Source organism: Cervus elaphus, chromosome 25 (assembly GCF_910594005.1).
Source record: "Cervus elaphus chromosome 25, mCerEla1.1, whole genome shotgun sequence".
Taxonomy (NCBI): Eukaryota; Metazoa; Chordata; class Mammalia; order Artiodactyla; family Cervidae; genus Cervus; species Cervus elaphus.
The window spans coordinates 35,532,383-35,664,746 of record NC_057839.1 but is presented as its reverse complement, the minus strand read 5'-3'; the positions used below and the strand labels follow the sequence as shown (position 1 = coordinate 35,664,746).

At 39.1% G+C, this 132,364-nt stretch overlaps 1 protein-coding gene across 3 annotated transcripts; it reads right to left on the bottom strand.

Moving 5' to 3' along the window:
* Positions 1-45,454: 45,454 nt before the first annotated feature.
* C6 (complement C6) lies at positions 45,455-128,929 on the bottom strand. 3 transcript variants are annotated; one of them, XM_043887886.1, is made up of 19 exons: positions 128,851-128,929; positions 119,865-119,922; positions 113,332-113,494; positions 111,242-111,398; positions 109,806-109,950; positions 102,637-102,778; positions 98,074-98,212; positions 92,357-92,557; positions 83,607-83,847; positions 78,758-78,880; positions 73,417-73,583; positions 71,781-72,006; positions 70,473-70,644; positions 69,816-69,927; positions 65,729-65,861; positions 64,637-64,825; positions 58,793-58,883; positions 52,218-52,459; positions 45,455-46,004 (listed from the first exon to the last, which is right to left on the bottom strand). In XM_043887886.1, exons 3-19 carry the CDS (start codon positions 113,472-113,474, stop codon positions 45,829-45,831), a joined length of 2,799 nt encoding a protein of 932 aa, XP_043743821.1. In that variant the 5' UTR covers positions 113,475-113,494; positions 119,865-119,922; positions 128,851-128,929; the 3' UTR covers positions 45,455-45,828. The 3 variants fall into 3 exon arrangements, with proteins under 3 accessions (XP_043743821.1, XP_043743822.1, XP_043743823.1); XM_043887887.1 differs by lacking the exon at positions 128,851-128,929 and having other exon boundaries at positions 119,865-120,023; XM_043887888.1 differs by lacking the exons at positions 111,242-111,398; positions 113,332-113,494; positions 119,865-119,922; positions 128,851-128,929 and having other exon boundaries at positions 102,690-102,778; positions 109,806-109,942.
* Positions 128,930-132,364: the final 3,435 nt, after the last annotated feature.

Below are 132,364 nucleotides of genomic sequence, written 5' to 3'. Positions count from 1 at the left end.
GCTATTTTCTCCCTCCTTCCTCCATGCTCCCCTCCATCTTATTTATTCACATCCTCTTTCTCTCTGACTTCCCTTCTGGGCCTGCCAGCTCATCTAGTACCATGTTCATGCAACCTTGTTCTTTTCATAAAATGATCCAAATATTTTTGACTTGCACATTTCAGGAATTATTTGAATAAAGCACATTGGAAAGCTGAAAAGACATATTTGAGTCAAGGGAACTGAGAAATTTCACACCACACGGCAAGTTGGTAGGAGGGATATTTTTGGATGTAATGATTTTCCACAAGCTTCCAAATCAAACAACATAACCCTTTCATACAGTCATTTTTGGCAAAGCAGAATATTTCCAAAGGACTCTGCCAGCACTGGAGATTAAACAAGAGACTGCCTTTGTGTTATAGCCACTGTCTCTTCAAATAGACTATATACATTTTTAAAGAGATAAGACACAATCATCTCTCAGGCTCCCAGTCCATCATTGGTCTTTTATAATTATAATTTATAATCTTGTGATATTTATTATTTTGGAATAAAGGGAAAGTAGAGAGAAACAATCTTACTTTAATATAACTTTTCATAAAACCTCTCAGGTGTAAGATCTCCCTCAATCATACTACTATTGCCCACTTCACATATGTATATGGTCACACAGACACAAAAGTTCTAACTCCTCAGGGTCCAGGGATGCTCACCTGCAGATTCCTCCAAGTCCTCAGCCATGTCTTGGCTGTTTCAGGGTCTCTAAGAGACAGCACCTAAGTATCAGAAACAGTAAGGCTAACAAATCCAAAAAACAGGTTTGCAATTTTCTTACATAAGGCTCACATAAGGGTCTCTAAATGAAAGTCCCTCCGCCACTCGATAGGCACAGTGCTCTGGAAACTTCCAGCGACGGGCTGCTGCTGAGGAAGATGGTGCTGTCTTCTACCACTGGGACATTTTCTTGCTTCTGAGCTCCTGCTGACCAAAAAAATGGCTTCATCTCACCAAATAGTGTCCTTTGGGTGGAGACCAGAGTATCTGAGAAGGAAGAAATTAGAGACTGAAACTCAAACCATTTTGGCAGACCAAAGGAATTCTTCTCCTTAAACGTGGGTCCATTGATCACGGATTTGGAAATTGTTTTCAGTGGTCACTTTACTGGCCTGGTGTTGGTCAAAATTTTATGGTGACCTTGTTGATTGTTCTACCTGGTGAAAGTCAGTCACACAAACTAGGCATGGTCAGTGGACTGGAATGCCCACCACGGGCAGTTGAATGGAATGTCCAACTGACAGCAGGAGAGCCAGACCTTCCCAGCCTCCCTCCCCATCCCCTCTGTCACTGACTTGATCTGGACACTGCCCTCACTACAGGCTCAGGCTTTTCTCTCTGACTTCATCCTCTCTTCTTATTTTCAAGTCATTCTCTATCCAGACCTCTTGGCTATAATGCTTTCAACTTTCCTAGTACTTCAGTCTGTTCTCCCCGCACCGGCAAACTTAAATCTATTCACAATTTTCAGTGTATGTCCAGATTGTATGTTAAGGTGGTAGATGTCAGAGGAAGTGGGAGTGGGGTAACAGCAGTCTCTAGGTGTGGGTGTGAAAGGGGCTGAGGAGAAGGGCCCAGGACAAGTCTCAGCTACTGCTGCTTCTCCAGCTATCTTCCCTTCCTTAAGGATATTTCAGATTCCAAGGCTGGAGGCTTTCACCTAAACCTTTGGATTCACTGTTCTTCTTATAGGTATTTTCACTTTGGATCTATTACAGAGGGTCTTCAATAGGCTGGTGATTAGAAGTATTTTCAGCTTCCCAAGTCAGCTTCACTGTTTCTCAAAGTGTGGTCCACAAGTGTGTTATATCAGGAATCACCTGTTGTCCTTATTTTAAAATGTCCATCCCCAGGGACACCTCATACCCGGTAAATTACAAAGGGGCTTGGAATTTGTATTTTTAATGAGTACCCTGACTGATTCTTAGGTCCACTGAAGTCTGAGAAGCACTTGCCAAGATCTTTGTGCAATCATCCATTAGTGGATAATTAAAAATTTAGCACTTACTTGGTAGGTCTTTATTGTGTTTTGGTGAGAATAGCAACTGCTCATCTTCAGAACAATGACTCACTCACCCACTGGAGGATAGGCTAAGAATTTGTGGGTCGGAGAGGTGATAAGGTGATGAGAGGAAACCTGAATCTCTTAATGTCTTATAGCGAAACAAAAATGTTAGAAATGATGTGTTTTTAGAATCTTAAAGAACACTGTGAAATAGAATCAATACTAAGAAAGACAGTGATTCAGGTGATGGTTGCAATCAATTTCTTATTCTTTTCATGAATGGTGGCAAATGATTTTTTTGAGTGTCCATACATAAAGATTTTCTTGATTTCATAAAGATTAGGGATGTTAGAAGATGATTGATTTATACTGACTTTGTAATTTATTTATCAGGGCAATCAAAACAACTTTTTGTTACATGCTCTTTCAGATAAAGCCATTTACCCATCGATCTCTCTTTTCATAAAGTAGTATTGCAGATATATTTTTTTAAAAAGTCATTTTCCCGTTATTTCCTACTTTTTGTGCTAGGCTAGCACAATATGGGTTTGATTTCTCTGAAGCCCTAGAAGCATGCTAAACCCTAATTCTCAAAGCTAATGGGATGGCATGTGCTAACTAATGATGTATTATTTCTAGATGTTTGATTGCAGGTGAGTTGGTGTTCAACTTGCTAAAGAACTAGGGTGTCTCTCTGGGCATGGTGTAACCAGCCTCTTTCAGTGTGACTTGTCAAATGATACCACTCAACCCTATGAGTATTATGGGAGCACTAAGTTCCCAAATGAAGTGTTATTGGACAAGGATATTAATAAGGCAGTAAAGGAAAAATATAAAGCTATGCGAGAATAGATATGTGAAAATAACAAAAATATTATAGAAATTAAAATTTTATGAAAATAAAATTTAAAATTTTTGTGGTTTTAATGGAATTATAGAGTACAATTCCTTAAACCTTAACACAAATCCTTTATTCTTTAAGTGAAATATTGAATCTTATAAAAGATTTCAAAAATGAAATTTAAGCTCTGAATTTTTGTTAGTTTCATGATATAAGCCTAATCCGTTGTACTCTAGTACCCAGAAGGGCAAGAAATATGAGATGGTAATTTCACAGACAAACAGATTAAATATGTCTTTGTTGTAAGTAGTTTCCCATTTTCCTCTTTTTATTTCCCCTTCCTTCTTTCTCTCTCCCTCCCCTTCTCTCCCCTCCCTCTTGCCCTCTTTTTGCTCCTTTTCTCCTCTCTGGTCTCTCTTCTGTCTCTTGTTTCTCTTGCTCGTTCTTTGCTTTTTCTTCTTGTAGTAAGTAATAACAACTAAAGAATGATGTCCAGTATAGTTCACTGTGGTTCAATTCAACACACATTTACTGGCTACTTGTTGGGCAAGAAGCTCCATGATGGAGGTGCTTGAATGTATCATGATGAGAGGCTACGTTGTAGCCTCAAGGAACTTGCAACCAGAGGGGCAAAGCCACCCCATTGACATAGCTGACTGACAAATGATCCAGTGTAGTGATAGTTACACTAAAGGCATAAAGATTGTGAATTCTGTCCACAGAGCACTGGGGTAGTGCTTGAGATAGTCTATGTGATAGTGGAGATGAGTCCTCTGGAAAACATACAGAGAAACACACTTCCTCTTTTTTCTAAGTAGAAGTCCGCAGACCTTCTAATTAACCAATTTTGTCATCAACATGAACAGTAAACATAAGTAATAGCATTTCTTGATTTTTTATTTATTTAACAAGATTTAGACCACTACTGTTTTCAATGCAAATACAAAGTATTCAGCCATGATACTAAGAAAAAATATATATTAAAAATTCTTTCTTTCTTCAGAGCAGAATTTACATAAGAAACAAAAGTGAAATGAAGAAATAGTATGAGACTTGGAGTTTAGGAACTTGGAATATGTCTAAATTCTGCTACAAATTAGTTGTTTTACTCTGGGAAAAATCAATCTCTCTGGACTGAGTTTGGGTTTTTCAGTAGCAAAGATGAAAGGATCTGGTTAGTTAACCTGGAAATCATTCCCTGCTTGAAGCAACTTTGTTTTCACTTTCTCAGTGATACCAAAACCATACACTGTGTTGTTTTGCATTTCCAAACACTAAATGTATAAGGGGATGACAGAGGATGAGATGGTTGGATGGCATCACCGACTCAATGGACATGAGTTTGAGCTAACTCCAGGAGATGGTGAAAGACAGGGAAGCCTGGTGTGCTGCAGTCCATGGGGTCGTAAAAAGTAGGACATGACTGAGCGGCTGAACAACAAATGTATAAATGAATTGTTTAGACTGCCCTTTTGTGGACAGGGAATTTCTGACACTCTCCCCCACTCTCCCCAGCACAGAACCTTCCTTCTTCCTTGCCCCGATGGCAGCAGTGATGTTGGGCAGTGGTCCCCAACCTTTTTGGCACCAGAGACCAATTTCTTGAAAGACAATTTTTCCATGGACTGGGTCAGGGGGATGGTTTCAGGATGATTCAAACACATTACATTTATTGTGCACTTTATTTCTATTATTACTACATCAGCTCCACCTCAGATCATTAGGCATTAGATCCCGGAGGTTGGGGACCACTGATGTAGGGAGAGGAAGTCGGAGAAGCATCTAGGATTGAATACAAGGCAACCATCACTATGGACAGCAAGGGAAGGCATATGAACATGTTTTCACAAATGACTGAACTTCAATTAATGATTTTTGATTAATAACCCTCAGGAGACATTAGTTATGAACTGCTAATGTGAAACACGTATAAATAGCAGTTACTCTTCTGTATGTTATTAAGCATGCAGCATTTAAAAATTGAGACTATTGTTTTAAAGTTATCTCAGGAATTCAGAAGAAGCTTAAGAGTTTAGTCTTGACAAGAGAACTTGCTGATGGGTTCATAAAATGGCTTCACTCTCAAGTGACAGATAATTTAACCTCCTGCAGATGAGTAAGTAATTTTCTAGCAAATTCTTTCCCCTTGGGCTTCCCTGGTGGCTCAGCTGGTAAAGAATCAGCCTGCAATGCGGGAGGCCACGGTTTGATTCCTGGGTTGGGAAAATCCCCTGGAGAAGGGAAAGGCTACCCACTCCAGAGTTCTGGCCTGGGAGAATTCGATGGACTGTATGGTCCATGGGGTTGCAGAGTCAGACACGACAGAGAAAATTTCACTTTCTCATAGTAGGCATTTCTATTATATCTTTGTTACTAACAGATGTCAGGAGAAGAATACAGTCGGCTTTTGTAATTTGGAGTAGTGTGAGACATGACAGAAGCCCTTTGTACCTCCAAACACCCTGCCTCTCTTGTGGCCTGGCATCACAAGAGTTTGCTTTCTGCTTTCCAAAGGCTGTTTGCCCTTAAGAGATTTTAGAAGGACTAAGTTTTAACTGTCAGTGACTTCTTGGACCCTCTGGTTGCATTTTTTTTTTTTTTTTTGCTGTTTTGTTGTGTATTCTCTAAGTCGTGTACAACTCTTTGCAACCCCATGGACTGCAGCATACCAGGCTCCTCGGTCCTCCACTGTCTCTCAGAGTTTACTCAGATTCATGTTCATTGAGTTGGTGATGCTACCTAACCACTTCACCCTTGGCTGCCCCCTTCTCCTTTTGCCTTCAATCTTTCCCAGCATTGGGGTCTTTTCTAATGAGTGGACTTTTCATGTCAGGTGGCCAAAATATTGGGGCTTCAGCCGCAGTATCAGACCTTCCAGTGAATATTCAGGGTTGATTTCCTTTAGGATTGATGGATTTGATCTCTTTGCAGTCCAAGGGACTCTCAAGAGTCTTCTACAGGTTGCATTAGTGGAAAATACAACATTATCTTTCTGGCTGAGGAATTCACCTTTAACAGCTGCTAGATAATTCAAAGTAAGATTTTTGCATTACCTCAGTGTTTCAGAATGGATTACTTGAGTCCTGTAACTGCCCAAGCATATAAATCTTAGAAGAAACAATCACCAGTATATTTTTAAGGGATAGAAAAATAGTTCTAAAAATATACTGTGATATTCTTTTCAGCTGTTTTATTCATTGTGCTCTTATATCACTAACAAATATTTCTAATTAAGTTCAGTTCAGTCACTCAGTCATTTCTGACTCTTTGAGACCCCATGGACTGCAGCACACCAGGCTTCCCTGTCCACCACCGACTCCTGGAGCTTACTCCAACTCATGTCCATCAAGTTGGTGATGTCATCCAACCATCTCATTCTCTGTTGTCCCCTTCTCCTCCCACCTTCAATTTTGCCCAGCATCAAGGTCTTTTCTAATGAGTCAGTTCTTTGCATCAGGTGGCCAAAGTATTGGAGTTTCAGCTTCAGCACCAGTCCTTTCAATGAATATGCAGGACTGATTTTCTTTGGGATTGACTGGTTTGATCTCCTTGCTCTCCAAGGGCCTCTCAAGAGTCTTCTCCAACAGCAGAGTTGGAAAGCATCAATTCTTTGGTGTTTAGCCTTCTTTATAGTCCAACTTTCACACCCATACATGACTATTGGAAAAACCATAGCTTTGATTAGGTGGACCTTTGTCATCAAATTAAATTCTACTGTATTAATTTTTGTAATTGACTGTTTTTTACTTTAGAGAAAAATAAGTTTAAAGTATCATCAAAAAGAGACAATTCCATTGCCTATGGGTGATTATCTTGTATTTAGAAAATCCTTTACTTTGATTATGAAGAAACAAATGGATTTCTATTATTTTTTGTAATAAGTAATCTTATGGCAGAAAGTGAAGAGGAACTAAAGAACCTCTTGATGAAAGTGAAAGAGGAGAGTGAAAAAGCTGGCTTAAAACTCAACATTCAGAAGACTAAGATCATGGCATCTGGTCCCATCACTTCATGGCAAATAGATGGGGAAACAATGGAAACAGTGAGAGACTTCATTTTCTTGGGCTCCAAAATCATTACAGATGGTGACTGTGGCCATGAAATTAAAAGACACTTTCTCCTTGGAAGAAAAGCTGTGACCAACCTAGACAGCATATTCAAAAGCAGAGACATTACTTTGTCAACAAAGGTCCATCTAGTCAACTGAACTGAACTGAATTCTACTTTTTGTAAGATTAAAAATGAATGTTTCCAGTTCATGATTTTGATAGTTCCAATGCTTTCTAGATATGCCATAAAAATGTGGATATCATAGCAGAAAAACAAACAACCCAATCAAAAAGTGGTCAAAAGACCTAAACAGACATTTCTCCAAAGAAGACATACAGATGGCTAATAAACACATGAAAAGATAGTTAACTCCACTCATTATTAGAGAAATGCAAATCAAAACCACAATGAAGTATCATCTCCCACTGGCCAGAATGGCCATCGTCAACAAATCTACAAACAACAAATGATGGAGAGGGTGTAGAGAAAAGGGAACCCTCTTACACTGTTGGTGGGAATATAAATTGTACAGCCACTATGGAGAATGATGTGAAGACTCCTTAAAAAACTGGGAATAGAACTGCAATATGACCCAGCAATCCCACTGCTGGGCATACACCTTGAGGAAACCAGAATTGAAAGAGACACATGTACCCCAATGTTCATTGCAGCACTATTTACAATAACTAGGACACAGAAGCCACCTAGATGTTCATCAGCAGATGAATGGGTAAGAAAGTTGTGGTACATATACCCAATGGAATATCACTCAGCTACAAAAAGGAAGGCATTTGAGTCAGTTCTAATGAGGTGGGTGAAACTTACAGAGTGAAGTAAGTCAGAAAAAGAGAGACAATTTACTGTATATTAACGCATATGTATTGGAGAAGGAAATGGCAACCCATTCCAGTATTCTTGCCTAGAGAATCCCGTGGACAGAGGAGCCTGGTGGACTGCTGTCAGCAGGGTAGCACAGAGTTGGACACGACCGAAGTGACTTAGCATGCACGCATGCATTGGAGAAGGAAATGGTAACCCACTCCAGTATTCTTGCCTGGAGAATCCCAGGGACAGAGGAGCCTGGCTGGTGGGTTGCTGTCTATGGGGTCGCACAGAGTTGGACATGACTGAAGTGACTTAGCAGCAGCAGCAGCAGCAATGCATATATATGCAATTTATAAGGAGGCTAATGACGATCCTACATGCAGGGCAGAAAAGGAGACTCGGATGTAAAGAACAGACTTTTGAACTCAGTGGGAGAAGGTGATGAGGGGATGATTTGAAAGAATAGCATTGAAACACGTACATTACCATATGCAGAATAGATGACCAGTGCAAGTTCAAAGAATGGAGGGACCCACACCTGTACTCTGGGACAACTCAGAGGGATAGGGTGGAGAGGGAGGTGGGAGGGGGGTTCAGGATTAGGGGGACACATGTATACCTGTGGCCAATTCATGTTAATATATGGCAAAAACCATCATAATATAGTAAAGTAATGATCCTTCAATTAAAATAAATAAATAAACAAATAAACCTCTTAGGCAAAAAAATGTGGATATCTTCATTTTAGAAGCTTTTATAATTCTACAAATGTTCAATGACTTTTGTAAAAACAACTTAATAAATAAAACTATTCAAAACATTTTAATCAACAGCTGTTAGGTAAAACTTCAACAAATAAAATTTCTGGTTACAGAATAGGGATTTTTGCCAGAAAGAAGGCACATCACAAGACTCTATTCTAGACCCAGGATTTAGAAACAAAACACAACTTTCATGGCTGGTCCTTGCTCTAATGTATGTCAGTATTCTTCTGCTTCTATAGGGCACAGAGATGAGCACACACATTCGAGAAGAGGAAACTGGAGCCCATGAGAGCATTTTGTGCTGGCTAAAGTAGAAAACAGACATATTCATTAATAAACAATAGAGATGTTTAGCAATAAAGTTACTTGATCTACCCAAGGCTCACTTACATCTTCTGTAAAATGGTTAGGTGAGAAGATTAAATTTTCCTTAAGTTATTGTTTCCTGTTATCTTGTGTTGTTCTGGTTCCTGTCAAATTTGTAATGTAACCAAAGAACAGACTAGTCAGACCACATCAATCCAGCAGCATTATGCTTATTGAGGTTTTAAGAGTATGGTTTCTGATTTCAAAGAAACACATGCTTTTCCAGGACATTTTATGAAATAATCATACTCATGAATGTAATCCTTACCCAATTGTAGTTACTTCTTAAGCATTTCTCATTTATATTATATTTTGTTAAATAATATTCCTTAAATTCTCATTGCTTCCTGATGGTATATTAATTATATAAAAGCAAATATACAAATCACTTTCCTTGCTGTTTACATCCTAAAGAATGTGATTTCTGTTTCTCTTTATTGATTATGGTTATTTCTGTTATTGGTCATATTTTCCTGCTTACTTGAATGTTTTTTTCCCATTAGATGGCAGACATTATTAATTTTTTCTTGTTGGGTACTGAATATTTTTGAGCTTTGTTCTGTGACACAGTCAAGTCACCTGGAAACAGTTTGATCCTTTTCAAGCTTACTTGTAAATTTTATAAGGTGTGGAGACCAGGCAACCTTAATAAAGATCTAATTTGGTCTCACTACTGAAGTGATGCTGACTGAGTCCTATCTGGATCCCATGAGTTACGAAGTTTTCCACTTTGGCTGGATTCTTTTCAAGAGTTCAACCTATCTGTAACACTGCCTACTCAAAGACAGTATCAGATTCCATAGGCAAAGGGCTTAGTCCCAAGACTTCTACATGCCAGTCACCAGCCCAGGTTACCACCCATGCTGACCCACTCCAAGTGGTGTTAGTGGTAAAGAATCTGCCTACCAATGCAAGAGACACGGGTTTGATCCCTGGATCAGAAAGAACCTTTGGAGGAGGAAATAGCAACCCACTCTAGTAGTTTTGCCTGGAAAATTCCATGGACAGAGGAGCCTGGCTGGCTACAGTCCATGAGGTCACAAAGTGTTAGACACGACTGAGCGCACACACTCTGACCCACCAGCTATAGATTGGAGGCTCCCATGAACCCTTCGTCAGGTTCTACTGATTTACTACTGTGGCTCACAGAACTCAGTGAAATGTTTTACTTACTGGGTCACCAATTCATTAGAAAAAGTTACAACTCAGGAACAGCCAGATGGAAGAGGTGCATTGGAAGAGGTACGGGGGAAGTGCACGGAACTTCTGCGCTAATCTTCCCGTGTCCATCAAACCAGAAACTCTCTGAACCCTCTCTTGTTGGGTTTTTATGGAGGCTTCATTGTATGGGCTTAATTGAGTAAGTTGTTGACCAGTGGTGACTGAATTCCACCTCCAACTCCTCTCCCTTCTGCAGAGGTCATGGACTGAAAGTTTCAATCCTTTTGTTGGCTCCGTTGGCAACTTGCCCCATCCTTTGATGCTTTCCGAAAGCCACCTCACTGACATAACAAAAACTTCTTTATTACTCTCAGTACTTAGGAAATTCCAAAGGTTTTGGAAGCCATGAGCCAGAAAAACAGCTAGAAACCAAATATATATGATAAATATGTTTTCTTCATCTGAATGATAAAAAATATATATTTTTAATACATAAACAATATTGCTTATGGTTTTAAGGGCAACATGAAGCAAAATCTACTACTGCCCACTGTTACTTAACAATATGTGGGCTATGACAAAATAATACTTTTTCCCAATTTATAAAACTCTGGTGTAGCTGCAAAAAAAAAAAAAATTAAGGAAAAGAAGAGAAAATGATCTTAAAAACAGTAACACAGTACAGTTAAAGCTATAAAAATTTGCTTTATAAAAATAAAGTATACAACGTAAGAAGGAATACTTCTAAAAGCATGTATGTGTGTGTCTATGTGTTTGTGTCTGTATATGTAAGTATATACCTTATTTGCATTAAAAATTGGCAAAGTATCTCATTCATAAATTATAGTATTCAGACAGATTTGTAGTTTTGAAGTTGGCACTTAAATATTTCCCTTTCTTGTCAAGAAATATCACTTTTAAAATTTATTAAATGAATACCATATGCACATCTAAATTTAGACAATTTAGACAGTGACTGAACTAGAAATCCTCACAATGGCCATTTTGCCTCAATTTGTACTGACTGCTCTGTTGTTAGATATAGCTTTCTCCATTGCAGGATGATCATCTGGTTTCTTTTGAGTATTTTCTAGTGCCTGGGATTCTCTCTCCTTCCTTTGGTATATGGTAGAGTAACAAGTATTGATGAGAGGACTTTAAAATTGGAGAGGATGTTAGTTGGTCATACAGGCTCACATATGTCTGACTGCCGAACTCCTTCCCTTCTCCTCAGTTCCTAGCAGGTGGCGTCTTGACCTCTGCTGGAAACCTTCCAGGGACAGAGACTTTACTGCTTCCACACAGCCAGACTACATCGCTTTGACACAACTTAAAGTTATTGGAAAACCCAGTTGATGAGTTTCTTTGGTTTTGAAAGCTTATGTTTGCTTCAGATCTGTCCTTTGTAGTTGGAAAATTCTGTTCTCACTTCCATATGATAGCACTTCAAATATTTGGAAACGTTTCCAGAACCTTGCTATCCCTAGCAGATTTCCTGTTTTCCAGGAAAATGTCTCTAAATGATCTCTTTAATAGTTCTTACTCCCCACCTCCAATAACATGGTTTCCATGTCTCTTACCATCTTTCTCATTTCCGTCTGAATATTTTCTAGTGTTTAAAAGCCCATCTTCATTATTTATAATGGATCACAATATTTCATTCAGATGTGGACATTGAACTTTTCTTATTTCAGTGTTTTTTTGCTTTGATTTGTTGGTAGTTGGGCTTCTATGCTGTAATTAACCCACAGACCTTTTTTACTTGCTGCCAGCATACCAGATCTTCTCAACTTATATTTAAACAAAGAAGTTTTAAAAGCCTATCACCAAATGTATTACTTTTCTAAATATAGTTTTACTTATTTTGATTTATCATAAAATTTGCTTTGATCATTTTTTCTTCTAACTTACTGAATATACCCCCTAGTTTTTAGAAAATTTTAAAATTAAATATATCTACCTTAAGTGAGGGCAGGGAATTTTATTTGCTTATTCATTGGTCTGTTTCTAGTTCCTAGAATAGTGCTAGGCATATAAGTGCTCAGAAAATATTTGTTGAATGAATACATTAAAAATAAACATTTCAAAAATATTTTAGAGCCTATAAATTGGATGATCTCACCCATAGGCATAATTAAAAACTGATAACACTGGCCAGCCAGTAGGGAGAGAATATTAAGGCACCAGAGACATGTTTATTGTGATGAAGGATAAATTGTTCTTAGAGAAGTAAGAAAATATGCTTACACTTATTCAGGAAGATGAGCAGACTTCTGGATCCTGGGATTTCAGGTGGCAGACAAATAGAGAATAAATCATAGCTACAGATGACATGAGGAGAGAGATCCTTGTTAGTAGGCAGGAGAAGTGAGTGTGTGAGGGCCAAGGACTATCCTGGGGAGGAGCACAGCAGGAACCTGGAGGCCTCCACAACCCCAACCCAACAGGCGGAACGCAGCTGCTAGAGGAGCAAAGCAGAGCAGCGAGTGATGGAAAACGCTCAGGATCATGTAGGCTTGGCTTCATGGGTAAGAAAGTGGGGCTAGCCCTGAAATTTGAGGACTGCTGCCCGGTCCCAAGATTTACTCCTAGTCCTTGAGGTTTGGGGATAATTGGCTTTAAAGAAGACCTTGAGGGATAGGAGAATCAGTGTTGTGGACTGATTATTTGTGGTTCCTCAAAATTCTTATGTTGAAGATGGACCTAGACATTATCATAGTAAGTGAAATTAGTCAGAGAAAGACGAATACCATGTGATATCACTTACATGTGGAATCTAAAACACGACACAGATGAACTAATTTATGAAACAAACAGACTCACAGAGAACAGACTTGTGGTTGCCAAGGGAAAGGAGGATGGATTGGGGGTTTGGGATTAAGATGCAAACTCTTAACTCTTATAAATAGGATGGATAAACAACAGGATCTTACTATGTAGCACAGGGAACTGCATTTAACATCCTCTGATGAACCATAATGGAAAAGAATATGAAAAAGAATATATATACACACACACACACACACACATATATATATATATATATGAATCAATTTGCTCTATAGCAGAAATTAACACAACATTGTAAATCAACTATACTTTAATAAAATAAATTAAAAAATTTGTACATTGAAATTCTAACTTTCAATGTGATAATATTAAGTAGTGGAGCCTCTGGAAGGTAATTAAGTCATAAAGGTGGAGTCCTCGTGAATGACATTAGTGCCATTCTCTCATAAAAGAGACCCCAGGAGAGTTCCCTAGCCCTCTTTCTGCCATGTGAGGTCATAACAAGAAGGTGGTGTATATTCTTCTGTCAAGATTGGCTTGGGAAAGGAGATGGGTTCTGGGCTGCCTAAAGAGAGAATTTGGAGAGTCACTTTCCAGAAATGGGGCAGATGGAACAAGGAAAATCAAGCAGGAATTGAAATTTGAGGCTGGAGATTACTCTGGGTATATTGACAATGACGAACCAGCTGTTTGAGGATTTGTGCTCAATAATTCTTCAAATTTTTCTTCCTGTATGTCTCCATTATAAAGTTCTCTCTCTTGACTATATGGTTGTGAGAATTTTTGCTAATTGCCCAGCTGAAATAAAACTATGCTCTTTTAGGTACTCATAATGTTTTTGCTACTGTTTTATAGAGGTTGTACATTTATTTATGACTTTGCATATCTATCAAAGTGACTCTCTCTGAGCCTAGTTCTCATTTTACTTTTTCTTTTTCCCTTATGCCCATTCTTCCTTCTGCACCCTTAAACATAAAAACATCAAAACATCATACAAGAAAGTTATTGAGCACATACTAGATTCTAAATATGATGTCTTGGTGCATTTAATTATTTTAATATCTAATCTTTCAACAAAAGTACAAGGTATTGCTATTATTATTTCACAAATGAGGAAACCAAAGTTGACAGAGGTTGTAATGCAAGGGACTTTGAAAGAAAGATAATTAATTTTCAAAGCCAAATCTTGTCCTTCTGATCTAGAATTGAGTCAAGTGGTTAAGTAGAGGAAGTTTCTCTATAGCACTTGCCTTCACATTTCCCTTTTGGGACTGATTCTAATGTCTGTCCTCCTTGTGTCTTACTCAAGCCCATAAGTAGTTCAAACCTAACTTCAGCCCAAATTTACTCATGTTGTATCCCATTCTCTAAGATATTTCATCCACATAGCAATATCAGAATGAAATAATTTGGTAAACCCCTCTCTGCGTCTGTTCTCAAGTTTCAACTGGGTACATCTGGGTATTTTTAGGGGATTTCTGGAGACCCCTGAAAATGGCAACTGTTTGAATTTCAGGTATCATTATAAATTCGATTATTCTGAGATTTGAAGGAGGAGTGAAGTCATGAACAAGGCACAATTTTAATTGTCTTTAAAACATCCCACACTCTGTGTGTTCAGGGAATACCTTGATTCTCATGCCTTTGGCTTATATAGTGTATGTTTTCACCCTTAAAATGCTGTCACATACTTCATCTCATTGAAACTCCACAGGGTAAAGAAGGACAGCTATTTTAAATTATATTTTACTGTTGAGAACACCAAGGCTTCCACTGACATGGCAACTTGTTCACATCTCCTGACTTCATGAGTAATTCTTTCCTAATTTCTTTTGCTTTAATTGAAGTATAATTGCCTTACAACGTTGTATTAGCTTCTACTGTACAATGAAATGAATCAGCTATATGTGTACATATATCCCCTCCCTGTTGGACTACCCTCCCATGCCCCCCACGATCTCACCCATCTAGGTCATCACAGAGCACCATCTGAGTTCCCTGTGCTATAGAGCAGCTTCACACTAGCTATCTATTTTGCACATGGTGGTGTATAGATGTCAAGTCTAACCCCTCAATTCATTCCACCCTCCCCTTCCCCCACTACCTGTCTACTTGTCCATTCTCTACATCTGCACTTCTATTCTTGCCCTGCAAACAGGTTTTGTACCGAAGCCAGCAGGTGCTCAGTGTGAGCTGGAAAATCAACTTTCTGGGTGTTTAAAAATTTTGTTATTTTGCTGAACACTGAGGAGTAGAACAGGATCAGGGCACTTCTAGGGTCTTAAAGCAGAGCTGAGAGTTGAGTGAGCATCTGGGTGTCATGGAGGAGGCAGCAGTATAGAAAAAGGGCAACTAGCCGGGGATGCAGGGGACTGAGTGGGATTTTGTAGGAACAATAGTCATTATATATAAACAATAAAATATGACACAAACATGTGCAGAATGGAAACCCTAAAAGTAGAAACCACAGTTCTGTAAAATATCTTGGATAATGTGTAATCCAGAAATGCTACTTTATTTTGGACATGATGCTCTTGACAGGAAAAATCTACTCCTTTTAATTTACACCCAGCATCTTGGCATGGCAATGGTTGTTTCCCAGCATCCTCCTCCTCAGTTTCTGCTGAGTGCTGACTGGTGGGATGCTCTTAATGAGGTCTATTATCATTTTGGCAGCTCAACAAGATTTTCATGAGAGAAGCAGAGAATATGGCTTAGGACAAACATATCTCAAAGCTGTTTCCTATTATTCATACCGACTACTCAGTTTTCTTTGTAGAAAACTAGACTGGAGTAAAAATTAATTGCTCTATCAATAGAGCATGCGTAAAAAGCATAACTGTTGTGCCAAGAAGTTAATATGCTACTTTTCTGGGTGGCATATTCTTCACAAATCCCTTAGATTTTCCTTCAAAACAAAAGATAAACAAGGAGAGCTAACATTGGTGTTTGAGTGTTAAGAAGAAGCTTTTTGTATTCTCTTAGGACTTATCTTCCATACAATGTCACAAACCTCCGTCTATAGGTTTTCAGGCACTCTGTCTATCAGATCTAATCCCTTGAATATATTTGTCACTTCCACTGTATAATCATAAGGGATTTGATTTAGGTTGTACCTGAATGGTGTAATGGTTTTCCCTACTTTCTTCAATTTAAGTCATAATTTTGCAATAAGGAATTCATGATCTGAGCCACAGTCAGCTCCCGGTCTTGTTTTTGCTAACTGTATAGAGCTTCTACCTCTTTGGCTGCAAAGAATATAATCAATCTGATTTCAGTATTGATCATCTGGTGATGTCCTTGTGTAGAATCTTCTCTTGTGCTGTTGGAAGAGGGTGTTTGCTATGACCAGTGCATTCTCTTGGCAAAACTATTAGCCTTTGCCCTGCTTCATTTTATACTCCAAGGCCAAATTTGCTTGTTACTCCAGGTATCTCTTGACTTCCTACTTTTGCATTCCAGTCCTTTATAATAAAAAGGACATCTTTTTTTGGGCGTTAGTTCTAGAAGGTCTTGTAGATCTTCATAGATGCATTCAACTTCAGCTTCTTCAGCATTACTGGTTGGGGCATAGACTTGGATTACTTTGATATTGAATGGTTTGCCTTGGAAGCGAACAGAGATCATTCTGTCATTTATGATACTGCATCCAAGTACTGAATTTCAGACTCTTTTGTTAACTATGATGGCTACTCCATTTCTTCTAAGGGATTCCTGCCCACAGTAGTAGATATAATAGTCATCTGAGTTAAATTCACCCATTCCAGTCCATTTTAGTTCACCAATTTCTAAAATGCCAATGTTCACTCTTATCATCTCCTGTTTGACCACTTCCAATTTGCCTTGATTTATGAACCTAACATTCCAGGTTCCTATGCAATATTGTTCTTTATAGCATTGGACTTTACCTCCATCACCAGTCACATTCACAACTGGATGTTGTTTTTGCTTTGGCTCCATCTCTTCATTCTTTCTGGAGTTTATTTCTTCACTCTTCTCCAGTAGCATATTTGGCACCTACTGGGAGTTCATCTTTCAGTATCCTATCTTTTTGCCTTTTCATGCTGTTCATGGGGTTCTCAAGGCAAGAATACTGAAGTGGTGTGCCATTCCCTTCTCCAGTGGACCACGTTTTGTCAGAACTCTCCACCATGACCCATCCGTCTTGGGTGGCCCTACACAGCATGGCTCATAGTTTCATTGAGTTAGACAAGGCTGTGGTCCATATGATCAGTTTGATTAGTTTTTTTGTGATTGTGGTTTTCATTCTGTCTGTCCTCTGATGGATAAGGATAAGAGGTTTATGGAAGCTTCCTGATGGGAGAAACTGACTGAAGGGGAAACTGGGTCTTTTTCTGATGAGCAGGGCCATGCTCAGTAAATCTTTAATCCAACTTTCTATTGATGGGATTGATGCTGTGTTCCCTCCCTGTTGTTTAACCTGAGGCCAAAATATGGTGGAGATAATGAAGATAATGGTGACCTCCTTCAAAAGATCCCATGCACACAGTGCTGCACTCAGTAACCCCCACCCTGCAGCAGCCACTGCAGACCCATGCTTCTGCCAGAGACTCCTGGGCACTCACGAGCAAGTCTGAGTCAGTCTCCTGTGGGGTCACTGCTCCTTTCTCCTGGGTCCTGGTGCAGACAAGATTTTTTTTTGTGCCCTCCAACATCACTGCCTCCTGTACAATGTCCTTCTAGTCAAAGCTATGGTTTTTCCAGTGGTCATGTATGGATGTGAGAGTTGGAGGAAAACTGAGCACCAAAGAATTAATGCTTTTGAACTGCAGTGTTGGAAAAGACTCTTGAGAGTCCCATGGACTGAAAGGAGATCCAACCAGTCCATCCTAAAGGAAATCAGTCCTAAATGTTCATTGGAAGAACTGCTGCTGAAGCTGAAACTCCAATACTTTGGCCACCTGATGCAAAGAACTGACTCTTTGGAAAAGACTGTGATCCTGGGAAAGATTGAAGGCAGGAGGAGAAGGGCATGACAGAGGATGAGCTGGTTGGAGGGCATCACTGACTCAATGGACATGAGTTTGAGTAAGCTCCGGGAGTTGGGGATGGACAGAGAAGCCTGGCATGCTGCAGTCCATGGGGTCACAAACAGTCAAACACGACTGAGTGACTGAACTAAACTGAGGCCTTATTTTCATATTCCCTTTGGCTACACACTGCCCTGAGCTCTGTATCAACTTTAGTTGCACTTACATCCATTTGTCATCATATTTCTTTTCTTTTTTTAGGATTGTTTTAAGTTAATTTTTATTGGAGTACAGTTGCTTTACAGTATTTTTTAGCTTCTATTATTACTATACAGCAAAATGAATCCTCCATAAATACACATATATCCCCTCCCTTCTGGACTTCCTTCCATTCAGGTCTCCACAGTGCATTAAGTAAGGTTCCCTGGGCTATACAGCATGTTCATTAGTTAATTTATACATGGCATCAATAATATATATGCGTCAGTCCCAGTCTCCCGATGTCATCATGCTTGCGTGATTATGTGATTCATGCCTGTCTCATCTCCATGAAGACCAGGATCATGTGTGCTTTGGGATCCATTTGTATCCTCTGTGCTGAGCAAAGTGTCTTGCCATGGTTGTCCTTCAACAAATTTTGCTGTTGCTGTTCAGTTGCTGAGTCATGTCCAACTCTTTGTGACCCCATGGACTGCAGCACACCAGGCTCTCTGTCCTCCACTGTCTTACTGGAGTTTGCTCAAATTCATGTCCATTGAGTCAGTGATGCTATCTAACTATCTCATCCTCTACCTCCCCCTTCTCCTTTTATCTTCAGTCTTTCCCAGCATCAGGGTCTTTTCCAATGAGTCAGCTCTTCGCATCAGGGGGCCAAAGTATTTGAACTTCAGCTTCAGCATCAGTCCTTCCAATGCATATTCAGGGTTGATTTCCTTTAGGATTGACTGATTTGATCTCTTTGCTGCCCAAGGGACTCTCAAGAGTCTTTTCCAGCACCACATTTCAAAAGCATCAATTCTTCAGAACTCAGCCTTCGTTATGGTCCAACTCACATCTGTACGTGACGACTGGAAAACCATAGCTTCGATTATATGGAGCTTGGTCAGCAAAATGATATCTCTGCTTTTTAGTATGCTGTCTAGATTTTCCATAGCTTTCCTTCTGAGGAGCAAGCCTCTTTTAATTTCATGGCTGCAGTAACCTTCCACAGTGATTTTGGAGCCCAAGAAGAGAAAACCTGTCACTGTTTCCACTTTTTCCCCTTCTGTTTGCCATGGAGTGATGGGATCAGATGCCATGATTTGTTTTTTCAATGTTGAGTTTCAAGCCAGCTTTTCCACTCTCCTCTTTCGCCCTCATCAAGAGGCTCTTTAGTTTAGTTTCTGCCACTCTAATGGCAGAAAGTGAAGAGGAACCCTTCAATAAATAGCCACTTAATGAATAAATGCAGCTCATCTGCCTGCATATAATTAGTGAAACTCACCCACTCTCATTTCAAAATGAAGTTTACAAATATCAGTCCTGTGGTAAACAAGCAGAAGACTAGATTAAATCCTCTGGCCATTTTAGGCAGCCTAAAATTACGGTCTTGCTTTAAATTTATTTCTTTAAATATCTGTCTTCAATGTTTACTCATGGAACTAAGAGGAAAAAGCAGTCTTTGTTAAAGAAGTTAGATTGCTTGTTGTTAAAGAGACAGATTTACTTATACACTGACCAGAGAAAATCAATGTTTAAAAATTCGTCAGACTCAGCCTGGTGCTCTGAGATGACCTAGAGGGGTGGGGTGGGAGTAGGGTGTAGAAGGGAGGCTCAGGAAGGAGGGAATCTATGTATACTTATGGCTGATTCATTTTGTTGTAGGGAAGAAACCAACACAATTTTAAGGCAATTATCTTCCAATTTAAAAAAAAAAAAAAGTTGCCGAAATGTGGGCAAGCCTGGTCTGGACAGAATCTGGCCTGTGGTTGGGTGGGTTGGATGCACAGGCATCCAGTCACAGTGGGACTGTGATTTTCTTGCACCTGATATCTGCCCTCTCACGAGTGAGGCTGGTCTAGAGGTTAGGCAGGTTTCCTGGAGGGAGGGGCTGGTGCCTGCCCACTGGAAGATGGAATTGGGTGGTGAGCCTCTGGTGGGCAGGGCCATGGGTAGAGGTGTGTCTAGAAGCAGCTGTGGGCTCAGGAAGTCTGCAGTTTCTCTGCTGTTGGGTAGAGACACAGCCAACACAACCAATAAGTTGCTTGGACTGAGACGTCCCAGCACTGGCCCTACTGGCTGTTAGGTGGGGCCAGGTCTTGTCACTAATGACCTGGACAGAGGTTCACATGACGGCTCCCTGGCACACTAGTGTCTCCCAAATACATCTGCCACCAGTGTCCGTGTCCCCAGGGAGAGCTGCAGCTGCCCCCAACTCCCCTACCTCTCCAGGGACTCTCCAGACTAGCAAGAAGGACTGCCCATGTTCCTATCAAGTTGCTGCTTTTACCCTGGGTCCCAGAGCCTGTGAGATTTTGTGTGTGCCCTTTAAGGGTGAAGCCTTTATTTCCCTCAGCCCTCTGAGACACCTGAAATTAAGCCCCACTGGCCTTCAAAGCTCAATGCTCTGAGGGCGCCTCCTCCTGACGCCAGAACCCCAGGCTGGGGATCTGCATGTGGGGCTCAGGCCTCTCCCTCTAGTGGGAGATCCTCTGCAGTATCATTATTCTCCAGTTTGTGGGTCTCCCACCTAGGGGTGCAGGGACTTAATTATATTGTGAGTCCACCCCTCCAACCTGTCTTGCTGTGGTTCCTTCTTTATGTCTTTAGTTGTAGAGCTTTTCTGGAAGGTTCTGGTCTTTTATTTTAATAGATGGTTGTTCTGCAGATCCCTGTGATTTTGGTGTGCTCATTAGAAGAGGTGAACTCAGGGTTCTTTCTACTCCCCATCTGGGCCAATCACCTCAAAAGAGGTAAATCAGTGCTGGGAGGGGTGTTTTCAAATTTCCCTCCACAGGTGCTATTTTAGTAGGGTTTGTGTGTGGAACGGTGCATGGAAATGTGTTTGTTTATTCTGGTGACAACTCAGCATCCTTTAGAGATTGACCTCTCCATAATCTGACTCGACAAGAAGTTTCTATTTTTAAAGAGTAGAGAGTTGACTTAAAGTGGGAGATTACTATTAAATAAAAAACTTTAAAAAAATCTATATGAACAATATTAGATTTGTGGCGATGGAGAAGAAGGAGTTAAAATGGAAAGACACTCACTATAAATGCCCTTCAAAAAACCACCAGTAATGAAGGTTGAAACCTGTGGGCTTGTGAACCAAACATAGCTACCAGATTGTTTTGTGCTTTAATTAAAAAAAAAAAAAATTATGGTCAAATATTTTAGTCGTATTTCAGGTATAATAATGTTGGGTGAAATAACAACCTGGAAATGTCAGGGCATACAACAAACATCCATATCCATCACTCGTGAGTCCACAGGTCGGCTGGGGTAGCTCTGCCTTAGATTGCAGGTGAGGGATCTCGTCCACATTGGGATCAGCCACTACAGTGGCACCGAGTTGGAGCAAGTCACATGGCCAAGCCCTTCCTCAGAGGGCCCAGGAATTTCACACATGTCAAGGCAGTGGGCGTGTAATTCAGAACAACAAGGAAATCTCTATCACAGCAACATTTAAAATCATGGACTTGCACATAAAGTTGCACAATCTTACATAAAAATCTATATTCTCAAATCTTAAAGATTAGTAGATTTGTCACATCTGAGCCTATATTCTTTTATAGGCAAAAATGTGGTGGCCCTGAGTAGAGCTTTTTCCCTTCAGAAGGGATGTGCTCTTTCAGTTAGCCAGGAACTCCACCACCCATGATTGCCATTTGTCAGTCTTCTTTACTCATCATTACCCTTCCGGTGTTTGGAGGCAATTCAAATTATGGCCCATAGTATTGCAGATGGGGCAAAATGCACAAAAACATACCTCAAAATCCAACTGGAAAGTATCATAAAACTACTTTAAAATAAATTGCCAGGGGAGAACTCTGGGACAGAGATTATTTTTGGCTGATGGCAAGTCATTAGGCTAGAAAACGAGAACAGTCTATGAACTCTTTATTAAAGAGCAAAAACTGTATCAGAGTCCCAAAGCATGGGTAAATTTCATTATATAACAAAAAAGTCTTGTTCTAATAAGTCGTCTGCAGACACTATAGGATGTGTAAAATAGAAGCATGCCCTGGGTGTTAGTTGAAGGGCAATACTAAGCAAAAAGCAGAGGTATAACTGATTTGTGTATCTTCACATAGTTATTTTTCTCTAACATAAAGGAAAATTCAGTAAGTTCTTTGGGGGCAAGAGAGACCCCATGAAACTATAGGAATAAACAATAAAAACTAGTTAACTTTCCCTATCTGTTATTTTAAAGTGTGAATTTTACAGGTTGCAATTTTTACATACTTCCTGCTTTCAGAGTCATAGCTGGCTGGTGGTCTCTTAGAAACATGCCTTTTCCCCCTGGAATGTTGATTACATTCTGGGAAGTCAAAAGCTGCTGATCTTGAGCCTACACAGTTGCTTAACTGTGTAGTGTGGCTAGCATTTTAATATTTAAAGAACTCTTAGGGAACATTTCTAGGATTAATTGTTTGACAGAAAGGTTTTCCTTCACTGTGCATACAAGCAATATTCAATCTTTTGTAGGTTTTGCAACCTGCAGGATTAAAAAGAAAAATACAATCCAATTTGTGTGTCATGTGGGGACAGGGTTTGGGGGGTAGATTATTCAGCTATTGCCACAAAACTGCTGTGTAACAAATCACCCCAAAATTCAATGCATTAAAGCAATATAATTTATTTTTACAGGTCTATAGGCTGGCTGTGGGTGGTTGAGTTAGGCAGGGGTGTGACTGGATGGTTCTGTTGATCTTGGCTACATTCACTCATGTGTCTGCAGTTTGCTGGGTTCAGCTGGTCCAGGCTGGGTATATTTGGTTCATATTTTTCTCATCCTCCCTCTGAATCAGTCTTTCTCATGGTGTTGGCAGAGGTAAAAGATGGCAAACCCAACCATGCAAATGCTTTAAAGTGCCTGCTTGCATTATGTTTATTAATATCCCATGGAACAAAGCAAGTCATATGCCTGAGACCTGACTTGAGATATGAAGTTTACTCTCCACCTATGGTTCAGTAGGTAAAGAATCTGTCTGCAATGCATGAGACACAGAAGACTCAGGTTTGATCCCTGGGTTCAGGTAGATCCCCTGGAGGAGGAAATGGCAATCCACTCCAGTATTCTTGCTGGGAGAATCCCCATAGACAGAGGAGCCTGGCAGGCTACAGTCCAAAGGATTGCAAAGAGTCAGACATGATTGAGCAACTAAGCAGGGACTCCACCTATAGCGAGTCTGTTAATTACTCTGTCATGTCCGATTCTTTGCGACCCCATGGAATATAGCCCGCCAGATTCCTCTGTCTGTGGGACTTCCCAGGCAAGAATACTAGAGTAGGTTTCCATGCCCTTCTCCAGGGGATATTCCTGACCCAAGGATTGAACCCAGGTTTCCTACACTGCAGGCAGATTTTTTACCATTTGAGCTACCAGGCCCTATAAGGTTACCTGGCAGGGACCGCCCTGATGGTCCAGTGGTAAAAAAAAAAATCTGCCTGCCAACTCAGGGGATGAGAGTTAGATCCCTGGTCCGGGAATATCCCATGTGCAATGGAACAGCTAAGCCCATGCACTGTCACTTCTGAAGCCCGTGCGCTTAGAGCCTGTGCTCCACAAGAGAAGCCACTGCAATAAGCCCACACACCTCAACTGGAGAGTAGCCCCTCCTTGCTGCAATTAGAGAAAGCCCAGGCAAAGCAATGAAGACCCAGAGCAGACAAAAATAAATAAATAAATACTATATGCAGGAAGTAGTAAAAAGCTGAGAGCCACATGGCAAAGAGTGGTTGTACAGGAAGTGGTGAAAATTTGGGAGCATTAAGGCAGACTACCACTATGAGCAAGATCACACTCTTATTCAACACGTGCACTACAGTACAAAAAGCTGGAGAAAGCAATGCTTTTGGAATTTAAACAGTTTTGGATTCACATCTTGGCTCTGCTCTTTATTTGCTCAGTTTTGTTAACTCTAAAATGGAGCTGCTAACAATACTTACTTGTTATGGTGCAGAAAGTACTTGGGATCTGGTAAACACTTATAAGGCTAGTTCCTCCCTCTTCAAACATGCTTTCTTTCAAATATCTCTTCATCTTGCTTTATGGAGACATGTTGTTGTTTTTTTTTTTTTAAGACTCATAATCTCTATCTTTAATGAAACCCTCACCTGATATTCTTTGGTAGTATGAATCAATTACCTAGAAGGATGCTTTTAATCCTATAAGAAGGATACCAATGAACATTTTCCACCATCATCATATCTCCCCAGGAATAATTCCTTTGATTATTTTTCAAAGCATGCTCATTGAATCTCTCCTGGCAAGAGCATTCTTCTGTCAGAACATAAGTCTAAACTGGGTTTAAGACAGATTTGTGATTTCTAATGAAAGCCATATAACTCTAAAAATAAACATGAATTACAGACACACCACAGCACTCTCTGAGCCTGCAGCAGATTGGAGTTTAAAATAACAGAGAGATTTTGCATGCTGGGAATACATGAGGTAGTATGTTTGAAAACCAAATTGACCTTACAGAACTGGATGGAAACAAATTTGTTGTCATGGAAGAATTGTCATGAGCTGTATCAAATTCCCTTCAAAGAAACAAACAAAAAATATATGTGGAAAGAAGGTTTTCAGTGCTAAGAATATAGACTTTGGCTGTGAAAGGATGCCAGTCTGTATAGTTGAGGCAGAAAGGAAGGATGAGCCCTTGTAAAAGTCCTGCTCAAAGTAAAAAAATCTCTGGGGACATATATCCTCTCCACCAGAATCATTAGATATGTTATCATATTTTCCTTTCCTGGAGCACTGCAATTTTTATTCCAGTGCTGAGTAGGAGTAATACAATCACTTTTATTATGTTAGAGATGAAAATTACCCATGACATTTTGTCTAAACTCATCAGCACTTGGAACTTATTTGTGCATATGGAAGAGAAACCATCTGACTTTAAGGATAGTACGGCCATTACGTGGTTAAAACCATTACATGGTTCTTATTGTTTCTTTTTTGTAATATAAAACTTAAGCACAAGGATGAGAGTAAAACTTCAGCAACACTCATTTATAAAGGGCTAGTATTGATCTATCTATCTATCTGTGTATTTACAAGACCTGTTTTGGTCTCAACTATATAGATTATTATACTTCCCTGGCAGCTCACTGGTGTAGAATCCACCTGCAATGCAGGAGACCCTGGTTTGATTCCTGGATCAGGAAGATCCCCTGGAGAAGGGATAGGCTACCCACTCCAGTATTCTTGGGTGTCCTTGGAGGCTCAGCTGGTAAAGTCTGCCTGCAGTGTGGGGGACTTGGGTTCAATCCCTGGGTTGGGAAGATCCCCTAGAGAAGGGAACGGCTACCCACTCCAGTATTTTGGCCTGGAGAGTTCCATGGACTGTACAGTCCATGGGGTCGCAAAGCATCGGAAATGACTGAGTGACTTTAACTTTCATATAGATTATTAACTGATGGGTTTGGGACACATTACCAGTGGCAATATCTGTCATAGCACTTCTGCAGAATTATTTTCAGTATTAAAAAAACAACATATAATAAGAAAGTTCTTTTTAAATGTTAAAGTGCTGTATTTGTGCTGTACCTATGTCATGAAAACCTTCATTAAGGAGTCTTGCATTTTCAAGATTTTTTGTTTTTCAGATTCCTTTGTTTTACAGGTTTCTTTTCAAGTCAATCTCATATTGTATTTAAATAGCATCACCAAGGTTAGGCAGCTTATACCAAGGGCTTCAACAGTGTCCATTCTTGTGTGACCTAGTTGTAATCTCCTAAAATGATCACCACAGTAATATTTACAAAATAAAATTTTATTTTGCTCCTTTTGACTTCTTTCAAATTATATTTTAAATCATAACATTTTATTTAATCATATTATACTTATATAATCATAATTATACTTTTAATTATCACTTATTACCTTGTTAGTTATATGTTTTTACTATTATTTAGTAAAATATTATTTTACTATTATTATTAATTAATAAATATTATATTACTATTATTATTTTACTATTATTTAGTCATTATGGGTTTAGAGATTACAATCTGCATCCTTAAGTTATTAAACACATTTACCACTTTCTAGACAATGCAAGGACCTTAGAACATTTAAATCTTATTTATCCTTTCTCCAATTACTTGGGCTTCCCTGTAGTTCAGCTGGTCAAGAATCCATCTGCAATGCAGGAGACCCTGGTTTGATTCCTGGCTCGGGAAGATCCTCTGGAGAAGGAATATGTTACCCACTCCAGTATTCTTGGGCTTCCCTGGTGGCTCAGTTGTTAAAAAATCCTCCTGCAATGTGGGAGACCTAGGTTCGATCCCTGGGTTGGGAAGATCCCCTGGAGGAGGGTATGGAAACCCACTCTAGTATTCTTGCCTGGAGAATCCCCATGGACAGAGAAGCCTGGTAGACTACAGCCCTTGGGGTCCCAAAAAGTTGGACACGACTGAGTGACTAAGCCCTCACACATCACTTTCTAGACAATGCAAGGATTTTAGAACATTTAAACCTTATTTATTCTTTTCTCCAATTATGTAATGTTGTTTTCATTTATTTTCTCTTCATTTTTGTTCAGTCCTCACACATCCTGATTATGTTCACTCTCTATTCACTTACCCACGTATTATTCTTTTCCCCTCAATCATTTTCCTTCTATCTAAAGAACAGTTTTGTCATTTTTTTGTAGGTCTGCCAGTGATAAATTCTGTGTTTCTTAGAAAATATATTTACATCATTTTCATTTTCAAAAGGTATTTTTATTGTATATTAATAGATGTTTTCTTTCCATCCCTTTACAATTCTATTATCTTTGGCTTCCATTATTTCTGTTTAGAAGTAAGCTGAAAGGTTAATTTCTATTCTTTTGAAGTTTTTTTTTTTTCATTTTATAATAACATTAAAGATTCTTTTCTGTCTTTAGTTTTCAGCAGTTTAACCATGATGAACCTACATGTGGTCTAATACAGCATTATTCTTAGTGTGCCGCTCTTCATAGGCTCAATCAAATGCCTGGCATATTTAGTAGCTCCCGTCTTTTTGTGTGATCCTTGAGCTCAACTGCAGTAACACCACAGATTGCTCTATAGTTCTGCTCAATTTCTCAACCCTCAGCTGCCATTTTCAGAGTTGGCAATTATCTCAATGAAAGAGCCAGTTTCTATGCCTCTCCCCTCTGCCTAGATCTTGCTACCACAGATCCTCATTTTCGTGGTAGCTCTCTGATGCTTTCACATAAATTTTGTTAACAAGTTATCTAGATTTCCCAGGGGTCCTCATTGCCATTGTTAGAAGCAGAACCCCTATATGTGAGACACTCAGTGAAGTGCTATGGAAATGTCCCTCTTAATGTAATCAAACTCATAGGTGTAGGCTTGATATGATTTGTTCTGTTGTGCACCAAGAGTTTTCTTTCTGATAATTTCTGACTTCCTTTAATTTGGGAAAATCATTAGTCTTTTAATTTAAAAATCTCTGGTCTTAAATTGTGGAACAATGGTCAGGCAGATGTTGGAGCTTCTTATCTATTCTCTCTTATCTTCTATATTTTTATTTTTGCTTATGTTCTACATTTTCTTCCAGGTAAATTCTTTTTTAATTTTAAAATTATTTATTTTTTAACTGCAGGATAATTGCTTTACAGAACTGTGTTGCTTTCTGCCAAGCATCAATGTGAATCAGCCATAGGTATGCATATGTCCCCTCCTCCTTGAACCTCCCTCCTGTCTCCCTGCCCATCCCACCACTCTAGTCTGTTACAGAGCCCGGGTTTGAGCTCCCTGAGTCATACAGAAAATTCCCATTGACTATCTCTTTTATGTATGGTAATGTAAGTTTCCATGTCACTCTCTCCGTACATCCCACCCTGGGTCCATAAGTCTGTTCTCTATTATGTCTGTGTCTCCATTGCTGCACTGGTTCCAGGTAAATTCTTAACCACTATCCTCCAATTTGGACTTTCCAGGTGGTGAAGTGGTGAAGAATCCACCTGCCAATGCAGGAGGTGCGAGAGATGTGGCTTTGATCCCTGGGTCAGGAAGATCCCTTGGAGTAGGAAATGGCAACCCACTCCAGTATTCTTGCCTGGAAAATTCCATAGACAGAGGAGCCTGGAGGGCTGTAGTCCATGGGGTCTCAAGGAGTCAGACATGATTGAGCACAAAAGAATAATCCTCCAATTAACCAGTTATCTCATCAGTTAGATCCTTATTTTGTCTCTTCATATTACAGTGATTGTACTTTTCATTTTTGTGATTTGTTTTCTTGCTCTCGTTACTCTTGAGTCCTATCTTCCTGGTTTTTGTTTCAAAATGATTGATTTTGCGTTATAGAGATGAGAGCAAGATTCAGGGGAGAAAGAAGAAGCTCACAGACAAATGTTCAGCATTTGGCACCATTTGTTTTCTTATGAGGTGTCTGCTGATTCCAAAGTTAAGAGGTTGAGAAGTTAAGCATTGATTTTGATGAATGGGAGTCAGGTAAAAATTTGCAATTTTCTCCTTTATTTTACTCATTGATTTGTTATAGTAAATGAATCAGTCCACTTGAGAATAGTGGCAGAAGTACTCAATTCATTTTAACTGCTATCGTTTTGTTGTTGGCTTTATTATTAATATTATTCTCCCCATCACTCCACTCCTCTTTATGGAGATTTTAAAGTCCTTAGAAGACTGTTTTAATATATGCCATTATTTTAGAATAATTTCTTCTGTTTTTTTGAGCTTAATGATGTTTATTATTCTTAGGTGCTTTCAAAATTTTTATTTGCAAGTTTATTTTGTGTAGGATGTATGTGTGTGTGCCCTTGTATGCATTTTCTTTTTCCCTTGCCACATGCATATCTCTGTGTTAGTATTTTTAAGTTGGCTTTGTCCAATATGTTGGTTTCTCATTGTGGAACCAGACTTCATTTTGGTATTTTAACAAGGGTCTATGATGCTGGGAGAATATCAAAGACACATTTTGTAAGCCAACAGATAGCTTGACCCAAGTTTGTGGTCTCAAATGCTGCTACTACTTTGTCCATATAGAATGGGCTTAAAAGACTTTGTTCAGACAAGAAGCCCCATCTCTGAATTTATGTCACAAAACTGACCCTGGTTGTCTAAAATATGTGACATTATGTGAGCTTCCTTATTGGCTCAGTGGTAAAGAATTCGCCTGTCAATGTAGGAGATATGGGTTTGATCTCTGGATTGCGAAGATCCCTTGGAGAAGGAAATGGCAACCCGCTGCCATATTCTTGCCTGGAAAATCCCATGGACAGAGGAGCCTGGCCTGCCACAGTCCATGGGGGTCACAAAAGAGTCATACGTGGCTTAGCAACTAAATAAACAAACAAACAAAAACCAATGTGCCATTATAGTTTCTAACGAGCTACCTAGAAATTGATGTAGATGTTTGGTCTCCTAACACCCTGAAATTCAATAGGTCTGGGGTCTTAATCCAATGTAATTCTCTTTCTGGTTCATGACTATCTGGTTAATACTGTTTTAAGCACAAATACATATGTATGTTTTAAAACATATGCATATATTTTATCATTGTTATATGTTTATTATATTAAAGTTGTTTATTTGATGAATAATCTTACAATTATTCATCAATTTGACTAGAATAAAGTAAATTTGACTAGAATAAAGTATTGTTATTATCAATGGCAGAAATAGAAATAATGCTAGCAATCATTGCAGTGTAGGCTCACATTAAGATTGTCATCACTTAAAAGCCTACTTTTCAAAAACTACAAACTGTTCGAAAGACAGCATTTGATTTTCTACATGCACAACACTACTTTTGATGTGCATTCATACATTTTTGGAAGCCAATGAAGGGAAATAGCTATGTTTATATAGTTATATTAAAGCTATATAAAATATAAACTACTTTGTTTATAGCAAAATGGCAAAAGAAATAGATCAAATAGCCCAATTTTATTATGGAGTGGAAGGAAATAAATTAATCAAGTCACAACAGGTATCTTGAGAGATCCTCTCTCCCCTAAAAGATAACAGGTTATGAAAAAACAGATGCAAAGTGAAATAAAAATTCTAAAATATTAACTTGATAATGACAATCCTGTGGATCTTACTTCTTCAAGCTATTTCATTGGTATTGTATTATTTTGCTTTGTGTATTAGATAATGAATTGAATTTTTGTCCTTTCAATGAATACATTTTCTTTTTTTTTCCATTGAATACATTTTCAAAAAATAAGCATGTGAAAGACATTCAGGCATTTTGTCAAAAAGCACACTACACTGATATTCTGCCAAATGTGGTTCTATATTAATGACTTTAGAAATTATAAAACTGGCAAGAAATATTTCAGCTGAATGCCTTCCCAGTTGAAACATAAAAATTAAACATTTTCTTAAAACTTTAAGAAATTTCATGAAATAGACATAAACTAGGGTTCCTATGTCACAATTTTTCCCCACTTTTTTCTTATTGAATTCCCATATGTTAGTATGTCACTGGCAGCTTCTATTTTGTAAACATGCTTTTCTCCCTCTTTCTGTTTTCTGTTCCTAGGTGATGAGGTTGAAGTTTCCTGGCATCATATCTCAAGGGAACAATAAGTGCATCAGGCAAGATAATCCAGTTAATTTATTTGAATTTTTGTTGTAAAAGATTAGAAGAATCATAATTGCTGGATCACAATACATTATCATGATTGGTTTATTCTTTCAGTTATTTGTTTACAGAATAAACTTTAGACTTCTATTTCACATATAAACATCATGCATCTAGGAGCTTGTTGCCATTTCCAATAAGTAGCTAAACGAGAGTAAAGTCCTTGAACTGAGCTCTTCTATCTTTTTGCTCATGTTCAAAAGCAAAGGTGTTTCCAAACACATTTGCGTCTAATTAGCAGGAGTTGGTAAACTGCATTTAAATATGTTTTAATTGGCAGGAGAGTAATTAAAATATTTTAAAAATTGTATTTGAATGGCTGTAGATGGTGCATATGCTGCTGGTTCATCAAAAGATCCCCCACCCCATATTCTCTATTAGCAAAAAGCCTGATCTTTACCCATCTTACGTCCTGCCTCTGAAAGCATTGGCATTTGTCACCTATGTTTAAAGCCTCAAAATTGATATTTGACTACCTGGAAACTGGACTTCTAAACACAAAATGTTTTTTCTCAGTCTATGTAAAACAGACAGACATCATACTACTGAAAATAATTCCTAGAGAAAAGTTAGCTTAGTGTGGTAGAAAGTACTGGAGTAAGAATCAGGATACTTGGATTCTAGTTGTTCTTTTGCTACTGAGTTAGTAATCTTAGGAAGGCCTCCCAACTTCCCTCAGCTCCCTAACTTATTCTACTATCATTCTACCCCATCTTGCTCAAGTCAGAAACCTGAGAGTCTTTACTATCTTTTTTTCTCTGACCAATTACATTCAAACCACCAGCAAGTCCTGTAGCATCTACCTCCAAAATATATCTTGAATCTATTCCCTTCTCTTCATATCTTATACAACAATTCCAGTCCAAGCTACCATCATCTCTCAGCTGGGTTAGAGTTATGGCTTAGATGATTTCCTTGATTCTTCTTTTTTAAATGCAAATTGAGTTATTTTACTCTCTTACTTAAAACTATAACTCAGAATAGAATTACGACTTTCCACCATAGCCTAAAAGGGCCTGCATGAGCAGCCCCTGCTTATATCTTCAATCTTATATTTTATTCTCTTGTATGGTCCAGCTACATTGGCCTTATTTGTCTATTTTAAAAATATTTTCTTGAATATAATAATCATACTTATTTAAGTGCCCCATGTCCTAACTTCAATATCTGGGTCACATTAGAGTCTATATTTATTGTCTATTTTTCCTGTTGGTTATTGATTGTATAACCCTTATATGATCTTGTCTAGTAATTTTTGTTAAGTATCAGACAGTATATATATTTTAAAATACTTAGAGGTTCCAGTTGATGTTATCACTCATCAGAGAACTTTCTCTCTTTTCTTTGTTAAAGAGATAGAGGGCAGAACTGATGGCTTTAATTCACTCATTGCTAAGCTTGATTGAGGTTGGACTGTGGTTTACCCCCAGGTCACCCTCGTTCTTAGGACTTGGTCCTTTGGGACTTTTTCAATGAGTCTTGTGGACTTGTATCTCCTTAGTGGAGAGACATGGTATGAAACTTCCACTTTGATTTTGACAGCTTTTTATTTAACAGCTTTTTTAAGCTATAAAATTCACCCATGTTAAATGTACAGTGGAATTTAGTATATTTACAGAGTTGTGCAGCCATCACCTCAATCCAATTTTAGGCCATTTTGAGAGGCTTGCATGGTCTTCCCAGGTGGCTCAGTGGCAAAGAATCCATCTGCCAAGGCAGGAGATGCGGGTTTGATCCCTGGGTCAGGAAGATCCCCTGGAGAAGGAAATGGCAAACCACCCCAGTATTCTTGCCTGGAAAATCCCATGGGAAGAGAAGCCTGGTGGGCTACAGTCCATGGGGTTGCAAAAGAGTCAGACAGCACTGAGCGCACACACATGAGAGCTTTTTGACTTAGCTCTTTAGCCTGCCACCCTATGAAGTGTCAGCCGGCAGATGCCTTGAGGGAGAGACTTACTCTGTGCTGAAGCCCATAAACCTCCATTTTTGTCACTCCTAGTCTACAAGACTGCCAAAAGTTCTGCTGGCTTTCCCTTACCTCGTCTGTGACTCTTTTCCAGGAACCAGCCTGGATTTTCAGCCTCTAGAAGTGCTGATATTCCCACATAGGTGCATGTGCTGTGCTAGGCTTAATCTCTCAGTTGTCTCACTCTTTGTGACTCCAGGGACTGTAGCCCGCCAGGCTCCTCTGTCCATGGGGATTCTCCAGGCACGAATACTGGAGTGGGTTGCCATGCCCTCCTCCAGGGGATCTTCCCAAGCCAGGGATTGAACCCAGGTCTCCCTCACTGTAGGTGGATTCTTTACTGTCTGAGCCACCATGGAAGCCCAAGAACACTGGAGTGGGTGGCCTATCCCTTCTCCGGGGGATCTTCCCAATCCAGGGATCTAACTCCAGGTCTCCTGCATTGTAAGCAGCTTCTTCACCAGCTGAGCTACCAGGGAAACTCCATATACGTACCTGCTCCCCTATAAAATGTGTTAAGAAGTTGCCAGGGTCATCTCATCACTTCCTCAAGGGTTCCTGATTCCTCCTTGGTCTTTTCTTCCCAGATCTTGTGCTCCCAAGCACTGGGAGACTGCAAGAAATCCCTCTGCGTTTCCAAGACTCAGCTTAATGTTTTAGCCTCCTGTTCTACATCTCTGGAATGTCAGTATTTTGAGGGAGAAAGTGGCCAAGTGCCTCAAGCCATTTACTTCTCCATTTATCGCTCCAATCTGCACAACCAAATGATCCCGCTGGTTTCTCTGCACCCCAGCGTTGGCCCCCTGCCTGTCTTTGGCCCGATCCTTGGTCTCTAGTAGATGCTAAGGATCAGCATGTGTCCCCAGGGGCAGAGGCAAATCACCAGCTCACCTCTTGAAAGCTCCTTCTCTGAAATGTTATTCCCTTTAGTCCTTGTTGCTTCTATAGCCTTTTACACCTTAATAGATACACTTAAAAAATATGTCTGGCTTTTCTTTTTGTTTTAACAGCATATTGGCCTCCAACCTGCTTGAAAGCAGAAGTTAAATTAGCCTCCCTTCTCGGAAAGCTCCCTGACCCTTTCTCAGTTCAGGGTCTTCACTTGGGCTGTTCTCCACATCTGCTCTGCTCTCCCTCAGACTTCACATGCTGTGACTTCTTCCACCTCTTTGGTTCTCATTGCGGTTTGTAATACTGTAACTTACTTACTAGTAATTAATAATTTATTGTTTGTTTCTTCCATAATAATTTATGTTCCATGAGAATAAGAAGAATGCTTGTCCCTAATAATGCTTTTAGTAAACTCTCAATTGAATGAATAAATACTAAAATGAATTAGTGGATGAATAATTCAAAAAAGAAAATTGGGCTTAATTCTCTTAGGGAAATTATTTACTTACATGTTTTTTTGTGTTGCTGGTAGATGACTTATACTTTTATATTTCTAATCCCCTTCTAATCCATTTTCTTTATTTCCCTTATGTTTTTACTTCTATTCAAGTAAGTGTATCACTTGCTGTATCAATAGCTCTCTGCTATTTATTTTGAAGTTTACTAAGAAGACTTTTAGCTTAGCTCCTTTCCTCATGTATGTCACCATCAATTTTATTAGACTGCTAATAAAATTTATAATATCTCTTTATACATGACACTGAAGCATATAGTAAATATTCAGTATATTTTTATTGTTGTTGTTGTTACTTAAACAAGTATCCTAGGTAAAGTATGCTTGAAGTGTCTCCTGAGAACTGAGTCTTGCTGGTTTTCATGGGACAAGGGGCCTGTGACAGAATGCATGTAAACTTTAGTACTAATTACACTGCTTACTTTATCCTATCTTTTTTTTTTTTTTTTGGTAGCAAGACTTTATGGATAAAGGAAGCAGTTTGATGATTTGCATTTTGATGCTAGCCCATTGTCTTTCTGGAGACCATAACAGATAATTCACAGGTAAGCATTTTGAGTAGCACAACTTGAGTCAATTTTGGTACAGGTGACCTTGGCACCAACTTTTGAGTTGGAGGATAAATTGCCTACTCTTTGACATGGCACATTCTTCTTTCATCCCAGCCTATCATTTTACTCTCTACCATTTTTCTCTCCTTATTTTTCCTCCATTCCTTGCTATTTTAGAGCCATAAACATTCTAGAGGTGATAGGTAGAAATGAAATATTTCCCTTGACCACTGGGTATGAATTTTCGAGATTCCTAAGATTAAAGCTAGACTCAGCCAGCAGGGCCAGCCAAGGTGGAGGACCTGACTGAGCACAATGCTTGAAGGAACCAACTTTCAGAAAATGCTGGCCATGTGATCTTATTGCTACATGATCTTACTGGCAAAAGGCTAGGAAAGCTGTGGAAGCCTTGAAGTGGGTGTGAGAGAGTGGGTGAGGGATAGGGTTTGGATTAGCGCCAGTGTCCAATGACTCAGAGCAGGTAGGGAGTATGATTCCTGTTATATAATAAATTGTCTGCCTCAGCCTAGATCTGAAACAGTTTTCCTGACTGGGTTTCTAATTGAGTGTGTGCTTTTATCTGTTCTGGAGATTCTAATGTAGTAACTCTGGGTGGGACTTGGGAATCAATCTTTTTAAAAAGCTCTCTAAATGGTTTTGATGATTGTTAGGTTTGGGAACCACTGTTAGTAGATTTCTTATTGCTGTAACTGTGTCTCCACTTTCTGAGGGAATTATCATTACTCTGATTCAAGACCTCACATTCTCGTAACTCAATGGAAATTTTGAAGCTTTGCTCAGACATTGTACCATTGTATTAGGTATGGTAATACCTCCCTCCGTCTCTCTTTCTTCCAGAGGGCTAGTGTACAAGCTGCTTTATTCTGCATGACCTTGCCTTCTGATCACAGTTAATTGGTCTACACATAACCATCTTACAGAAGCAAGATTAAGGAGAGTCTTCCTGGGGGTTTTAACTTGAGACTCAGAGAACCAAGATTTATTCAGTCATTATCTCCTTAAAATCTGGCTGTCATGTTTTCTATTATGTGATAGAGCTCATCTGTGGAGATAGAGAATAAGGCAGAATGCATACAGAAACTTAAGTATGAGATAAGGACAGTCCTGATTATATTCAAATGTGAGTATTTTGGAAGGTTCCAACATCTCTGGTCCCATGTTATGGGGTCAGAAACAAAGAAGACATGATATCCTTACTATTTCTAGGAATGATATTGGTCTTCTACTTTGTGAAATGATTTCTCTTTAATTAAAAAAAAAGCTTCCAAGTTTATGGAGAACTCTGAATCTCTTATGGCTAATGATGTTTGGAGTACACCAGATAAGGCAGACAGAGTCATGTCTCCCCAAAGATGTCTATGTCCTGATCTCCAGAACCTGTGACTGTGTGACCTTACATGCACAAAGGGACTTTGCTGATGTTATTAAATTAAGGATGATGAAATAGAGAGATGACCCTGGACTATCTGGGTGGGATCAGTGTAATCACAAAGGTTCTGATAAGAGAAAGTGGGAAGAGAAAAGAGAGAAGGAGGAAGACGTGATGACAGAAGCAGAGGTAGGAGTGATGAAATTTCTAGGTTCAAATATGGTGGAAGAGAACCATGTGCCAAGGAAAGCAGACAATCTCTAGGGGCTAGAAATGACAAGGAAAGGGATTTGTGCCTAGAGTCACAAGAAAGAATCAGGACTGTGATGACTAACGTTCTGTGTGGAATGATCAGTGACCATCAGCCCTTAAGTGTAGTCAAAGAGTCCTAAATGATTCTTGTTAATAATTTAATAGAATCCAGCTTTTTTTCTTATTGTTGTTTGTTTTTCTGATATGCTCTCATCCTGGTTTCAATGAATTTGACTGTTTGAGGTGATTCATATAAGCAGAATCATACAATATTTACTTCACTTAGCATAATGTCTTCAAAGTTAAGCCAGCATATGTCAGAATTTCCTTCTTTTTAAAAGATGAATAATACTCTCTTGTATGTATATATATGCTTTGTTCATTCATTCATCCATTGATGGACAATTGTAGAGCCCACATCTTAATGGGAGAGAGTAAAAAATTTGCAGCCATCTCTATTATTATCTCTACAATAACCACAGTGTAGTTATAAAGATCAACACATTTAACATTGTTACAGTACCATTGGTCCTTGAGTCCTTGAGTTAGACTGGCCAGGTTTGAAGTCTGTCTCTGCTTTCTACAAGGTATAGACTTTTGGCAAGTAATTCTGGCCTCTGATCTTTAGTCTCCTCATCTCTAAATGAGGCCAATAATACCTATGTGTTAGGTGGCTGTGAAGCCTAATAAACTATCATGATTCTGGCGCCCAGTAGTGGCTTAGTAAGCTTTGGGTTTCCCTTTGACCTCATAGAATTAAACATACTGCTGAGTGCTCAGGAGGCCTACAATTAATTATTGGCTGGTTGGAAAGCTTTAGAGGCAACTTCAGTTTTCTCAAAAATGATGAAATTCGTTATATGCTTAAATTGTTGCCTTATGAGTTTCCATTTCTGAGGATTCATCTTCCTTTGCCACATGCAAGTTTAGTATCATCAACCAAGAGATATAATTCTCCATTAAAAAAAAATTTATCGTCATTTAAAAGAAAAAATATATTACCAATCTACTAACATCATGAAGGTACAAACATCAAGAACTTGACTAATTTCTGAATCAGGATACCTTTGGCACATAGCAGAGCAACAACCAAAAATAGGCTATGCTATAGAGAAACTGTTATAACAGGAAGACCAGAAACATGGATACTCCAGAATTGGGTAAATCAGTGGATCAATGATTTCACAAGGGTCCACAAAGGGTTCTTTCTCTGTCTCTAGTGGAGTCTCTTCCATATGTTGGCTTGGACCACAAATGTAAACCTCCGCATGGTGGCAGGATGGCTGCAGCAGTTTCAAGCATCACATTCAGACATGGCAACATTCAGAAGAGACCATCCTTCCTGTGAACTCTTTTGGAGGGAGAAACACCTTCTAAGAAGCCCTCCAGAAGATGCTCCTCATCTCCCATTCATCAGATTTGCATCACCTGTACATGTCCAAACCACCTGGGAGGGAAATGCAACCCTGTAGATGGACTTAAACCAGTTGTAGTTTACTTCTTGGGTCTAGTGTTGGGACTGGTACCAATGTCTTCTGAAATACTGGCCATTGGCCGGAAGTTGAATAAATTGGTGGGGGAGGAGCTGTAAATACTACCTGCTACAGTATACTAGCTAGATTGTGTTATAACCAAGCATTAGAAATTAGAATAAAAAAATCCATTTGGTACATTTGCATCATTAGCAAATGCCTGATGTTCTTTAGAAAGCAGTTTTGATAAGCATTGGCATGAAACATAATAAGAATGATTTGGTAATCAAGAAATATGAAGTAGATTTAATTAACTTTGAAATGCTTTTTAAAATAAGAAATGTTTCTAAGATTCTAAAAAATTTCCCAAATATAATAAAGAGATTGTTAAAAGTGTGTTCACCATTTTTGCATTTGCATTTACATTTCTTTATAGTCCTAGCCGGTAAACTCTCTGTGGAAGGATTTATTTTCTTTTAACTTTAATTTTCCACTAATCCATTCCCCTATAAAATGAGGGATGCAGTTATGAATGTATTTAAGAACTAAGCATAATCACTCCTTCTTCACTAATTTTAATTTGTTCCATATTTTTTTTTCCAATTATACTAGTGATTATAGGCTCTGTTCAGACCAAAAGCAATTTCTATTTACTCAGTAATGCCCATAGGAAACTGGGTGTTCTAGATGCAATCTGGGCAAGTGAAAGAGATCAGCTCCCTATGTCATCATGTCATCTGTTACAGTTAGGATAGGACAGGTAGGCTAAGTAACAATGTAACAAGTATACCACTCCCACATTTCGGAAAGGTTTATATTTCGCTCAAGCCATATACCCACAGAAGTTTGATGGCATATAGAGGACTCTGCTCATGTTAGTAAATCAGGCTGATAGAGGAGCTACCATTTCAAATGTGCCACAAAGGAGTGTTGGGAGGTCTTCATGCCAGCAATTCCTAGTTTTGTCCAGAAGCTACACACATACTTCCGGTCACATTTTATTTGTCAAAATCAATTACATGGCACCCCAACCGGTGGGGGCTAAGAAGTATGTTCCTACCAGGTCCCTGGGAGATGGAGAGCCAGCAACAATGGTGAGCAGTGTTTTTGACAATGGCAAAGATGTATCAGTGTGAACCATTGCCTTACAGTAGAAGGGGAGACATGCCCTAAAGGAACAGTTAGTCTTCAGTTGTTATAACCGTCAAGCGAGTATACTCCTCGGTTTTGTCTCTTCACAACAAAGATCTGGAGTGAGGGACATTAAAGCCCTCTGCATGTCACAGCTCTCGGGTCTTGGACAGACCGTGTTATAGCTCTTAGGTCTCGAATGGACCATGTTACAGCTCTTAGATAAATCAGTGTTACAGCTCTGTGTTACAGCTCTATTTTATTTAGATAATAACAGGTAAATCCATTTTCGAGGCGTGAGGGCATGCCGACCCAAAGACACGAAGAGAAGAGTGCCCCAGCGCGTCTGGGAGAGCGAGAGCCCTTTGGCTTCTCTTTTTATACGCTTTCCCCCTCCCCGGCCTGCCCTATGTAAATTGGGTTAGCCAAAAGTGTTGTTTGTTCTACCTGAGGTCCTCACTCCGGTCCTCGGACCTTCCTTTCTTCTATTTTGGCGGGCTTTTCCCTTCCTTATCTTTTAGCCACCGCCATTCTGGACTCCTTTTCCCTATTCTAACTACCTAACATAACCAAAATGGAAATGCTTCAGTTAGGGTGTGCTCTATACCCTAGTGTTACTACAAATACAGATTCATAAAGGACAACAGAATCTCACCTCATGAACTGGAACTGTGGTATGGCTTTCCCCTCACATTAAGGGTCATATTTTAGGTAAAAATGTAGCCTTTTTCAAAATCTACTTTGTCACTGCATACTGGTAGGGTGGTATCAAGCAAATAATCTTGGAGGGTATTTCCAGCTGCCCAGTCTAATTTCCTCTTCACTTTCTAATCATGGGTCTTCTGTCCACATTGCTTTTGATATCACAGATTGTTAGGTTTTTAACTTCAAACATTGAGCCATCTCCATTTATATGGTATGAAGGATAATTCATTCTGAAAAGAACTTAAAAAACCTTTACTGCTGATGTTGCTCACTGTGGTCATGCCTTCATGAGCACAGTGAACAAGCACATTTCATCAGTTTAGTCTGAATGCTTAGTTGGAGCACTCTACCCATTTCTCTCCCCTGAACAATTTAAGTAAGCCCATGGGCTCTTTAATGAATCACAATTCAGTGGAAAGAATGGCAATAGATGAAGAAGAGTCTCATACAACAGGAAATAAAGGGAGAAGTCCAGCCACTCTTATCCACTGGTGTTAAATAATAATAATAATAATAGTATTTGAGTAGTTGAATGCACATTTCATTCTAGGCTCTTTAGTAGTTGTGTGTATTATATGTTCTAGCCTATTCTCAGAACAAATAGCGAGTGGCTGGTATTTTCCTGTTTTTACAATGAGGAAACAGTCTTTGTTCAAGTTCAAACAGCTGTTCAGTGTCTCCAACTGTAATAAAACTTTTGAATTTAGATTTTATTTTATTTTATTGACCGTTCAGTTTTTTTTTAATTTCCTGAAGATCTTATCCTTACTTATAATTTTAAAATACCTTTCTATATTATATAATGCTGATTTAAATACACCTTTAAAATCTCCACAGAGTACTATAAGTACCTCCAAAATCTTTGCACAATTATAGGTCTAACCTTTGTGACTTGGCAGGTGTTCAGACAATGCTTATGAATGAATGAATGCATCCGAGTGAGGCTCACATGTCCAGTCTAGCTGAAGACTACCATGTGTGCAAATCTAGACCAGACGAGCTGTCTGACCTCCAAGGCCAATTTGCTATCAGTTTTCTGTACAAGCAGAATCAGTTATCTGTTTTTTCTAGTTAAGTTGAAAAGAATATTTTAAGAACAATTTTCATGACTGATTATATATAAAAATTCATGCTGAGTAATGTATTTAGTGAATAATAGCAGCAAATGTGTGAGCATAAGAACAGATCAATATGAAAATATTAAGTATAAATTATTTGTACTATATTTTCTAAACATTTTCAATAAGCTTGTGCTACTTTCATGATTGGAATAAAGAGAAAAAAGATTAAAAAATGCATGCTGATTCTAGAAAATATGGAAATGCATAAAGATATAAACAAGAAAATAAAAATAACTCCAAATTCCAGAGATTTGTTCTCTCAATCATTCTTTCTAAGGGCATGTGGACACACAGAATTTACACAACTCTGAGCATACATAGTATTGCAGCCTGATTTTTCACTTTATTATGTCCTTTAAAAATCTTTTTAAAAGATGCTTGTCAGTGGTCTCATACTGTTCTATCGTATGGAAGGTGCATGCTTTATTATTGGACATTTAGGCTCTGTCAATTTTTTGCAATTATAAATAATGTTGTGATGAACATCTTTCTATATAAATCTCTGTGAGCATGATTTTCAGTGCACCTTCCTTCCCTTGCAGTCCCTTGATTGTGACACACACCTCTACTAACATATTCGACATGTGAGGCTGAAGCTGTAGCTAGAACTTGTCAAGAAGACAAATAGTGTATCAGTGGCCTGTCTCACGCTCATAAAATAAAATGGTTACAGCCATAATTCTGCAGACCATTTATCTGGCTAACAGCTAGATGCTTCATTGATTCCATACACAATGTATCCCTAAAGAATGAAGGTGACCTTGGAGACAGCCATCCATCCAGAATCCAATTAATCCAGCCTCAGGATATTTGGTGCCCAGCATGGACCAGCATGATCTGTTAGATCCTTGTTACTTAGAATCAGAATGTAGGAAGGGATATGGGTTCTGTTTAGCTTGTGGGTGCCCTTCAGGAGAAAAAACAGAATGGCTTAAATTTTAACTGTAAGGAATGTTGGTTGTGGGAGTTTAGGCCTTTGTAGAAAGAGTAACAATGTAGTCTAAAATTTAGTGAGCTTTACTAAAGACTGCCAAAAAGAGGAAATATTTAGTTAAGCTTGAATGTTACCACACCAGAGGACTGGAAAAAATCATAGTCTTAGAACTCTGCTTCTAGGATGTTTGAGATTTATAGCATGTCTATTTATAAAGTTCTTTAAACTGGGTTCCCATTTATTCTGTGGAATCAACAAAAAATTAAAATCCATATAAAAAATGGACTTGAGTTGGTTTCCAGTTGCTTAAGCTACCAGCATGAATGCTTAGCATTCATTTCTAGCCTAAGAGGATAAAGCTTTTACCTTTGATCTAGAATTTATTTAATCTTCTAGGACAGCACTGGAGATTCTAGGTCCAAACTCCAGGTATTATGTCTCAGTTTTGCTCTCTGCTTCATGGTGACAATTTTATCACTAGCTCTTAACACTTATTGTACTAAATTGCTATATTAATATTAATATCAGGGTGTGAAAAATTCAACTGGTAAGTGGCATGCAAATTAGCCTAATGCAAACTTTAATGGATTCATGCACTCAAAAAATCCTTTCAAACAAAGGTAACTAAAGTGATAAAAAGACCAACTAATCACCATTAAAAGTGAAGATTATTACAAGTATAAGAACAAAATGCTTTCAAGCAAGCAAGCTTGACTGATTTTAATCAAACAATATGAATGTAATAGCTGGTATAAACCTTTGATTATATTATGGGGTATAAACAAAAACATTTTTTTTCCCCAGTCAGGGTGCTGTGGATTGAATTGTGTCTGCAATAAAAGACAAGTTGAAGTCCAAACACCTGGTACTTGCAAGCATAACCCTATTTAGAAATAGGGTCTTCACAGATGTAACACAGTTAAGGTGAGGTCATTAGAGGGGGCCTGATCCAACAAGATTGCTGTCCTCATAAGGTAATGCACATTTAGGCAGACAGATATCCACAGAAGGGGGGCAATGAAGAGGGCCATGAGATGATGGAAGCAAAGACTAGAGTGATGCATCTACAAACCAAGGAATGGGCAAACGCCAAAAGCCAGAGGAAGCAAGGAAGAATTCTCTCCCATGAGCTTCAGAAGGAACATGGTCCAGTGGACAGACTGATTTTGGATTTCTAGCCCCCTCAATCTGTGAGACAATGTATTTCTGTTGTTCTAAGCCACCCAGTTTGCAGTACTTCGCTATGGTAGCTCCAGCAGGCTAGTAATAGTCATAGTTTCCCTCTATGCTCTGCCAAATCCCATTCTTCTCTTGCCTCAATTAAGTCTGAGACAGATCACATAGATTTCTGGTCAGTTACTATTTTTAAAAGTCAGTCCAGTTTACGTTTCTAATCTCAGATCCAATTTATATCTCATCTCCTTCCCTGCCTCCAGTATCAGCCAGGCCTGTTGGTCAGAGGACTTGGAGTAGGGAAGGCATGAGGATGGTTCTTGCAAATTTCCCACCCCTCTTAGAAGTCACGGACAGAGGCATGTCTCTTTCTAGGACACCCTTTTCCCCTGCATCTGTTGGATCTGGTTCTCTGCTGTTGGAAGGAAGTGGACTTGGAGAGATGGCAGAAGCTGCTTGATACAACAGTCAGTGATGGGGCATGCCCTCTGGACTTGTTCTTACTAAATCTGACTCTACAATATTAGTGGCCCCTGTTGTTTTCTTGGGGTGGTGTTTTGCTTTACTCTTACCCATGCTGTCTCCCAGAACTTTCTGTGAGAGAGGCAGCTATGCTTCCTGTTGGTGTTCCCAATAGGTTCACGTCCAAGACACAGGGTGGCCTCAGAGTTCCTGCCTTTCTTCTTCTCTGTGCTCCTTCTTATGGAGCCATGTGACCCACCAAAGTCCTCCACTCCTTCTCTATGCCTTGGGATTGAGGTGGTGAAAGGGCTGCACCCATCTTTTTTCCCAGTCTTGCCACACCACGCCCTTGTCACTATGGAAACAATTCAGACCATTTTGTCAACACCCTGCCTCCCACATGCCCTGGGCAGCAAAGGGTCTTGGGCTCATTTAAGAGAGAATTCCTCTGGTGTGGATCCATGCCTCCCAGAAACTCCTCCAGCAACCTGCTCATCAGCGGGAGTTCTGAGATTCCATAGCCCCCACGCAGTGAGGGTGGCACCATAAATCCTGGATATGGGTGTCCTGACAGGTGATTCTCTCAAGGCTTTGGTTGCCTGGCTTCTGGGGATACTTAGAGCATCTCCCTCCGCCTCACCAAGGGGAAGAAAAGGACTTTGGGGAGGTAATAGGATCTTCACTATGAGCACTGCCTCCCTGCGCCCGCAGAGCCCCATGACCCCCCTGTCACCCCCAGTCCTGCCGTATAGCCTGGAAAGGTGTGGTGCTGGTGTGAGAGCTGGTAGAGCAGAGACAAGTCAGTCCTGAGTAAAGTTTCCGGACTCAGTTATTGGCGTCTCTCCTTTGAATGTGGGGCTATTTAACGCCTAAACTTTGCCTTCATTCTGGCATCTTGGGAGTGCTGAGGGCACAAAGGTTACAAGAGTAGCCTGTGCCACTTTGGTAGTGAGAAGGAAGTGGGGCTGCATGATGGGAAAAGATGGGTCACTGACTTCTGGACAAAGATCAATTCCCACTCAATTGCCATTATACCAGGAAAATGGGTTTTCTGTTTCTAGGCTTTTCCCTGCCTCATACTTACCCTTTGATATTGCAAGATGTTTTAGAGGGTTTTTTTTTTTTTTTTTGTCTGTGCTGCTCAGCATGTGAAATCTTAGTTCCCTGTCCAAGGATTGAACCTGCACCCCCTGCAGTGGGGATGCAGAGTCCTAATCACTGGACCCCCAGGGAACTCTGTAAGATGATTTAGATTTTGGCTGAGATCTTAATGAGATGGAGGAGGAGTGACGTTTAATGTGTAAGCCTAATAAGGGTGCTGCTGGATGGCTGTGACTCATAGCCCCATCCATTAGGTGAGCATCCCAGTGAGATTTAGAGGAAGGGAACCTGCTTCTACTCACCTGCTTGGAGACTGACTGGCTAAAGTTGGGATCAATTACTTTAGTAATTGGATTAGCTGCTTGATGGCTCCACTTCTAGACTGAAAGTTCTCAAAATGTGATCATCATCAGTAGTACCACCTGGAAAGTTGGTAGGAATACAGATTCTTAGGCCCCACCCCAGACCTATTGAACCAGGAACTGGGGAGTGGGTTGCAGGCATCTGTATTAAGAAGTGCTCTAAGTGACTCAATGCACCCTCATGCTGGAGAACCACTGCTCCAAAGCTGTTTCTCTTCTCCAATTCAAAAAGACACCCTAAAGCCTCTCTAAGAAATGGGTGTCTACTTGATAGGGCCTAATATGATAGATATGATTTACCTTAAGAATTATTCTTTTGAAATTTTCTGATGATTTTTCCATCCATCACACATTTTTAGCTTAAAAGCTTCCTGATGCACTTTAGCTGAAGCAAAAAGAGTCTCCTAAGAAGGAGGTAACTTCAGGAATTTAACTACTTTAAGCAAGGCAATTTCCACTTGAATTCAGTTGTCCTTACTATGATGCTTATTAACTGTGGAATATTTCCTCACATAAGATGAGGTTTAAGGATGGGACTCACCTTTCCCTGCATTGTCTTCTCCATGAGAATTATCACCATCAAACATACTACACATTTTGTATGCTTCTATTATGTTCTGTATGTCTTCCTCCACAAGAATGTGAGCTTCTTGAAGACCAGGGCTTTTGTCTGTTTTATTCAGTGCTGGTTGCCCAGCGCCCTAAATAGTGCTAAGTTTATTACAGGCATTCCCAATTATTTATTGAATGAATGCATGAAAGTTGCGTTTCAAGAATGTGTTGTACAAGTTGTTTAGATTTCCATGTTTATTGATTCATTGAAGAAAATCATGGTTTTTATTCTGATTTATACTTGTCAGTATGCTTAATACCACAGGCATCATAAGGTCCTCAGAAGTCCAATCATTTTAGTGTGACATGAACTGAAGAATTTACTAGATTGATGTGGAAGTTATTACCTAGAGATATGCTACAGAGCTGCGTGGATGGGAACTGGACGAGGGAGAAGACACGAGAGGCAGGGAGAATTATTGGGTGAAACTAACACTCAAGGATTTTTGTTGGTAACTCCTGAATGTGCCAGTCTGCTGTTTATTCGACAGTGTCCTTTTGTAGGGGTTGTCTGGGGGCAGTAACTCTGTTTATGGGTAATTGTGTTAGGTCTAACACTTCCCAGAATGCAGTATTTCCATTTCCCTTTTGGCACATTTTACAGCTCCTACTTCACATATGTTCATTGTCTTCCCGCTCGCTGACGATCCTATTTTGACGCAGAAGAGCTGGTCTCCGCCCTTGGTGCACTGGGAGGGTAACAGGCAGACGCACTTGGAGGTGGTGGCTGCAAGGAGAGAAGACAGTGTGACTCTATTCAGTGCTTTCGGGTTTGATTTCACCTGACTCCTCCCCAGCGCAGCGAGCACTTTGGTGGCAATGAGTGAGAATGCTGGCACAAAGGCACTGACTTAAAAGACCCAACTGTGGCTGAATGGAGTCATCTGGATGTAAGAGAGGAGAGGCTGCTGGTAAGTCAGTAAGATGTAGGAGCTGGGCTACCTCTGACACCTCCCTCTCCCTCACTAGCCACATCCAATCAGCTGCTACCTCCTGTCAATCCATTTCCACAGTCTTAGATCTGTCCTTTATGTTCTTTTCTCATTGATACCACCTGGGAACACTTATATCACTTATCGAGCATGCATGATGAAACCACACAATATGCCAAGTGCTTTGCATGCTTTATTTCATTTAACCCTCACAATAAACATAGGAACTACAAGGTATCATACTAACGCTACAGATGAAGTCAGATCAGAGAGGTTAAGTGATTTGCCCATGGTCCCACAATTTAGTAAGTGGTAGAGGCAGGTTTTAAACATAAATGACTTATAGGGCTGCCTTCTTGTAATTCTGTACCACATTTTTTATTTCCTCCTAGAATATTCCTATGTTATGACTGGGAATCTGGATTTTAATAAGCAGTGAAATTGGGTGATACTTTTCTCAGGCTTGGCTTCAAAACCACCCCATCATGTCATAATTCATATAAATCTTGTATTCATGAAAGAGTTTTAAAATGACCATTTGGGGTAAAGTTACCAAAGCCAAGTATTTTAAATCAATTTACAGTTAAGGGATATAGGCTCATTTAATCAAAGTTCAAGGTCTTCCAACATTTGGCCTCAATATCCCTTTGCAGCATTATCTTCTCTGCTTTCTTCAACTCAGATAGAGTGACTCTCTCTCTGTTTCCCAATAAGGACCCCAAGGGTGGTCCAGTTTTTGTCCATTGCCCATCCTATTCCCTTCCTTTGCCAGACTGGTATGCTCTTTCCAATATTCCTGCATATGTTCAATGTCTATAAGCCTTACCTCCTCCATGAAGCATTGTATAGCCATATATCCCCCACCAAGGTTTTCTATAACTAAATTTTAATGGTGTAAATTTCTCAGTACTACATCTGACATTTTTATACTTTTTTGTTAATTAGCTTCCCTGGTGGCTTGGATGGTAAAGAATCTGCCTGCAATGCAGGAGATCAGGGTTCAAATCCCTGGACTGGGAAGATTCCCCTGGAGAAAGCTAGCTTTTCATATGTCTTTCTCCCAAGACTGTTACAACTGCTTTGTGAGAGAGAAGTAACGACGACTCATCCATCTGTTTGTCCCAACTAGCTCTTAACAAAGTGCTCAATTAATTCTGCTTCATCAGTTGGGTTCAATTCCGAATTTGGGGTGCAGGTATAAGTATTCAAAAAGAAAAGTATTTGATGGAGTTGGGATAATTTACGTTTCCAAAATATCTGAGTCAGCCTGAGAAACAGTCTGCAGCTTCTTTTGGGCAAATATCAACTTTTTCTCATGTATCTCAACTGATGGGAGAAAACAGCAAAAAGGAAATGGGGAGATTTCATAAACACATACACTTCCATGGTAGGAAGCATTTCTTGAAAAGGCATGAATTTCCCTTTTACCTTCTTTGTCAACCAGCTAGAAAAGATTTTAGTTGGGGACAGTCTTGTTTGTTGTTGGAAACTCTAGGATTTGGTAAAGAACAGGAGACAGCTCTACCTCGAGAGAGAATGTCGGGTCCCCAGGCTTGTGGAAAGGCCATGGTCACCACTCCTGCGGTGTGGTTATAACCTAAGTGCTCTTAGCAAGATGATTTTCAGATTACCAGCATGAAAAGGCCCTTCCTGCCACCTCCAACAGTCGGTTCTCATGCTTCCATCCTTAGGAAACCCTTCCAGGCAAGAAGATGTGTATCTCTCTTATAGCTCTTATCACATATTGTCTTGCATTAAAGTTATTCATGTAATTATTGTGAAACTTTGGGGCTTCCCTGGTGGCTTAGAGGTAAGGAATTCACATGCTAAGTGAGTTTGATCCCTGGGTTGGGAAGAGCCCCTGGGGAAGGAAATGGCAACCCACTCCAGTATTCTTGCCTGGGAAATCCCATGGACAGAGGAGCCTGGTGGGCTACAGTCCATGGGGTCACAAAGGGTTGGACACGACTTGGTGACTAAGCAACAACACTGTGGAATATTACTCCAACTGTGAACAATTTGAGGATATAAAGATCCTTTATCATCATACCCCTCACCTTACTTTGAACAGTGACTTTAGCATACTGGCTACTAAATGGATGTTTATCGAATACATTTTCCCCTCTTGTTGGTGGATATTTTCGAAATTTAGACAAAACATTTAATAGCCACAAAATTAGGCTCCTTGGGAAAGCTCTTGTGTTCCAACTTTTGAAAAGTGAATTTCATGTTGCTTTGAAGTTCCACTTTAAACTTTTTCTCATTTCATTTTAGATAGAGAAGGAAAAGGGTAGCAAAGTTCACAATGTAATCAAGAACACAATTTAATCAAGATGACATTGAATTCAACTCAAAATTAATAATATCCCAGCCTGCCATGAGTAGATTGCGTATGAAATACGTTTTTAGTTTCCTCTTTTCATAAATGCTGTGGTTCGTACTTTTGTTCTGGAGTGCCACATGAACAGATGTCTCTGTGACACTTGCTTTTGCTCACCAGCTAAAGAAGGCTGGCACAGGCAGATCATATCTTTAGGGGGAAAAATGCTTTCAGTTTTTGGACTGTGTGTAGGATCAAAGGATGTTTTAAATGACAACTCTCTTATTAAGTAATGTTCATGCTTTATTTTTACTATCCCAAGATATGCTGCTAACTTGACCAATATTTGTTATGTATTCAAACTTTATACATTCTGTGAAATGAAAATATCTCCTGCCATATCAATAAACAAGAAATGTCACAGCCATTGGGCTTTCCTGGTGGCTCAGCTGGTAAAGAATCCGCTTGCAATGCAGGAGACCTGAGTTTGATCCCTGGGTTGGGAAGTTCCCCTGAAGGAGGGCAAGGCAACCCACTTCAGTATTCTTGCCTGGAGAATCCCCATGGATAGAGGAGCCTGGTGGGCTAATGTCCATGGGGTCGCAAAGAGTCGGACACAACTGAGTGACTTAAACACAGGTACAGCCATCAGTGATTTCTGGCTTCCAAATGTGAAGGAGGGCTCCCCAAACTGAGATCTAGCAGATGCTGCCACCACCTGTGGTGACTGCTGAGGAGCTGGGGAAATGCAAGAAGCAGCCATCTGCCACTCCTTAAGGTGAACAAGGAAACAGGATTGGCTCCAGATAGCTGAGTTGCATATGAAAGGAATGAGTTCTGTGAGCTGAGAGGCTTGTATCTTCCCATACAAAGAATGCTAAATTCCTTAACTTGATATCTGATCTTTGATGTTCAGACAGCCTGCTCCCTTTGTTGCAAACTTGTATATAGCCTGACTCCTCCTCCTGCATTCTTGGAGCAGTTTTCTCAAAGCTACTAAGATCCTGTCTCCTGGGCTCAGGCCCATAGTCCTAGATGTTCCCACCAAATAAAGTAACTCTCTACTTTCAGGTTGTGACTATATTTTTAGTTGACTGTTCTTTTTTAAAGACAAGCTTAGGATCCTGGTGACTATGGGATTTAGATATCCATAGGGTCACAAAGAGTTGGACCTAACCTAGGGGCCAAGCACGTATACACTAAGCAAAGGGATAATAGTAAAGATAGATTTTGACTAAATCCTAAGTCATGTATTGCTACTCAGCCAAATTTGGAAAGAATAACTTGTGGGAAAAGAAAAAGAAAAAAAAAAAAACTGTTTGAAACAGAGGAGTTCCATGAAGACCTTTCTCCATGATAAACAAGGAGAATAGATGTTAACACTAAACGCGTCCCCGAATACCTGTGCTACCTACTGTGGTGCAGACAGGTATCATTTGTCCTCCCTGCTGTCCAAGTCCCTTTTATTTTTTGTATGTATTTTTGACAATAATGTTCTTACATTGTAATTTTTAGAGAAAAAGTTTATCTTTTAAATCCAAAATTTAAATAAATACATGGTTGCATAGTACTTTCAGCTCTTGCCTGCCACAAATTATTGTCTCTGAGAGAGATGTCAGTTAGGTAATGGTGTTGGTCAGGCAACAAAAGAATGAATAGTAATGTTTACCTCCATGATGACTGAGCAATGATTAGAGTCAAGCAGTGTAAGTGTTTAGACCTGGTTTTCCATCTCCTATGTGAAATTGCCTTATTCGGGGCACAAGGTGAGAAGCAGATAGTGACCTGCTGAGTAGCCGCTATCAGATGGCCTGTTGGCTGTGCCAGTCATGGTGACCCTCTTTCCTGGGTCCCATCCTGCCACCTGTCAAGGGAGCTGGACCTTGATAATCAGCTTTAAGTGGATCAGAAAAAGCCTGGATGTGGATTATAAGGCCTCTCCCTTTTTCCAGGACTGACTCAAAGAACTGGGTTGAAAAGTGAAAGAGAAGTCAAGGGTAATAATAAGGTTTTTATCTTTGTTTTTGCAAAACTAAAGTGGCTTCAGCAAAAGGTAGATGTTAACAATTCAGTAAGTTCCCGTTGCTTACTTTATGCCTTGATTTCAGATGATTTTTTGAAGATGGGCCAGAGGGAAATCTAGCTGCCTGTTTGAGTTCTGTTAAGTCCTAATCTTCAACGCATATTTATGTATTATATGAAACTCAGTTGAACTATTTCAGGTTCCAATTTCATCTTAGTGAAAACGCACTGCTGTGAAGTTTCTGCTTTTAAGCAATTCACAAATGAAATGCCAATAGGCAATATACTTACAGAAAATAGAAATGTAATGCTACTTTTTAAGTATCAAATAGGCAGAGATATAAACAGGTAATAGCTCCAAGGTTTGGTGAGGGTGTGGAAGGCAGTCTTTATCACACACTGTAAATATGAATATAATATGATAAAGACATTTCTAGAAAGCAAGTTGATACATTGCATCAACAAAGACTTTCTATTTTAAAATAATATTTATCTAGAAACATTCCATTTAAGTATAGCCTAAGGATAGAATCTTAGAGTATAGATTTACCTGTGATAGATTTGTCTATCACAGCACTGTTTCTAACAGCAAAATCTTGGGAAAAATATAAATATCAAATTGAAGATTGATTAAGTAAAATAACAAAATGCCCATATAGGCTTTTGCAGACATTGAAAATTATGTGGCAGAATAATATATAATGATATGGAAATAGTTTCATGATACAACAAAGTGAAAAAAATACCAATATATAAAATAAGATATAGTATATGATCCTATTGTTTTCAAACATGTAACATAATCAATGCCATCCCTGAGGTGTGTGAGGCTCCAGGGAATTTTTTAATGGGGTGTTTCTTTTACTTAAATGATTAAAGTTATTCTAAATTCGCATCATCTCCATACTAGCTTTCTGATCACAAGCAATTTTGAGAAAGACTACCCTGCTGGCCAGTGGCTCACCAGCCTGCCCTCTGGGAATGAGGGTCTAGCTCTGAACCAGGGAGGACTCAGTAGGTAGAGTCCCAGAGCTTCTTGGGACATCACGCCTAATGAGGAGGGAAGCAGTAGAGGGTAGAAGAATGTCCCACACGGGAGGAACAGGGCTTGGGCTCACGAGAGACCTCATATGGGTTCAAGGCATCCTGCCTGTGGAGCCTGGAGCATGGGCTGATCCCAGGCACTACAAGGGGACTTCAAAATACTTGAGGCAGATAATTCTGGTAATTTGTATTGATGAGGAACCCAGTCCAGGCTCAGGGCACTCTGCCTATGCTGGCCCCAGCTGGTTCTATCTGCCAGAGGACATTTAGACAATTTGATAAAGGCCCTCCAAAGGGTGGGGAAGAGGGGTACTGAAGCATGAGATCAGGATGAATGTTCTTACTTGAGGACAAAGGGTGGGTCTGATTATGTATATACAGAGAAAGACTGGAAAGATTTATACCAAAGTTGTTAAAGTAGTTATTTCTAATTGTGGGTAGGTCAGGTTCTACTTTTCCCTTCTATTTAAATCATTTCCTAACATTTTTTACAATGAAAAAGAATTAGTTTTGATTAAGGAAAGGTTATTTATAAGAAACAATATAAATACAAATAAGATGTACTAGCTGAGATGAAGGTTAAGTGATAATTTTTCTAGTATGAGTTACCACTGGAGCTTACCTGAACATTTTTCCCAGTTGTAGCAGGTGTCATAGTCACAGGATTCATTCTTTGTGCTACTGGATGAAAGTTTTATCCTTTCCAGACCCCATTTTAACTGTGGACCCTCTTGGCATGAACCAATATGTAGAAAATGGAGTTGCTGATTATTTAAACATTTCTCAGCCAAAAGCTCACAAGCAGATGAAGTAAAGTGATGGCTGGATATTGCATCAAGCACACAGATTTCTTCTGAATAATGGCTGCATGGGAGAGAAAAGCAAGCATTTATACTTGAAGACTAGAAAAGATGGTGTATAACCAACTCGTATGTTAACTTACCGCCTAGTTCTGTACCCCCTACTCTCTTCCCCCCAGTTTCTCTTCTTTCAGTCCCTCATTTAATCTTGCATTCTCTGGGATTCATCTTTCTAAAAAAAATTCATTTTAAGCTTGTTACTACTCACAATTGTCTTCAAATTAAAGTCTGAATTCACTAATTCTGATAATCAAAATCTTCCACATTTTGAATTCATCCAATCAATTTTCCTTTCTAGAATCAGTTTCCCATCCTCCTTTATCCCTTTTTATCACCTGACAATTGTATTGAGCATTTTCCAGACTGACAAGATTATTCTTCCTTTGCTACCATCCCATGCCCTGCTCAATCCATGTTGCACCGTCTCCCCTCTCCGACTGTCTATGTCCAGATCAATTCTTGGCTACATTTTGAAGCTAATCCTGATCAGCTTAGCCTATTTTAGTCTGCACTTCCCCTGAACTCATTTGCAACACCAAAGTCTTATATATAATTATATAGCATTGCAAGTGTGTTTGTATTGTGACTAAGAGCATGCGTTTTTAAGTCAATCTTTGAATAACTCACTAAATCTAAGTAAAGTGGTGGTTTCTGCTAACAAGAAGTTAGCCATAGTCCTTCTCTTGCTGAGAGGATAAGAACTTGATTACTCCAAACCTGAGTTTCTTCTCTGATGTCAACCTTGGAGTTAAAAATCAGTGCACCAGTGTGTAAATTTCTTTCCAGGAACTGAAACCCAGAGAGAAAACAAAAAGCTACTTTCTAAGTTCAGAGAGATTAAGCTGTGGGGCCAGTCACTCTCATAAACACCTTCGATGCCATATCGAAGAGGACTGAGGAGAACAGGAAGAGGCTGGAGAGAGAGGGCTGAGCTGAAATTCAGACAGTTCTGGAGGATAGTCTATACTCTCATAGTCTGGTATTACAAAGACAAAGAAAGACGTTCCTTCTGGGTTACACGGACAAGGTAAATGTTGTGAGTTCTCCCTAGAAGGCCATTGTCTGGGTGAGGAGACCCCAGCAGCAGATAGCTCATACAAGGTGAACCACTTGTGGTCGATTCTTAGGAAGGTAGACAGAGCCATCTTTGGGCTGAATTACAACAGTGGAATGTTACAGAAAAAGTCCCTGTAGTGTTCTCATAAATAAACAAACAAAGTGTCCATACAGGTGTTTGTTTACTTGGAACTCAGAAGAATGTGAGAGGCAATTATTGTTAAAACTGAAAAAAAAAAAAAAATTGGTGCAAAGAAATAGAAGAAAAGTTCAAAAGTAGCAATTATTAACTGCTGCTGCTGCTGTCTAGTCACCAAGTTGTGTCTGACCCTTTGTGACTCCATGAACTGTAGCCCAGCAGGCTCCTTGTCCATGGGATTTTCCAGGCAAGAATACTGGAGAGGGTTGCTATTTCCCTCTTCAGGGGATCTTCTTGACCCAGAGATCGAACCTGTGCCTCCTGCATTGGCAGGTGAATTCTTTACCACTGAGCCACCTGGGAAGCCCCAATTATGTACATGTGGTTTTAAAGATGAAAATTGCCCTAGAACAGCCTGCATTGTTTAAAATATATAAACAGTGAAATATCGTACTAGACACAGTCTGTTGACTTTCTACTTCACCATTTATTGATCCATTTCCTCAGTAACTTAACTCTAATTTTATTCAAAATCACAGAAAACTAGCCAATCTAATTAAATGAACCACAGACTTGTCTAACTCAATGAAACTATGAGACATGCCGTGTAGGGGCATCCAAGACCGACAGGTCATGGTGGAGAGTTCTGACAAAATGTGATCCACTGGAGAAAGAAATGGCAAACCACTTCAGTATTCTTGCCTTGAGAACTCCATGAATAGTATGAAAAGGCAAAAAGATAGGAAACAGAAAGATGAACTCCCCAGGTGGATAGATGCCCAATATGCCACCAGAGATCAGTGGAGAAATAACTCCAGAAAGAATGAAGGGACAGAGCCAAAGCAAAAACAACACCCAGTTGTGGATGTGACTGGTGATAGAAGCAAGATCTGATACTGTAAAGAGCAATATTGCATAGGAACCTGGAATGTTAGGTCCATGGGTCAATCTCAAAAATGACAGAATGATCTCTGTTCGTTTCCAAGGCAAACCATTCAATATCATGGTAATCCAAACCTATGCCCCAACTAGTAATGCTGAAGAAGCTGAAGTTGAATGGTTCTATGAAGATCTACAAGGCAAACTGGAAGTAGTCAAACAGGAGATGGCAAGAGTGAATGTCAACATTCTAGGAATCAGCAAACTAAAATGGACTGGAATGGGTGAGTTTAACTCAGATGACCATTATATCTACTACTGTGGGCAGGAATCCATTAGAAGAAATGGAGTAGCCATCATAGTCAACAAAAGAGTCTGAAATTCAGTACTTGGGTCAATCTCAAAAACGACAGAATGATCTCTGTTCGTTTCCAAGGCAAACCATTCAATATCATGGTAATCCAAACCTATGCCCCAACTAGTAATGCTGAAGAAGCTGAAGTTGAATGGTTCTATGAAGATCTACAAGACCTTTAAGAACTAACACCCCATAAAAGATGTCCTTTTCATTATAGGGGACTGGAATGCAAAAGTAGGAAGTCAAGAAACACCTGGAGTAACAGGCAAATTTGGCCTTGGAGTATGGAATGAAGCAGGGCAAAGGCTAATAGAGTTTTGCCAAGAGAACGCATTGGTCATAGCAAACACCCTCTTCCAACAACACAAGAGAAGACTCTACACATGGACATCACCAGATGGTCAACACCGAAATCAGATTGATTATATTCTTTGCAGCCAAAGATGGAGAAGCTCTATACAGTCAGCAAAAACAAGACAGGGAGCAGCGGACTGTGGCTCAGATCATGAACTTTTTATTGCCAAATTCAGACTTAAATTGAAGAAAGTGGGGAAAACCACTAGATCATACAGATATGACCTAAATCAAATCCCTCATGATTATACAGTGGACTTGAGAAATAGATTTAAGGAACTAGATCTGACAGACAGAGTGCCTGATGAACTATGGACAGAGGTTTGTGACATTGTACAGGAGACAGGGATCAGGACCACCCCCAAGAAAAAGAAATGCAAAAAAGCAAAATGGCTGTCTGAAGAGGCCTTACAAATAGCTGTGAAGAGAAGAGAAGCAAAAAGCAGAGGAGAGAAGGAAAGATATACCCATTTGAATACAGAGTTTCAAAGAATAGCAAGGAGAGATAAGAAAGCCTTCCTCAGTGATCACTGCAAAAATTTAGAGGAAAACAATAGAATGGGAAAGACTAGAGATCTCTTCAAGATGATTAGAGATACCAAAGGAACATTTCATGCAAAGATGGGCACAATAAACAACAGAAATAGCATGGACCTAACAGAAGCAGGGGACTTCCTTGGTGCCTCAGATGGCAAAAGCGTCTACCTATAGTGCGGGAGACCTGGGTTCGATCCCTGGGTCAGAAAGATGCCCTGGAGAAGGAAATGGCAACCCACTGCAGTATTCTTGCCTGGAAAATCCCATGGATGGAGGAGCCTGGCGGGCTAGAATCCATGGGGTCGCAAATAGTCGGACACAACTGAGTGACTTCACTTTCTTTCTTTCTAACAGAAGCAGAAGATATTAACAAGAGGTGGCAAGAATACACAGAAGGAATGTGCAAAAAAGATCTTCATGACTTAGATAAACACGATGGTGTGATCACTCACCTAGAGGCAGACATCCTGGAATGTGAAGTCAAGTGGGCCTTAGGAAGCATCACTAGGAACAAAGCTAGTGGAGGTGAGGAATTCCAGTTGAGCTATTTCAAATCCTAAAAGAGGATGCTGTGAAAGTGCTACACTCAATATGCCAGCAAATTTGGAAAACTCAGCAGTGGCCACAGGACTGGAAAAGGTCAGTTTTCATCCCAATCCCAAAGAAAGGCAATGCCAAAGAATGCTCAAACTACCACACAATTGCACTCATCTCACACTCTAGTAAAGTAATGCTCAAAATTCTCCAGGCTAGGCTTCAGCAATATGTGAACTTCCAGATATTCAAGCTGGTTTTAGAAAAGGCAGAGGAACCAGAGATCAAATCGCCAACATCTGCTGGATCATCAAAAAAGCAAGAGAGTTCCAGAAAAACATCTATTTCTGCTTCATTAACTATGCCAAAGCCTTTGACTGTGTGGATCACAATGTGGAAAATTATGAAAGAGATGGGAATACCAGACCACATGACCTGCCTCTTGAGAAACCTGTATGCAGGTCAGGAAGGAACAGTTAGAACTGGACACAGAACAACAGGCTGGTTCCAAATCAGAAAAGGAGTATGTCAAGGCTGTATATTGTCACCCTGCTTAATTAACTTATATGCAGAGGACATCATGAGAAATCTGGGCTGGATGAAGCACAAGCTGGAATCAAGATTGCTGGGAGAAATATCAATAACCTCAGATATGCAGATGATACCACTCTTATGGTTGAAAGTGAAGAACTAAAGAGCCTCTTGATGAAAGTGAAAGAGGAGAGTGGAAAAGTTGGCCTAAAGCTCAACATTCAGAAAACAAAGATCATGGCATCCAGTCCCATCACTTCATGGCAAATAGACAGAGAAACAGTGGAAACAGTAGCTGATTTTATTTTTTTGGGCTCCAAAATCACTGCAGATGGTGATTGCAGCCATGAAATTAAAAGACGCTTGCTCCTTGGAAGGAAAGTTGTGACCAACCTAGACAGCATATTAAAAAGCAGAGACATTACTTTGCCAACAAAGGTCTGTCTAGTCAAGGCTATTATTTTTCCAGGAGTCATGTATGGATGTGAAAGTTAGACTCTAAGGAAAGCTGAGCACCGAAGAATTGATGCTTTTGAACTGTGGTGTTGGAGAAGACTCTTGAGAGTCCCTTGGACTGCAAGGAGTTCCAACCAGTCCATCCTAAAGGAGATCAGTCCTGAGTGTTCATTGGAGGGACTGATGTTGAAGCTGAAACTCCAATACTTGGCCACATGAATCAAAGAGCTGACTCATTTGAAAAGACCCTGATTCTGGGAAAGATTGAGGGCAGGAAGAGAAGGGGATGACAGAGGATGAGATGGTTTGCTGGCATCACCAACTCGATGGACATGAGTTTGGGTACACTCCTGGAGTTGGTGATGGACACCATCACCAACGCCTGGCATGCTGTGGTCCATGGGTTCACAAAGAGTGGGACACGACTTAATGACTGAACTGAACTGAACTGAATCTTATTCAAAATATGCTTTTGCTTCTAGCCATTTTGCTTCTAGGCATTTCATAGTCTGCCTTGCAGGGCCACATGGCCATGTGAACAAGAGAAGAGTAATGAAATGGAAGCCGTGATGAATCCCCCAGGAACTCTCATTAAAAAGCAAGCATGCGTCCGTTTCTGGTCTTCCTTCTTTTGTACTCCAGCAGAGAAATCTTGGACCATGATATAACTTTAAGAATGTCAGAACAGACAACTTTATTTTAATAAGGAGAAATAAAGTATCAGCTATACCTCAATAAAAAATAAAGTATGAATATTAGATTTAAAAAAAGCATAGCAGAACAGACGGCAGGAAGGAACTCCAGTCCTATCTGAAAGAAGAGAATCACCAGACCATCCCTAGACTGCCTTCCTCCTGCATTTATTTTGTAAGATAGAGAAACAAAATTTTACCTTAAGTGAATCTTACTTTGGACTTTACTCCAATGAAAGTAGTCCTGAAATTTATAAGCACTCTCAACACTCCTGGGTTTGTTTATGTAGAAAAAGGCAGTTATAACAACAGAGAGTCATGATAGTCATATAAGGATATATCATTTTTCTTTATGCTGTCTGCCACCATGTGAAAGAATAAACTAACAACGAGATGTGTGTGTGTGTGTGTGTTCATGTGTGTGTGAAGTCCATGCTCACACTTATTTCTCTACTCCAACCTCTTGGAGTCACAACTTTGCCCCTATACTTAGGGGGAAGAAGAAGGCTTTGAGATAATTGAGTCTGATGCTTTAAACAGGATAGAAATGTCTTCATCACCAGAATGAGACTGTTTTAGTACAAAAGCTATGTAAACTTAGGGAACAAGGCTGAGAGATAATTAAGAATGCTTGCTACTCAGTGGGGAAGGAAGAATTCAACAGAGCACAGAGGGTATCGGTTATATTAAAAATTAATATGCTTTGTATTCATGCTTTAAGAAGCCCGGCTCCTTCATGAGGTTGGTTACACTAGACTGGTTTTCTCAGTTCATAAGCACAGTCCAGAGAGTATCTCTTACCCACAATCTTCTTCTGGAGACATGCAAACGCATTCAGATCCCAACTGTTTTTGTCCTGGTTGACAGTGACCCCTTAAGGCTGTCAGGACATCTGAAACAAAAGAAAATGAAGAAAAGAACAACACACAGCATGGATTTCAAGCAGTAAGTGTGTATTTAGGAGAAAAGGCTATGGTGAAAGGTTCTCATTTATCTCCTAGAGTTAGAGCACCCATTTTAGCTTTTGCGAATCTGTTGTGATGAAATAGTCCATCTGAAAAGTCCTTTCTAGCCCTTGTGAGCTGTCACGTTTCCAACCTAAAACTGCTATTAAGTTCAAGAAAATGAAATGGGTGAAATTTTTGTTCATTTGTTTTTCAAATATTTATTGAACGACTATGATTTACCAGCACTGTGATAGATTCTGGGGATAGTGAGTTGAGCAAAATTTGACCCAGATCCCATGCTCACAGAAATTCTAGTCTTGTGGGCAGACAGACATTAATCAAACAAACACACTCTACACATAGATTTTCTGCTGTTATTAGTGCTATTAAAGAGAAAGCATATAATCAAGAAAATTGATGTAGCTAGGAAGGTTATGAACGGTAAAATGGGAAGAGAAAAGGGAGTATGATGGAAGCAAAGGGAATAGACATGAAAGTGCTCAAAAGAGAGATAACATGTGACTTTCTTGGAATTGAAAGAAAGCCAGGGAAACAAGGGCAAGCAACAAGAAATGGCCAGAGAGATGGCTGTGTGGTGGACTGTGTAGGGTCATAAAGGGCTTTTGAAGGATTTTTGTCTTATTTTATAAGCAGTGGTAAATCTTTGATAGGTTTTAGCAGGGGGTGGTGTGACAGAATCAGGTCTGGATTTGGAAAAGAATTTAATTCTGGCTTCTCTGTAGAGAATGCATTTGGAGAGGCATGGTGGTCAAGAGAGTAGACAATTTATGAGGTTATTCTTGGGAAGACCCTCTAGAGAAGGGAAAAGGCTATCCACTCCAGTATTCTGGCCTGGAGAATTCCACGGACTGTACAGTCCATGGGGTTGAAAAGAGTCTGACATGACTGAACAACTTTCGCTTTCACTGTAGTAGTTTGGGTGAAAGAGAATGGTCATTTGGATCAAAGTGCCAGAGGTGGAAATGGAGAGACGTGGGTGAACCTGAGACATTTCAAGCGTGTAAAATGCATGAGAGTACATATTGTGGGTAGGTTATGAGAACTGTCAAGTATAATTCTTAGATTTCTGATTTGCATAAGAGATTAGATGTTGGTGCCTAAACTGAAACAGTAAATATTAGAAAAAGTTAGTGGTAGGGAGGCAAGGGTGATGACTCGGGAATTCCTCTCTGCAAATGCTGAATCTGTGATCTCTTTAGGATAGCCAAACAAAACAGATGTATAGGAATTTGGATACTCAGGCCTAAAGCTCAGTGGAGAAGTCTGTGGGAAAGATTTAAATTTGTTATTAGCCTATGGAGGGGTCACTGATGCTCTGGGTATGGGTGAGATTCCCCAGCAGGAGAGTGTAGCATGAGGTTAGGGCACAGATCTGAGTCTTGAGGAACTCCAGCATTTAAAGTCTATGCACAGGCAGGAGCATGCTAAAGATGCAGGGCAGCAGCCAGAGGGGTAGAAGCTAAACCAGAGGGCGTTGTGTGTTGGAAGCAGGGAAAGAACGCATCTGCAGAAGAAAGTCAGCTCTGTCGAATGTTGCTGAGAGACCAAAGCAGATGAGGACTGAAATACTGTCCATTAGGTTTAGCAATATGGATGTCAGTGTCAACAATTGTGCCAATGGATTTTAGGGGATAATGAAAAGCCAGATTTTTCTTATAAGAATAATCAGTGGAGAAATGGACAGCTCCCAAATGTAGCAATTTATCCCTATCCCCCAATAGTCTAGGTACTAGGATGTTATGGTGGGAAAAAAAGAAGTAGAAAAACAAAAACAGCAGTTATCCTCTTTTTCCATGAATCTAAGAATAGTGGAAAAAGAGACATTAATCAAATAATCATAGTGATGAGTTTATAATTAAAAGCTGAGATAGGTATTTGGAAGAAATATGATTTCAGGAGACCATATCCGCAAAAAACAAAACCTGAGAAAGGCAAGGAAGATTTATAAGGAAATGATGCTTGTGCTAAGATGAGCAATTGAATACTGAATATGAGGAAGGGAGATTAAAGTAGACTGAAGAACATGGGTATATTATGTGCTGAATGCTGTGCTCAATTGCTCAGTCATGTCCAGCTCTTTGTGACCGCATGGACTGTAGCCTACCAGTCTCCTCTGTCCATGGGGATTCTCCAGGATACTGGAGTGGGTTACCATGCTCGCCTCCAGGGGAACTTCCCAACCCAGGGATCGAACCCAGGTCTTCCACATTCCATGCGGATTATATACCCGCGTTGCAGTAGGTATATTATATACAAGGGGAAATCCTGGTTATCTTTGCTTATATTGAGCTCACCCAAAGAAGCTTTAGACTGGTTGAATTAAACTTGGAGCTGACATCACGAGCCTCCTGGATGAAACACACGTCCCTAGGCTGGAGCTGACTAATCAGGCATCCATATGGCCACAGTGGCCTCTATAAGCAAGTAACTGACAAAGGAGGGAAGTAGAAAGGTGTATCAGGCAGGAGGTTTGGTAGGGAGGCAGGTTTATGTTAGAGGCCAAAATAAAGATTTTTTAAATGGGTACATTTTCTTCTTTGCTGCTCTGCATTTCCATTCCCTACTATTCTCCTCTGTTAGGACCCTCATTCTATCTGGTGAATTTGGCTCAGAGTTTTCATGAACATGGAGGCCTATAACTGCTGCTAAGTTCTCAGATACTAAGATTTCCATTGACATGGACTTGTTTTCTTTGGTGTCTTGTGTGGCTATGCTTCTTTGGCTTTTGTAAATAAATCCACACTTACTCAGGTCAAGGAGGAACTCTAAGCTATACATTTCCAAAGAGCATCAGTTTTCAAGCACGCAGAGCTTTGCTCCCTGCCTACCAGTTTGACGTCATCAGTGACCACATACAAGGATTCTTTGCTCCCTCACTAAGGGTCAGGTGGAAGCCAGAACCGGCCCTCAGCTGCTCACACTTTCAGCCCTGCACAATTTGTGAGCAACACGGAAATGAGAACATTGTAATCTTTAAAGAGTGATGAGGGCAAGGGGATCTTTGGAGGTGTTAATTCCTTAGAGGAAGGGATAAAAATGACAGGGGAGTTGTTCAGCATCTCATTTCTTCAGGAAGCAAAATTCTCTTTCACATTAAAAGAATTAAGTCTTTCTGGCCAACCAATGACCTGGACATCTCTATATCACACATCTCCTGCCACATTGAGAGGAAAGACGTTCAGTTTTATTGATGACTTTCTTTTTCTGTGACTCCTTTCATTGATCTTCCTGCCAACGTTGTCGGAGAGAAAGTAGATGAGATGGAGTATTTCTTTCTTTTATCTCGATGTAGAGCATTTTGTTATCTCTCAGTTTGAATTATAATGGCAATTTCTTTTAAAAACATGGAGAGGTGTGTCTTTGTGTATACATATGCTGTTATTTGTATAAAGAGAAGGATCTACCTAAGATGCCCAGAGAATCTTAATTTTGTAAACTGTGTGGTCCCCAAACACATTCATCTCTCTGACGTGTATGATCAAGAATCAAGTGAAGCTAAGCCATAATACCAACCTGAAGTTCTCACAGATTTCCATATGATCTCTTTATCAATAGTTTTAAGGTTATATAACAGTTGAAAAGTGAAAGTCACTCAGTCGTGTTCAACTCTTTGTGACTCCATGGACTGTTGCCCACCAGGCTCCTCTGTCCATGGGAGTCTCTAGGCAAGAATACTGGAGTGGGTTGCCATTTCCTTCTCCAGGGGATCTTCCCAACCCAGGTACTGAACCCAGATCTCTTGCATTGTAGGCAGATTCTTTACCGTCTGAGCCATCAGGGAAACCCATGTGACAGATTAAGTTTCCCATTTTCCTTCAGACATTATAAAAGCACAGAACAGGATAAAGAAGGCAAGGTAGCAGAGAGCTTGAAGAATTAGCAGGGCCGCTTGTTCGACCCAAACTGTCTGGTTTTGGCTCTAATTTAGCCTCTCTTTGCCTTTAGTTTTTTCATAGGCAAAATAGACCCAATCATATCTGAGCTCAGATAAACCCTCCAGGATTCTCTGATTAGAAGTGAAACATAACTTGAACATGCATGCTGAGAAATTTGGAAGATATGAAATAGTTGAAGCTCCCTTCCAAGTAACCAACACGCCAGACTAATGGGAGTTCTCAGCTCCTCCTGCTAGCTGCCTGTCAGACCCTGAACGTCCAGGTTTATATGTTCCTCTCTTTCACAGCTTCACTCTTCTGCACCCACCAGTCCAGTTATAGACTTACCAAGAGTCAGTTATATTTGTTTCCAAGACTATTTATGTCATTTCTTATTGTAATTGTGCAAGTTAATTAAATATATCAACTTACATAATATATCAAACTTACATATAAGTTGATAAACATGTCAACTAATAAAATAAAAAAGGAAAAATTATTTTTATAAAAACTAAGTTAAAACATTGAATAATTTTAAATGGTTTGCAAAAATGTTTTTCTGAATTAATTGTGGATGAAACTACTGTAAAAGATTAAGGAAAAATATATATAAGAAATTTAAAGCATTTTCTAGTCAAATTTGCTGCAAAAGTTGCCTTTAAGCCTTCACCTCTCTTCAAAACAGTAATTCTCAACTTTGGCTGTATCCAGGTTAACTCAGAAAGATTTTATATAAACACAAATACTGGCCCTCCTAGCTCAACGACATCAGAATCAGGGAAAGGCACTTAAGTAGAGGTGTTTCTTAAAGAAGTGCCTTACTTGGAGTTTAAAACTTATTATTTTAGAGAAATTAATATGGGATAGCAAATTCTATCTATCCCATAGATAGAAATCTATCTATGGGATGGATAGCAAATTCTATCTATCCCATAGATAGCAATCTATCTATGGGATGGATAGCAAATTCTATCTATCCCATAGATAGCAATCTATCTATGGGATGGATAGCAAATTCTATCTATCCCATAGATAGCAATCTATCTATGGGATAGATAGCAAAATTGCTATCTATGGGATAGCAAATGATGAATTTGGGATTTGTTTTATTCAAGAAAGAAATCTTGGAACTCAAATCAGGAGACCCTTTAGGAAATAAGAGGTTGGGCCTATGTTAGAAAATTGGTGAATATTTGTGTATTTCTATGTTCTAAATTAAAAATAATAGGCTCCCAGTGGCTCAGCAGTAAAGAATCCACCTGTAATGCAGGGACTGCAGGAGATGTGGGTATGATCCCTGGGTCAAGAAGAACCCCTGGAGGATGAAATGGCAACCCACTCCAGTCTTCTTGCATGGAGAACCCATGGACAGAGGAGACTGGCGGGCTACAGTTCAGTTTTGCTACAGCAAAAAGTCAGACAGGACTGAAGCGACTCACCAAACAAGCAAATAAGTTAAAATAAATTGTTTAATTAATTAAAAAGCAGTGTGTATTATTTTTTTGTCACTCTCCACTTGAGCTAAAATTTCAGTAAACCCTCAATTCTGATCTTGTTATATGAGAGCACTTGTGCTGCATCAAAATATCAAAGTATTAGACTGGAAAATAAAATTGACTGCACTCTCCAAGATTTGAAAGTATCCACTTGACCAATAGCTACTTATGTGTTGCCTGAGCTCGACACTGACTCATGGTGAAATACAACTCAGCCCATCATAAGCAATAGCATCTCTGTGGATGCTACACCGATAAATCTCAAAGGACACCACCTTAGCAGACCCCAGGATCCTGAGCTGTTACCTTTTTCACAGCTGAGTGAGTCCGGAATGGGTGGTGTCCAGGAATCCCCACTGCATGTGTACCTCGATGGCCCATTGACAACCAAACCTCTGGGACAGGTTAGCTGAATGGAGTCACCAATTTTATATAATGTCTGAAATGGTGACAATGTCAGGCCTTCCGGCACTGTTGGCTTGAGGCACTCTGTCCCTGCAGAGAGAGAAACATTTCAGATGCATTTGGTGGAGCAGAACACTCAAGGGATACAGACAGATTTTGTGCATTCCAAGAAATGATTTTAATGTGATTGACCACATTGATTCAGTGTTAATGCTGCCTTTTGAGCAGAAAAACGGGGGGTTGAGGATCCCAGGCTTCCACTGAGAAACTGCCTTTAGTTCCATTAACAGAAGACCTTGCTAAGGAAATGATTTCAGATATTCGTACCTTTCACTACATCATCGGGACATTTTCAGGAAATAATCTTTTTCACTCTTCTCCCCAGTGAGTTTTCCCGAAAGCAGGTGTCTGCACTGTGGGTAACACAGAGGCAGGATATTCTAATTGACACTGGTCTCAGCTTTGTGTCATGGTATTCCATAATAACTCTTTGGAGTCCCCATCGGAGCCTTGTTTGAATCACATTTTGACTCTGATGAAGCACGGGTATGTGTGGAGTCTACAAACCTTTGCTCTCTTTTCCAGCAAAGGATGCCAATGAGTTCCAAGGAGAAAACTGCATTTCACATGACATGCCATCTCTGACACGTAAAGAGTTAAGCATCATTTCCCTGGGACCCATTAGCTTGTATCTCTTTGTACACTGGGCCAGGCTGATGTCTGTGGTTGGATGCAGTTAGCAGAAGTCCCCAGTTTCTTTTTAAGCACAAGCCTCACAATCCAGCTAACACACAGGGGCGAGAACTAAAATATGAAGACAGTTTGAAATCTAATTTTAGCAAACGAATCCTATTTTCTGTTTCACTAAATCTTTTCACCAGAGTTACTGAAAAATGGTAAAATGTACTAATCTAAGGGTGTGACTTTGTTTTATTTATTTTGGGCATGTTCATTCTTTATCAGAGTCCCATAGGGGGTCTGCCCAGTTCTCACGTTGGCATTCCACGTCTCCTTGCCTCCAGGTCGTGTCTGGTAAGCATCTGAAGTACTGGTATCCAACAGCTTTGAATCCAGTAAAGCATAATATTTCAACTTCTTCTCCAACTGAGTACTGTTTCTTTTCATTCTAGAATTAAAACCGAAATCAGCACATTACTAATGTTATGAATAATATCTTCAAACACCTCAGGGCCCTCCTAGATATTTTCTGTTCCTTCATTCCTGTATCAACTCAGAGTCTGCTGAATTTATACTTCTAAATATCTCTCAAAGTTCGCCCCTTTCCTTTGCCATCCTCACTGCCTTTGCTCATGGTACATATTATCTCTTACCACAACCATCTACCTGTCTAACAACTAACTAGTCCCTCCTCTAATCCTTCTTCCATATTGCCACTTTAAATTGATTAGAATATATATATATGTATATATATATATATTTACTTAATAACTTACTCTGTCTGTATATGTGATGGCTTACTATTGCAAGAATAAGAAAACTATATACATATCCTGTAGTGGCTATAAATTGAATAAGTAATGTATTCTACATATGCAGCAAATATATGCAATTGCTATGATAACAAATTGACTACAAATCATTTGAAAATGTTCCTAATAACCTATTGGGCATTACATATTTTCCCAGTAAATGTGTAATTAAAGTGCAACTATTGGCATGTCGGAGTTCACTAAAAGGTTTTAAGATAAAGTGGATTTTATATTCTTAACTTGGAATATGAAATTTAACCCACTTCCCCATCCTCACCTCTTGCCATTTCTTCCCATAGAATCTGTGCTCTAGGAAAACAAAGGCCTCTAGGCATCTACCAATCTTTTCACATAATATCCTCTTTCATGCCTCCATACCTTTATTAGCCATTTCCTCTATCCTCAACATCTTCTCTCTTCCATTGTCCTGAGACCCAACTCAAGTAGAATTTCCTGTGTGGGAAATCTCTTTCATTTACCACTTTCATCATGTATATCATCCTTTCAGTTTTGGAGAGAAACTTGCACAAAGTTCTATTTTATGTTTATCCCATTTATCAGCCCCCCCACCACCCAATGCTTAAACTTGTACAAGCTCTACTTTATGTTTACCACATTTATCAGCCCCACATCTATGCCTGAACGGTATTTCTTCTACCAGATCTCTGCCTCACAAATCTTTATGTGTGTGTTAGTCACTCTGTCAAGACTGACTACCTCTTGGACTGTAGCCTGCCAAGCTCCTCTGTCTATGGGATTCTCCAGGCAAGAATATTGGAGTGGGTTGCCATTCCCTTCTCCAGGATGTCTTCCTGACCCAGGGATCGAACTCCTGTCTCTTGCACTGAAAGCAGATTCTTTACCATCTGAGCCTTACACAGGGCTTGATAACCATGCTGAATAAAGTGAAAAACACTCTCCTTCTTAGGAAGACAGTATTGCAACAGTCTCTTCTTACTGAATGGGAGGCAAGTACAAAGAACTGACTAGGAAGTTATTCTCTGAGAATTGAAGATGGGAATTTTGAGGGAGGTGAAAGTTCAATTATCAACCTTTGTTACTATGTGGCCATGTGATTCAACTTGTCTCCCAGAAGATGATTAATTTTCTGAATATACAAAAGAGTATCCCATCATTGGTTATTATGGATATGGCTGTGTTTCCAAGGGGAATGGCAAGATGAATATTATTAATGATCTGGATGTTTTATTCAAAGGCTGCACATTTTCCTTCACGATCATTCTGAAATGTTATTGTCACAAGCTTCTGCTTCATTTCTCTTATGAAGCTAGAACATGTATGCTGCAGCCATCAAGCTTTGGTCAACACATCTGCTAGACTAGTTTAGCAAGGGCCTCTATCCAAAGCCACTGTCACTTTCCTCTGGGGTAAGTGCCTTTGGTCACTAAACAGATATCTTCACATGCAGTGGCATGATTGCTCTAGCCTGGAATGAGGCATATCTGCCTTTGACTCCATAAAAGGGGCATTTTGCTACTAGGAATTCTAGAAGGTGCTCATTAGGAAAGTCAAAATTGTCTTACTTTTGAGCAAAAACTATTGTCAGGTAGGAATTAGGTCTTTAATAAAGAGTAAATTGAAACAAGGAGTGAACTTATTCATAGAAATGGAAACATATATTCTAATTTTGTGAACGGTCATTAGAATAATGAATCACTGTTTAAACCTTTTGTGTGTTTTTAAAATTAGAATGTCAATCATTTTAACACTTTATGTAAGCAACTGACGCAAACAGATTAAAAATTATTTAGAAATCTGAACCTGACAAAGTGTAATTTTGAGGATAACGTTGAAAAGGGCAGGGATTGGCAAACTATTTCTATAAAGGGCCTTGAGAGTCAATTACAGGCCAGGTAGTGTCTGTCACCTTGTGCCACTATTGCACAAAAAAAGTCATAGTCATTATGTAAGCAAAGGAATGTAGTTGTGTTTCAAAAAACTTCATTGGAAAAAGGAAGAAAAGGGCCTCTCTGGTGGCTGAGTGGTAGAGAATCCACCTGCCAATGCAAGGGACGTGGTTGGACCCCTGGTCCGGGGAGATCCCACATGCCCTGGAGCAGCTAAGCCTGAGCACCACAACTATTGAGCCTGAGCTCTAAAGCCTGGAAGCCACAACTACTGAAACCTGCACACTCTAGAGCTTGTGTCTCAACAAGAGACACCATGGCAATGAGAAGCCTGTTCACCACAATGAAGAGTAGGCCCTGCTTGCTGCAACTAGAGAAAAAATGGAGCAACAACAAAGACTCGGCACAGCCAAACATGAATAAATAAATACTAAAAAAGAAAAGAAAAAGAAAAAGAGAGGGCAGACCAGATTTGGCCTGTGTGCATAGTTTGCTGATCCCTGTCCTAAAGGATTTGTTCCCAAAGTGCGGCTCCCCAATTAGCAGCACCAGTATTACACGAGATCTTGCTTGTTATGGAAGTTTCTGGGCCTTGCTCAAGACTTTGGAGTTTGAGAATCTCTGGTTCTCCAGTAGGGACTAATGAACATTCAGTTCAGTTCAGTCGCTCAGTCATGTCCGACTGTGTTGTGACCCCGTGGACTGCAGTCTGCCAGGCTTCCCTGTCCATCACCAACTCCTGGAGCTTGCTCAAACTCATGTCCATCGAATTGGTGATGCCATCCCCTTCTCCTCCTGCCTTCAATCTTTTCCAGCATCAGGGTCTTTTCTAATGATTCAGCTCGTTACATCAGGTGGCCAAAAACATTACTCCCCTCCAAAATATTTCTCCCCCTTCATACCTCTAGGCCTAGCACCTTATACATGAACAGAAGATGAATGAACAGGGAAGATATATTAGTGCAGACACTGTTCTGTGGATATTTATTTGCTGGCTTCAGAGAATCGAAGGTTATTGTTCTTTAATCATAAATATGATACAGGTGGAAACAGATTAAAGGCTTTGTTGGGTTTAAGAAAGGTAAAATTTCTTTTAAAAATGTAAAATTGATTAAGGCACATGCCTCCTGTGATCAATTTTAAGTATTATGTATCTCCTGAAAATTTATATCTAAAGTCACAGAACTGTCTAACAAAAAAGTTGCTCTTAATCATAGAAACATACAGTGGTTTAAAGAAAAAAGATAAAAGGTAATAAAACTTTGATTGCTTAAGAGTTCTATAGGTATTTAGCTTAATAAATCATTATGGGCTCAACACCACCTATGTTATAGTCAAACTACTTTGTTTCCCTGATAATATGCCTTAGATAGGGGGTTAGTTTGTTCAGATGCAGAAATAAACAGTCAGATCTTAGTTGTAGACTCTTAGAGAAGTCATCCAAACCATTTTCCACTCACATAAATGTGTCATCAGCACATGAGTTAGTGCCAAGGAGCACAAAAGACCCTGCCATCCTTTGGTCTAACAACTAAATATGAGGACGTCTTCAGGGAATTCAAGAGGGGAAGTGGTGGAAGCTTTCTAAATATTACCTTTTTTACCTTTTAAGTCAACAGGTTATTAAACTAAGGAAAAAATAACTCCACATAAAAGAAAATGCATGCTTCCTAAGTTCTGCTTTTTGGATTCTAAATCTAAAGTGAAGGTCAGGATGCTTACCCGGATAAATCCATTTTCTGGAGGGACTGGTTGAGGACACCCTGAATCTGATTCTAATTCAGGGAGATCAGTTTCTTTCATGTCTTCATCATCACTGATGCATGGTTGTCCACTAAAAGGGAAAAAAAAAAGACATATATAATAAAATAAATATGTACGCATACTTAAATATCTATGTATGTATATATATGGATACATATATCCATATATACACACACACACACTTTAGAGCATGTTAAGTTGCTTTAATTGTGTCTGACTCTTTTCAACCCCATGGACTGTAGCCCACCAGGTTCCTCTGTCCATGGGATTTCCCAGGCAAGAATACTGGGGTGGGTTGCCATGACCTCCTCCAGGGGATCTTCCTGAACCAGAGATAGAACCTGTGTCTCTTATGTCTCCTGCATTGGCAGGTGGGTTCTTTACCACTAGCGCCACCTGGGAAGCCCATATATATATGTATATAAAACAGATAAAAAAGAGAAAATATTAGAGAGGAAAAGGGGTAGTAGCAGATCAAACACCTCATTGATACGTTGGAATAGGTAAAATTCTAAGTATTTCGTTACTTAGCAATAAGAAAATAAATATAGTAAGTCTCTAGTAGCGGGGGAGGGGGATGCCCACTCTCTCCGGTAGCCGTCTTTCCATCCTTACTCGTTCTGCATTATGGAGAAGGTGCAGTGCTCCTCTTGCCGCCTCTCCCCCTCACAGCGTTTTCCTCCTTGCTGAGGGGCAGGGTTGTTGCATTCTCGGGTTCTCGATCTCCTGTAAGTAGCATCACACGAGCTCCAGGAGGACCAGCAGCCCCAGTTCCCGTCCACAGCATCTGGAAGACAGGGACATCCACCCACCGATCTCAGCAGCCAAGAGAACTGGGGCTTTGAAACCAGGCCAACTTGGTTGCCTCGAATTTTAGCTGTGGGATCCTTTGCAGCATATCATAGGGTTGTTGTCAGGATTAGAAGAAATTCTCTGTGTAAAGGGGCTGATACATCATCTGTTTTTACTTTCCTGTTCCCACAGGAAGAATAAAATGGCAACAGCTCTGAATAATTTTCAACTATCAGCAATGTGTCACACAGTACATATATGCATACATCTATGTATACATATTAACGTCTTCTGAAAAGGATATATATCTATCTAATATATATATTAAAATACATTTCTAAAGGTAATAGACTGTATTCTTACTCCCATGACACATCCTCTTTCTAAAGAGGATTAGAGGTAGCCATGAATATATCTTAGTCCAGTATGAAAATTTTGGTTGTGGCTTAATTTATCCCTTATTACAAGCCATCCTTATTCTACATTATAACACATAAGAAACTCATAATATCAGTATCATATAGTTTACGTTATAGTATGTTTTTTATTTTATTTATCTTATGTTATAGGCATTGTGCTGTATATTTCATATACATATGTTGTTGTTTAGTCACTTCAGATGTGTCTGATTCTGTGTGACCTGATGGACTGTAGCCTGCCAAGCTCCTCTGTCCATGGGATTCTGCAGGCAAGAATACTGGAGTGGGTTGCCATTTCCTTCTCCAGGGGATTTTCCTGACTCAAGGATCAAACCTACTTCTCTTATGTCTCCTGCATTGGCAGGTGGGTCTTTACCACTAGCACCACCTGGGAAGCCCATAGACATATACACACATATATAACTTTCGAGTGTATAGTGGCCTTATCCCCATTGCATGGAAAACAGATTGAGGCACAGAGAGGTTAGGTGACTTTTCCAAGGTCACACAACTGATAGGTTACAGCTGAGAGTCACATCAGACTGTTTGACTTTTGAGTCTAATTTTCTCCAGGCCTAACTTCCTTGTGAATTTGCATAATGTGGAAATTGCAAGGACAATTTTTGTTTTGTTTTGCTGTTTTCATCAACCAACCTAGAATACCTTTGGGAAGGGAGAGCTTCCTGCCTCCTAGTAAATTACTGACACTTACTAGATTTGTAATCCGGGGAGCGTCTCTCACAGTTCTCGCCATAGGTGCCGCTCTGGCAAACACACAGACATTCAGTCCCTGAGAGCACGGGACGGCCATTGTTAGGGCATCGGGCACACTGGCAAGGGTCAAACTTGGCTGCATATTCTTGAAAAGCTCTCCTCAGGTTGTTCCGTCTTGTCACTGCACAGGGGATGTTTCTGACCAGGTCTGTGATGGGAGCAAGCTAAGAGCAGATGAGAGGAGGAAGCTCCAGTCAGAGTCACCTCATTGGCATATGTTGACATTACCACCCAGTTCTAGTGAAATCAGAGGCAAGACCTGGACAATTGTATGCTTCAAAACGATTATTGTAGAATATGGCATATCTGTCTATTGAACCACTAGAGAAAAACCCTCTCCATGAGGGAAGGGGAGGACAGGGAGCTTCTTCCCTTCTATCCTGGGTAGACCAGCTGTCTTCAAGATTAGCTGGCTTCCATTGTCCTTAAAGTATAGCAGGTGTAATGGACATGGAGTTTACTCTCCCTGCGCTTCTACCATGGAGGAAGCCTCAGATGAGGTGTCATTATGAGAATTTACATCCTCTTACTTATTAAGCATCAATGTCTGGAGATAAGTGACTAGGATCAGGCAGCTCAGGAATGTTTTGCTGAAATGTCAACAAGTTTGACTCAAGGAGAAAGATCTGGGAAGAGTGAAGAGAGGCTTTCTGTGTTATTTGTTTTTCCAGGGACAACATTATTGGCTTTTGGTGAACCAGGTGAAAAAATGTGGAGAGAAAAAACAGAGAAATGAACTTGCTGGTAGAATCAATAGAATTACAATAACAAATATGGAGGCTAACACAAAAATCAAGGGTCATCAACATTTTAAAACCCCAGAGGAATGACTCTCTATGCAGTGTATGACTCACAAGTGCCCAGATGGATGGCTGGACCTCATTTTCCTACCATAACCTGTAGAATTCCAAATATCTTCACACTGCATGTAAATCATCCTGCTTTCATGATGATTGAATTCCTTTATTTTCATTTGAATGAAATGAGCCGAATAGCTCCTTCAGGGGCTTTTTAAAATGTGCTTATGTTCCAGGCAAAACTGGTTTAAGTGGCATGTGACTGATTTGTGGACAAAGTATTTCAGACATAATAAAAAACACCCTTTAATGTAATTACAACAAATATAAGACTGGTAAATTTAATCAATGGTGATAGAAACAGAAATTCAAATGGATCTAAAATCTCATATATCCCACAGAGCTATAAATGAAGATTTAGGAGTGCTCAACTAAAGAATTGCAAGAAAAATATAGAAATCGAATGTATTATATACATGGGAAGATAAAGAGCACTACTCTAGGCAAGTTTAGGCAGTTTTATGCACCAAATTCCCTCTTCTGGTATTTTATGTATGCTAGGAATTCTAAATGCCTTACTACAGAATGCTTGTTCGAACAGCAAAAACAAGAGATGTGTAATTCAATGTTTTTAAAAAGGGTATATTGTGCACGCACACCAAAGAAACACATTTCTTTTCTCATCTGAGAAGAAAATGGAAAAGGAATTCTGTGATGCATAGTTTGGGCTGCCAGACAACAGCTTTAGCTCTTACCCATAATGCTTTTCAATCTTACCGCAAAGTCGATCACAGAAGGATTTTCCTTCACTGATTCTAACCAGTCAGAAAATGTCCTCTCTTCCGGACCAGAGCTCCCTTTCTCCCAAGCCAAAGCCGCCGCATACTCACTCCTTCCGCCTTGAACCAGCGATATGGATTTCTCTGATCCCTGCATAAAGGAACCTGCAAGGTATTTCAAGAAAATGACTTGTTTAATTTTATTGCAAATTCAAACTTGAAAGTAAAGCCTATTTGCACAGGAGAAAGAAGCAGATGGCAGAACCTTGTAGCTCCATTAAGTCAGCTAAGTGAAAGCTCTGGAGCACACCTCCTGTCCCTAGAGGGAGTTTAATAATAGAAATGATAACCATAGTGCTAACAGCTACCATTTATTAAGCAACTCATGTATGCCGGGCACTCTACTCTCATTATTCATGTAATTTTCGTAACAATCCTGAGAAGTAGGTGTTATAATAAACATGGACTTCGAAGCCAGAAGTAATTTGGCCTGGAACATGTGGTTACTAAGGAGGGAGAGTGGGTGGGATACAGATGTAACCCAAGGCCTAAGGACTCTACCTATTGCTCTTTGATGCCAAACCTCCCACTTTTGACTTATATAAGCATATGTCTTGGGCCCCAGAATAACATAAACCACATGGTTTCTGGCACCCATTCAGCGGACCACCATGCCATAATTGACTACAATTACAGAAAAAAGGTGATAGAATGCTTTTAAGCTCAAAGATAGGAGTAAAAATACAACTAACCAAAGGGAAAAATTAAATGTAAGAGTTGGCACAATGTTGCTTTAGAGGTAATACATTTATTGTATATAGCAAAGATCTTTTACATACATTTTCAGAACAATTCCTATTAACTAATAGTGTCTTTAATATGAGTGTGTGTGTGTGTGTTCAGTCGTGTCCGACTCTTTGCGACCCCATGGACTCTAGCCTGCCAGGCTCCTCTGTCCATGGAATTTTCCAGTCAAGAATACTAGAGGGAGTTGCCATGTCCTTCTCCAGGGGATCTTCCTGACCCAGGGATCAAACCTGGGTCTTCTGAGGCTCCTGCATTGGCATGTGGATTTTTTACCACTACACCACCTGGGAAGCCCAGTGGGGTGATAAGAAATTGTAATCAGAAAATCAAATGGAAAAGAGGTTAGTGAAATGGGTAATAGTTAATGGCATTGATTTGGTGTCTGTTCTGGAGTATCAGTAAGGTTCAGCCATACCCCTGTTTAGAAATTCTGCAGTGAGAGAGACTAGGATGATTAAAACAATGGATGAAATACTCTCTCTATGAAAAAACTATGGTCCTTTTCAAAGTGAGCTGCTTAAGAGGGATACAGGAAGAAAATTTTAGAGGGTTTTTTTGCATTTTTTATATGAAATATGAGAGAAATCATTATTTTCCAATATAGCATATACCTATTGACAGTGATTCTGACTTGCTAGATTGATATCATATATGTCGTAAGTGGAATGACACTATGGTAAGAGTTATATATGATAAGCTTGGGATCTTGAAGAAAGAACTAGAGTTAAGTCTATTTATTATTCTATTAACTACTATGAACAGAACACTTACAAGTGAGTAAATGGCTTAAAAAGATTCCAGAAAGAAAATTCAGACTGAAGATGATACCTATAGTGCAAACATAAGCAAAACAACTAGTAGAAGGAAGAACAGATACTTCTGTTTCTTATGCAAGCTTCTCATTGTCACAACATGAGTTTGACACCAAAGCTGCCTCAAAACATATCAAAAGTTTCAAGGAGTTTTATGAAGTGTTATCACTATGATATGCGATCAAAACCAGGGGTTTCCTAGTGATTCAGAGGTAAAGAGTACACTGCAATGTAGGATAGTCAGGTTCGATTCCTGGGTTGGAAAGATCCCCTGGAGAAGGAAATGGCAACCTACTCAAGTATTCTTGCCTGGAGAACCCCATAGACAGAGGAACCTGGCAGGCTATAGTCCACGGGGTCACAGAAGAGTTAGACTTGCCTGAGAGACTCAACAACAACTCTGATGAGCCAGATAATGAAAAATTCTGTTTTATATAGACTATCTTTTGAAACTAGCTCAGGGTTAGAAATAGACATATCTATATTCTTAAGTGTGCTTTTAGAAAACAATATAAATACATCTTAGTTTTTAGGCAAATTGTCATTGTGATTGATAAATGTTAGTTGACAATGTGCTATAAACCAGGCACTAAAAACTTGGGTTGGAGAGTTGACACAATTCAGGAATATTAGTGACGTGTAAGCTGGTAGGATGGATGGTTGGGTTGATTAATCGGTTTGGATACTACTGCAATAGTCTCTGGTTTTGCAGTGTCTTCATGTTATTCCTAGAAGCTGAAAACTGTGAGTTCATTTTGGACATTTTTCTCATCTCTATGTTGGATAGATTTTACAGTTGAGTAGTTTTTATTCATTGAGTACTCAAGAATGAACATTTCCAGAATGCTCTCATGTTTTGAGATGTCTTTCTGTTATGTTTACATATGAACACATTTTCTTTTCTGTTTTAGAAGTTTGTGAACATTCCTCTATTGTCTTAGCATTGCATTTTGTCAGTAAGTCTGATGCCAGCCAGATTTTGTTGTTATTCTATAGGGAAATTGTTTTTTCAGCTAAGGTACTTGAATTCATTTTAAAAATCTTTGAATTTAGTTAATTAGCTAGAATTTGCCTTGAAATTGTATATTTGAACCATATTTCTGATACAAATAATCAAGACAAATTTCATCCTTTCTTTCAGGGACCCATTCATATATTTACTTACTTATTAAAATAGTTTTTCCGTTTCTTGGGCTCTCTATTTCAGGAACACTAATTCCTATATATTAAATTATATTTGTCATTCTAGTTCCATTAGATATTCTTTAATAATGGTTAATATCTGAATTTTTCTGCATTTATTATGAACTACTTTAGATCTTTCTTTTATTAATTTTACTTTCAGACAATTATATCTTGAACTTTCAGTGTCTATTTATAACTATAATGGTGATTCTTTTCAATATTTGTGTCCTTGTACCTTAGTTTTGAAATCTTCCTTTTCAGTTAATTCTTATATTTAATCTTTCCAAACTCTGAGGTCTTGATTTATTGAATTCTCATTCTTATTAAGTTATTCTATGGCAAGACAAACTGGTATAGAATCTGTATATTCTCTGGTTTACATTACTAGGTTGATTGCATACTGCCCTTTTTTTGGCTGTAATACAAATGTGTAGTTATCAAATCATCTCTCATTTTGCTTATACTGAGCATGGGCTTCCACATGTAAACCATCAATAGCCTCTGATATTTAAAACTATCTACTTATTGTTATAGTAAATATGATATTATTATCTATTCCTTGGCTGTCCCCCAGTGACAATATAAGCTTCATATTTTGGGAGTTTCTGTGATTCCCTTTGTTCTGAGCAGAAGTAGTAATCAGTCAGGAGAAATAAGGGAATAAGAAAATTTTACACAGAGAAGGAGTTATTTATAATGACAAGGCACAGTAGAGAGCATGACTTATTTAGGAAAGAGAGGCAGAAACTTAGCTAGGCAGAAAGTGAGGCAGGAACTTATCTTCAAGGCTGTGTGAAGCCATGACATGTTTAAGGCCTGAGTGTTTCATGATAAGATTTGCCTTGGAGAATATTCCTCTCACAGAAAATGTGTAGAATAAGGCAAGACCAGAGGCAAAGGGACCAGTGGGCAGGCCTCTGTGGTAATCCAAGTTGGAAATGATGAATGAAAGGCATGTGCAAGGAAATGAGGAACTGGGGAGAACCGGGAGAAATATTAAGGAGTAGGAATGATTGCTTCCTGCATCTAGAGGCAAGAAAGCGGGAGGGAGAAATCAAAGACAGTGTTCAGGTTTCTCACTTGGTTGTCTGAGCATTTTTAGAGCTTCTGTGCATGCGTCTGACTCTTTGCAACCTCATGGACTGTAGCCTGCTAGGCTCCTCTGTCCGTGGGCTTTCCCAGGCAAGAATTCTGGAGTGGGTTGCCATTTCCTCCTCCATAGGAGGTTCCTGACCCAGGGATCAAACCTGTGTCTCTTGCATTGGCAGGCAGATTCTTTACCATTGAGCCGTCTGGGAACCCCCCCTCTTAGAACTTATCAGTCTGTGTTTTTTTTTAAATTTAAGTATAGTTGATATACAATTTTGTGTTAGTTTCTAGTGTACAACAAAATCATTGTTTTATATATATATGTAAATATTGGAGTAGGAAATGGCAACCCACTCCAGTATTTTTGCCTAGAAAATTCCATGGACAAAGGAGCCTGGTAGGCTGCAGTCCATGGGGTTGCAAGGAATCAGACACAACTGAGCACACATATGTGAATATATATATATATATATTTTTTTTTTTTTCATAGTCTTTTCCATTATGGTTTATTATAAGATATTGAATGTAGTTTCTTATGCTATACAGTAGGACCTTGTTGTTTAGCTATTTTATATATAGTAGTTTGGGTCTCTCCTGGTGGCTCAGCTGGTAAAGAGTCCACCTGAAATGCAGGAGACCCAGGTTTAATCCCTGAGTTGGGAAGATCTCTTGGAGGAAAAAATGGCAAGCCACTTCAGTATTCTTGCCTGGAGAATCCCAAGGGCAGAGGGGCCTGTTGGACAGAGGAGCTACTGTCAGTTGAGTCACAAAGAGTCAGACACAATTGAGTCACTAGGCACCCCTGCACACATAGACTAGTTTGTATCTTCTAATCCAAACCCCTAATTTATCCCTACCTCCACTTCCCATTTGATAATCATGTTTGTGTTCTATGTCCATGAGTATGTTTTGTAACTAAGTCCATTTGTATCTTATTTTAGATTCCACATATGAGTGATATCATATGTTATTTGTCTTTGCCTGACTTCACTTAGAATGATAATCTCCAGGTCCATTCATGTTGATGCAAGTGGCATGATTTCATTCTTTTTGATGGTCGAGTAGTATTTCATTGTATATGTGTACTACATCTTCTGTATTTTTAATGGTTGTCTATAGGTATTCTTACTTTGTAAACTCCTTGAATGGAAGACCTAGTTCATATCCATCCTTACTTAGCAATGTCTAGTACTGGGTTTGGCCCATAGGAAGAATCAATAAATGTGCATTCAGACAACCCAAATAGGAGATAAAGAAAATCCTAACCAAGTCCCGTTTTGAGTAGTACCAATATTTGATTTGCTCCCTCCATACCACACATAGGACTCTGAGGCAGATAAATGAAACTAATGAAATAGAAAAATAGTGCAGTCACAAGTGCAATACGGTACTTAAAGTATTGCCAGTCAGAACCCACTAGGTAAGCTGCTAAGAAAGTACTGTTACCTTCGTATTTCTCTGACAGTTTGTTAGTGGTGCACCGGTGTTCCACTTTTGTTTTTTTAAAAAAAAGGAAGCGTTTCTTTGTTTCAATCTGGATACAATTCTTGGCTTCTTCCTTTGTTAAACCTGGGAAATAAAGTATAAGAAAAAAAACCCTGAGAATGCACCCTGGAGAATTCAGAGAAGAGCACGAGACTCTGAGCACTCGGGAAGCTTCAGGTACTCTGTACCAGCACCCAGCTCCTCTGCTGCCCGTGAGCTCGAATGAGTAATGGCTTTTACTCCAAAGGCGGTTCCTCACAGGCCATGGGACACCCTGAAGAGGAGAGGTATTTGTGAGTCCCTGCCATCTTCCCTGTGGGGACCATGCTGGCCTCTTTCTGCTGTCTGCACACAATCAGCCTCTAAGCTTGCCCATGCTGTTGGCCACCGCCCCTGCACAGCAAATCAAGAGATGGACACCGGCTGTTTGGTGCCCCATCGTCGGGGGGCACCGTTCTTTGGGGGCCGCAGCTGATTCTGTGAGGACTGAGTCCGTTTCACTTCTTCCTGGGTTCACCACCTCAAATGTAAGTCTCGTTGGTCACCTCTCCTCCCCTGAACACTCATTCCCATACTCATCTAAGCTTCCTCTCCCTGACTTGGCCATTCACTCTACCCCTACCTCCAAAACCCTTTCGTTTTGCCTCAGAAACTCTGACTTCCTGACTCACGAACTCTTCAGTGTCCTCTGGGACTGCTCACTCTTTCTCCTTATCTTAATTCAAGCCCGTACTTGATACGTTTTTCCCTGTTGTCTTCAAGGGAGGTTGATGCTGCCTGGTTCCCAGTCTCTTTAGGAGTGGGAGCTGGGCTTGATACCTTCCTAGTTTCCCAGGACTGCTTGTGAAGGATGACACACCACAGTTGTGTAAGTCTTGTAAAAATCCTCATGCTCTAAGACTCAGAGTATCCAGTTCTAATACCTTTGGTCCTCACTGTTTCCAAACATCCAACATCCAACATTTCTTCCAAACATCCAAACATCGTTTGTTGAAGATTTTGGTATCTGAATCAATCTTTCCCGCCCTAATGCTGGTCCACTATTCTTAAGGACTTCAAAATCATTGGGGGATGTCAGGGATTGAGTGGAATAGAGGTAGGGAAACAGGTCTGGCTGTTTGGAGGCTGACTTGGTACTGCCTCTCTGGGGTAATTTGAGGAGTGTTTCCTTTTTTTTTTTTTTTATACAGCTTTCCAATCACCTGACCTGATACGCGAAACACCAAAATTAGAATCCAATTTTTTTGCTGTTTAGTTTAAAATTGCCTTGCAAAATACAAGCACATAAGAGAGAGAGCTGTTATGTGAACTGTTAAGCACCTTAAGGCAAAGTAGTTTATCAAATACTGATTCTTAGGGTTGCAGGTTACAAAAGACAGGGAAGAGTGGTCTCAGAGCCAGAGGCACCGTGTGAGTGTGTGGTGCTAGAATATAAATCTGAGTGTGCAGCTCACCAAGGAATGAAGCTGAGTAGGTGCGGATGAGGCTTCCTACTTTGTAGTTTTTTCAATAGTTTGACAAATTCAAAGAGATGAATCAAAGATTGGCAGTAAAAAAAAAGTCTTGGTTTGAAGCCCTTGTGTGTACCTGGCATTTTAATCTCTAACAAAAAAGATGGCTGTTTTGATTAGGCTGAATAAATATGACTCATTTTTCTTCCAGTGGTGTTGTTCTTATAAACGGGTCAGTCAAATGTTTGGGCCATGTGAGGAATTTAATGGTCCCCTAACCCTTACTCTTTCATTAGATTTCTATGATTTATTTTAAACAATTTTTTGAAGTGGACCATTTTTAAAGTCTTTATTGAATTTGTTACAGTATTGCTTCTGGATTTTTTGTTTTGCTTTGGTTTTCTGGCCCTGAGGCATGTAGGATCTTAGCTCCCTGACCAGAGATCAAACTTATATCCTCTGCAATGGAAGGCAGAGTCTTAACCACTGGACTGCCGGGCAAGTCCCTAGCTTCTATGATTTATAAGTGAAAATTAAATTGCATGTGACCAATTCATTAACTATAGCATAATTAATGAACTATAAACCTCATTAATTTCAGTTTCTGAGGGTTACAGGAGAATCCTACAAGATTTGAATGATGAATCTCTCTTATGAGCGTGGTATTGGTCACACGGTGTTGAAAATGTCAAGGCTTTATCAGTGAATTTCTGTACTGGCCTTTTCTTCCCCACAAGATGCCCTGTAGCTTATGTCTGACCCTATCCACACTGACAAAGGAGTTGCTTGATGCTGAAGCACTTGCAGTCTCAAACCTGAGTTTGATGTGGCATAGGAATGAGTATCCCAGAAATGTCCTTAGCTACTCTGACTGGGCAAAGATCAACAGTGTCAATCAAAAATGTCATACTGATAAACAGTGGGGTGAAGAGTTTTTCTTCTTCAATCAGAGCAGAACATGACTTCCCAGCAAAAGAAATTTAAAATTACCATGTTGTATAACATGATATTTTAATTTTTTACTGTTTTCTCTGTGTCCCTGAAGTTCTTTTTACCTTGCACACTGGAGCAAGGTCAACTTTTTATTCAAGGTTTTAAATTGACTATGGAACACTGCAGAATGGAGGAATACATCAAGAGATGCAAATAAAGAGCAATTTAATTTTGTTTTATTCTTCTTGCACTAGAGAATGTACTCTGAGGTATTCGAGTCATTTTTTTTTTTAATTAATGACAAGGGATATAACTTTTATTGAAAAAAGCAAATAAAACTAGGCCTAAACTCTAGCTCTACATTGTGGTGAAGTAAGGGGAAAAGAACTAAAAAGGGGAAAAGGGAGGAGACCAAAATATGGATTAATCTAAAAAATGGGCAGAAACAGACAAGCACACCCACTGGAGAATTCCATTTTAATAAGGGTTTTTTCTAAGTGTGTTTCATCTTAAATCACAGATAAAATTGAGTGCCAATATTATTACTGTGACTCAGAGAAGTATATATATATATATATATATGTATAAACACACACACATATATATGCACATATTTCATGACTATAAGATTATATATTACATATAAAATATGAGAATATGTCTTATATACATATATATAAATATTATGTATATATGTGTAGTGTTTGTATGTGTACATAGGTGTGTATGGTTATATGTTTCCAGTTTTATATGACACCTCAGACTCCCTTTCTTTCTCTTATTATGTATATCTGTGTGTCTAAAGTCTCTACCTTTATTTAAAGAGAAAGAGCTAGAAAGTGAGAATATTTCTTCATTTTGGTTATGGGACTTCAACTATTAAAATCCTGGATGGTTGATTAAAGAGTCACATAGTTCTTTAACTGACCTGAACTCTAAGCCTTTAGCAGCTTTGCTGTAAATGCATGATGAGTATAGCTTATCGAATGAGAAATTATTCTCTGGGCTACAGCAGCAGTGACCAGAATAATTTCATCCCTAGGGTGAGACAAAACCAAGTCAAGGGCCAGAGACTTCCCACAATCATTTTTGCTCAGCTTTAATGTCGATGCTGTTCTCAATGGCAAAGACATCAAATTCAGTGAGCAAACGTGACTCCAGTGGAAAGGATAACTGTAATGAAATGTAAGAGGCAGTGTGGAAAGCCCATCCCTGTGTAAATCTCCGGGATTTCAGTAACTCTGTCAGGCAAAAATTTTGAAGACCTTCTTACCGAAAATCTTTTTCAAAGACATATATCCCATCTCCTCTCTTAAAAAGCAGATCATTTAAAGTTAGGAAGGACTCAGGGAGTCCACATTAAATATAACTATTTGCCATAATGAGATATAAGAATAGAGGAATTGAAATTCTACGGACCCCAGGATTGGCTTGGTGGGTGTCTTTTAAAATAAATTCCTTATTTCTTTTGTATAAGAATCAAATGATCAAGAATTCTGACTTATTTAGGAGAATTAGACACTTGGGTTCTGGTTATTACATAATTTCCTGATCATGTTTTCAAGACAGAAGCATCACAAGGATGCTGTGTCATTTCACACTGAAGCCTGAAAACAAATTTATACAAAGGTACTTAAGCTCTAATAGAAATGAATATTGGTAATCCGAGATAATAGTTAAGAAATCAAAAGTTATTTTTTAAACCAAGATTTGTATTATTATTTTATATGTAAGCAGAAAATATCACAGATTATATCTCCAGATAGAAAATTGCAACTTTTCCTCAAAGAAAAGTGCCCCCCATCTGGTTTCAAGTTTCACCACCAGTAGGGGCATGTCTGGCTCATACTAACTTAGTCCCTTGTCAAGTTCTTAATTGCTTTTCATCTTTTGCCCCTGGCTTTTAGTTAAAATCATTAAAAGAAAAAGACTAGGTTCAGTCTTTAGGACTTTCACTGCCTAGGGGCCCAGGTTCAATCTCTGTTTGGGGAACAGAGAAAAAAAAAGTGTCAGTGGATTTGTTGTAATTACAATTTTATAAAATTATTATCTCCTATAAAAATTCTATAAGTAAATTATTTTTTAGAGTTTAGTTACAAGACAAATTTTGTTTTCCTTTAGGTGATAGCATCTTTCTCTCTTTAGTTTACCACTACTAGGCAGTTTATGATGTTCTTAAATGTCAGGAAATTCTGGGACAAATCTGATGCCCAAAGAGGTTAAGCCTATTTATTTCTCCTTCTTCTTTTGGCCTGAATTTTCTATTTTTATTTTCTTGAGTGTGCACATTTTGGTTGTTCTTCATATCATTTTGGAAATAAAGCAAGGTTGAAATAAAGTCAATAAAGAACTAAAAGGATAGAGTAAGAGAAAAATGCATTACACAGTATCTTATCAGTTAGAAATAAGTGTTGAGGAAATCAAACCTGAGTTCTTTAGCTCCTCCTTGCTAAACTGATAAAGGAGGTCGTACACGCCTCCCAGGGAGCCAGAGGTGAAATAGTGAGTCCCAAAGTCATCAAAGATCCGGCTGTATAAAGCAGAGTTGTATTCTAGAGGCAGATGGTTAAGTGCTTTCAAGAAGACATCAGAAAGCTGCAGATCTTTAGTTTTCATTGTGAAGTTTAAGACTTTTATGACTTTATGGATCCTAATAAAACTGGAAGCCTAAATGGAAGAGAAGAAAGAAGTGAAAAAAAAAAAGATGATTAAAGGTAATGAAAACTTGAGGAATCAAACATTAAATGTTTATAACCAGCTTCATTGTACCCATAGCATTATAATTGTTAACTGTCCATTGAATTTTCCCACATACAAAATGATAATTTTCATCTTATTTTTCCAGTACCTTTTCCTTCAGTTCAGTTTCCTTAGATATTCAAAATGCTAAACAGATAAGATGACCTCAATCATGTAAATTGTGTGACGGAGGGATATGCTGTCTACCAAAAAGAAATCAAGGATCAAAAAGTAAATCTTTTTTTCTTGATGATCAATCTTGGGTGCACCCCTACTGCATTTTTATTGAGAAAGTCTTGCTAATGCAAATAATTGAAAGAAATTGTATACATTTTCTGCTGGAAGTTACACAATGAGATGCAAGTCATAGCTTTGTCCACCAACTGGGGAAAGCGTGTCAATTCTCTGGGCCTCAGTCGTCTGGGAAAAGTTACGTGTGCACAGCCTTCATCAGTAACATTTACACTGCTTTCAACTCCAAGATGCTAAGACTCAAAATTACGTAGGTGGTAAAATTAAACAAAATTGTTTGTATTCTGTCCTCCATCCACAAACAAAACTATTTGTTTGGAGGATCATCCCTTATTGTGTCAGGTTGATTTAGGATTATGTGGCTGGTATTATGCCCCAAATTTCATTCCATTAAATTGTCCTTTTCCATAGATACTGAATTTTCTGAGTATATCCACTTATACTGTTGTTTTAAAAAAGCTTAGATATTGTAACTGATTTCTTAGTTTTAGCAAATTGTAATGTTTAAATAATAAAAAGAGAGGGGCATATTTTAGCCAAAATCTGTATTAGTTAAATTGCTAAACCTGTTATTATTGTGGCTGCAAATTATTAAACAGCTATCTTCTCATGTGCTATAATTATGGCACAAAATGACTATTAACACAGAAGGGAAAAAAACCCCACAAAGACTGAGGAAGAGGCAACATTCATTCCCCTCCCTCTCTGTTTGCCTTTTGCTCTTCCTCCCTCCTCTCCTCCCTTCCTCCTTGCTCCCTTCTTTTCTTCAATACATGTTTCTCTCAGCTATCACAGAGGCAGTGGACACAAATGTGAACAAGGCAGAAAAAATTCATGCCTTTGTGGAGCTTACATTTTAAGTGTCCATTAACTGTAAGTTTAATACTTGAATTTTGTCATGGAGGTGTGGCTTTGGAAAGGTAGAGGGACATTGTGCTTTTAGAGGCACTCTTACTCCCTGAATATCTGAAATGCCTGTTGGATATGCACATTGAAATAAGCTGTTCAAAATTTTCAGGTTGCTTTAAAAATGAAATTGTGGGAAATACAAGCTAAATTTTGGTAACTCGACTAGGTGCAAACATCTCCCTGGTGCCCCCCTTGTCAGTTTCTGATGGCTAGAACTGGCTATTTTGGACTAAAAAATTACATGACAGAAGTTATTAACTATGTATGGTCTATTTCAACATTTTGTGAGATCTTGCATTATCTTAACCATCTTTTTGTTGGTTCAGCTTTGTAAAGCAATTCAAAACGCACTGAATCCTACTGAGGTAACTGATATTTTGACTTTGAAACAGACTATCTGACCAACCAATGTTTAGTCAGATCTATGCCTGACAAAATAAAGCATTGAGTGCCACTGAAGGGCTTGAAATGATTTTCAAGCTTGTGGGACCTTGTTTTCAGTATTTGAAGATTAAGAGAGGTTGCAGAAGCATTTTCTATTTAACCTGAGATATCCTGATTCTGTTCAGATCTAATCAAAGATGTTGGGCTGAACCATACAAAGCTGCCAATCTTGTAAGTCAAAAATGGTTGAATATCAGAAATTTCACATGTGTGAACCTGATACTGTGAATAGCCTGAAATGTTTCCACTTTGAGGCAGATATTAGAGGATCAAATAAAAGCTGTTTACCTACAGATAAGAGTTTTGTAAGTATTCTCTAGGATGTTTGAGATGTTTAGAAACCAGTTCTGAGAAGCAAATCTTAATATTGAGACTGGTGTATATGTGTGTCTGTGTAAGCACACATGCACACACACATACACACACACGTGTGGCTCAGACAATAAAAGAAACCTGCCTGCAATGCAGGAACCCCGAGTTTGATCCCTGGGTTGGGAAGATTCCTTGGAGAAAGGAATGGATATCCACTCCAGTATTCTTGCCTGGTGAATTCCATGGGCAGAGGAGCCTGGTGGGCTACAGTCCATGGGATCACAAAGACTCAGACATGACTGATTGACTACAACACATACACGCACTCACACACACATATATATTTCAACACCTCCATTTCTCTCCTCATCTTTGATTATATTTTTATGATATTAGAGCAAGCTGGAGGACTTAAAAAAAAAAAAGCCAGAATCCCATGCCCAATCCCAGATAGTATGAATCAGTAAATTCAAAGAAGGACCTGGGGAGATGTATTTTTACTTCCTGGTAATTCTGACACTAACTTGTCTTAAGAATAGAGTTTGGCACATGAAAAGATGCTCAACATCACTCATTATCAGAGAAATGCAAATCAAAACCACAATGAGGTACCATTACATGCCAGTCAGAATGGCTGCTATCCAAAAGTCTACAAGCAATAAATGCTGGAGAGGGTGTGGAGAAAAGGGAACCCTCTTACACTGTTGGTGGGAATGCAAACTAGTACAGCCGCTATGGAGAACAGTGTGGAGATTCCTTAAAAAACTGGAAATAGAACTGCCATATAACCCAGCAATCCCACTGCTGGGCACACACACCGAGGAAACCAGATCTGAAAGAGATACCTGCACCCCAATGTTCATTGCAGCACTGTTTATAATAGCCAGGACATGGAAGCAACCTAGATGCCCATCAGCAGATGAATGGATAAGAAAACTGTGGTACATATACACAATGGAATATTACTCAGTCATTAAAAATAATTCATTTGAATCAGTTCTAACAAGGTGGATGAAACTGGAGCCCATTATACAGAGTGAAGTTAACCAGAAAGATAAACACCAATACAGTATACTAACGCATATATATGGAATTTAGAAAGATGGTAATGATAACCCTATATGCAAGACAGAAAAAGAGACACAGATGTATAGAACAGACTTTTGGACTCTGTGGGAGAAGGTGAGGGTGGGATACCTGAGAGAACAGCATCAAAACATGTATATTATCAAGTGTGAAACAGATCACCAGCCCAGGTTGGATGCATGAGACAAGTGCTCGGGGCTGGTGCACTAGGATGACCCAGAGGTATGGGATGGGAGGGAGGTGGGAGCGGGGTTCAGGATGGGGAACACATGTAAATCCATGGCTGATTCATGTCAATGTATGGCAAAAACTACTACAATATTGTAAAGTAATTAGCCTCCAAATAATAAAAATAGCTGACTGACTGTAGCTCAGATCATGAAGTCCTTATTGCCAAATTCAGACTTAAACTGAAGAGAGTAGGGATAACCACTGGACCGTTCAGGTATGACCTAAATCAAATCCCTTATGACTATACAGTGGAGGTGAGAAATAGATTTAAGGGACTAGATCTGATAGAGAGCCTGATAAACTATAGACGGAGATTCATGACATTGTACAGGAGACAGGGATCAAGACCATCCCCATGGAAAAGAAATGCAAAAAGACAAAATGGTTGTCTGAGGAGGCCTTACAAACAGCTGTGAAAAGAAGAGAAGCAAAAAGCAAAGGAGAAAAGAAAAGATATTCCCATTTGAATGCAGACTTCCAAAGAATAGCCAGGAGAGACAAGAAAGCCTTCTGTAGCAATCAATGCAAAGAAATAGAGGAAAACAACAGAATGGGAAAGACTAGAGATCTCTTCAAGAAAATTAGAGATTACAAGAGAACATTTCATGCAAAAATGGGCTCAATAAAGGACAGAAATGGTATGGACCTAACAGAAGCAGAAGATATTAAGAAGAGGTGGCAAGAATACGCAGAAGAACTGTACAAAAAAGATCTTCATGACCCAGATAATCACGATGGTGTGATCACTCACCTAGAGCCAGACATCCTGGAATGTGAAGTCAAGTGGGCCTTAGAAAGCATCACTACAAACAAAGCTAGTGAAGGTGATGGAATTCCAGTTGAGCTATTTCAAATCCTGAAAGATGATGCTGTGAAAGTGCTGCACTCAATATGCCAGCAAATTTGGAAAACTCAGCAGTGGCCACAGGACTGGAAAAGGTCTGTTTTCATTTCAGTCCCTAAGAAAGGCAATCCCAAAGAATGCTCAAACTACCACACAATTGCACTCATCTCACACGCTAGTAAAGTAATGCTCAAAATTCTCCAAGCCAGGCTTCAGCAATACGTGAACCGAGAACTTCCAGATGTTCAAGCTGGTTTTGGAAAAGGCAGAGGAACCAGAGATCAAATTGCCAATATCTGCTGAATCATCAAAAAAGCAAGAGCGTTCCAGAAAAACATCTATTTCTGCTTTATTGACTATACCAAAGCCTTTGACTGTGTGGATCACAATAAACTGTGGAAAATTCTGAAAGAGATGGGAATACCAGACCACCTGACCTGCCTCTTGAGAAACCTGTATGCAGGTCAGGAAGCAACAGAACTAAACATGGAACAACAGACTGGTTCCAAATAGGAAAAGGAGTACGTCAAGGCTGTATATTGTCACCCTGCTTATTTAACCTATCTGCAGAGTACATTATGAGAAACACTGGGCTGGGGGAAGCACAAGCTGGAATTAAGATTGCCGGGAGAAATATCAATAACCTCAGATATGTAGATGACACCACCCTTATGGCAGAAAGTGAAGAGAAACTAAAAAAGCCTCTTGATGAAAGTGAAAGAGGAGAGTGAAAAAGTTGGCTTAAAGCTTAACATTCAGAAAACTAAGATCATGGCATCTGGTCCCATCACCTCATGGGAAATAGATGGGGAAACAGTGGAAACAGTGACAGACTTTATTTTTTTGGGCTCCAAAATCACTGCAGATGGTGATTGCAGCCATGAAATTAAAAGATGCTTAGTCCTTGGAAGGAAAGTGATGACCAACCTAGATAGCATGTTAAAAAGTGGAGACATTACTTTGCCAACAAAGGTCCGTCTGGTCAAGGCTATGGTTTTTCCAGTGGTCATTTATGAATGTGAGAGTTGAACTGTGAAGAAAGCTGAGCACCAAAAAATTGATGCTTTTGAACTGTGGTGTTGGAGAAGACTCTTGAGAGTCCCTTGGACTGCAAGGAGACCCAACCAGTCTATCCTAAAGGAGATCAGTCCTGAGTGTTCATTGGAAGGACTGGTGCTGAAGCTGAAACTTCAATACTTTGGCCACATCATGCGAAGAGTTGACTCATTGGAAAAGACCCTGATGCTGGGAGGGATTGGGGGCAGGAGGAGAAGGGGACGACAGAGGATGAGATGGCTGGATGGCATCACCGACTCGATGGGCGTGAGTTTGAGTGGAGTCCAGGAGTTGGTGATGGACAGGGAGGCCTGGCGTGCTGCGATTCATGGGGTCGCAAAGAGTCGGACACAACTGAGCCACTGAACTGAACTGAACTGAATACAAATAATTGGGGGAAAAAAAAAAGAAAAAAAAATAAAGAATAGAGTTTGGTTAAGCATGAGGGGCATGATATGTCCCATAATCCATTCAGAAGTGAACTAACAGGGGCTTCCTGTTAGTTCCCTGGTGGCTCAGTGGTAAAGAATCTGCCTGCCAATGCAGGAGAAATGGGTTTGCTCCTTGATCTGGGAAGATCCCACATGCCGTGGAGCAACTAAGACCATGTGCCCAAGACCATGCTCCTCAACAAGAGAAGCCACCGTAATGAGAAGCCTGCACACTGCGAATAGAGAGTGGCCCCCACTTGCTCCTACGAGAGGAAAGCCTGTGTGGCAAAGAAGACCCAGCACAGCCAAAAATAAATAAATAAAAATTTTATAGTGGGCTAACCATCTGTGTTATAAAAGGGATCTGTTCTTTTTTTACATGCTTATATCACTAGAGCTATACTCTTTTCAGAGTTTGATGAAAATAAGCAAGAAGCTTGAAATATAGTGTGGTAGATGTGAATAGTGGGCAAAAATTAGAAAATTGATTTCAATTCCAAACTCTGGCATTTACTCATTTTACAATCACGAGAGTTACTTAGCTTCTTGTACTTGAGTATAGTACCTGACGCAGGGTAGGTCTGTGATGGGTGTCTGTTGAATTAAAAATAAATATATGGACTTCAATCTACTTATCTACAAGATGATGTTAAAAATATCTACCATTACCTGTTAAATAGTAAAGAAGGCTGACTGCCAAAGAATTGATACTTTTGAACTGTGGTGTTGGAAAAGACTCTTGAGAGTCCCTTGGACTACAAGGAGATCAAACCACTCAATCCTAAAAGAAATCAACCCTGAATATTCACTGGAAGGACCAAAGCTGAAGCTCCAATACTTTGGCCACCTAATGCAAAGAGCCGACTCATTGGAAAAGACCCTGATGCTGGGAAAGATTGAAGGCAGGAGGAGAAGGGGACCACAGAGGATGAGATGATCAGATGGCATCACCAACTCAGTGGACATGACTTTCAGCAAGCTCCAGTAGATGGTGATGGACAGGGAAGCCTGGCATGCTGCAGTCCATGGGGTCGCAAAGAGCTGGGCTTGAAGGAGTGAACAAAAACAACATTACCTCTTAGGGTTCTTTTGAAGACAAATGAAATGCTTGGAAAAATTATCTGTAAAGTACTATAAGTACTCATATTTACATAAGTGTATGAATGAATTAATAAAAAATACGAGGGGGCACTATGGTAGAGACAGAAAGAGCAATAAAATGGTGCCCTCCAGTGCTGGTCCCATTGGTTCTGACACTGGTACTTTGGTCTACTCTTTTCACATCTCCCATCAAGTTCTAGGATTCAGGACTCAATCTCCTCATATGTCTCTTTGGAAAGAAGAAATCCTATTTAGAGTGGTGGTTGTAATGAGAAATAGATACTATTTTAAAAAACACTTGTAAATGTCTAAAAATGCCTAATAGATATCTATCCCCTAAATCATGTAAGAGTTGGAATACATATCTAGAAGATTTTACAAGCAAACAAAGGAAAAAGGAAGATATGAGGAAAGATTAACCAATGAAGATGCAGTTTTATGTATTGAAAAGTTCCATTAGTTCCTGGCAAGATTAGTAGATAAAGTCCAATGCTTAGAGTATTATAAATTGCAAATTTCCAGAGAGAGAACAAAAGAAAGAAAATAAGCTTGCATGTAATTTTTCCTATGTAACAATAGAAATTAGAAGATAGTAGAATAACTTCCACCAGCTATCAAGAAAAGAAGACTGTGTTCCAATATTCCTTTATCCAGTCAAGATATTTTGCATCTTTATTGTTCAATGAAAAGGTAGACATCTGTAAATATATAAGGATTTAGGGAATATACCTCGAATGTATCCTACCTAAAGAAAACACTGAAAATATGGCAATTGAATGAGAACAGGATCTCAAGAAAGGGAAGATGAAAGAAGTGGTGATGAGCATGTATATGGGATATAGACCTATATAATATATATACACATACACACATACATAGAAACACACAAATACAAAATACATATTATGAATTGGAATTTATCAGTATTATGTGAGGAACTGTTAATAGGAAAGATGGGATCCAGAATAAATTACTAATGAACATATATAATATAAAAAAGAATACAAAATAATCCCTAGGAATAGCTTGGAATACAAAGATTTTCAACTATCTCAATAAAACTGGAGGCTTTGGAGGCTTATGGTGGTAATGGTGGAGAAAGAAAGAAGCAAATATGTTTTCTAGATTGTGGGAATGGAATGTGGGGAGTAGAAAAATGAATAATCCTTTGGTGGAGGCTATATATTACTTCATGGAATAAAAGAAAAACATTGGTTTAATTATCTGTATTAACTAGAGAAAGGTAAGTATCAGCAGAATTTAAAAGTTTAGTAGAACTTCCAAAATGACCAAAAAAAGTAAGCAGAAATGTGACAAAGAAAAGTAAAGAAACAAGAAACTAGCAACAAAGTTAAATGAGTGAGATATATTAAAGAGGGTAGGAGCATGATTAAGTATTTCAGGAAAGATACTAAACAGAAGTTGGCTGAATTTCTCCAGCAAAGACCCTAGACTGTCAGATTATGTTAAAAGAAAAAAGCAACATTCTGTTACATGTGGTTTATAAGAAACGCACTTAAAATAATAAGACAGAAATTAAAATAACAAGAACACAACCACAAACACAGCCAAATGCTTGCAAAAAAGGCATTATTATACTTATTGTCTCTATAACTTTTGAAGTGGGCTATAACAACAAAAATGTAAGTCTACTTAAATCTATGTTAAAAATCCTACCATTTGATATTAAAATGATCTTCTCCTTGCACATTGCTGGAATTGGTGTTATTTTTCAGGAAAAATTAAAAAGATCAAGAACCACTTTTATTACCTTTTTCTGGGAGGCTTGAATGGCTTGTTTGAAGGCGGAAGTATGGGAGCTGCTTTGCCTTCTCTTTGAGGAATAGAAAATCGGTACATGAAAAGAGCTCGTTGCTAGGCCGGAACCCAAGGTTTGTTGATCTTTATTATCTTCAAGAGCAATTAAATCGTCATAGAAATCTGTTTCCAAATCATCTTCTTTAGTTTGCACCTGGAGGAAAATCCACAAGAAATAAAACGTAATTTAGGAAATTAGAGCTATTTGTGAACACCTAACGCAATGATCATAAGTTTGAGTAAACTCTGGGAGTTGGTGATGGACAGGGAGGCCTGGCGTGCTGCGATTCATGGGGTCGCAGAGTCGGACACAACTGAGCGACTGAACTGAATGCAATGATCATTCATTCATTGACGCATTCAGTAAACAGTTATTGTGCACCTGTTTTCCTAGAGAACAAGGAATAGTATTGTCCGTGTCTTCAGGAAGTTAATAGTTTAGTGAGGGAGAGAGACAATCAGACACTCAATGAGCATAGCATTGTGTAGCCAAGGGGATTGCCACAAATAACTATAAAATTCAGAGAGGCAATACTAGGGAAGTTACCATCAAGGACATGACTCCAAAACTGAGATTTAGTGAGGTGACAAGAACACAGACCTGTGTTTAGTCTGCCTGTGAATTTGATGCTCTTTGCAAGCTAATGGAAGGTATCTTTCAGAAAATTGGGACCTAGAAAAGTGTAGGGCAGATCTTGTCCTAATCTGCTCTGGCTCCATCCTGAACCCCTCAGCCTTATTCATATACTGGGCCTTAGCACTTCACTGGCCAAGTCTGCAAGACAGAGAACAAATCATCAATAATCCATTGGGTCTGTCTGGTAGGTGGTGATCAGTTTTTATCTGACCAGGTCTGGGAAGAAGAGAAATAGCAGCCAGAGAAACTTGAATTTTGAATTATGAGTACTTGATGAATTTTCCAAGCACAAGGTAAACCTTTGTTATGGTTATGCTAGTCAAAAGAGAACAATGGACAAATTTTTAAAAGTTGCAAAGTTAGTTGATTGAAGAGTACCTCTTTATGTTAAAAATGCTCATTTTGTTGGTAATGAAAAAAACTCTTGTTTTAAATTATTCAATATTAAAACACACTGTGAGGCAAACCACATGTCAGAGTTAAATAGCTTGCACAATTAGTCAAAGGAAGAAATAACACAGCTGCAAGAGAGTCTTGCTCAACAGTAAAATACACTCCAAAATTCAGTATTCCTTTGAGACATTGCAGTGCATGCTAGAAAAGATATGTTGAGTTAAAAAATATATATATATATTTGCATGTAAAGTAAGGACATTGGTATCCTGGGAAGAAGCTCAGAGAAAAATCTGACCATGTATGTTCACTTGGTGAAAAGGCAAGTGTATTGCTGAGCAATGGTGAAAAGTTGAACTGGGAAACTGGGGCCAGGCCTCATATGTTCTGATAAAGCATTTGATTTGATTTCTAAAGGCAAGATTTTGCATCTAATAAGTTCTTTAACAATATTAATTGAAGGATTGAAAAATTGGGGATGCCACAGATTGTTTTGCAAAGATCATGTTAACTATAGCTAAATTAGAGGCAAGGAGAGCAGTTTAAAAAACTGTTGCACTTCTGTGTCTCTTTTTCTGTTTTGCATATAGGGTTGTCGTTACCATCTTTCTAAATTCCATATATATGTGTTAGTATGCTGTAATGTTCTTTATCTTTCTGGCTTACTTCACTCTGTATAATGTATAAAGAAACACAGAAGTACAGAACAGACTTTTGAACTCTGTGGGAGAAGGTGAGGGTGGGATGTTTCGAAAGAACAGCATGTATATTATCTATAGTGAAACAGATCACCAGCCCAGGTGGGATGCATGAGACAAGTGCTCGGGCCCGGTGCACTGGGAAGACCCAGAGGAATCGGGTGGAGAGGGAGGTGGGAGGGGGGATCGGGATGGGTAATACATGTAAATCTATGGCTGATTCATATCAATGTATGACAAAACCCACTGAAAAAATAAATAAATTAATTAAAAAAAAAATCTGTTGCAAAAAAGTCAGTTGAGACAGAAGAATGGCCAGGTGGAGGGCAACACTGGTTGGGTAGAGAGAAAGTGGTGGATTTGAAAGATACTTAGGAGGTAAATCAACAGAAGTTGTTGACCAAGTAGAGGTGTATGTGTGTGTGTGCGTGTGCGTGTGTGTGTTGGGGGGCAGGGTGCAGAGAGAGAGAGAGAATTAATGAATGGGAATGCTGTTCCATGAACAGGAATATGGAAAGCCAAGACAATTTCAAAAGGAGGAAGATGAGTTCTTTTCATGATGTGTAAATAACAGCTGGTGAGCTCTGATTAGCTTCATCTTCCTAGCTTTTCCCAGAAAGAGACTGTAAGCAAACTCTGGGAAAAAGGTTTTAATCCCCATTTTACATCTTATTTCTAGCCCATCCTGACTATCTGTGGATCTTGTGGGCTGATGACCTCCTACAGCTTGACACGTGTTGACATTTTCACTGTTGTGTCTGGAGAAAGGAGCAGGGTTTGTAAGGGAGGGGTAGAAAACAGTTGAGAGAGACTGGGGAACAGACAGGATGGGTGACACTTGGTTGCTTGTGATGTGAGGGTTAGAGACAGAACCTAAAGTTCTGAATTTCACAGGGGATTTAGAGAGGCTTTGGGGCACTGCAGACCTTTGAAGGCTTTCAGGCTTTAGCGTGCAGCAAGAGATGTTTTCTAGGTAGGTCAGTATATTGGTAAGAATCAAAAAGACTAGTGATAACCACGCTCTGTACTTCGCTGGTGATAGCAAGTACTTAGCGTCTAGCCAGTAGCAAGCAGCAACTCCTGAGAAAAGAGATGAGGTGGCCTGAGATAGTGATACAACTCTGGGGACTGGTGCAGGGGTCGTACTGGGACAGAGCTCTGCATTTAGCACTTGGGATATCCCTGAGGTACAGGATTCTTCCTACCATCTTCCATTCTGGCTTTCTGTCCAGCTGCCTTCCATTCAGCAGCCTTCTCTAATCTTTGTGTACCAGCCAGCTCGTGATTTCCATTGTCTCAATATGCTCTGATACTGCAGAAGAATGGAAGTCAGATGCCTGGTGAATTTCTCTTCCTCTGCTGTTTTTAGTGAGGAATAGCTTAGATTTGCACAAATGTCTGTTAATGGCATGAACAAAGTAATACAGGCATCAGTGGAAAGTAAGTTACTCTAAGGAAAGTAGTGACCTCGGCTCTGGTCATTTCCAAATCTTTGAAGAAATATCACCATGACCTTCCTCAGCAGTTGAATATTATCTAAAACTCAATGACATATAGATAGAGATCAACTCGGGCAGCTTCTTAAGGTTGAACAAGTTTCAGAACTACATGGATAACGAAAAGAATCTACTTCCTTCTGAATGAGGGATTTCAGGCTGTATTTCCTGATGAAACTTGGCATGCAGGCTTGGGTTACTAAGTTACATGGGTAGATCCAGTATTCTGCTGGTAAATGTTTAACAGCCAATTGTCTGAGAGGGCAAAAAACCAACCAACCAAACAACCCGGTGATTTAACACTACAGCATTTGCCTTTCTCATGCTGTATGTATTCCTACTATGCTGATTCCTACCTATGTGATACTCCTGAGTTCAAACTTGGAAAGAGATGCACAGTAGCAAATTATTATTTTTTTGGGGGGGTGGGGAAACTAATGGTTTATAAAAATTAGCAAGGACTGCCAATTGGCTTTGATGGTTAAGTGTGTCCTGCAAATTATTACATAGTACTTCTATGATTTACAATAGATGCAAGTAACTTCAAGAGCATAGATTTGTGGTCAAATGTGCCATAATAATTGAGAAGTGATATATTTGGAGTAATAATCATCTGTGTTTTTAATATCTTTATTTAAATTTAAATTTTATATCTTTAATCTTAATTTAAGATCATATATTTAATATCTAATAATGGTCATGTTAAATAATCGGCTTACAAAAGTCCTGAAAATTTAACAGTTGGCTGGAAAAGCTGGAAAAGCTGGCTCCAGCACATCATTGGTGAACTTCACAGGTGATACCTTTTAAATCAGACCTTTTAAACTCAGACCTGGCAATAGTTGCAGAGTCATTAATATCTTTCTTGATACTTTACTATCAAGGTCTCATCTGGCACAAATTCTAATTCCACTGTGCCATTTATTTGCTGCATTACTCTGAAAAAGTTTCTAACTTCAATGATCTTAAATCTCCTATTATTAGTAAAAGGAACATAAAATAAATTTCTCTTTCTGGGGAGGTTGTTATGGCACTTGAGTAAAACTCATAGTATTATTTAAGAGTAAAGTGTTAACTCTGCCCATATTTGCTATCATATGTTGAGCCAAGAGTTTTTACTTGTAAAACTCTATAAAAGAGACGCTTGCTGAGAGTATAGGCAGTATTTTTGGGGGAAGTTATTTATTTTGAAAGTAAGCTAATGGATTGGTTGTTTATGAGCTAGAAACCTTCCTTCCACATAACAATAATGTATATAAACGTTTGGGTTTTAGCTCTCTCTACAAAGCCTACATCTTAAGAATACAATACACCTTCCATCATTTACAGAATTCTTGATGCTATCTTTTCTTTGGAAATATGTCTCTTCTCAGTTCTTTTTCAGTGTTCCAGCAAGAACTTCTCTGCCTCCCTTGGTGGTTAGCATCTTCTGGATCTGTGGTGAGAGAGTGAGTATTTTCTTTACCTGGTCAGGGTCAGTTGTTACTCTTGTCACATTTACTTCCAGGCAGAGGTGGGACATCTCAAGGTAAGTCTCCCCAAAGGAGTTTGAACTTGGCAATTGGATTCCAAGGATATTTCTCTACACCCATTAATATGTATTAGATGGTTTTTAAGTTGAGTTTGTCAAACTGGAAAATAACTGTATTTATATGAATATAATCTTTTTTTTAAAGGATCAAATAACTTGCTGAATGCATATTATCTGAAAAGTGGTCTCAGAAATCATTAGATTTTCTGAAATTCTCTCTAGCATGTCAAATTTGTATGCATGGATATAACCATTAAAGTCATGTCTTTCCTGTTTGCCTTATCATAAATGAGAAGAAACAAATTATTTAGTTTGGCAAGTATGGAGTACTTATCATGTGTAAGGCACTGGGCTAGATTCTAAGACTATATAGTACACTACTCCTTATCACTCAGAAAAATGAAAAGAAAACCAAACCAACTAGTAAAATGGGATGGAAGGTAAGCAGAATTACCCCCATTATGCTTAAATTCATCTGGATTTTTTAGATGTGTTTTATGTCTAAATTTTGTGGTTATCTGAGAGAACTATGGTAGAGGATTCTGAATATAACAAGTCATTTATCTGAGTGGGGACCTATTATAGCTATTTGTTCATGGGAGAAAGCATGGACTCTGGAATTTGGAAAAGTTGTGCTTAACTCTTGAACCCAACTACTTAATAGATGTTTAACTTTGGGCAAATTAGTTTCCCTGTTTTCCATCTGTGAACTGATGATGAAAACACTGACATTCCTGAGCTGTGGAAGGAATAAATGTCAGCACATGATAGTGATGATGATGCCAGCACATGATAGTGATGAAGAATGCTCATTACCTTTTTATTCTGTCCCTTCCTTCATGACTATTTTTTCATTGAAATTTAGCTTATAATCACCATTGGCATTTGGAATGCCCCCAAGATAGGCTGTCATACCTCGAAGTTGACATTTTCTAGATTGGCCGAAACACGGTACGGATTACTTGCTCTACTGCTTTTGACAGTTCTACACACTCCTCCAGTGAAAGAGTTATCAAGGACTTCTCCTCTGGGCTCTCCTGCCAGGAAATGAAACCTAGAAACAGAGTAATTTTTAAGAATTCAATAGATGTAAAGCAGTCTTTAAAATTTACTGTATTTATATGAAAGAAATTCTTCTCTTAGGCATTTTTTGACTCTTGACAAATGGCTTGAAGGAAAGCCCATATTTTCCAGTTTATGGTGAGGTATCCAAAAAGGTCTGGAAGTCAAAACTCAACCCCTTTGGCTCTGTTAGTTTCTCTCTATTCCACTTATTTAATTGTTCCAAGCTTTCACTATGAAATAAAATTTAGGTTTATAATTATTTCATGACTTACAAAACCAATACAAACTTTGAAAGCAGATTATGAAATAAATTACTACATAATTTGTGCCATTCTGGGTCCACTCTCTTTACTATCATACAGGAAAAGAATTCTTATAAAGAGCTAATAGTGAAATAGTAATAGTAATATTTTAATAGAATTATAATCATATTATTATTGTTTTTACTAATAACTATAATATTTAAAATCTGTTTAATAAATGCTTACCCTCTAGGACTGTTTGATCTATATTTGATATTAATATTATATTTATTTAATATTTATGACAACCATGTGATATAGATACAATTATTATATCCATTTTACAAATGAGGAAATTGAAGCACAGAGAAATTAATTAGTTTAGTACAAATCAAGTATTTCAGAAACTGTTTTGTGGTAGATAAGAACTTCTCCAGACTGCTAATTGTTTTCCAAGTTGTTATAGATATTAATATCTGTTAAAATAATTCTGTTAAAAAAAGTTTCTTGTCAAAAATTTAGTATTGCTGAATCACATATGATGCGATAATGGGTGCATGCTCAGTTGCTTCAGTCCTGTCTGACTCTTTGTGACCCTATAGACTGTAGCCCACCAGGCTCCTCTTCGCATGGAATTCTCCAGGCAAGAATACTGGAGTGGGTTACCATGTGCTCCTCCAAGGCATCTTCTCAACCCAGGGATTGAACCCACATCTCCTGCGTTCCCTGCCTTGCAGGTGGATTCTTTACCACTGAGCCACCAGGGAAACCAATGATGAGACAATAGAAAATACATATAATGGCATCTGCTGCCCATTTCTTGGCACAGAGCTCCCAAAACCCGTGTAATTTATGTAGTAAGGGCCCTAAGAGCATCTTTTGTTCTAATATTTGGTCTTTGACCCAGTTTTTGACACAAGGTGTCTAACCCCTTGGAATTTCTTGAGTGATAGAAGTGTCTTTTGTTCCAATGAGGTGATTCTTTGTGGGCTTCTGAATGGGTGCTGGTCACAAGAAAGATCATGCCGTGATTCAAAGCTTAGAGTTTTTGCTCTACCTTCCATTCTCCAGAGAGGAGAAAGGGGCTGACAATAGAGGTAATGATTGATTACAAGCCTATGTAATGAAGCCTCCATTAACATCCCAAAAGTATGGGGTTCTGAGAGCTTCCAGGTTGGTGAGCACACGGAGGTGCAGGCTCATGCCCCTTCCACATCCTTGCCGTACCTATCTTTCCCTTCCCAAATGGATGTTCATCTGTATCCTTTATCATATGCTTTCATAGAAAACTGGTAAATTTAAGTAAATGGCTTTACTGACTTCTTCTATGAGTAGCTCTTGCAAATTAATCAAACCCAAGGAGGAGTTTTCGGGAATCTTCGATGTGACAGAAGCACAGGTGTGAACCTGAACTTGCAGTTGGTGTCTGGCATTCTGGGGGAGTGGAGGCAGTCTTACAGGACCGAGGATCCCCTTAACCTAGGGGATCAAATACTATCTCCAGGTAGGTAAGGTCAAAATTCAGTTAAATTGTAGGGCAGTCAGCTGGTGTCACAGACAATTGCTTGGTAGGGGAACCCCCTGCCTATGTCTGGCATCAAAAGTGTTGTGCTGTGGCAGTGGTGTGAGAATAAAATATGTATACAATAGGAAGACCCACATGTCAATCAGATCTCAGTAAAACTGATAAAAAAGAATGATTCTTACCTTTCCTGTAAGATATATCTCATAGTCAAATTCTCATCCATGGTTGAGTTTGTATCAGTGGGCATTTGAGAGAGGAAGTAAGAGGAGCCGGTCTGGGAAAAACTTTCCAAAGTACTTAAGTTAGCATGACTAACACAAGTGTTTAGGGCTCATTTTCTGGGTTAAGAGGGGTCAATGAGGAAAACACAACTGATGATCTTATACTGCCTTATACAGTGTACTTATAAGTTCATCACAAACAAGAAAGGGCTTGAGAAAAATGGCTCCCAGGTCATGAGGAATCTCTCTGATGGCAGTCACTGCTGGCACAGAGGCCGAAGATAGGACTTTTGTGGAGATGGCTCTGTCAGGGCACCCCAAGGAGACTTTTAGAAGTGAAGTCAGCTATGTAGCAGTTTTCAGCTCTATTTTCTTTACTCGCCTCTGTGGTATTTAAGTTGATTTTAAATATTTTGGTGTCTCAAACACACTGTGGCTTTTAATATTTTAGGTTTCTAAAGTGTTTTATCTAATTTGCCTTTAATGTTATATTTTATAACTTTTTGAATTTCATTAGAGTTTCTGTATATAAATATGCACGTGTGTTTGTGTATTTATTTCTACAAATGTGTGTGTGTCCGTGTGTATGCATTTGTACTTTGAGTCTGAGAGAAAACAAACAGCACACTATTATTGCCTGATTTCTTGCTTCAGATTTTCAGACCTGATGAGTGATGTTGACAAAGGAGCAATGTTGGAATGTCTTCGTAAATTCTTTATTGGAAAGATGCCATTTAAAAGTGAAGGACAGTCACTCAGGAAGCTTCTTTTTTTGGGTAGAAATGTGTTGGAGAGAAGCAGAGATTTTAAGGCCAGAAAATTAGAGATTCCAGTAAGCAGCTCTCAGAACTCTCAATCCCTGGGGAGGCGAGGAGAGGACTGGCTGTCCCTGAGCCAGTGGGTTTTGCTCATTTCTGAGAATCCCTGGGACAACAGCTCTGGTTGGCAGAGTCCCACATGGTCCTTCTGCCAAAGTACACATAGCATGTGGTCTTTCCCATCTGTAACTCGAGAGTCTAGATCAACTGAACAAGAGGTGAGTTTGTAATGTTACCCAGAATCAATCAGAACATTGGAAAATGGGATTATCAGTGGGAGTTTTTGGCTGAGTTTTTCTTCCAAAGAAAAGAAAAAAGGAAACCATTTCTGCACCTTGATTAGAAGATGCCGTGAAACACTCTTGTTGAAATAACTCTAATTAGGAGTTCTCAGGACAACCTCAAATCAGCTTGTAGCCATCCAACTTAGAGATGGGGAAAGGACAGCTGAAAGATGTTCACTTACTTGGTCATGATATTGTGAATTAATGCAGAAGTAGGTGGTGGCTCAGACGGTAAAGAATCTGCCTGCGATCCAGGAGACGCAGATTCAATCCCTGGGTCAGGAAGATCCCCTGGAGAAGGGAACGGCTACCCACTCCAGTATTCTTGCCTGGAGAATCCCATGGACAGAGGAGACTGGCGGGCTAAAGTCCATGGAGTTGTAAAGAGTCAGGACATAACTGAATGACTAACTCTTTCAGATCTAGAACAGGGCTCCTCTTACTTTCAGATTAGTGGCTGTTCCACTTTACTGCTGTACAAGAGTTTGGTTCTATAGCTGCTAGTTTTCATTCTAATCAAATGAGGTTATATTTGCAACTGCTGCTGTTTGTCTTTGGTGCCTCAAGGTTGGTTTTTATGCAAGCCGGGCAGTACAAGTAAAGACTTTAAAAATCTCACTACAAAGCAATAAAAACCTGTATAATACTATTTGCTTTCTGGCCAAAAACTGAAGGGAGAATTATTTATCATAAGAACAGGAGAGTAGAAGAAATTACCTTTACTGGTTTTTCTTATGCTTTCAACTAAGGCTTAGCTCTTGTTTTCTTTTCTTTTTCTGCTTATTTGTTTGTTTTTTTAAAAAATAGGATTGTAATAAGGAAATATTGTGAATAAATTTTAGAAGATCAAAACAGTGGTGATTTTTAAAATACCAGTCATTGCATGATGCTTAAAAATCATTTGAAAAATGGAATATTTCCTGCCATATCAGTAAACAAAGGGTGTCACAGTCATCAGCAATTGCAGCTACCACCAATGGTGAACTGGTGAGCCCTGAGGGAACTCAGGAAGGAAAGAATACCTGCCATAAGACTTTAAACAAACTATGTTTATGAAGTACTCATAGCATTGTCTACTATGCACTAAATGTGAAAATGCTAAATTGAAATTATCATTTTAATTTATTAAAATGCTAAAAATTAAAAATAATTATTTTTATCATTAAGCCTGGCAGCCAAGTATCAGGGACAGATAGGACTAGCGGGAGGAGTAAGAGGTTAATGAGGAATGTGGGCAATGGTGGGTGTCACTGCTTCATTGCTGCTTCCAACTCTGGTTTTGAGATGGTTTTACTTCCCAAATGATAAAAAGATGTTACATACCCCATGCCCATCAACTGTACACTAGGGATGGGGTTATGGTTCCGTAAACATACTGTTTTTTTTCTCCCACAATTCCTTTCATCTGAATTGTCTCCGCAATCATTTTCTCCATTGCATTCCAACTTCCTGGCAATGCAGCGACCTGGTCAAAAAATAGTAACATGGACAACAAATGGTCATTTTAGAGAGTATTTATTGATTTGAAACATGATTACTCTAAATTTCAAGGGAAGGTAGAGGGCCAGTTTTCATTATTTTTGATAAGAAATAAGGAAATGGAATAACAAACTGATATTTTCTCTTATTTTTTAGGATTACAAGAGTCCAGATAGAATTATTTAGTCACTCTTGAGCTGATTGTCTTAAATCAAAGAAATAACTCTAGAATTCCATTCCCACTACAGTGAACTTGCTGCAGAAATCATGTTCTGTAGGAGAAAATTAAAAATAGGCTCAGAATTTTGTTTTAATTCAGGATAACAGACTCAAGGTCACTGCTTTTATTTTTAAAAAGCTATATAATTTCACACACACATGTCTACTGGTACACATAACAACATGACTTAATGTCTAAAATTTTATATTGAGAGAAAGAAGCTGGACACAGATGAGTCATGCCATCTGGGTCTTTTATCTCATGTTCAAGAACAAGAAGGATTAACTAGAAACAGGAAACAAGAAACTTTTGGGGTTTATGGAGATTTTCTGTACCTTGATTGGGGGTTGTCTACATAGGTGTATGTATTTGTCAAAATCAAATTGCACACTTACTATCAGTAAATTTTACTATACATAATTATTTTGAAAAATGAAAAAAAAAAAAAAGTGAAAGTGTAAGTCACTAAGTTGTATCTGACTCTTTGCAACTCCATGGACTGGAGCCCTCTAGGCAAGAATACTGGAGTGGGTTCCATTCCCTTTTCCAGTGGTTATTCCTGACCCAGGGATAGAACCTGTGTCTCCTGCATTGCAGGCAGATTCTTTACTGTCTGAGTCACTACGGAAGCCCCCACTTTACTATACATAATTGCGTATTTTATTATAGATATTCACTATATATGATTACTGTTATAATTACCATTAATAAGAGTTTAACTACATACAATTTACTATATCTTTTTTTGGGACACATTAAATGCCTAGATACCACAGTGTTAGATAGTAATTTGTGTGAGTGAATTTAGAAAATAGTACCGACTCAGATAATTCCCTTTCTTTTAAAACTTGCTGAATTTCATAATGATCCTAGGGAACAGTGTGTGCCTGTATGTTACTGAAATTGAAACACTCTGTCTACAATGACAGATAGCCTGTCTCCTGCTCCTCAGTCTCTTGCATATAATCAGGAATGCTGGCATCTGTACCATTATGTACAAGTCTCATCAACAGTGATTGAATATTTTACTCAGGACTATCTTGTCTGGAAAATTCCATGGACAGAGGAGCCTGGTGGGCTATAGAGTCCATGGGGTTGCAATGAGTCAGACATGACTGAGCGACCGAGAACCCTCACGCATACACACACACACATCTTGTTACCTATCTTAAATTGTGATCAACATTTCAATACAGCTATGCATGACTATTTTGATCAACTGAAATGCTTGCAGAAATTGGGTATTTTGTTGAATTGATATATATATATATATATATATATATATATATATTTTTTTTTTTTTACTAATAAAGAGTTCCCCAGAAAGCACTTAGTTTCAACTTTTGAAGGGGAGGGGGATAATAATCTTAAAGGATCATAGAAAAAACAAGAGAATTCCAGAAAAAAACATCTACTTCTGCTTTACTGACTATGCCAAAGCCTTTGACTGTGTAGATCACACAAACTGTGGAAAATTCTTCAAGAGATGAGAATACTAGACCACCTTACCTGCCTCCTGAGAAATCTGTATGCAGGTCAAGAAGCAACAGTTAGAAGTGGACATGGAACAACAGATTGGTTCCAAATTGGGAAAGGAGTACGTCCAGGCTGTATATTGTCACCCTGCTTATTTAACTTATATGTAGAGGACATCATGCAAAATACCGGACTGGATGAAGCACAAGCTGGGATAAAAATTGCCAGGAGGAATACCCATAACCTCAGATACACAGATGATACCACCCTTATGGCAGAAAGTGAAGAGGAACTAAAGAGCTTCTTGATGAAAGTGAAAAAGGAGAGTGAAAAAGCTGGCTTAAAGCTCAACTTTCAAAAAACTAAGATCATGGCATCCAGTGCCATCACTTCATGGCAAATAGATGGGGGAACAATGGAAACAGTGACAGACTTTATTTTTCTTGGACTCCAAAATCACTGCAGATGGTGACTGCAGCCATGAAATTAGCAGACATTGTTCCTTGGAAGAAAAGCTATGACCAACCTAGACAGCATATTCAAAAGCAGAGACATTACTTTGCTGACAAAGGTCCATCTAGTCAAAGCTATGGTTTTTCCAGTGGTCATGTATGGATGTGAGAGTTGGACTATAAAGAAAACTGAGCACCAGAGAATTGATGCTTTTGAACTGTGGTGTTGGAGAAGACTTGGGAGTCCCTTGGACTGCAAGGAGATCAATCCATCCTAAAGAAAATCAGCCTTAAATATTCATTGGAAGGACTGATGCTGAAGCTGAAACTCCACATTGGAAAAGACCCTGATGCTGGAAAAGAATGAAGGTGGAAAGAGAAGGGAGTACAGAGGATGAGATGGTTGGATGGCATCACTGACTCAATGGACATGAGTTTGAGCAAGCTCTGGGAGTTGGTGATGGACAGGGAAGCCTCACATGCTGCAATCCATGGGATCATGAAGAGTTGGACACGACTGAGCAACAGAAGTGAACTGAAGAATCTTCAGTAAGAAGGTGGAATGTAATGAAAGTAATTAAATCATCCTTTGATTATTCAAAATTTTATATCAAGACACTTATTATAGGTATGAGCATCATAATCACACAAGGGTGAAAATATAGAGGGAATTGAATTCCTGTCAGTCCTAAGATATAACCTGAAAGATACCCCGTTTTTAAAAATAACACATCTCTGGTTTTTCTTGTTTGCTTTTCTTAGAGCAGTGCAGAATGGGTAATTTAGTTTGAAAGAAGGATGCTTTACCTATAGGAGAAAAAAAAGGACACATCTTACAGTTTTTAAAAGTTTTGGACCTAGTACTCACAAATTTGAGCAAGAGCTGATTTTTTATATTTTACACTAAAACTCCCATTTTATCAGATGGAGGTAGGGATACACATGTAAGGTACAATTCTCATTAACCTAGGTTTGTGAACAGGGTAGCAGATATGTAAGAAAGTTTACTCATTTGATACTTCTGTAATGGAGCAGGACCCTGTGGGGCTTTCCCAGGACTGGCCTTCTCCCATATCCTCTGCTTTAGCTCCTCTCTGAAGTACCTACTGAATATATATATATACATATATATGTATATATATATACTGTATATATACATATATATATGCATTTGATGCACATGCCCTGAGTTGTTTCACAGGTGTGAAAACCCCCCACCAAATGGAAGATGTTAACCTCTTGATGACCATGAGCACATAGCCCCAGGCCTCCTGGAGTCTAAGGACTGATAAAGTTAACCTCTGTGACAAAACCCTGTTATCTCATCACCAACCAGTCAGAGAACTGTGCATGAGCTGATCACATATCCTGTGACCCCATTCCCTCACCTGGCTTTTAAAAATGCTTTACTGAAATGTTTTGGGGAGCTCGGGGTTTTTTAAGGGCTTGAACCACCCCTCTCCTTGTACGACTCTGCAGTTAACCTTTCTCTGTTCCAACCTCTGACATTTTGGTTTGTTTGACCTCGCTGTGAACTTGTGCTAACAATTTTAGGGATATTGTAGAGTCTCATTCAACAAGGGTGGGCTTCCCTGGTGGTTTAGTGATAAAGAATTCACCTGCCAATTCAGGAGACTCAGGTTTGATCCATGGGTCGGGAAGATCCCCTGGAGAAGGAAATGGCAACTCACTCCTGCATTCTTGCTGGGAAAATCCTACAGACAGAAGAGCCTAGAAGGCTCTTCTTGGTTCATGGGTTGCAAACAGCTGGACACGACTTAGTGACTAAACAGCAACAACATTAGCAAGGGTAGGGATGAAAGCAAGAGGACTTCTCTTGAGCGATGTTTAGGAATGGGTGGCAGTGTGGAATAGGACTGATGGGAAACAGTTGAGAATGGTTCCAGGTCAGGGAAACACAATGGAATAGGAAGGGGAAAGATTTGTAAGCCACAAATATATCCTATACCAAAGAAGGAATGGCAGAGGTGAAGGGACATTTCAATAGTACAGGATTTGTAGAAGTCAGCATGCTTTAGCCAACACATGCATGTATATATTTACACCTGGAATTATGTAGTCATTTAGAATTATATATGATTTTCCTATTTACTTGAACTGTGTTACTACATGGTATATTATTTTTATGACCAGTTGCAAATTCTCATCTCTGTGTTAAAGTTAGGACTTTGAGAGGAGTTGGCATAGTGCATGGGGATTTGCCTCATAGGTACTTCTCAAAGATCCATGTATACATTAAAGAGATAATTTGAGAGAATAGCATTGAAACTTGTATATTACCATATGTGAAATAGATGACCAGTGCAAGTTCGATGCATGAAGCAGGGCACTCAAAGCCAGTGCTCTGAGACAACCCAGAGGGGTGGGGTGGGGAGGGAGGTGGGAGGAGGGTTCAGAATGGGGGGACACAATGCACCCATGGAAAAAATTTAAAAAACTAAACAAAACAAAAAAATACAATTAGCCTTGGGTGATTCTGAAGAGCAATCATGAGAGTATAAAGGAAAGATAGAGATTTTTTTCTGTTATTAACTGATCTAAATATCATCCTGATATTTGTCAGGATGACTTACATCATCCTGATATGTCAGACAAATAATGGTCCATCCAACCTTTTATTCCTTTGAGAGTGGCATTAGTGGATGTTTTTAGGAGAGTACAGTGGTGTATCATCTCCAGTGGAATATTCAACAACCAAGAGGCCACGGCAATACCCAGTAGGAATGGATGCCAACCATATTTGTACCAGAGATTAACTAGTTAATGGTTGGATCCTAGGAAGATCTAGGAATTTCTGATGAAAGGATCTGGACAGTATGGCAGAGGTCACTAAGAGGGCTCAGGGTAGCAGCTGCTTATCAACCATTGCAGATGCATTTCAATAGTTCAGTGTATATCACTAGCTATGGACATATTACTGATGAAGTAGAGATTGCTGTGCCTCTATCAGTAACTTTCCTGAAATCACTCATTTTGAACTGGTAGCTCATGGACATACCTAAAGACTTCTCAGACTTGTGGATATTTTTGACATAAACAAACTTTTTCATAATAAATTTCATAGATTTATCATCTATTGAATAAAAGAGTTCTCCCTGGTAATCTATTCTAGAAACTACCCTTCAAGCTTCAAATTGATGTGCCTCAGTTCTAAACTTTTATCTTACTATTCTGGATGTAGTGCTTAGGTCTGTATTCCCCTTAGCCATTGCCATCAAGGTTTTTCTCATATTCCTTGTTTTGTCAATATGTGACATGACCTTATTTATATACAGAAATTCAGAAATTTATTCTCTCATAATTCTGGAGTGCAGAAGTGCAAACAAGATGTTTGCAGGGCCATGCTCCCTCTAAAACTCTGGGAAGATCCTTCTTGCCTCTTCTTAGCCTCCAGTTGGCTGTTGGTTGCTCAGTTGCTCAGTCATATTTGACTCTTTGAGGTCCCACGGACTGTAGCCTGCCAGTTTTCTCTGTTCATAGAATTTTCCCAGCAAGAATACTGGAGTGAGTCGCCGTTTCCTCCTCCAGGGGATCTTCCCCACTCAGGAATCAAACCCACATCTCTTGTATCTCTGGCATTGGCAGGTGGTTTCTTTACCACTAAGGTCACCTGGGAAGCCCTTTATTTACATAGGCATAATGTATATCTCCCTACCCATGTCTCACCCTCACATCCTGTTTAGGGGATGAGGTACAGAGGGAAAACCCTGGAACCCGCCTTCCTGCCTGACTTTCAGAAAAGATTGGTAAAGCTGAAAGCAGGAAGCAAAGAGTAAGAGAAGAGAAACATTATGCCCAAGTCTGGGGTCAATTTTCTATGGGAATTTGAAATCTGCCATCTAGTTCTAAGTACTTTTCAATGTATTTTAGAGTACACAAATAATTTGGATTTTATTAATCAGAACTCTAATTTTATTTTAACTATAATTGACTATTTATACAAAAAATCAGTCAACTATGGCCCATGGACAAAAACTGACCTGCTACTTACTCTTGTAAATAAAATTCTATTGAAACATAGTCATGCTCATTTGTTGATATACTGTCTATGGCAGCTTTGATGCTGTGATTCCAGAGCTGAATAGTTGCTACATAGAATGTACGGCCTGCAAAGCCTACAATATTCACCACCTGGACTTCTCCTGAAAAAGTTTGCAGAAATCTGACCTAGATGGTTCAACATGCTGAGCTTTAGAAAGCTATTAATTAGCAAGAGAATATATAGATTAAGTAGTATATTCAAGGTTTGATTATAATCTAACAATACTTAAATATCAAAATGTATGAATCGGTATGAGAATTGGACTTGAAGGGAATGTTGCCATTGTTTAAATCATTTGCAGTCTCCTCTTCTGTGATTATCTTTGAAGTCATTCAATCGACCATACCAGAAAATGTGTTACATCATCTCTAACCATCCCCTTTACATAATATCTTAGCATTAACATCCTTATCTTAATAAACCATATTAAAATTTTAAAATACATCATTCTTTTTCAGTTGCTTATTCTGAGTCTACAATTGTGCTTATTAATAGCCGATTTTTAAAAGTATCTGCTTCCTCCTTTGTTTCCTCCTCCTCATTCTCTTCCTCCTGTTGTATAACAGTGTAGGAACCTGGGAACCTGTACTTGATGAGCAAAGGAATCAGGTAAGTGGTCAAGATGATTATAGCCTGAAAGCTGTAATTTTACACATGAATAGTGTGTAATTGATAGCATAACATCCCTGTCTCCCTAAGCTTAAAATAAGGTGGGACTTTTCTATCATGACTTTCACTGGGAGTCAATTGGAATAACTAGTCATTTTTGGTGAAGACTGAACATTTTTCAAAAGTACATTACCACTGTCACAGTGGAATTTATTCTTGCAGTCAATCTCTTCAATTTTGCAGAGCTTGGATGGAATGCATGGCTGAAAGGTCATGAGAGGCTCAGTGCATGGTTGTCCTCCAAACTGACTGGGGCGCAAGATGGACCTTACCTTAAACTAAAAGGAAAAGACAGAAAGATGAATAACTCTGAGGCTGGGTCAAAACCAGAAAGTATTTAAGAAAACTGGGCTTCTCAGTCACAGTAGTGATTTTTCCGATAGTGGCATTTCCTAAATTACTGATTTTTTTTTTTTCCAATTCTGTTATTGTGTTTTCTTAGGGAAGTCAATACTTTCGGGGTCTCATTTTTCCAACCTGTAAAATGAGGAAGTGGGACAACAAATTTCTGAAGATTTCTAACTTTGAAATCATAGGATTCTAAATTGAATCAAAATCAAATGCACAAATATTTACTGAGCATGTCCTGAGTGCAATAAATCTTCCAGGTCATAACAGTAGCCTTTTTATTTCTCACAGATAGTGTGAAGTGATAAATGTGAAAGGATTGGGGGGATGGGCTTTTGTATGAGGAAGTCACTGTGGAAACCAAGGCTGGTACATTTTCCATGCTTTGAAAGGTTTTAAATGATCAGTAGTAAATCAAAGAGTCAGGGAAGGATAGAAACAGAATAGGACTCAAAAGTACTGACTTTAAAGTCAGAAAAATCCAAGTTCAATACGTAGTTTTCTATTCTTTCATGGTGCGTGCTTGGGTAAATTACTTAACCTCTAATGAGCTATAACTTCCTCATCTATAAAATGGGTAGAAAAACAATGTGATGTGAAGTTTGAATAAGATGATGTGTGCAAAGGAACCTAAACTGTCTCTCTGAGATAGTGGGTGCTTTCCTTGTACTGGGTGAATTCCTTTTACTTCCCTAATGTCTGAATGCTTAGCACCTACCCTGATGGGGATTCATGTGGGCCAGGGCCCTACCTGGATTGAACTTAAGGTAGGTAAATATTGCAACTGGGAACAATAAACAAATGGAGGGACTTTCCCCTAGTAAGGACAGTTAAAGAAAGGGCAAGAAGCCATTTTAATTAATGCTGTCTGATTTTAAACCTTGGACTGAATTGCCCATTTTTTGGCACCTGTTTTTGCTTTGTGAGCTCTCATAGAGCAGAGGCAGTGGAAATCAGAGCTGGGTGAGTGCAGTACCAATCCTTGGGGTTGTGGGGGGCGGGGGGGAGGTTGCAGGAAGAACTTTTTTTAGTATTCACATGCCAATAAAACATGTCAAGTGAATCCTGCCTTCCCCTAAAACATTTCCCTCAGTGGAAGCTGGGACAATTTATTTTCAGAAATTAAAGTAATTCATCATTTCCGTGATTGTTGAGTTTGTCAGGAAATTCAAGAATTTAACTGTGATTCTCATTTTCTGAATATACCCACATGTCACTTACCCGTTTTTGAACACAAGGGTCGCAGTCTGACCATGGTCCATAATCTCCCAGGAGGCAATTGATAGGGCAAGTTTGCCAGTTACACTCTCTGGACTCCTGCTTGGTACAAAGCTGGTCACAAAAGTTTTCAAAATAGTACTGATCTCTAACAATCCGTCTATAATAAGGAGGAGAAAGCAGCTTAGAATCAGTGTTTTTACTGTGGCTCCAGCCCCATAAGAAAAATTATTCAATTACAGTGAATAAAAGGAAAGAGGTTTTCATGGAAAATCAAGCAGTCCAGCATATGTACAGTTTTTACCACTTAATGGAACTCAAGACTGGGTCCATAATTTGTGGGGCACAGTACAAAATGAAAGTGGGGGGGGACATATGTTCAAAGTTTTCAAATTCTTTGAAAGCAAAGAATTGTTGCTTTCAAACTGTGGTCTAGAGAACTCTTAAGAGTCCTTTGGACTGCAAAGAGATCAAACCAGTCGATCCTAAAGGATATCAATCCTGAATATTCATTAGAAGGGCTGAGGCTGAAAGTGAAGTTCCAATACTTTGGCCACCTAATGTGAAGAGCCAACTCGTTGGAAAAGACCCTGATGCTGAGAAAGATTGAAGGTAGGAGGAGAAGGGGATGACAGAGGATGAGATGTTTGGATGGCATCACCGACTCAATGGACATGAGTTTGAGTAAACTCTGGGAGATAGTGAAGCACAGGGAAACCTGGTGGGCTACTGTTCATAGGGTCGCAAAGAGTCAGACATGATTGAGCGACTGAACAGCAACACATATTCAAAAATTCTTAAGAATTTCCAAAGAGAGGAGGCAGAGCATGAAGCCAAACCACAGCCCTTCTCAGAGAGGGATCCTGTGTGACTGCACAGGTTACACATCTATGAAGCCGGCCCTGATGAAATTCCTGGGAGCGACTGGAAGAAAAGGAGAGAAGAAAGTTTCTGCAAGTTGCTTAAAAGATGACAGTGCAGCGTGGTAAGTACAATGACTGAGATAGAGCCAGAGCTCCGTGTGGCTAACGATGAAAGGAGAAAGTGACATGAGAGATACATTTTGAAAAATCCATGTGAGTTTTCCAGGCAACAAAGGGAAGAGCATTCAGAGGGAACAGCTTGTGCACAGATTAGCAGTGAAGGAGTATGACATGTCCGTGGAGAAGCCTGTGGGATGGACCTGAGAAGAGCATAACTGAGAAGGATGGGCTTTTATTATGGTACTTTATTTGGTAGGCAGTAATGAGCTCTAAGGGACTCTTGAGTAGGGAAGTATTATGAACAAATCTGTTCTTATATCCAGAGTGGATGGTTTATTGAGGCCATCAGGTGGTGATTTTAATGAGACTCATACTACATATGTAAAAATACTTTTCTAAAATAGATCTCTAAAAAGTGCCATAACAGTTAAAACACATTAAATATATGCCTTTTTTCCTCCAAGTCACGTGAGCGTCTTCATGGAACAGAAATATCTAACAGATTTAAAGAAACTGTGGGGGAGGAATAATCTGAATTAATGAAAAGAGCGAATTATTAAATGTTATCAAGTAAAACACAGTTTTCTTGCCTTCTTGTCCATGCCAACAATCGAGCTAATAGCTAGCGGTGCTGCTCAATTGAGGTCCTGTTAGACTCAGTTTAATGAGTAGAAAATTCTCTATAATTAACTCACTAACTGTAGGCAAGCAGAGTTATGTGCTGATTGAAAAAAAAAAAAAAGCCCAAGTAGTGATTCTAAGTAAATCAAATAGTCAACTGAAAATATTGCACAGATTCTTAATTGAATTTCTTTTAAATGCTTCAATTTTATGGAGGGAACAAAAGCTTCCACTTTAAACTTATGTGGAAAAGACATCAAATTCCACCCAAATTCATGAGTTCTTTTTAAAATTAAAAAAATTTTGCAGATTGTACTCTGCAAAAATTATACTTGCAGATATATTTTCTTTCTCATTGCTTAGTGTGGCACTTTTTGATTTTGCTAATTCTGTCCTTGAAGTTTCCTAGGGCACAAAGATAAGCTACAAAGCCCACACCCACCTCTCTCTGGTCTGGGTTCCAGAATTGCAGGTTTAGCCCACACCCACCTCTCTCTGGTCTGGGTTCCAGAATTGCAGGTTTTTGAGCAGCTGGACCACTGAGTCCATGGGTAATGATCACAGAAACAGGCTTGGCTCTTGTCAGTCAGAGCACTCAGCAGGATAAAATACAAGATGGAGTGTCTGGCCATGCCTGGAGGGCCTCCAGATCCTGAAAAGAAATGATTTAATACATATCAAACATTCATGGGGTAAAACTTAACAAATCATTCTCAGTTACAGCCTCAAATATGATCTTTGAAAACATCTTTTCTTCCTTAAGTCAACACCTATAAATTCACAGGCTTATGAGTATAAACCCCATTTCTAAAGATTTTTAAGGTGGACATTCCCATAGTTCAAAATCCCAGTACTAGTTAAGTTTCTCTGAACTGTGAGTCATAGGCTACAAGACAAAGTGTGTAGTAAATATTTGTATCTCATCCCATTCCAAAATGGAATTTTTTATATGATCTTACACTTTTTGAGATAACTGCTTATTTTGTGCAGACAGTGCCCTCAAGTATTACTTAGTACTTCCTTACAGTTTTTCATACTTTTCTGGGACTGGGGAAGGACTTTGGAACCTTTCTTTCTGAAGCTCTGTTTAGTTTCATGGCATCGTGGTATTAACAGCTTGCTAAATAGTTCACTGTCCCATTATCTCTACTTTTAGAGTCAGAGAAGTTAGAGCTGGAAAGCGTCTTTGAAACGTTTAGGTTAAACTCCCTCATTTTAGGGATGATGAGACTGAGGCTTTAGCAGGTATAAGGTTGAAGCTACACGACAAGTAAGCCCAAGATTCCTCATTCTTAGATGAGATGTACCCCTTCATTCGATTTGTAATAATACTAATATACATGCTTGGAACTTCACCACCCAGACCACAAGAGGATTTGCTCAGATGTGGCTAAATGCCAGAGAAAACTTGGACCAGTGGTTCCCCATGTGCTGTGGAGCCTTGAGGATCTGTGAGTTACTGGATGGAGTTAGTAAAACCATATTTGCCCCGCTAATACTGCCATTTTGATTTTCATATCTCTAACAAAACATGCACTCAATATGTCAGCAAATTTGGAAAACTCATCTGTGGCCACAGGACTGGAAAAGGTCAATGGTCATTCCAATCCCAAAGAAGAGCAATGTCAAAGAATGTTCAAACTACAACACAATTGCCCTCATGTCACATGCTAGCAAGGCAATGTTCAAAATTCTCCAAGTTAGGTGTCAACAGTTATTGGTATCGGTTCAGTTGCTCAGTCGTGTCTGACTCTTTGCGACCCCATGAACTGCAGCACGCCAGGCCTCCTTGTCCATCACCAACTCCCGGAGTTTACCCAAACTCATGTCCATTGAGTCGGTGATGCCATCCAACTGTCTCATCCTCTGTTGTCCCCTTCTCCTCCTGCCTTCAATCTTCCCCAGCATCAGGGTCTTTTCCAATGAGTCAGTTCTTTACATCAGGTGGCCAAAGCATTGGAGTTTCAGCTTCAGCATCTGTCCTTCCAATGAACATTCAGGACTGATTTCCTTTAGAATGGAATGGTTGGATCTCCTTGCATTCTAACAGACTCTCAAGAGTCTTCTCCAACACCACAGTTCATAAGCATCAATTCTTTGGAGCTCAGCTTTCTTTATAGTCCAATTCCCACATCCATACATGACTACTGGAAAAACCATAACTTTGACTAGATGGACATTTGTCAGCAAAGTAATGTCTCTGCTTTTTAATATGCTATCTAGGTTGGTCATAGCTTTTCTTCCAAGGAGAAAATGTCTTTTAATTTCATGGTTGCAGTCACCATCTGCAGTGATTTTTGGAGCCCCCCAAAATAAGGTCTGTCACTGTTTTCACTGTTTCCCCATCTATTTGCCATGAAGTGATGGGACAAGATGCCATGATCTTAGTTTTCTGAATGTTGAGCTTTAAGCCAGCTTTTTCATTCTCCTCTTTCACTTTCATCAAGAGGCTCTTTAGTTCTTCACTTTCTGCCATAAGGGTGGTGTCATCTGCATATCTGAGGTTATTGATATTTCTCTTGGAAATCTTGATTCCAGCTTGTGCTTCATCCAGCCTGGCATTTTGCATGATGTACTCTGCATATAGGTTAAATGAGCAGGGTGACAATATACAGCCTTGATGTACTCCTTTTCCTATTTGGAACCAGTCTGTTGTTCCATGTCCAGTTTTAACTGTTGCTTCTTGACCTGCATACAGATTTCTCAAGAGGCAGGTCAGGTGGTCCGGTATTCCCGTCTCTTCAACTGTACGTGAACCAAGTACTTCCAGATGTACAAGCTGGATTTAGAAAAGGCAGAGGAACCAGAGATCAAATTGCCAACGTCCACTGTATCATAGAAAAAGCAAGAGAATTCAGGAAAAACATATACTTCTGCTTCATTGACTATGCTAAAGCCATGGACTGTGTGGATCACAACAAATTGTGTGGAAAATTCTTAAAGATATGGGAATACCAGACCACCCTACCTGCATCCTGAGAAACCTATCTGTAGATCAAGAAGCAACAGTTAGAACTGGACATGGAACTACAGACTGGTTCCAAATAGGAAAAGAGTACGTCAAGTCTGTATATTGTCACCCTGCTTATTTAACTTATATGCAGAGTACATCATGCAAAATGCCAGGCTGGATGAAGCTCAAGTTGGAAGCTGGTATCAAGATTGCCAGGAGAAATATCAGTAACCTCAGATATACAGATGACACCACTCTAATGACAGAAAATGAAGAGGAACTAGAGAGCCTCTTGATGAAGGTGAAAGAGGAGAGTAAAAAAGGCAGCTTAAAGCTCAACATTCAGAAAACTAAGATCATGGCATCTGGTCCCATTACCTCATGGCAAATAGATGGGGAATAAAACTGGAAATAGTGACAGGCTTTATTTTCTTGGACTCCAAAGTCACTGTGGATGGTGACTGAAGCCATGAAATTAAATGACGCTTACTCCTTGGAAGAAAAGCTGTGACTAACCTAGACAGTGTGTTAAAAAGCAGAGACATTACTTTGCCAAGAAATGTCTGTCTAGTCAAAGCTATGGTTTTTCCAGTAGACAGGTACCAATGTGAGAGTTGTACCATAAAGAAGGCTGAGTGCTGAAGAATTGATGTTCTTGAACTGTGGTGCAGAAGAAGACTCTTGAGAGTCTCTTGGACTGCAAAGAGATCCAATCAGTCAATCCTAAAGGAAATCAGTCCTGATATTCATTGGAAGGACTGACGAATATTCAGCTGAAGCTGAAGCTCCAATACTTTGGCCACTTGATGAGAAGAGCCGACTCATTGGAAAAGACCCTGATGCTGGGAAAGATTGAGGGTGGGAGGAGAAGTGGGTAACAGAGGATGAGATGATTGGATGACATCATTGACTCAATGGACAGGAGTTTGAGCAAACCGGGAGATACTGAAAGACAGGGAAGCCTGGCGTGCTGTGTAGTCCATGGGGTTACCAAAAGCCAGACATGACTGAGGATAGAACAACAACAACAATTTTCGGTATACAGCTAAGTGATTTATATATATATATATATATATATATATATATATATATATATATATATGCTGGTGCTGGTTTAGACAGTAAGTTGTGTCTGAGTCTTACAACCCCATGGACTATATATAGCCTGCCGGGCTCCTCTGTCCATGGGATTCTCCAGGCAAGAATACTGGAGTGGGTTGCCATTTCCTACTCCAGAGGATCTTTCCAACTCAGGAATAGAACCTGGGTCTCCTGCATTGCAGGCAGATCCTTTACTGACTTAGCTATGAGGGAAGCCCAAATACACACACACACACACACACACACACACACACACACACACACACACACACACACACACACACACACACACACACACACACACACACACACACACACACACACACACACACACACACACACACACACACACACACACACACACACACACACACACACACACACACACACACACACACACACACATATATATATATATATATATATATATATATATATATATATAAATAACTGGATGTATAGTTCCCTGTGTTATGCACTAGGATCTTGTTGTTTATTTCCTTTATATATAGTAGTTTGTATCTGCTAACTCCAAACTCCTAATTTATCTGTCTCCTACCTCTTTTCCCTTTGGATAACCATAAATTTGCTTTCTATGTTTATGAGTCTGTCTTGTAAATAAGTTCACTTGTATCATATTTTATATTGCACATATCATATGGCATTTGTCTTTCTAACTTAATGTCACTTAGGATGTCAGTAAAGTAAACATTTTCAAATTGTCCTACAAGCTCAGAGAAAAATGCCAGAATAAAAGCAACAAAATCCACTGACATGTGGCTGAATATGTCCTTTAATTTAAAATGGAATTGACACATATTTGAGTGTTCATTGAGTGGGATATAAAGAAATAGAATTCATTATCACTCTCTGGAGAAGGTAGATAGAAACTGAGGGTGCTTTTCATGATTTTTATCCAAACTTTTTTAAAAAATTATTTTTAATTGGAGGAGATTTGTCAGTACTTTAAAGTATTGACCTGGTTTCTGCCATACATCAACACGAATCAGCCATAGGATACATGTAAGTTGCTACAGCCGTAGGCTGTTTCAATCATAAAAACAAGAGACTCCTTTAAAGACCACTGCACTTGCCTGCCAATTTTAGTTCTCTCAGTCACGTCCGACTCTTTGTGACCCCATGGACTGTAGTCCTTCAGGCTCCTCTGTCCATGGGGATTCTCCAGGCAAGAATACTGGAGTGGGTTATCATGCCTTCCTCCAGGGGATCTTCCCAACCCAGGGATGGAATTCAGGTCTCCCACATTGCAGGCGGATTCTTTACCATCTGAGCCACTAGGGAAGCCCAATTTTAGTTCACTGGTATGTAACTCACCTTTTCTGGTTTTCTTCAGCAATACAGAACCATAGACTTTTGGGATAAGAGTGTCCAGAAATTACGCTGGGTTCAAACCAAATACATAGTATGAGTTCTATACAGTACACATCAGAGCCAAGCTGAGATTGAATGATTTTCTACTGGCTTTAGGGCCCTTGGCAGCTAAGACTTCTAAACAATATGAAGTTTTCTTATTAATCACTAGACAGACCACCATCCCATCCCCCACCCCCAAACTGGGACCTTCTCGAGCAGGAACCGTTTCAGCAAGGAAGGAGACCTAAAGAGGGGTTTTTCTCGTTGTTTATTTATTTGATCTTTTTCTTATTAAATTTTGAATAGATAGATATGTTCCAGAATAATTCAGTTGTAAAGAAAATAAATTCTTATTTTGTAGGATCAGCATGTAAATGATAGGGCAAAACTGAATTACAAGAGATTACTAATTCTCAGCAGACACTCTGTTTTAACTTCCAAAAGCTTGAAAAGTATAGGTGAATTTTATTCCACTTATCATAAAAAACTTCAGTAACAGAATCCATGTAAAATATTCTATTCTTATCTGTGGCTATATGATTCTGAGACAACTTGGAAAATGCTATAAATGAAGATGGTAACGCCAAAGATTCTTATTTTAGGAGATGCTAATAAAGTAGCTAATCAGTAGCTTCTCCTTTTATAACATTTTATTGTTATAAGGAAAAATTGTCTTATGTTAAAACAATAATTTTCATTCAAATAAAGATAATTATTTCTTTTATTTTTTATTATCATAGCCGAGCATCTAATATCAAATCATTCCTTATTTATCAATTTTTAACATCTTTACACATTTTGGAGATATCTAAAATTTCATGCAGGCATTATGCCCATTACCACACAATTTTCATATAAACATGGAACAAAAATAATTTTCAGTGAATAGAGAAACATAGTTAAGAAAAAATTTCCACTGCAGTAGCATAGTAGAAGAGCAACAGTTCTGCAGTATTCTCATTGTCAACCCTCTTGAACTCTAAAAATGAGTGGTTCCATTGAACCATTGAAGATGGCTATGTGAGCATTTGGAGAATTCTATCATAGACTGAAATTCATTTTATTCTGATCTATCACCTTCCCAAGTCCTTGACTCACATGAATGATTTGTTCCTAAGGCAGTTCAGCACATCTTACCTGACAGGTTCAGAGGGTGTTCTGGTCTGACCCTAAGTTCAAGTTCTTCCTTTCCATCTTCTTGTAAATGTCTTGAGTCTCTTATTTTTTATTTTTTCCTTCTGCACATGCCCTAGAAGCTCAAGAAATTGTATTTACTGCTGCTAATGCTCTCTGGGGAGCCCAGGCACATGACTAGTCTTTGGCTAAAAGGTATGTTTGCTTTACTTTCAAATGTAGTTTATCTCGTAGAAAAACTTGACTCACCAAGGCAGGTCTCTGGAAGGACACTTCTTTAAGAAATATGAACCTTTTGGTTCTTTTGAGTTTAAGCAAAGTAGTTATATATTATTTTTAAAGGAAGATAAAGGACTGTAATCTGTTATGTATTTTCATGCATGAAAGGGCAAGTTTGTTGGAAGCATGATCTACGATTTTGAAATCTTAAAATTACAAATGAAATCATTATGTCACTTACCTTAAACAAAGATTATGGTATCCAGTTTGTGGTATCCAGAGAACTAATCTGCAGATGGCTAAGGAAACAATAGGTACTCACAGTGAAAAGGGTTTATAGGATAATCCAAACAAGTCTTTTTTCCCCTTTGCTAGCTGACACAAGGTCATGTCCCAGAGATCTAACAACACCTAGAGCACTGTCAGAACAAACATTCCGTGGGAACTCTGGACTTTGGAAATGATTACTTCAATCAGCAGTAATCCTGCAACTTTTTTTTTCCCTTGTTACGTTTTTTAAAATTTATTTTTATCTGGAGGAAAATTGTTTTACAACATAGTGTTGACTTCGGTCATACAACAACATGAATCAGTCATAAGTATACATATGTCCCCTACCTCTCCAACCTCCTTCTCACCCTCTAACTCATCCCACCCTTCTAGGTCATCACAGAGTACTGGGCTGAGCTCCCTGTATTATATAGCAATTTGCCTCTAACTATCTCTAGCTATCTATTTACATATGGTAATGTGTGGAATATCACTCAGCCATAAAAAGGAATGAATTTGAGTTACTTCTGTTGAGGTGAATTAACCTAGAGCTTGTTATACAGAGTGAAGTAAGTCAGAAAGAGAAAAACAAATATCATATATTAACACATATATATGGAATCTAGAAAAATAGTACTGATGAACCTATTTGCAGGGCAGCAATAGAGATACAGACATAGAGAACAAACTTGTGGACACAGTGGAGGAAAGAGAGGGTGGGATGAATTGAGAGGGTAGCATTGAAACAACTCTGCAACAACCCTGTATCTCTTGAGAGTGAGATATTACACAGGGTCCTGCTTTTTCAATGATTTTCCCATTCAAGGACTATTGTAATGGGTATTGCTCCTGAAGATAAAAGAAATCTCTGACTCCATTTAAAAAAACTGTCAGAATAAATTGCTTAAAATTGCCTTCTCCTTTAGCAATGCATCCATTTAATTAAAAAATATATAGATTTTTTCTGATTATGTAATACTTATTGAGAAAGATTTAGAAAATGTGAAAAGCATGAAGAGGAAAAGCAAAATCATTTTTCATAAACAGATAAAACTATTCATGGTTGGAGTACATACTCCACATATAATGTACTTCAGTCATATAATATTCAGTCAACACATATATGTGTCTCTCCACATACACATATGCAAAAAAAAGCATATATATATATATAAGACATACATATATAATTTTGTGACAGTACATATTTTTTAAAAGATTTGAATGACACAGAATTTATCATATTCCATGATTTACAGAACCATATCATCATTGGTCTGTGCAAGATCTTTTATTTAATTTCACTATCTTCCCCTGTGATTTTGTTTCATTTCTTTTCCCAGATTAGTTATTTATTAGTATATTTGATGTTTGTCCTTACATATGGTTATTTAGATATATGTGTTTATACCCTAAAAACACAAAGTCTCATTTTCCATGAGTATTTTTGTAATTTACACAAATGGCATTTTGCTAAAAGTTTTATTTGATTTCTTACTTTCTTCATTCAACATTATGCTTCTGAGCCTTATGCAGTGTATGTCTACTGGAACACAGACATTCACTGTATGGACTACATTTTATTTACCCACTCTTAGCACTGTTGTTGCCTTCATCTCCCTGCAATTATAAACACAATGTACTCATTCCTTGTGAATCTTTGAGAAAAATTCCAAGAAACTTCCAGGTTGCTCTTCAGAAAACCTGTTTAAAGTGTTTAAACTCTTACTAGCAGCCTATGAAGACTTCTTACTGGCATTTTTTGTTTGTTAAGTGTTGTTTAAGTAGCATGTCAGTGATCAGTAGTGAACTTCAGTATTCCATTCTCACCTGACATCCTGGCTTTCTATCTGTTCAGGTGTGCCCCATACATTCTAGATATTAGTGTCTTATAAGATACGGATTTTACAGATCTCTCAGTCTGTCACTCATCTATTAGTTTTATCTATGGTATTTTTGATAAATGAGAGACTTATAATTTTAATGTCATCTAATTTGTCTGTTTTCCTCTGATAATTTTTGCTTTGGATAGTTTTTCTTTTGTTTAAGAAATTATTTTAAGAAATCTGAAGTCATAGATATAGTCCTAAATTTTCTTCAGAATCCAATAGTTTTATATTTTAGATATCCTCCTTAGTTCTCTACAGTCACACTATGTTTTTATAAATGGTATGAGGTAAAATAAAGTAAATGAAACAAAAACAAAAAACCTTGTAGCTAATATCATAGCTAGTGCAAAAATATTGAACTTTTTCTTCCTAAGGCCAGAAAAGAGACAAGATGCCTGTTATCACCATTTTTATTTTGTACTGCACCAGAGATCTCATCTAGTGCAATCAGGAAAGGAAAAAAAAAAAGTATCACATTGAAAAGAAAGTAAAGTAAATTGAATTACAGACAGAATGATAGTGTACATAGAAAATCCAAAAGGAGTTACAGATATAGATTAGAATTAATAAATGAATTTAGTAAGGTTATTGGATACAAGTTTATTATCAAAAAAGTATTTCTATATCCCAGCAAAATCAAGCAAATTAATTAATCTGGAAAGATTTAAAATAACAGTGGTCAAGTGGGTTTTTTACATCTAATGACAATTATGATTCTATGAAAGGTTCACAATATATTAATAGCTTGATATTTGCTAATATGAGTATTTGCTAAGGTGAAGTGAAACAAAATAGTGTAATAGGAAAAGACAAAACTAGTGGAAAGAAAAAACGTGGAGATATAACTTCCTCTTGATTCTGGCAATCACCAGCTAGGTGATTTTTAACAAATCACTTTACTTCATTGATGCTGTTTCTTCATTTGTAAAATAAATGTTTTTCTAATTTTTTTAAAACAGTATAAAATGTCTTCAAAAATACCAATTATATCTTCAATATGGAAAGCAGCTAAAACAAATATTCTTCAGAAAAATTCAGTTTTCACCAAATGGTGGGAGTGATTACCTCAGTAGTATAAAGTTTCATAGGAGTATAGCAGAGAGCCAGTATTCCAAGATATCATGCTTTAACATGCATTGTAGTAACTTACCCAAGACCAAAGAAAGTCAGACCCAGAATACAAGTCTGTCTTCTTTCTCCTATACTGTATCGAGACTTTAAAGAATGAAAATTTAAGCTAAGAAGGAAGGAAAAATGGTGTACTGCATGCCAGTGTTGAGGACACTTGGCGCTGGTGTAGCAATTTCAGCCATGAGGATCTGAGACAATAAAGAAGAGAGAAAATATTTTATGCCTGGGTAAGAAAATATATCCTTTGTGTGTGAGTACTTCTTTTTCTAGTTGGTTCTTTGAGGGCCTAAAATTAAATGTGTTTTTCCCTAAGATATTGTGTTTGGACTTAAGGGAAAATGCTAAAAGTCAGACCCTGGAGAGGTAAGAGTCCAGACCCAATAGAGTGAGGCTAAATAGAGTTATCAATTAACCCAATCAAAAAATGGGCCAAAGAACTAAACAGACATTTCTCCAAAGAAGACATACAGATGGCTAACAAACACACGAAAAGATGCTCAACATCTCTCATTATTAGAGAAATGCAAATCAAAACCACAATGAGGTACCATTACACGCCAGTCAGGATGGCTGCTATCCAAAAGTCTACAAGCAATAAATGCTGGAGAGGGTGTGGAGAAAAGGGAACCCTCTTACACTGTTGGTGGGAATGCAAACTAGTACAGCCGCTATGGAGAACAGTCTGGAGATTTCTTAAAAAACTGGAAATAGAACTGCCATATGACCCAGCAATACCACTCTTGGGCATACACACTGAGGAAACCAGATCTGAAAGAGACACGTGCACCCCAATGTTCATCGCAGCACTATTTATAATAGCCAGGACATGGAAGCAACCTAGATGCCCATCAGCAGATGAATGGATAAGGAAGCTGTGGTACATATACACCATGGAATATTACTCAGCCGTTAAAAAGAATTCATTTGAATCAGTCCTAATGAGATGGATGAAACTGGAGCCCATAATACAGAGTGAAGTAAGCCAGAAAGATAAAGATCATTACAGCATACTAACACATATATATGGAATTTAGAAAGATGGTAATGATAACCCTATATGCAAAACAGAAAAAGAGACACAGATGTACAGAACAGACTTTTGGACTCTGTGGGAGAAGGCGAGGGTGGGATGTTTCGAGAGAACAGCATGTATATTATCTATGGTGAAACAGACCACCGGCCCAGGTGGGATGCATGAGACAGGTGCTCGGGCCTGGTGCACTGGGAGGACCCAGGGGAATCGGGTGGGGGGGGAGGTGGGAGGGGGGATCGGGATGCGGAATACATGTAACTCCATGGCTGATTCATGTCAATGTATGACAAAACCCACTGCAATGTTGCGAAGTAATTAGCCTCCAACTAATAAAAATAATTGAAAAAATTAAAAAGAAAAAAAAAAGAAAAGAAAAAAAAAGAGTTATCAATTAATATGTGCTATAAGAAAGAGAAGTAAAAATATTGTGTGTCACGGTACAGGAAAAACACAGGTTGAAAGAACTGAAGGCTGTATAGAGGAATTCTTGAGACAAGGTGCAAATGTCTCTGAGGCAAGAGTGAGCTGGCATCAAAGGAGAATTTAGCATCTTTTCAGTGATGTATTTGGATTCTCCATCTTGTGTTCTCATGGATGGTTAAATGACATATCCCACTCAGGGTCCTTTTCTAGAGCAGGGATTGGAAAACTAAAGCCAGTGAGACAATTCTAGCCTGATGCCTATTTTGAAAGTAAGGCTTTATTGGAATAAAGTCACACGATTAGTCATGGTCTGTGCTGCTTTTGTACTACAACAGGAGGGTTGAGTAGTCCCAACAGAGACTATGTAGCATGCAAAGCCAAAAAGATTTACTATCTGGCCCTCTACAGAAAAAGTTTTCTGAATCCTACAGCACCAAAGGGAAAGATTTGTAGTCTGATCAATACAACCACTATGTCCAGTTGGCTTTGAGAAGCAGTAGTAGTGTTACTTGAGTCTAATAATGGGTGTTGTTTCAGAGCTAGGAACTGAATGCTTGTGTCCAATTATGTTCAGGTCTACCTCTGGGTGAGAACACGAGTGCTCCCTAAGTGATGTTCGGATGCATGCTGCGGAGAAACAAAGCATACTGTGAAGTTCACCAGAGCTCTTTAAGCAACAGCAGACTTTATAAAGCGTTGGCTGGTGACATGAAATACCTTTCGGCACAAAATCCTCCATATTTTCACAATGTAGAAATTTACTAATGAGCTTAAATTTGACTGACCAGTAAAAAAGGCTTTAATTCTAGAGAAACAGAAGGGTGTAGGAGGAACTTAGAGCCAGGACATGGAAACTTAAGAGGGAGCAATTATCGTTTTTCCAGAAGGAGAATGTGTATTGTTAAAAATCTTTATTCCTCTCCTAATGATGATAGATTCACAACCAAATAGTATTTTCTGCCAAGAAAATAACCCCACACATAAGATAATGAACAGTGGGAGCTGCTGACTCTCTGAAGGCTTTTTCATATGTTAAATATTCACACGCCAACTTATCATTATAGCAAAAATACTGTAATTTCTCATTAGCGCCAAGACTAATGACCCCATCTATTTCACAAGCCCTTTAGAGTGTACTTTGTCTGTCAATGTGTGAGTTGATAAAGTGAAATGCAAATTAAATTATTTCACATGGAGAATCATAGATAAAAAGTCGCAAGTGGAGAAAATAGAAGTTTACTTTGGACCTCAGGCTACTATGATCTTTTTCTTTTTCCCTTTGCTACTAAACTTATTAGAATAGTCTAAATTTTTCACTACTTTTAATTTCTTACCATCTACTCCTTATTAACTTCACTGTTTGCAATTGTCATAAATACAACCATCCTACAAGAACAATGACTATCAGTAAATTCCTGATTGCCAAACTGAATCACCACTTCTCAATTCTCTGTTGGCTCCTGGATGCGGTCAGTCAGTTCAGTCACTTAGTCATGTCCAATTCTTGTGAACCCATGGACTGCAGCACGCCAGGCCTCCCTGTCCGTCACCAACTCCCAGAACCTACCCAAACTCATGTCCACTGAGTCAGTGATGCCATCCAACCATCTCATCCTCTGTCGTCCCCTTTTCCTGCTGCCTTCAATCTTTCCCAGCATCAGGGTCTTTTCAAATGAGTCAGCTCTTCGCATCAAGTGGCCAAAGTATTGGAGATTCAGCTTCAACATCAGTCCTTCCAATGAGATCCAGGACTGATCTCCATTAGGATGGACTGGTTGGATCTCCTTGTAGTCCAAGGTACCCTCAAGGGTCTTCTCCAACACCAAACTTCAAAAGCACCAATTCTTCAGTGCTCAGCTTTCTTTATAGTCCAACTCTCACATCCATATGTGACCACTGGAAAAACTATAGCCTTGACTAGACGGACCTTTGTTGGCAAAGTAATGTCTCTGCATTTTAGTATGCTGTCTAGGTTGGTCATAACTTTCCTTCCAAGGAGTAAACGTCTTTTAATTTCATGGCTGCAGTCACCATCTGCAGTGATTTTGGAGCCCGAAAAATAAAGTCTGCCACTGTGTCCACTGTTTCCCCCATCTATTTGCCATGAAGTGATGGGACCAGATGCCATGATCTTAGTTTTCTGAATGTTGAGCTTTAAGCCAACTTTTTCACTCTCCTCTTTCACTTTCATCAAGAGGCTCTTTAGCTCTTCTTCACTTTCTGCCATAAGGGTGGTGTCATCTGCATATCTGAGGTTATTGATATTTCTCCTGGCAATCTTGATTCCAGCTTGTGCTTCCTCAAGCCCAGCATTTCTCATGATGTCCTCTGCATATAAATTTAATAAGCAGGGTGACTATATACAGCCTGGACATACTCCTTTTCCTATTTGGAACCAGTCTGTTGTTCCATGTCCAGTTCTAACTGTTGCTTCCTGACCTGAATATAGTTTTCTCAAGAGGCAGGTCCGGTGGTCTCGTATTCCCATCTCTTTCAGAATTTTCCACAGTTCATTGTGATCCATACAGTCAAAGGCTTTGGCATAGTCAATAAAACAAAAATAGATGTTTTTCTGGGACTCCTGCTTTTTCAATGATCCAGCAGATGTTGGCAATTTGATCTCTGGTTCCTCTGCCTTTTCCAAAACCAGCTTGAACATCTGGAAGTTCACGGTTCATGTATTGCTGAAGCCTGGCTTGGAGAATTTTGAGCATTACTTTACTAGCGTGTGAGATGAGTGCAATTGTGTGGTAGTTTGAACATTCTTTGGCATTGCCTTTCTTAGGGATTGGAATGAAAACGGACCTTTTCCAGTCCTGTGGCCACTGTTGAGTTTTCCAAATTTGCTGGCATATTGAGTGTAGCACTTTCACAGCATCATCTCTTAGGATTTGAAATAGCTCAACTGGAATTCCATCACCTTCACTAGCTTTGTTCGTAGTGATGCTTCCTAAGGCCCATTTGACTTCACATTCCAGGGTGTCTGGCTCTAGGTGAGTGATCACACTATTGTGATTATCTGGGTTGTGAAGCTAGGTTCTAAATCCTGTAACTCTCTCTTGTCTATGCACTTTGCATCTTTTCCACCTCTTCACCTAGTCTACAGTTACAGCTCTCCCTCCAGCCACGATGAACTCACACCATGAAGATCTTATCAGTGTCTTTACTTGTCTCTAGCCTTAGGAGTCTTCCTGTAATTCCTTCTGAACTACTTTGCTAGAGTAGTTCAGAAACTCAGCTCAGTTCTATAGCTCACCTCCCAGTGGCATAAAACTATGCAAAATCTCAGTGTTGCTCTTTTTCAAAAGGCTGTTGGACTAGGGAATAGAATCCCAACACCTAATTTTTTTAAGCCCAGAGCAATCTGACCCTACATTAGCTCTTTAGACGTATTTCTTTTGTTCGTTTGTATATACCATCATCCAGCTAGACTGGAAAATCTGCTGTTCCTCAAAATGAGATATAATTTCTCCTGCCATTGTATTTCTTTCTTGAATCTCTCCCCCCTCAATTCCAAATTCTGAATTATTAGTGTATTGTGCATCTGTTCTTCTAAGGCCAATCTAAATTTATTTCTTTCTTAAACTTTGTAGAAATTAACAAATCAGCTAAATATTTGCTAAAAATGGCTTACTTTTTCCCCTAGGGTTGTACGGAAAGAGAAAGCTAGAAATTGGATAGCTTCCTTCAGGTAGTGCCATCTAGGATCAACCTGTAAGATAGAAGGGAAGAGGCCAAGAAAAAAAGGCCATTCAAAGTTTAAGCGTGACTGTTAAAAGAGGTGAGTGGGCTGTTTGGACACTGTTTATCTTCAGGGTTGTGAGTAGCTAATGAGTCACGCAATAAAAGCTACAGAGATGTGAGGTTCTGGAGATAGTTCTGATGACATGCTTTGAGGGAATATGTTTATTCTGATACTGAGGCTGTGGAAAATTACTGAAAAGTTAATAACGATCACTGATGTGATCCTCTGGGCATAGGGCAATAGATGAAGCATGGAACAAAGAATAACTCCAAGTAAGAGATCAGTGAGGTTTTGGCTAGGTTTGAGGCTTCAAGGCAAAGGAAGAAATGTTTTGTTGGGGCAAATAAACATCTCCAGTTTTTAACAACAGGCTAAGAGTAAAAGTCAATGAGAAATAGAGCACATCCTCTCTTCACAATTTGCATCACACAAATAAATACCCATTTTCTTCTAGATCTTTAAGGGAGGAGTTATTTTAGTTAAGTATTTGGAAGTCTAACAGGGCATGAACAGGATATATATAGAATCTTTACCAGAGCAGTGCAACACAGCAAAAGTAGAGAGGAAAAGGAAGAAATGGAATGAATTGAAGCGTTTAGAGAGGTGTTATGTAGCTGTCTGAGTCCACCAATTACCAGCGTTGTGGTGCAACTAGCTTTGTGGTTCTTATGATTGCAAAATACCCTTTAACAGTAACCATCAGGAAACTTTGAAAAAATACAAATTTATTACTTACAGAAACTGGAATTTTTACAGCATACCTGGAACCACACAGTGAAGTCTTGGGTAGAGAGAGAGTGCAAGAGTGAGTGAACAAGCACCAGGGATTCTTCTTTTATTGGGGTCAAGGGTGGAGGTCTAAGGTTCCCCAGGCTCACACTTTATTGGTGAATTTAAAACCTAAGAGCGGGAATTTAAAACTTGAGAAGAGAAAAATTGTGGCCCAAAACAAAGGAGCCTCAGTGGAGAAGGTGGCCTGACTCTTTATCTAGTCATGTGACTGCATTGTGTTTATTCAAGATAGCTGTGTTTGAAGTGGACGACTCTTTGCAGTTAATGCCTTGGCAATCAAAGCTTAAGTCAGGCACCTGGATTACAAAAAAAAGAGAAAAAGAACACCCTCCCCTCCCCCAAAACTGTCAAGGGTTGCACTACAGGAAGTCACTTTTAAAAATAACTAAACTCTGGTGGATATTTGTATTTTTTAATAAATGATGACAAAGGACAGTCTTACAGTGACAAAAAATTTAACTTCTGTTGACATGATATAGTGTGTGATGCAAAGACAAAGAAGCTTCTTGATTTCATGATTTTTTTTCAAACATTTATGAAAGTGAGACTGATTGCTTAACTGTGTTTATTCTTTCTGTGACCCAATAAAAAGTCACTGTTTCTTACCAATATATTAAAATTTGAATTTAAGAGTGTTGATAATGAATTTAAACTACTTCCAAACCTACCCTCAATTTGGAAACATTTTTAAAAAACTGTTTCCAGGTTCATTTTGAAAATACCCTGGAGTACCACCTATATATTAGTGCATGAATTCAACCCTGAATATAATTGTGGCTAAAATAGATATTGCTCTCATGAGCTTACTTATATTAGGCAAAACATATTAAAAATTAGGCACACACATACTGTATAACTTTTGAAATAATAACTTTAAAACTGTTTAATTAAATATGAAGATTGTTATAAAAATAATAGGTTGCTAGGAGAAAATATATTAAAAAGCAGAGACATTACTTTGCCAACAAAGGTCCTTCTAGTCAAGGCTATGATTTTTCCAGTGGTCATGTATGAATGCGAGAGTTGGACTGTGAGGAAAAATTGAGGCTTTTGAACTATGGTGTTGGAGAAGACTCTTGAGAGTCCCTTGGACTGCAAGGAGATCCAACCAGTCCATCCTAAAGGATATCAGTCCTGGGTGTTCATTGGAAGGACTGATGTTGAAGCTGAAACTCCAATACTTTGGCCACCTGATGCGAAGAGTTGACTCATTGGAAAAGACCCTGATGCTGGGAGGGATTGGGGGCAGGAGGAGAAGGGGATGACAGAGGCTGAGATGGCTGGATGGCATCACTGACTTGATGGACATGAGTTTGAGTAAACTCTGGGAGTTTGTGATGGACAGGGAGGCCTGGCGTGCTGCGATTCATGGGGTCGCAAAGAGTCAGACACGACTGAGCCACTGAACTGAACTGAACTGAACTGAGGAGAAAGTATAAAGGATATGGAATTTAGATTTGGAGGTCAGGAAAAGATGAAGGATGAACATTTGGGCTAAGCTGTGTTAGATGAATGTGTGAGTGTGTGCTAAGTCCCTTCAGTAGTGTCCAACTCTTTGCGACCCCGTGGACTCTAAACTGCCAGGCTCCTCTGTCCATGGTGTTTTCCAGGCAAGAACACGAGTGGGTTGCCATTTCTTCCTCCAAGGGATCTTCCTGACCCAGGGATCAAACCTGCCTCATCTATATCTCCTGCATTGCAGATGGATTCTTTACTGCGTGAGCCATCCGGGAAGCATTTCTTAATACTAGCACCCACATAATTGCCTTTATCCTAATCCCAGGCATTTACACTATAGTCTTCATGTAAACTACATAACACACTGTTATAATTGTTGCTTTAAATTATACATTTATGATAAGGATGACATTGTCCTCAAGAGGATGAATATGGTTGTTGGTGAAGATGGCGAAAAATTCTTGGCTTATTACAATAGTCTGTAAAAATTCACCCAACAGAAACTTATTCCTTAGGATTTAATTTCACTTGCTGGATTTTTTGGGTAGCACATGAGTGGTAATGACATTGGATTTGAGGAAGATATACAAAATATAAGATGAGTTTTAAGAAATTGTGGTGAGTAAATGGCTTCTTTACTTCAATTACGTGATTTATCTCAAGGCATATTTGCAAGAAGTGTTCTTCATGTCTTTTGGCTGCCATTGGATCATTGTTAGATCCTCAGTGTCTCTGTGTATGACTTGGGCTTGAGAATTAAATAAAAATTATTTTCAGTTTATTTTTTTGAATTCAATAAAAGTTATTTAACATGTCAAGAACTTAAAATAAAAATAATCAACAGTATTCAAATAAATATCTAGCAGTTCTTTATTGTCTCATGTCTAGTAAAAATTAAAAGTTGATTTCACTAAAAATAATTTCTAAGAAATTTGATATTTAAGTTCAGTTCAGTTCAGTTCAGTCGCTCAGTCGTGGCCGACTCTTTGCGACCCCATGAACCGCAGCAGGCCAGGCCTCCCTGTCCATCATCAACTCCCAGAGTCCACCCAAACCCAGGTCCATTGAGTCGGTGATGCCATCCAACCATCTTTTTTTTTTTTAAATTTTTATTATTATTATTTTTTCATTTATTTTTATTAGTTGGAGGCTAATTATTTTACAATATTGTAGTGCCATCCAACCATCTCATCCTCGGTTGTCCCCTTCTCCTCCTGCCCCTAATCCCTCCCAGCATCAGGGGCTTTCCCAACGAGTCAACTCTTCGCATCAGGTGGCCAAAGTATTGGAGTTTCAGCTTCAACATCAGTCCTTCCAATGAACACCCAGGACTGATCTCCTTTAGGATGGACTGGTTGGATCTCCTTGCAGTCCAAGGGACTCTCAAGAGTCTTCTCCAACACCACAGTTCAAAAGCATCAGTTCTTCGGTGCTCAGCTTTCTTTTTTTTCCCATTTATTTTATTAGTTGGAGGCTAATTACTTTACAATATTGTAGTGGTTTCTTTATAGTCCAACTCTCACATCCATACATGACCACTGGAAAAACCATAGCCTTGACTAGATGGACCTTTGTTGACAAAGTAATGTTATATTACTTTTTTCAAAAATGTATGCTTTGAGAGGTCTTATTGCTGTGTATTATATACCTTGATAATTTGCTATTTTTTCTTTTTGCAACTTGCAGAACTAAATAAATTACATTAAAATTTACTTAGCAATAATTATGCAGTTATGGGTTTCCCAGGTGGTGCTAGTGGTAGACAACCTGTCTGCCAATGTAAGAGATGCAAGGTCAGTTCAATTCAGTCGCTCAGCCACATCCAGCTCTTTGCGACCCCATGGACTGCGGCATGCCAGGCTTCCCTGTCCATCACCAACTCCTGGAGCCTGCTCAAACTCGTGTCCATCGAGTTGGAGAGACCCAGGTTTGATCCCTGGGTCAGGAAGATCTCCTGGAGGAGAGAATTGCAACTCACTCCAGTATTCTTACCTGGAGAA

Bases quoted from the DNA above. Each gene is read 5' to 3' on its own strand.
- C6 (XM_043887886.1), bottom strand. From the start codon at position 113,474: ATGGCCAGACACTCCATCTTGTATTTTATCCTGCTGAGTGCTCTGACT. The intron at 109,951-111,241 runs GTAAGTGACATG...TTTTCCTTTTAG, and splicing joins ACCCTTGTGTTCAAAAACGG to TTTAAGGTAAGGTCCATCTT. The intron at 52,460-58,792 runs GTAAGAGATACT...TCTCCCATGCAG, and splicing joins TCTCCAGAAGAAGATTGTGG to CCATTATTCAGAAGAAATCT.